The sequence below is a fragment of the Akebia trifoliata genome, chromosome 7 (assembly GCF_017979445.1).
Source record: "Akebia trifoliata isolate Shusen 1 chromosome 7, ASM1797944v1, whole genome shotgun sequence".
Lineage (NCBI taxonomy): Eukaryota > Viridiplantae > Streptophyta > Magnoliopsida > Ranunculales > Lardizabalaceae > Akebia > Akebia trifoliata.
Genome location: NC_141381.1, coordinates 18597482 through 18727369, shown reverse-complemented (window position 1 = coordinate 18727369; position 129888 = coordinate 18597482). Strand labels below are relative to the sequence as shown.

The 129888-nt window shown below is 34.6% G+C and overlaps 1 protein-coding gene, 1 long non-coding RNA gene and 1 pseudogene across 4 annotated transcripts; 2 read left to right on the top strand and 1 right to left on the bottom strand.

The window, feature by feature from the left end:
- Nucleotides 1–22281: 22281 nt before the first annotated feature.
- LOC147398316 (small ribosomal subunit protein eS27y-like) lies at nt 22282–44839 on the top strand (annotated as a pseudogene). The gene is made up of 5 exons (XR_015179573.1): nt 22282–22394; nt 43773–43827; nt 44087–44188; nt 44281–44308; nt 44424–44839. The product of XR_015179573.1 is annotated as a small ribosomal subunit protein eS27y-like (transcript).
- Nucleotides 44840–68831: 23992 nt separating this feature from the next.
- LOC147398314 (nudix hydrolase 13, mitochondrial-like) lies at nt 68832–91114 on the top strand. 2 transcript variants are annotated; one of them, XM_086447466.1, is made up of 6 exons: nt 68832–68916; nt 84912–84988; nt 87471–87585; nt 87712–87795; nt 89803–89952; nt 90479–91114. In XM_086447466.1, the coding sequence occupies exons 2-6, from the start codon at nt 84918–84920 to the stop codon at nt 90806–90808; spliced, it is 750 nt and encodes a 249-aa protein (XP_086303592.1). In that variant the 5' UTR covers nt 68832–68916; nt 84912–84917; the 3' UTR covers nt 90809–91114. The 2 variants fall into 2 exon arrangements, with proteins under 2 accessions (XP_086303592.1, XP_086303591.1); XM_086447465.1 differs by lacking the exon at nt 68832–68916 and adding an exon at nt 84331–84760.
- On the bottom strand, nt 70572–76818 carry LOC147398315 (uncharacterized). The gene is made up of 6 exons (XR_015179825.1): nt 76438–76818; nt 74776–74859; nt 73276–73411; nt 71218–71310; nt 70833–71123; nt 70572–70728 (listed from the first exon to the last, which is right to left on the bottom strand). It is a non-coding gene; the product is annotated as an uncharacterized LOC147398315 (long non-coding RNA).
- Nucleotides 91115–129888: the final 38774 nt, after the last annotated feature.

The following is a 129888-nucleotide window of genomic DNA, read 5'->3' as shown; positions in this document are numbered from 1 at the left end:
CTCGAATAAGGGTGATTGATTGGGTAATCAAAGGAGAAAAGATCTGCCTTTTCCATTCTTCTCTGTCTCGACTACTTGCATGAAGGGTTTTTGTTGATCAGGCCGAGTAGATCACAGAGAGAACGTCTTCTCCACCTAACCCTCCATCTATTTTTCCCTTTCATTTATTTCCCTTCTCTCCCTCCAACGTCATGAATATCAACCTCTCGAAGTACCCCCTCTTCTTGAGGGGTCCTCTGCCCAAGCAATGCAGAGCTTGGTGAAAGTGCCCTCGATCCGCGGGGTTCGCGGATCCGCTTTTGACCTTTGATGTTTGGGAATCGCCACCTAGTTATTATCGTCTATGAACCGAACTTGTCTCTAAACGGATAAATCAACTAATCTACTGCAAAAAATATGGGTCCAGGGATCACGTTACGAGGTTGGAAGGTGTTAGGCACCAACCCCGCCCGGCCAATGCCGGTCTCTACTTATCCCAAATAAATTACATTGCTAAAAGACCTAAGTAATAAAGAAAAATTAAAAAATTTATACCTTTCCGAAGACAATGTTTTCATTCCCTCAGATCAGATAGAGTAACTCCTTGTACAGTACTCCTCGCTTCGTTCTATCTCCGGATATGATTTCTGATCTCCGAGGCAAGGTATCTCTTTCTTAGATCTGAATTCTCCATATTTTTTTTATGGATTTCTAGGTGTTTTGGAAGGGCTTTTAGGTGTTTTTCGAGCTAAAATCGAATTATGGGTGTTAGGTAAGGAGTTGGGACTTCAAAATTAGGGTTTATGGGAGGCTAGGAAAGCTTTTTGACCTACTTCTCTTAGGATTTATTATTTGATACCAAAATAGGGTGTGAGAACCCCTATTTATAGATTTTTTTAAGGGTTTGTTTAGATAGAATTAGTGTTTAATTATAATTCTTTTAGTTAGAGTTATATTTTAATTAGAAATGTTTTAGGTAGAGTTGTATTTTAATTAGAATTGTTTTAGGCAAAGTTATATTTTAATTAGAATTGTTTTAAATAGAGTTATTATTTAATTAGGATTGTTAAATAGAATTATTATTTAATTAGAACTCTATTAGGATTTTGACTTTTGGTCTTATTTGATTGATTTTAAGATTTTGACTTTAGTCTTACTTGATTAACTTTAATTTTGACTTTAGTCTTACTTGATTGACTTTAATATCTTGACATTAGTCTTACTTGATTGACTTTAATTTTTTGGAGAACCCCCCTCTATTATATCTTTAATTTTTTGGACTCCCAAATGGAGGGGTCCTTGAATAAATATCTTGGCAACCATCAACAATTTTGCCTGAGAGCCTAATTGATCGATTTTTTTTGTTCAAATTTTTAAATTAATTTTATTAATGTTTCACTTTAATTATTTAATGTTTTATTTATTAATTTTAAAATTTTTAATTATAAAAATTGGAAAATTACTGTTTTACCCTCGAAAAGAACTTTTTGTGTTTCAAATCAGTTTTTGATGTTTTAGGATGTTTTAGAATCGATTTTTCGTAAGAAATTTAATGTAAATATTGGTTTGTGTCATTTATAAAAAAATTTTGTGTGGAATGGTCGTGAACTTTATGAGGGGCATTTTCGTAATTTTGTCAAATTCTATGAAAATTGGTGAAATGATTTATTTGACTTCGATTTGTTGTTTTATGCGTTTGAATGGGTATTCCTAAGCGTAACGTAGGCTCTAGGGATATTTTAAGGTTAGGGGTATTTTGGTAATTTGGTCATTTTTTAGTGATCTTTATCGTGAAGCTTCTTTTTGTATGCAAGATGATGATTTCTATATTTCTAGGATCATATTTTCCTAACTTAGCGTAGTTTCTAAAGTTTTGTCAGTTCAAGATACCTTATCCGGATTGTTGAAACATATCTGGTAACGAAATAAAGCATTGGAATAATCATCCATAATTGGGAACCGTTGCAATCGGGTTGACGAGTAGATTAATCAGGCGAGTGCGAAAATGGGGTGTTTACACTCGGGCACTATCAGGGACGTCAACAATGTACTTGAGCTTCAGCCACACAAAAGGCGTAGGCTCATGAGGAAGAGCCTGATGAGCCCTTCACCCCCAAGGGAGTTTGAGCAGGAGGGTCTTAGTAACCTCAAGACTCCCCTGGAGGATGTAGCTTTCAACTAGAGGTGTCGTGTGGTATTCCTCTAGGATGGGACTGAGAACATCAATTTTTGGTCCCACTTTTCTACTAGCTTTGGTTATGTTTTCAACAGGATCAGTGAAGTGAGGGACCCTATCATTGCCGCCTCTCTACTCTCCACTTCATTTTTCCTAAGGACTGGGACGTTGCGGGCCGAATCAATATTGATCTAGGCTTTGGGAGGTTTGTTTATAGCCTCTAATAGATAAATTTTTTCTATTCTATTATGCACTTAGTATACTATATCTCATTATTTTCTAACTACTTTTCTCTTTTGTAGGCCAACGACTATGGGACCTAGGCATTCCCTGAAGTGGTGTGAAGTTGATAACCAAATTGCTACCCTGACTAGGGAGTATAAGGAGAAGTTAGCTCTGCTTCAAGACGAGCTAGCCTCTTTTAGTCATTTCACTCAAGAGGCCAAGGAAGAGATGGGGGCTACTTTGGCTTAATTCACAAAGTTAAACAAAGCCTTGGAGGCCAACAATAAGAAGTTAATGAGTTCCCAAAACAATCTTCAACTAGAATTGGCCAGCTACAAGAAAATGGTACAGAAGAGAAACGCAGAACTAGCGGATCTCTAGGAGAAAGTAAAGCAATGGGAGCTTGAGTTGGACTCCCTCAAGGCTGATTTTGAGTCAATAAGGGCCGATACCAGGGCAACGTAGGCCAAGGAATATGAGGAAGAGACCAAAAAACTACTAGGTCAACTGTAGGCTTAATACTCTCGGGCAACAGAGGAAGCTTCCACCAAGGCTTACCATGAAGGCTTTGAGGCTGCTCGACTCAGTACGAAGAGGTTGAGAATAAGGAAGACAAGGAGGACTATGATGGTCCTAAAGGTCCTCTTGTCAAGAAAATCCTTAGTTTGTCTGGTAACCATAGGCAAGCCCCTCCCTTCCAATTGGATGAGGAGGGGAATCCGATCCCCATCTTGGATCCCATCCGTGGTGAGCTTATGGATGCTGCATAAACCGTGAACTTGGATCAGACCAGGCGGACTAACATACTTATCTCCACTAGTGATTTGCCTCATATTCCGATCATTGATTTTGATCAGGACGAGCCGACCAACCATCCTGTAGACACCCCATTTTTTGCACTCGCCTGATTAATCAACTCGTCAACCCGATCGCAACGATTCCCAATGATGGATGTTTATTCCAATGCTTTATTTTGTTACTAGATATGTTTCAGAAATCCGGATGAGGTATCTCGAACTGACAAAACTGTAGAAACCACGATACACTAGGAAAATATAACCCCAGAAACTTAGAAAGTATCATTTTTCAAACAAAAAGAAGTTTTACAATAAAATCACTAAAAAATGTCCAAATTACCAAAATACCCTTAATCTTAAAATATCCCTAGAGTCTACATTACGCTTAGAAAAAAATTTCAAACACATAAAACAACAAATCGAAACTAAATAAATCATTTCGTCAATTTTCACATAATTTGACAAAATTACGAAAATGCCCCTCATAAAGTTCACGACCATTTCACACAAAAATTTTCATAAATGACACAAACCAATATTTTCATTGAATTCCTTATAAAAAATCAATTCTAAAACATCCTAGAACATAAAAAACCGACTTAAAACGCTAAAAGTCCTCTCAAGGGCAAAACGGTAATTTCATAATTTTTATAATTAAAAATTTTGAAATTAATAAATAAAATATTAAATAATTAAAGTGAAACATTAATAAAATTAATTTAAAATTTTAAACTAAAAAAATCGATCAATCAGGCTCTCAGGCAAAATTGTTGAGGGTTGCCAAAATATTTCTTCAAGGACCCTTCCATTTGGAGGTTCAAAGAATTAAAGATATAATAGAGGGGGGTTCTCCAAAAAATTAAAGTCAATCAAGCAAGACTAAAGTCAAGGTATTAAAGTCAATCAAGTAAGATTAAAGTCAATTAAGTAAGACTAAAGTCAAGATATTAAAGTCAATCAAGTAAAACTAAAGTCAAAAACTTAAAGTCAATCAAATAAAACCAAAAGTCAAAATCCTAATAGAGTTATAATTAAATAATAACTCTATTTAATAGAATTCTAACTAAAATATAACTCTACCTAAAATAATTATAATTAAAATACAACTCTACCTAAAAGAATTCTAACTAAAATATAACTCTAACTAAAAGAATTCTAATTAAACACTAATTTTATCTAAACAAACCCTTAAAAAAAATCCATAAATAGGGGTTCTCACACCCTATTTTCGTATCAAATAAAAAACCCTAAGAGAAATAGGTCAAAAAGCTTTCTTAGCCTCTCATAAACCTTAATTTTGAAGTCCCAACTCCTTACCTAACACCCATACTTCGATTTTAGCTTGAAAAACACCTAGAAGCCCTTCAAAAACACCTCCAAATCTATAAAAAAATTCGAAGAATCCAGATCTAAGAAAGAGATACCTTGCCTCGGAGATCAGAAATTAGATCCGGAGACAGAACAAAGCAAGGAGTACGGTACAAGGAGCGGATTTATTAGATATGAGGGAATAGAGTCGTTACATTCGAAGGTAAAATTTCTTTTATTTTTTTTTCTATCTAGGTTTTTTTGTTAGCAATGTAGTCTTATTTGGGATAAGTAGAGACCGGCATTGGCCAGGTGGGGTTGGTTCCTAACACCTTCCAACCCCGTAATGTGATCCCCGGATTCAGTTTTTCTTTCGTAGATTAGTTTATTTGCCTTTTAGAGTCAAAGTTCAGTTCGTAGACCGTAATAACTAGGTGGCGACTCCCAAACCTCAAAGGTCAAAAGCGGATCCGCGCACCCCATGGATCGAGGGCGCTTTCACATCCTAACTCTGATGAGGTCTCACCTCCTATTAACTAGATTCCTCTTACTGAGTGAATGCTTATCTTTTGGTCCTTCTTATACTCTGCTTTTGTTAATTTTTCCTGTACTCTCCCGTTTTTTGGTTTTCTCTTGTACAAATTTTCATAATTAATGAAATTTTTTACTTTATATCAACTATGAACCTTCTTTATATACTTGATTTTCTATAAAAGAAACTTTCCATATGAACGATTCTGCTCTTTGCTCCAACTTAGTTGAATAACTGAAGTGCAATTAATCAAAATTGCTGCTCTTTGCTCTAACTTAGTTGAATAATTGAAGTGCAATTAATCAAAATTGTTTTATATGAAAAATCTTAATCTTCTCTGCACAAGAAAAATCTTGTACTAAGCTTACACTTTGCTCTAAGCAATGTTTTAACACAAGTTTATTCTGATCTCTGCACCTCCTATTTCTTCCCCCCAAGATCTACCTAATTTTTCCTTACTTAGGTAGAACTTTTCTAATAATAGGTGTAGACATGAAATGTTCACAATGAACCCAATACTACATTGTTTGGAGTCGCCACCATTCTTTTTTAGAAATAGGTGTGAATGGGCACCCGAATTGATCATTTTGAAAATCATTTTTTTCATGGCATTGTAGTGACTCTCATATGTTGGAAATGGCACGGTCTACCTAAGATCTAGGTAAGAGGATGGGGAAGGTGTTAGGCACCCCATCCTCTCCACCAAAGGTGGTTACCTTGCTTGACCATTTTATTTTGTAAAAAACTCAAGAAAACAAATATTAAAATGCATGAGAATGTATGGTAAGAGTGGTGTGTGCATTAAGTGGAATGTTCCCTAAAAAAGGGATTTTGATTTCAATGTGACATTAGGACATTCTATAGAAGAGAATGACCCATATAATCACATTAAATTTATGAAATGAATGTTGGTTTGAACTCTTAGAGAGACTCCATAATGGAGTTCCCTTGAAGTCACAACCATGATGCATGTATGCATGGCTAGAAACTTAGTGTTTCACCCCATCAAGAGGGTGACACATTTCTTCATCATTGCCATGCATAATAAGTGAGTGTGTGCATTGTGTACAATATGATGCATGAGATTGAGGTGAAAAGGGCTTCAACCCCCATCCTTTCGATCGAACCTTAGTCCAATCTACCGGGGATGGGAGAGGGTATGCATTACATCCTAAGGTTTTCTAAAAATAAAATAAAGTAGAAGGTTAGAAGAAGAAGATGCAAGCTTTGAAATAGATAGACTACATGTTAAACCCTACCTTGTCCCTTAATGAACTTGAACCTTGAAGAGTAGGCTTGAGAGATGAATGAGATGATTGAGGGTTGAGTTGAAGTTTAGAAGATGAGAGAATGAGTAGGAATTTTTGTAGAGTTTTAGGTTGAGAGATGGGGGCTTGAGAGCATGAGTTGTTCATAGAAAATGAGGGTATTTATAGAGTTTTTGGAGAACTTTTGGGGATAAAGTGGTCCAACCCTAAAAATAAAGAAAATGGACATGAGATTTAGGTTATTTCTTTTTGGATTTTCCATTTGTATGAGGGTAAAGATGACATTTGTGGAGAAACCCTAAAAGCATGCTTTGATCCTTGGTTTTTTGGTAAATAGAGGTGAGAGAACAAAAGTACTTTTTGGGAGGGTGAATGGGGGAGTGACATGTGTAAAGGTGGAGTGGTAGGTAAAAGTAGATCTTGGTTTATTTGTAAATAACTCATAAAGCAAGGGTGGAAGTGTAGTTTTGAAATGGACCAATGGGAAAACAAAAGCACATTTGGGAGGGTGAATAGGAGGATGACATGTGTAAAGGTAAGTGGTAGGTGAAAAGTAGACTTTGGTTCATTTGTAAATAACTCATAAAGCAAGGGTAGAAGTATATTTTTGAAATGGACAATGGGAGAACTCTATGTATGTACTTGAAGATTCCCACCTTTTGAGGGCATAATGGGAAGTTCCCTCACCTTTATGGATTATTACCAAAGACCAAACAACTTTTTTGGTTTGACTAAACCTTTTGAGAAGGGATTCTTGAGTTTACACAAAAAGGAAGTTGACCCTCCAATTAGGTGATGCATTGGGCATTGGGGGCTTATGAGGTATCAACATGTGTCATCTTATGAAGGGGTGAGAGAATGGACTTGGAGTGGGCTTGGTGTTGGGCTTGGATTTGGATTTTGTCTTGGGCTTAGGTTGGGCTAGAAAATAGATTTAGGTTAGGGGTTTAGAATGGCATTGGGTTTTGGGCTTAGGTTGGTTAGGGAGCGGACCATGGTGAGGGTATGGTTGATGGATCGGTTAATGAAGAATGAATACGAATTTGGAGTGGGTTAGGGACAAGGTTGAGTATGCAAACTATATGACATGATGCATGTATGCATGAAAAATGATGCAAATAGCAATGTAGGTCCGTCAAAAATCTTGAGTTCTAAATCGGAATCAATTCGAGGAAATTTGGATCTTCCTAACTGATTCGTGCAAATTGGAGTGTCTACAGCTGCCCCTCTTTGCAGGAGTTGCTTGCAAAGAACTGCAAAGAATAAATTAGACCCTTTATTTGTACGAATCCGAAATAATTTATTGCATGACGATTAACAACGCCGGATGGATTGAAGAATTTTGAAAGATGTGGCTACCCAAGCACGGGGTCTGACAGGGTTAGCCTTTTTGAAACTCTTGATTTCGTGGCACGGAGCTCGTTTGAAATCTTAGATACCCCTTTTATGATTTTTGAAAGTGATTGACGTTTTGAACCATGCAATGCAATTTTGAGATATTTTTCCTTTTTCCCTCATTGGTTTTGAATTTCGAACTTAGTTTCCTCTTCATAGAAGTTATAGGATCATCTTGAGTGAGCTTAGTGTAGCGTGACCATCCTTGAGAGAAACTTGCATGATGATATGATATTAAGTATTTGGTGTGTCGTCATGTATCGGATATGGGGAGAATCATCGTTAACCAAGCTGCTCAGATCGAAGCCTTAAAGGATGACTTGATGCCTGGTACGCTTTCCAGGGAAATACTTGAATGGCTCTTTGCCCGCTATTCCTTCTTGTACCCTGCTTTTAATGAGAATGATGTAGCACTATTTGAAATGAATGAAATAGGTTTTTTACATAGTAGCCTCAGATATATCTACTACTTTCGAAAACACTTGATTTTAAGAAAAATCCTAGATTCTTCGTCATAGGCCACAAATAGTGATTTTGATGATGCATTTTTTTTTTTTTAGATTTTAAAAGATTGCCTTTGTCGAATAATCTGTGACAGAGTGTGTTTGAAAACTTTGAAAGTTAACGATCATGGTGCCTTTGCCAAATGTCGAGGATACAAGTGTCAGCTAATCCTTAGCCTCTTTAGAATCATCCCCGAGATTGATAATTTTGACTCAGTTATCTTCGTTGTATCCGTTAGAATTTTGAGGATTTCGAGATTTTTGCCGTTCACAGTTTATACTCTTGCGGGCCAGGAGTTGTTTTTTTTTTTTTTTTTTTATCATTTTTGCCCCTGGCGCCAGTTACGATTTTCACCACACCCGATTTCCACATTTTTGCGCATCGACGCCCTTTTTGGATTTTCATCGTGCCGGTGGTTTTGATCTTGCCATAGACTGATTTTTTTACTCATAGTGCCCTGACGGGTTTTCACCATGCCCTTTCAGTCTATGCTTACTTTATAGGTTTTCACTTTGAATACCTCATTGATTTCTCTGTGCCCCTCATGGCTTGGTGACTCAAGTTGAGCTACGAGATCGAACACTCTACTCTTCTAGTGGCGCTCTTTCTTGAGTAACAAATCTGGACTCCCCTCTCGAGTTCTTTCGACGATTTTCATGGTACGGTGACTTAAATTGAGCTTCGAGATTAATGACTTTACACTTCGAGTCGCTCTTTTTTTTCGAATATTCGATCTACTCTCCCCTCTCGGGTCTTCCAACGACTTTGGTAGCTTGAAATCTGACTTAAGTAGCAAAATCAATTATACCCTGACGATGTTTTTCATGACATGCTTCCACCGTGATCGAGTTACCTTGAGCCATTCCTTGATCTGAAAGGACTTTAAATAGGACGAAACATAGGCTTAGGCTAGGGTTGTGAAAGGATGTAAGAAAGGCTGAGTCTGGATTTATTGATGGGTAGATTGGACATGGGGTTTGTCTGTTTTTGTTTCGAAAATATGATCTATGTCTCCTCCCATCGTCATACGAACTTGTTTAGGTAAGAGATTTGGGTCGAGCTTAAGATCAGACATTTGAGGTTTTTTACTTTTTGATTTTTTTTGTATTTTTTAGCCGTTCACAGTTTATCCTCATGCGGGCCAGGAGTATACTTTGGTATTTTTGTTTTGACTTTTGACGATTTTTTTTTTTTTTTTGTGGTGGTGACTTGCCCCGGTCCTAGGTTAAGAAATGAATGTGATGGCTCAAAAAGGGTTAACTAAGGGTAGATAATTGTTCAGGTAGTAGAAAGATGGCCTCTCTTCATTTCAAGGAACGACTTTAGGCGTAATATTTTTTCACGGTATCAGCATTGATCGGTTGTGAAAGACTTCCCCATCCATCTCTGTAAGGATTAGCGCCCCTCCGGACAGTACCTTTTGGACGACGAATGGCCCATCGTAATTCGGACGGAACTTTCCTCTCGTATCTTCTTGCATTGGCAAGATCTTCTTTAGAACTAAGTCTCCGGGTACAAACTCTCGAGGTCGAACCTTCTTGTTATAAGCACGTGCTATTCTTCGTTGATAAGTTTGCCCATGGCAGATTACTGAAAGTCATTTCTCCTCTATTAAGTTCAACTGATCGAATCGGGCTTGGACCCATTCTGCCTCATCCAATTCAACTTCTTTTAAGATTCGGAGGGAGGGAATCTCAACCTCAACGGGCAAGACTGCTTCCATTCCATAGACTAGTGAATAAGGCGTTGCCCCAGTCGAAGTTCGGATTGATGTTCGATAAGCATGTAGAGCAAATGGTAACATTTCGTGCCAATCTTTGTAAGTAACGGCCATTTTCTCGATGATCTTCTTGATGTTTTTGTTGGCGGCTTCAACTGTTCCATTCATCTTTGGTCTGTAAATGACTGAGTTGTGATGGGTGATCTGAAAATCCTTGCACATCTTAGACATATCTTTGTTCTTGAGATTTTTAGCGTTATCGGTTACTATCCCGCTTGAGAGGCCATACCAACATATGATGTTGTTCTTCACAAACTTCAAGACATTGCCCCTCGTAACATTGGCATAAGATGCCGCTTCTACCCATTTCGTAAAATAGTCGATGGCGACTAGGATGAAACGATGCCCATTGGAAGCTTGAGGATTGATCTGCCCGATGACATCCATGCCCCAGAGTGAAAAGGGCCAAGGAGAAGTCATATTGTGCAATTCTGAAGGTGGTGCATTGATTTTGTTGGCGAAGATTTGACACAAATGACACTTCCGAACATGTTGGTACCCATCGCTCTCCATAGTCATCCAGTAGTAACCCATTCTCATAATCTTCTTTGCGAGCATATGTCCATTCATATGAGGTCCACATACTCCTCCATGCACGGTCTCGATCAAGCGTTGAGCTTCTGTCTGTGTTACACATCTGAGGAGGACCTCGTGATGCGACTTTTTGTTTAAGACTCCGCTACTTAAGAAGAACTGTCCTGCCAATCTCTGAATAGTCTTCCGATCTGTCGTTGTGGCATCAGGTGGAAAAGTTCGATCCTCTAAGAATGCCTTGATGTCCGCATACCATGGTTTTTCCTCAGGTTCTTCGATCTCCACAGGTAAGCAATACGCTGGCTCATCTTGAATACCAATCTCAAGAGGGTCAACTATGGTATCTTCAGAGATGCTGATCATTGAAGTCAGAGTAGCCAATGCATCTGCAAACTGGTTCTTAGCCCTCGGCATATAGGTAAATGAGATTCGGGTGAAGTTTGAACTTAGATCTTCGAGATATTCATGATACGGAACCAGTCTCTGCTCTCGGGTTTTCCATTCTCCCGTTGTCTGGTAGACTACCAGACTTGAGTCTCCAAATACATCTATTTCATCAACTTCAAAGTCGATTGCTGCTTTCAACCCCATAATGCATGCTTCGTATTTAGCTTCGTTGTTGGAACACTGAAACCTTAATCTGACTGCGATGGGGATATGAGTTCCGTTTGGCTTGACCAGGACTGCCCCAATTCCATTTCCCTTTTGATTTACTGCTCCATCGAAATACATTTTCCAACTAGATTCTTCATTGTCGCTCTCGGCTTCAGCAAACAAAATGGCTTCATCAGGAAAATTTGTCTTTAGCGGTTCATAGTCTGGCAGAGGGTGTTCCGCTAAGTGGTCAGCAATGGCTTGTCCTTTTATGGCTTTTTGAGTGACATAGGTGATGTCGAACTCAGATAATAGTAGCTGCCATTTTGCAGTGCGTCCTGTTAGCGCTGGCTTCTCGAAGAGGTACTTCAAGGGGTCCATCCGAGCAATGAGCATAGTCGAATAGCTAAGCAAGTAGTGGCGAAATCGTTGTGATGCCCAAACGAGGGCACAACACGTCTTTTCGAGTGTTGAATAGTTCGTCTCGTAACTTGTGAACTTCTTGCTAAGGTAATAGATGGCACGCTCTTTTCGACCTGTTTCATCATGTTGCCCCAGTACACAGCCCATGGAGTTTTCTTGCATAGAAAGATACATCAGTAAAGGTCGACCTGGTGTAGGTGGAACTAAAACCGGTGGATTAAGCAGATATCTCTTAATCTTGTCGAAAGCTTCCTGACAGTCTTCATTCCATTCTTTTGGCTCATTCTTCTTTAGTAGTTTGAATACTGACTCACATATCGGAGTTAGTTGTGCGATGAACCGACTAATGTACTGAATTCTCCCTAGGAATCCCCTGATCTCTTTCTCTGATTTGGGTGGTTCCATATTTATGATGTACTTCGTTTTAGCTAGATCGACTTCGATGCCTCTTCTGTTGACAATGAACCTTAATAGCTTCCCTGACGTGGCCCCAAATACACACTTTGCCGGATTAAGTTTTAAACTGTACTTCCTTAGTCGATCAAACAGTTTCTTCAAGTTTACCAGATGATCCTCATCGAGATTGGATTTAACTATCATGTCGTCCACGTATACCTCTATTTCTTTGTGGATCATGTCATGAAATAAGGCCGTCATGGCTCGTTGGTAAGTTGCCCCAGTGTTCTTGAGACCAAATGGCATGACCTTATAGTGAAAAGTACCCCAAGGTGTAATGAATGCAGTCTTCTCTTGATCTTCTTCCGCCATTTTTATTTGATTGTAACCCGAGAAGTCGTCCATGAAGGAGAACATACCGTGCCCTGCTGTGTTGTCGACCAAAGTGTCGATGTGTGGTAATGGAAAGTCATCTTTAGGACTGGCTCTGTTCAGATCACGATAGTCTACACACATGCGCACCTTTCCATCTTTTTTTTGGTACAGGAACGACATTAGCGAGCCACTCAGGATAGGTGGATACTGCGAGAAACCCTGCTTGGAACTGCTTTATTTCTTCATCTTTGACCTTAAGTGTCCACTCTGGTTTCAACCTTCGTAATTTCTGCTTGACTGGCTTGCTTCCTGATTTGATAGGTAACTTGTGAACGACTAAATCTGTGTCTAACCCGGGCATGTCTTGGTAGGACCATGCGAAGACATCTTGGTACTGTTGTAAGAACTTTGTCATCTCCTCTTTCTACTCGATTGTTAATAGGGCTCCGATTTTAACGATCCGTGGGTCATCTTCGGTGCCTAGGTTCACTGAGTTTGTATCCTCTATGTTTGGCTGAACACCTTTCTCGTGACGTTCTATGAGTTTTTTTATTTCTTTTGGAGGATACTCAACCTCTTCCTCTAACTCTTCTTCGATCCCCATGAGATTAAAGTCGAGCTCGAGGTCAAAGTCGTATTCATCTCTTTCATACTCTGTTCTGTCACAAGACTCACTCAACTGAGGAAATTCTTTGAAGACCTTAGGTATTTTGAAGATTTCTGAATTTTTTGAATTTTTGAAAATATTTGATTTTTTTGAATTTTGGAGAGTTTTTTATTTTTTTGAATTTTGAAAGATTTTTAATTTTTTTGGATTTTGTGGACTATCTGTATTCCTGAAACAAGATAAAGAAAAATCATGCAAATTTATTAGCAACGAAGGTGAGCCCCCAAAACAGTCTTGCTCCGAGGACGAGGGCTCATTACGATCCTCGGGCAGATGAGATTTTGTTAATGACGTTTTTTTTTTAGGCCGTAGGGATTCTGGACCCCATGGCGGCCTCGTAAGTGATTGGGTATTCCTCCCAATTCTTGAAAACTTGCCCTTCTTCTGCAGGATGGATAAATCGGGAGAGTGGCTCCCTTGGCGGTTCAGATATGACCATCACTTCTGGGTGACTGTCGTCACATCCGGACGTTCGTAGGGTGGGTGAAATTATGACAGATTGGATTAATTGGTAAAGTTATTTTAAGAAAATCCTGAATTTCGTTGAGGTTGGATTTTTTGTTAGCACGGAACTGGGGTTTGTCGGCACAGAGCCAGATATTGATTAGCACGAAACTGGGGTTTGTCAGCACGGAGCTGAAGGTTTATTGACGTGGAGCCGAAAGATTATTGGCACGGAGCCAAAGGTTTGTCAGCGCGGAGCTGGAGGTTTGTCAGCACGGAGCTGAAGGTTCATCAACACGGAGCCGAGGGTTTGTCAGCACGGAGTTGGAGGTTTATCGGTACGGAACCGAAGGTTTATCTGCACGGAGCCGAAGGTTTATCGGCACGAAGCCAAAGGTTCATCAGCACGGAGCTGGAGGTTTATCGGCACGGAGCCGAAGGTTCATCAGCACGGAGCCGGAGGTTTGTTAGCATGGAGCTAGAGGTTTATCGGCATGGAGCCGAAGGTTCATCAGCACGGAGCCGGGGGTTCATCGGCACGGAGTCGGAGGTTTATCGGCGCGGAGCCGAAGGTTGTCAACACGGAGCTGGGGGTTTATCGGCACTGAGCCGAAAGTTTATCAGCACGGAGCTGGAGGTTTATCGACGCGGAGCCGAAGGTTCATCAGCACGGAGTTGGAGGTTCATCGGCACAGAGCCGGAGGTTCATCAGCACGGAGCCAAAGGTTCATCAGCACGGAGCTGGAGGTTCATCGGCACAGAGCCAGAGGTTTATCGGCGCGGAGCCGAAGGTTGTCAGCACGGAGCTAAAAATGCATTTTGTAAAAGGTAGATTAACTGATAGCTCTGATTTGAGTTGGGTATGAGTTGTGGCCCTGACTCGAAATATACGTGGGCCATGGACCCATCTGAAAGTGGGTATAGGTCATGGATAAGAGTCATAGACCCAGTTAGAAGTAGATAAGGGTTGTGGACCCATTTTGAGGTGGGTATGGGTCATGGACCCGATTGGATACGGATATGGGTCGTTGCCTCATTTGGATATGGACATGGGTCGTGGACCCAATTAGAAGGATATGGGTCGTGAACCCAGTTGGATATGGATGTGGGTCGTGGACCCAGTTGGATATGGATATGGGTCGTGGACCCAATTGGATATGGATGTGGGTCGTGGACCCAATTAGAAGGATATGGGTCGTGGACCCAGTAGGATATGGATGTGGGTCGTAGGCCCAATTGGAATGATATGGGTCGTGGACCCAATTGGAATGATATGGGTCGTGGACCCAATTTGATATGGATATGGGTCGTGGACCCAATTAGATATGGATATGGGTCGTTGACCCAATTGGAAGTAGATATGGGTCATAGACCCATTTGGATATGGTATGAGTCGTGGACCCATCTAGAAGTGGATAGGGGTCGTGGACCCAATTAGAAGTGGATATGGGTTGTGGACCCATTTGGAGATGGTGTGGGTCGTGGACCCATTTAGAAGTGGATATGGGTCGTGGACCCAATTGGAAGTGGATATGGGTTGTGGACCCATTTGGAGATGGTGTGGGTCGTGGACCCATTTAGAAGTGGATATGGGTCGTGGACCCAATTGGAAGTGGATATGGGTTGTGGACCCATTTGGAGATGGTGTGGGTCGTGGACCCATTTAGAAGTGGATATGGGTCGTGGACCCAATTGGAAGTGGATATGGGTTGCGGGCCCATTTGGATATGGTATGGGTCGTGGACCCAATTAGAAGGATATGGGTCGTGGACCCAGTAGGATATGGATGTGGGTCGTGGACCCATCTAGAAGTGGATATGGGTCGTGGACCCATTTTGGTGTGGATACGGGTCGCGGACCCGATTCGGAGTGGTTATGAGTAATGTTGATAGTGTCCCATTGGGTCCGGATCAACCTTGATAGGTAGAGTGGAGGCGAGCTTCATTTGGGTCAAATACAGAGTGGCGAGGGGTAGACCCTAAGTTTAACGAAATGGTTCATTTAATCATTTTCAAGCCTTAAAACTTAAAAGAAAAATAAAGTTTAAGAGAAAAGTTGTCAGAACTGATGTAAGGGACCAAATGAGTATAAAAAAAAAAGATTTTTTTTTTTTTTTTTTAGGGTCCGTTTTTAATGAACGGACCGAAGAGCTTTTGTACTGGTTCGCTCTTTAAAAACGGACCAGAACCTTAATTTTTGCAAAAAAAAAAATTTTTTTAAAAAGATTTTGAGGCACATAGCCTCTGTTTTTTGGCTTGGGGTACAAATTTTTTTTTTTTTTATGATGCAAAGCATAAAAATATATACAGATTTCCCCCTTTACCTAGGGGACATGTAAGAAGATAAAAAAAAAACCTAAAATCTATACAACTTTGCCCCTTTGGACATTACAACCTTGCCTTCAAGGGCTAAAAAAAGAACATTACAAGATACCCAAGGGTTGATACATCTTGACATTTGTGTCCTATGCCTCTAATCGTATTTTGATGCATGCGGCTATAGGTGGTTTGAGGTTACTCAATCTTCAAACCTCCATGCACATTGAAATGTACACTTCTTAGGTTGGTGATTGAGGTGGATGTTCTCCTCCCCGCCTCCCCAAATGAACGATCTAGGGGGCTTGAGAGTACCGGCATCCGGGGTTAGATTTTTAAAATAGGAGAAGGTGGTTTGTGCAATGAGATATGAATCGAATGTGCACAAGTGCATTACAAATGTGTATCAACCTTTACAACCTTGAACAAGTACAAACAAAATAAATATCACATGCATTCCCGCAAAGAAAAGAACATCTTAAGCACAACAAAGTAAATCAACCAACAAATATGTTAGTAACAAAAATGAAACTAAAAAATAAAGTTGAATATTTTTTTCTTTTTTTTTTCGAAAGAAAATATGAAAGAAAAGAAAATGGCCAAGTCAAATTGGTTTGGACCCACTTGGTCCCCAGTGGAGTCGCCAAGTTGTAGACATGAAATGTTCACAATGAACCTCAATACTACATTGTTTGGAGTCGCCACCATTCTTTTTTAGAAATAGGTGTGAATGGGCACCCGAATTGATCATTTTGAAAATCATTTTTTTCATGGCATTGTAGTGACTCTCATATGTTGGAAAGGCAACGGTCTACCTAAGATCTAGGTAAGGAGGTCCGGTTAGAGGATGGGGAAGGTGTTAGGCACCCCATCCTCTCCACCAAAGGTGGTTACCTTGCTTGACCATTTTATTTTGTAAAAAAACTCAAGAAAACAAATATTAAAATGCATGAGAATGTATGGTAAGAGTGGTGTGTGCATTAAGTGGAATGTTCCCTAAAAAAGGGATTTTGATTTCAATGTGACATTAAGGACATTCTATAGAAGAGAATGACCCATATAATCACATTAAATTTATAAAATGAATGTTAATTTGAACTCTTAGAGAGACTCCATAATGGAATTTTCTTGAAGTCACAACCATGATGCATGTATGCATGGCTAGAAACTTAGTGTTTCACCCCATCAAGAGGGTGACACATTTCTTCATCATTGCCATGCATAAGTGAGTGTGTGCATTGTGTACACTATGATGCATGAGATTGAGGTGAAAAGGGCTTCAACCCCCATCCTTTCGATCGAACCTTAGTCCAATCTACCGGGGATGGGAGAGGGTATGCATTACATCCTAAGGTTTTCTAAAAATAAAATAAAGTAGAAGGTTAGAAGAAGAAGATGCAAGCTTTGAAATAGATAGACTACATGTTAAACCCTACCTTGTCCCTTAATGAACTTGAACCTTGAAGAGTAGGCTTGAGAGATGAATGAGATGATTGAGGGTTGAGTTGAAGTTTAGAAGATGAGAGAATGAGTAGGAATTTTTGTAGAGTTTTAGGTTGAGAGATGGGGGCTTGAGAGCATGAGTTGTTCATAGAAAATGATGGTATTTATAGAGTTTTTGGAGAACTTTTGGGGTTAAAGTGGTCCAACCCTAAAAATAAAGAAAATGGACATGAGATTTAGGTTATTTCTTTTTGAATTTTCCATTTGTATGAGGGTAAAGATGACATTTGTGGAGAAACCCTAAAAGCATGCTTCTATCCTTGGTTTTTTGGTAAATAGAGGTGAGAGAACAAAAGTATTTTTGGGAGGGTGAATGGGGGAGTGACATGTGTAAAGGTGAAGTGGTAGGTAAAAAGTAGATCTTGGTTTATTTGTAAATAACTCATAAAGCAAGGGTGGAAGTGTAGTTTTGAAATGGACCAATGGGAAAACAAAAGCACATTTGGGAGGGTGAATAGGAGGATGACATGTGTAAAGGTAAAGTGGTAGGTGAAAAGTAGACTTTGGTTCATTTGTAAATAACTCATAAAGCAAGGGTAGAAGTATATTTTTGAAATGGACAAATGGGAGAACTCTATGTATGTACTTGAAGATTCCCACCTTTTGAGGGCATAATGGGAAGTTCCCTCACCTTTATGGATTATTACCAAAGACCAAACAACTTTTTTGGTTTGACTAAACCTTTTGAGAAGGGGATTTTTGAGTTTACACAAAAAGGAAGTTGACCCTCCAATTAGGTGATGCATTGGGCATTGGGGGCTTATGAGGTATCAACATGTGTCATCTTATGAAGGGGTGAGAGAATGGACTTGGAGTGGGCTTGGTGTTGGGCTTGGATTTGGATTTTGTCTTGGGCTTAGGTTGGGCTAGAAAATAGATTTAGGTTAGGGGTTTAGAATGGCATTGGGTTTTGGGCTTAGGTTGGTTAGGGAGCGGACCATGGTGAGGGTATGGTTGATGGATCGGTTAATGAAGAATGAATACGAATTTGGAGTGGGTTAGGGACAAGGTTGAGTATGCAAACTATATGACATGATGCATATATGCATGAAAAATGATGCAAATAGCAATGTGGGTCCGTCGAAAATCTTGAGTTCTAAATCGGAATCAATTCGAGGAAATTTGGATCTTCCTAACTGATTCGTGCAAATTGGGGTGTCTACAATAGGTGCATCGTAATATTCACTGGGTATAGCAAAGATCACTTAGGATCTCAAACAACACGCGTCTAAGCCAATATCACTCTTCCTTAGAGAGATATCTCTAAGTTTCTTCCCTCTAATAGTGTCTTAACTCAGTATTCTACCTATAAGAGTAACATGGAATATCGACCAGTTCCATACCCTTATATGGTAAAACCACCAAAGGGGCCCAACTCAATGCTTCATTCCTCAGGGCAGAGCGTGACTGTCGAGCTCTTCACTCTGTGAGTTAAGGCAGAGAAAAAATGTGAGGACATGACTTCTGAAGAAACCCAACTTAGTGCTCTGTCACTCAGGATAGAGTGTGGCCGTCCAACTTTTCATGTTGTCACTTAAGGCAGAGGAGAGCTACGAGGACCTGACACCCAAAGGGGCCTAACTAAATGATTTGTTACTCAGGACAAGGCGTGGTCGTCAAACTCTTCACTCTACCACTTAAGACAGATGAGAATTGCGAGGACCTAACTTCCGAAGGAGCCCAACTTAGTACTCTGCCACTTAGGATAGAGCGTGGCCATCCAAATTTTCACTCTGTCAGATAAGGCAGAGGAAAGTTGCGAAGACTTGACCTCCAAAGGAGCTTAACTAAGTGTTTTGTCACTCAGGAGAGAGCATGGCCGTCCAATTCTTCACTCTGCCACTTAAGGTAGAGGAGAACTACGAGGACTTGACTCCCAAAGGAGCCCAATTCAGTGCTCTGTCACTCAAGATAAAGTGTAGCCAGCCAACTTTTCACTCTACCACTTAAGGCAGAGGAGAGCTGCGAGGACTTGACTCTCGAAGGAACCCAACTCAATGCTCTATCACTCAAGATAAAGCATGGCCGACCAACTCTCCACTCTACCAGTTAGGTGGAGGAGAGCTACAAAGACTTGACTCTCGAAGAAGCCCAACTCAGTGCTCTGTCACTCAGAACAGAACGTGACCTTCCAACTCTTCACTTTATCACTTAAGGCAGAGAAGAGCTGTGAGGACCTGGCTCCCAAAGGAGCCCAACTCAGTGCTTTGTCACTTAGAACAGAGCGTGGCTGTCCAACTTTTTACTTTACCACTTAAGGCAGAGGAGAGATGCGAGGACCTGACTCCCGAAGAAGCCCAACTCAGTGCTTTGTCACTCAAGATAGAGCAGGGTTTCGACTAGCTCCATACCTTGTCAATTAAGATAGAACAGAACGACCTAAACTCGTACCCCCAAAGGGGCCCATCTCAGCTATTTTCGCACACATGCTATCAATAATCAAATGAGACTTTTTCATTGAGAATATATTTTGAGGTTACAAGCACTACGTCATAATACGCAATAAACGACTGCTCTTATAGCCGCAAAAGCAGTCGTTTTAAAAGGATTCATGTTTAAATTACAATTATCGATAAAAGTAAAAAAACGATGATTTTAGACTATGGAAGAAACGACAGTTTAAATAGTCGGGAAAAGCAACTGTTTTAGACCGTCGAAAAAAATGATTGTCTTAGATAGTCGTAAAAAATGATGGTCTTAGACAGTCATTTTTCTGGATTTATAATAAAAAAATATTTTTCTGAATTTATAAATTAAGTAATTATCCTAATTTTGATTCAAGCAGAAGTTGTCCTAAATCCTCCCTCTTACTGCAGTACACAGTTCCTTAAGTCAAAATTTATAGAAGATTAACTGTACAAAAGAATGAAAAATGAAATTAAAAATTCTCTTCTTATGGCATTATATAATATAAATTAACACTAGAATAATTATAGTCAACACAGCAAAATTTTGTATAGGCATTGCACTAGAAACTATTTCTAAAATTAATATGTTGTTTCTAATGACGATTCTAAACTTTCTTCTCTCTCACATACAATTGTACAAGTTTCTCAAACAAATGCACTAGAAGACTTGATGAAGTATTGCAGGCCAGTTTTTCACACTTTAGAACTTTGGTCAGTCTCATTGTCCAAAGCAACAATAACACCAACTTCAACTGGCCGGATAACATGATCATATAGCATGTATCCAGGTTGCAATACAAAAAAAATAAGGATTTTAATATGCATTTATAATTACATTCTAATTAAGCATGTTTGATCATTATACTTCTAGTTCATAAGGTTGTAATTCAATTTTTATTCACAATGCATGATAGATGATCAATATGTCAACCTTCTCAATTTGAGAGTGAATGTTGTGAAATTCACTAAAAAGATATATGAACCCCAACCTCCCCACCCAAAAATAAATAAATAAATAAAATAGAGATCAAGAAAAAAATTGAGCGATAAAGTTCATACCTTCAGAACAATGGCAATGGTGTCAGGGGGCTTTGAACCATCAAGAATTTAGAAGACTGCATTATGCAAGTATGGATCAAACTGCTCATTTATGGGATCAAATTTCTCCACTCCAAACTTCTTGAACACCTGAAGGCAAGAATATATAGAAGACTTTAATTTGTAAACTGATTTTGCTACTAGCACAGAACCCACCACATTAATTCCTATAAATACCACCCGACAAAGGAAAATATTCAACTAACTAAAATGGGTAGGATAAAACTTGATTCGCATAGAATGGTGATCAAAAAGCAAGTACTGTGACATTGAAAAGAGAGCTCAGCAACAATTTCTGACGACTTGTAAAGTTAACATGTAATTTGTGAGCAATTGAAATTTTTATAACAAGAAAGAAAGTATGTAGAAGAAAGCATATATTATAATAAAATTGCATGCATAGCCATAAAAAAAAGAACACATTTATAACTTAAAAAGATGAAATCTCTTACTCAGATTATGGAGCAATTGTATGTGCTGTAAAGCTATAACAAATTGACAAGCTTTAACACAATTTCATAATCCTCTTTGCTCAACATGCATAAACCTAAATTCCAGTAGAAATTAAAAACTTCAATATAAAATGAAGGTTATTGGAGTCATTCTCTAACCCAAAAAATTAAAACATAACAACTCTAAGGCCTAAGCTATTTATGATGGTTTTACCTTGGTTTTTCTTCCAGACTTCAGTACCTGAAAAATAACATCCATGAATGTGTTAAGTTTTAAGGAACATAAGAGCAACTATGGTTATATTGTATAGGAAGTGAGATATTATAAATCACTAATCATACACAAACATGAATAATCTACGGCTCAAACAAAGATTTGTTGTTGGAACCCCTTGGTGCGTTGGATCTGAAACACTCCATCCAGCTAGCAAAATTATACTCATTGCACCCAGACCTGTCCATGCCCAAAAAGAATACACACAAAAGGTTATAAACTTATAATCTTACCCATAAAAAATATGTACACACACACACACATATATGTCTGCATGAATCCATATAACACTCTTTTTCCTTCTTATTTTATGCTTTGTTTTGCCTTTCCGAAGAAAAACAAGACAAAATCCACCCTGAAGTGTTGACACATTAATCAACCTACTAAATTTGTTAGGCACTAAAATACTAAAAAATTTACATACCTGGTTTGGTGCCTTATTCATTAGCCAACTTGGTTTGGTAAAAATGTACATCCCTATCTGAAACAACTCAATCTTAATCAATCTCCTAAGATTGAATCAATTAGGCAAATACTACATACAAACCTATATTGAAATTAAAGATTTGGTTTGTTAGTATGGCAAGGATTGTTCAGAAGGATAACATTGAGGTTATTGGCCTTGAATGCATGATTAAGAAACATGAGTTATATAAAAGAAAGGTAAGGGGTTCTCAAACAAAAAATGCCAGTTCCACTATACCGTTTACAGAAGCCATGTAAAAAAATGTTGAAGCATGTATTTATATTAGGGCTTTGGACATCAATTCATGAGAGGGAAATCACCAAACAAATTCAACTTTAGATCTCAGAGACAAATAAGATTACCTACAAATGAGGCAGATTATCACTAATGTCACTATAGATCCCTCTGATGACAAGGCCGCTCCATTCGGTTGGGTAGTTGCCAGAGCTTCATTTAATATCAAGGATGAATGCACATTCTGGTACTTAAAGATGGTTTCTTTGTCCAAAGGCCATGACAACTTAAATTTCTCATGTCTCCCTTGGTAGATCCGTAAGGTTCTCACATCCATTTAACATCATATGCTGAACAACCAGAAACATATGCCGAGAATTCACTCACTCCATGTAAGAGTAATGATTGATAATAACAACAGGGCATAGCCAACAATTAGAAATAAGTCCTTTTGAATCGGTCGTCCTTTCAAGAATTAGTGAGGGAAAATAATCACATTTTCCCAGGTCTGTTATAAGAATGTGAATCATATGAACTTGAAATCTTAGTGCTAGACCATGGGCTAAAAAATCCAAGAACCTATCTCTAATCAAGATCATGTGATAAAAGGTGCCTTGAATATGTGTGATTCTTCCATACCATGAAATAAATTTGTGTCCTGGTGTTGTCTATAAAAAATATTATTTTCAAGTGTACCAAGACCAGCAAATGATGATGTACATGTTACAATGGTTCTTCTCAATGGGTAAAATACCTTGTCAGATTTCGAAACTATGATTTTGGTGTGACAATCAATATTTTGTTTTCCTTCATTATGTGCAAGATATTGGTTAACGTTTACCAAAAAGGAGTTTCAACTATTTTTTAATAGAAATTTTCACAGTAGTAAATATGATTACATGTTTTTCTTATTTACAACTTATTATAGTTATAGGTATGAATCATAAGAACTATATTATATAATCCATATTATCCTTACTACTATACAAAGATTATCAATTAGATGTGTGTTTTTTAAAATACATTGGCGACGCATGAAGCCTACTTTTTAGTGTTCATCGAGTTTGATACTCCATATCCATGTTGACACTTGATACTAACATGAATACCTATGCCAATGCAACATAGCTTGGGGGAAAAACTTGTTTAGGGAGGAGTATATAGGGATAGTACATAATTTGGTGTGGATCTACTATTGTAGTTACTTTTTATTTTTTTTGCCTATTTAACCCTCATTTTTGTTATTTTTAGTACCTCTCCTTTTATTCTTTTCCCCTTTAATTAAATATTTTCTTTTTTTTTTATTCATAAAATAAACAATTTATGTTTGCTCTTTTCATGGATATTATATATCTACTTATAAAAATATATGTTATCGATGCAAGTGTATTCCACAATTTTAAACTGGCAAACTTGTTTCAGTGAGATGCATACCATATCACTTTCAATGTGAACACCTCCAAATTTCCTAAATCTTGTAATCATGCCACGATTGATGAACTCGGACGTTTGGGATCATCCATAGCCGTTGTTAGAAAAATGTCATTGAAATAGCATCTTGGGAAAACTGTAACTACCTACAGCCCAAAGAAATTAATTAAACCAAATTATATTAAGTAAATAGTTTGACAGAGTTAAGTTTCACCGTAAGGATATTATACTTACATAGTTCAGTACTAGTCAACTAATTGGTGTGAAAATAGGGTAATAGAAAGATAATTGTATTAGCATATTTTTTTTAACACTGAATTAAATGGTCAGTTTGATAAACCTTGTATTGCATTATCACGTTACATGTAACAAATTAGATTACAAGTTATAGATTATAGATTACGAGTTATGAACGTCATATTCTCTGACTTAACATGCCTATACTTCATTCAAACAATAGACCACTTGATCTATGGCTTAATGGATTGGTAAGATTTTTTGAGAAAAATATTATAAGAAAAAGTTATCTTTTAAACTAACCAATAACCTACCCACCTAAGTAGGGTTGTGATTAAAAGGTTTTAATTAGAACATTAGTTACACATCAAACACGAAAAAGAAATAGGAAAAAAATATAAAATTATAGGAATCTTTTCACCTTTAAAAGCAAAACATAGTCACTCATCCCAGCTTAGTAGTATGATAGACCGCCTTCTCACCTACATTCCAATGATTTAAAACAAATACAATAAGAAGAACAAAGCTCTAGAGACGAAATGAAACAAAACAAATTATATATTGAAAGATAAAAAATTAAGATAAAGCATCAAGCTTCATAAATCTTGAAGAGACACTCTGTTAAGAATCTTTAAGAAAAAATACTGTAAATTTGAACTTGTATTCAAAATTTACGCAAAATAACTTGGATCTATTTAATTTGGAATTCAGTAAATAAAAATAAAAACAAACAGATTAAATCAATAACTTAAGATAAGTTATGAATTTGAGCTCAAACTTTCAATTTTTCTTACAAGAACTTCATCTAATCTATCCAAACTTTATACAAACGTGAAGAAAAAATGAAATTAAGTCTATAATCAAACAAAACTTTGAATCTGAAATTGAAATATTTACCTTCGTTAGTAGAATTTCATCCAATAGATCTGGACCTCTTGAAAACAAATGAAAAGCACATGTTGGTCTCAAAGAATCCAAAATAAATTTTACAGAGAGAGAGAGACCACCTTCGTCCACTTCATTTCTAAAAGGAGATTAGAAAGAGAAATCGTACTGTAGATGAGATCAAGAGAGGAACAATGAGAAAAAAATCAAAGGAGATGGCACGTGCGAAGAATGATATAAAAGAGATAGAAAGGGAGATAAAATCGTGAGCTACATCTGTTTATTAATAAATAAAAAACCTAAAGCCATTCGAAAGATTAGAGCCTCGTATAATAAAACCTTTAAGAACGATGAAAGGAAGAAGGAAAGGAAAAGAGAGAGGGGTCAACCTGGGTAGGGTTTGAAAATTTGAGAGATAGACAAAGGTTTGAAGAGGAAATAAATTGAAATAGGGTTTAACATATCGTGGGCTTGGGATTTAATAAAAGTGCTTCAACACCTAAGATTTATCACCAAAATCATTGTTATATATATCAATAATATTTGAGAACCTAAATCTGATGTCGATATACTAAAACGACTGCTACAAGCTACTACTATTAAGGACTAATTTGATTAGTCGTCTTAGTGCAATAATCAAGTCGTTTAATGCTGAAGGTGACATAGTGAAGTATTCCATAGTTTAGGCAACTCCTGACAAGACATTGTGAACAAGTAGTAGACCCCCTTTTGTCCAACTTTAATTACTCTGTAAAGTTCTTCTTAGTTTAGACCTAACTTCCCGTTGTTCAAGTCTTCTATATTTTGGAATACTCTACGCAACATTAACTCTCCTTCCTTAAATTGCTTGTGGCAGACCCTTCAATTAAAGTAACTTTGTAGCTTCTGGTGATAACTCTTTAGCCTTATCAGCGTTGCTTCTCACTTCTCTTCCAGCAAATCCAGTCCTACTACTATTTACTTATTATTCTGATCAGTCTGCACCATCTTTGATCGAATTGTGTGGAAGTTGTTTTCTATGGGTATCATTGTTTCCATTCTATAAGTCATGGTGAATAGAGATGTTTTTATAAAAGTCTTGGAAGTTGTCCTGTAGGCCCATAATACTCTGTGCAAAATTACTGTCCATTTACACTTTGTTTCTCCCAACCTTTTCGTTAACATATCTATCAGCACTTTATTTGTGGCTTTAGCTTGACCGTTGCTTTACAAATATTGTGGCCTAGAAAATAACTGTGTTAACCCATGCTTCTCACAAAAAGTTTTGATCTGCTTTCCTGCGAACTATCTTCCATTATTTGACAATATTGTGTGAGGCAAACCAAATCAATAGCTTATGTTCGCCCAAATGAATTTCTATACATCTTGTTGATGAATCCTAGTAAAAGGGAATGCTTCTACCCACTTAGTGAAGTAATCTATTACCACCAGCAAAAAGGTAAAATTCCTTGGTGCTCTAGGTAGCGGACCTACTAGATCAATTTTTCACTGCATGAAGGGCCAAGGGTTGACTAGAAAATTGAGTTACACTGCTGGCTGACGAATGATCATTCCATATCTTTAACAATCCTTTTACAAATAAGGCTAGAAATACCCCTTGGGAGAGTACTTTATGTGCTAACAACCTTGTACCCGAGTGGTTGCCATATTCTCCTTCATAGATCTCTCTTAACACCTCCTCTATTTCTTTTAGCGTCAAGTAGCTTAGGAGTAGTTCACCAATAGATTTCCTGTACAACTGTCCTTCTAGAGGAGTACAACATTCCTAAAATCGCTTCAACCCTTTTTCACTAAATATTGAAGAGAAGTCAGATTGGTAAATTGGAGATTTTCTACAAATTGGGAATCTCTACTTATTTTAGGTCTAGGAATCATAAACAACTCCAAAATAGATCGAGTTGGTCCATGAGCAAGAGAATTGGTAAGGGGTCATATTACAGGTTTCGAAAGGTGTTAGGTATTGAACCTGTCCGATCTAGATGATTGGTCTCTACTACGATCCCAAACTATCCTACGGTCAACTGGTAAAGACTAAAGTCAATTTAGGATCTAATCATCATCAATTTATATAGGATTTGGTAAACGAATCCTACGGTTAAATTTTTTTCGAATATTTACATGATTCATCACATGTAAACTAATTTTTGAATTGATAAACATTATTATGTGCATGAAAATTTTCAAATTGGTAAAAAAAATTCATATGCATGAATATACTATCAAATTGGTTGCAAACTCACATGCATTGATCATTTTCAAATTGGTAATATTCAAATCATAATCTATAGGGATCGTCACGATGAGTATGCATGATTACTAAACCAATCAAGCCATGCACCTTACCAAATCAAATAAATAAAAAACATGAATAGACTTGAATCGATTAAATTATCATAGACATGAACAGGCATTAAGACTCAAGTTCGACTTTAGATGGGAAAAATTAATTTTTCATATGGGGAGTATGAGCTTTTATGGCGATTCAACATAAATTACTAACGAACTAGCATTACTAATTCATGCATAAAAATAAACCCATGTACCATGAAAAATATCTAAAAAGGTCAAAAAACTTTACTTTCCCTTTTCTTTACACAAAGATATAAGAAGGGAGAAAGAGGGAAGACGTAGAAAAGAAAACAAGAAAACATGAAGTAGAAAAAATTAAAAAAAATTAATACTTACCTCGAGCAATAAAGTGGTTGACACAGTAATTCCTTCTAGTTTAACGGGAGCTTGTGAGAGCGAATGAGCTACTAGGCTCGTGAATATAAAAGGGTAAGAAAGAAGGTTATTGTTGGACGTTAAGAAATAGAGAAAAAATGGATAGGGAGGGATGCTATTTTGGAACGTTGAGAAGAGAAAGGAAAAGAGACGATATTGCTTGTTTTGGGGAAGATGAAGAAGAGAAATGAGAGGTGGAGGATGTTGTTGGTTTGTGGGGCGTTGAGAAGGAGAAGAATGTGAGTTCCCATTTTGTGGGTTGTTGAGAAGAGAGAGGATAGGTGGATGGAATTGCTGGTTTGTGGGACTAATAAGGTTGAGAGTTTAGGGGTGCTAAAAGGGTGCTAAAACATGGAAATATGAGGCCAAGGTTTATTACCAATGGTGGAGGTGATGAAGTAGATGATGAATGGGGATGCTAAGGGCTGTTGCTAATGGTGAAGGTGATTAAGGAAGTCTATGGAGTACTGAAATGAAGTGAATAAGGTAAGGACGTTAATCTAAGATGGTGAGAGGATGAGCCTAAAAAGAAGACCAAGAATGATGAGATGAAGACAATGGTGTGACTGGTTGTGCAGGCTGAAAAGAATAAGATTGAGTGGAGGGGTGAGGCCGCAAGTTTGAAGAAGAAGAAGTTCAGTTCCTTCTTCTCTTCTCTTCCCTTTTCTATTTCTTTTTTTTCTTCTTTTTTCGTTTCCACTTTTGCTTCAGACTTTTCCTAAACTTCTCTCCTGTTCTCTATTTTTTTTGGGTTGCTGTCTAAGAGGAAAACTTATTTCACCAGATGTGAATAAGAGAGAAACCCCAATTTTATTGTTAAAAAAATGTGACCCCTTTCCCCTTCTAAGAGAATATGGGATTCTCTTTAAAAGAGAATTAGTTTCTATTTATTTCTTTTTCTATTCTTTCTCTTTCTTCCTTCTATTGATGCTTTCTTTTAATTTTTTTTCTTCTTTGCTTTATTTGTTTCTTCTTTGACCGAACCAAACAGATATTCTCTTTCTAATTGGGTTTAAATGGAAGGGGATATGATCCCACGCTTTGCGGTCGATTGAATTTTGATTCAACCGATCAATTGGATTTTAATTTAAATATTGATTGGTTGATCGAATTTTATTTCAATTTGATTGGTCGATTAAATTTTATTTCAATTTTTTTGGTCTATTAAATTTTAGTTTTAATTTTGATTAGTCAATTAAATTTTAGTTTGAATTTTGATTAGTCAATTCAATTGCAATTTGAATTTTGAAGTGGGTTTTAATTTGATTCATCGATGAAATTTTATTTTGATTAATCGAATTAATTTTAATTTCACCTTGATTGAACTTCAATTTTAATTTGATTTTGAATTTATTGAAGTAATTGATTGTTTGAATTATTAATTTTGATTTGATCGATTGATTGAATCTTAACTTTAATTCGATTGATTAAGTAATTTTTAATCTTGATTTTAGTTGATCGGTTGAATTGAATTTGAATTTTGATTTAAAATTTTCAAGTTGTTGTTTTATTGAAATTAGAGATTTTCGGACTTTCCGTCGTTTCACGTGAAAATTTTCAATTTTCTTAAATGTGAGTGTCTAAATCAAGCATCAAGGGGTATTTTACTTATTTTTATAATTTTTTCCATTTTTGTTGATTTGGGTCCCATTAGACTCAAAATCATATTCTAAAGGTAATGAAGGTACTTTTGAGGCTTTTGGAAGGTTCGAAATTCATGAGGGGTATTTTTGTTATTTTGTCAATTTTGTGAATTTTAGCGTGAGATTTCTTTTAGTCCAAATGTGATTATTTTTAAGTCTCAAGGTTCAATTTTCGAGAGTTGCAATGTTTCTACGTTATCGAAGTATGTGATGAACCTAATCGTGCGTACTTGTTAAATCAAGTGTATGGTGTAGCGATCCTAGGCATACGTAATTTTATGTTGCGTGGCTAGAAGAAAGAAAAGAGTAGAATTAGAAAGATTGGAAATAAAATATAGATAATTGGAAGAAGGCCTTCCCAATATTTCAAGTTCTTTGCGCTCATCATTAAGAATCCACAGCAACTGGGTGGCAGATCACCAAGTCAGGTGGATGCAAAAATGGGGTATCTACAGATGTACCTCTTTGGTAGAGGATGGAAACAAACTAGATGGAAAATCTACTTTGATAGATAATGCGACATTTGAATGCTAAAGTCAATGACATTTCATTTTTGTAGCCTGATTTGGTAGTTTGTTAGGACGTCCGGATCCTTGAGGGTAAAAGTCACATCAGACGAAAAAATGTCAAATCCTCGAATGTAAGCTTTCACTGATAGACTAGATCAGATCCTCTAATTTTGAGAATTCTCCCTGACTTATGCAAAAATGCATGTGTGTGCAATGGTGTGATGGTTATGAAGCATTCCATCGGATCCTTGAGAATAAACTCTCAACGATTAAAAAGTGTCAGATCCTGGAGATCTTCTCTTATTGACAAAAATGATTCAAAATGAATTGCACCTATGCAATAAAAGCAATCATACGATATGAAATTATGGCAAGGTTGTACAATGAGGTAATTGGAGTCATAACATTATTGAAATTAGGTGATGTAAAGTCTTCATTAGATTCTTTTTTAAAGTTTGAAAAAATTTGAGTCTTGTTTATTGGACTTGAGCTTATTGGAGCCATCCTTGTTGGGCTGAGGTTTGCAGGAACTTATTATAATCCTACTTAAACTAGTTCTATGATTCAAAAAGATTGGAGTTTCATTTCTCAAAATCGAACTTAATGGAGTCTCGTTTCTCAGGCTTGGGTTTGCAGGAACTTATTAGAATCCTACTTAAACTCATTTTATGATTCAAAAAGATTTGAGTTGCTACTTATTGGAACCACGCTTCTGAGGCTAAGGTTTGTAGGAAGAGTTTCGTTTCTCGGATTTGAACTTACTGAAGCCATACTTCTTAGGTTGGGATTTTATAGGAACTTATTAAAATCCTTATTCAAAAAGTTGGAGTCTCGTTTCTTGGACTCGAACTCATTAGAGCCATGCTTATCAGGATGGGGTTTTATAGGAATTTATTAGAATCCTACTTAAATTCATTCTATGATTCAAAAAGATTGGATTCTCATTTCTCGGACTCAAATTTAATGGAACCATGCTTTTCGGGCTTGGGTTTGTAAGAACTTATTATAATCCTACTTAAACTCATTCTATGATTCAAAAAGGTTTGAGTTTCGTTTATCAGGCTTAAACTTATTAGAGTCACGCTTCTCGGGCTTGGGTTAGTTAAAGACTCAATATTATTGAGCTCAATGATTAGGTCATTATTGACTTATCATGCATCTGGATTCATAATTATCATTGGACTTCGACAGACTTTTAGACTTTTTGATCATGTGATTAAGAATGAAAACTTTGGAATCACAATGACTTTCAAAAATGTCTCTAGTTTCAGGATTTGCCTTTAACTTGAATTTGACTATGAAATTGATAGAATAGATTGCACTTGAAAAATATGGACTCGAAACTATGGACTCTGATAAATGATAGACAAAAGAATCAACAATCCTTAAATTTTCAAGACTCTTAAGATTATCATATGTGCAATAAGGAATTGATTACTTTCTTTTGAATTTTTTTTTTTTTGAGAAATGCTTGAGTTGAACTTAAAATCTTGATAAATATTGGAATAGAAGATTTTTCTCTTCAAAGTAATTGATGATTCTACATTTTTCTTAAAGGAACACTTAGACAAGTAAACATACTCTTAAAGATTTTACAATGTTTAACATGACTTCTAAGTTTATTTGATTTTAATACTGTCTTTGTTAGACGTGAGCTCTTAGCTGAAAAAGGAATATTATGACTTGAATAATTATGTATTTCCTAGTTTCTGCATAAGTTTCCTTCTGAATTTTCCTTTCCAGTGGGATCTTTCCTTTTTATTTTTTGGTGCCTTAATTTTTACTTAGATCGCCTTTATAGGTTCTCAATCTGGTTTGCTTTATTTTTCTTTTTTGAGAATGCCTTAATTTTTGCCTCGGTCGCATTTTTAGGTTTTCAACCTAGTAAGCTCTTTTTTTAATGGTTATGCCCTAACTTTGGCCTAAGTTGCCCTTTGGAGTTTTCAACTTAACGAATTTATCTTTTTTGTAGTGATCTCGAACATTCAACTTGACAACTTCTTGGTCCCCTGCACCTTAACTGAGTCAATTAGCATTCGGGAAGACTTAATAGGTAGGCTTAAGACATGGTTTAGAAAGAAAATGTATAAAGCCCAACTTCTCAAAATGCCCCTCGTATGATATTCTCTCTTTTCTGTCAATTCTTTTTATTCTCCTTTTTTAATATCCCTAGTTTGGTATTCTTTTCTTTTTTGTAAATTATTTTGATTCTTTTTTTCTAATACCCCTAGTTTGGCATTCTTTTCTTTTCTGTCAATTCTTTTGATTCTTTCTTTTTTCTTATGCCCCTAGTTAGGCATTATTCTTTGAACTCTTCAATAAGAGATTTTCCTTTTCGATGACACATCGTTTAAGAGAATATATATATATATATATATATCCGTGATCGGACCTGAAGTAACTTCTCAGGTTGCCTACGTACCCCAAATTTTTATTTTATCTTTAGGGATCGAGTCAAAATGTAGTTCATATAAGACTTCCCTCCTAAGGTTGGTTGGTATGATTGAGAAAGAAGAAGCTTTTGATATTTTAGAGGCTGCGAGAGGTTAAAGAAGGTTATCATTTTCTTGGTAAGAGAGGAAAATTATTCGACCAAAGAAGGCCTCCTTTAGTGAAATACTATTTCATTCGATCAAGGTTATAGGAATTTGATATTTTGATTGCTTTATCAAGTAAAGTCTTCTTTTGTAAAATTGAGTATGATCAAATTCTTTGTATTTGACTATTCAACTTTTGTAGAATTTTGAGAAATTTTTTTATTTTGTTTGTGAATGAGAACTTTCCTCTCTCGAGTGAAAAATATGGTAGATCATTCTTGTAGGTCTTAGCACCTTTGTTAATGCTTTCAACTATATTATTCTTGATAATTTTTGACTTTGAAGTTCACCTTCAACTTTATGTCTTGATTTATTTTGGTGCAATCTGTTCTAATGATAGAAAATGCGGTGCTCATAGTCAGCATATCCTCATAAGACCATATGAGAATACTGTTAAATTTTTTAAGTAATTTTATTATTCTCTCATGTTTCACTAAGGATAATGTAGTACTAATTTGTAATTCTTGAGTGTATTTTTTAATTTCAACATTTATCAAGTTTGATTAGTGAGTTCCGAGTCATTCCTCATGTTAGATTTTATGTTCACATCATTATTATACACATGATAATCAAAAGCCTCTTTATTTTTATTGGAATACAAAAAACATAGACTGACAAACTCGACTAAAACTCAAAAATACAAAAGGACTAACATAATTGAAATGACTAACTAAATTTAAAGATTGATGCAACTGAAACTAAAAGGAAAACTCAAAGTGGGGATATCATTCCAAATAGAGGGACATAATGTTAGGGTCTATGCCACTGTAGATATCTTTGATGGGTGACTTGAACTTGTTTGCTCTCCCAGTCTCTTTATTTTCTAATTCAAGCCTATCAGATACTGAATAAACTATTGCTACAACCTTTTTATTATTCAATTCCATCATTGTCTTAGGATAGATATATTCATCCTAGCATGGTGATGGTACACTATGAGGACCAATCGAATGAATGAAGGAAACCGGGTCAACTGATTCAGGTTTGGATATGGATACTAGGTTTAGGATAGGATGGAGTTGATTTTGAAATGTGGGCAAATGGTTGGTTTTAACATTGGGCATAATAAGAGCGGGTATTGTGATCTTTCCTTTCTCAATAAGGTATTGAATACTAAGGCAGGAAATAATGCACCTATTAAGAGCATAGATAGACATCTGATAGAATTCATAGAATTGCCCATTATCCAAGTTTGGAAGGAAAGGGTTAGGCAGAGGCTTAGGTTGCAATGGTGTTGATAGTCTCATTTTCACCAATTTTTGAAAGGCGATACTAATGGACATTCCAAGATTGGAGAACTATCTCCTAAGCTTGGCTTGTAAGGACTGAATGCCTTGAGGAGCTAGTGCAAAAGAGGTGTTGGCTATTAATTCCATATTTTGTAAATCCCGAGACATATGTTTAGTGTCAGATCGATTTACCATTGAAGACATATGAAGACTTCGGTAAAGCTACTCAACCACACGTGCCTCAACAAAAAACTCTAATGTGTGTACACAAAGCCTAAAAGGTAATGAAACCACCAAAGACCATTTCTTAATACTTAGATTATTGATAAGTCGACCCATAGTGAGTAGGAAACTCTTTCCTCGATCCATTCTCTCATCAGACTTTTTGGGAACTGAAAGTGATTATAAAGGGCACATTAGAGATTTAACCATCCTAAAATCATTATCTATCCTTGGTGTTTTTTTGGTGGCAATATATAAGTAATTTCTAGCACACGTTCGAAACCATTTTGCCACCGACCTTCCCAAAAACTCGATTTGATCTGAAAAGGCAAAAAGAGTATTTTGGTCATTTCACCTATTTATTTCATGATCCACCCCTTTGTGATAGTTTTGTAGCAATAGCCAAACAAAATCCGTAGGAGGCTTTTAAAAACTAATTCTACCAGTATAGTTGTTGGGAGCTTTAAAATGACACTTTAAAATAAGTTTTTTTGCACATTTTTCACTTGGTTTGATCCTTAGAGAACTTGTGTTCTCCCCTCTCCCCTCTAGAGAATATTTTCTACACATTGAAAGGTCCAAATCTTTGTTGAAGCTCTATTGAACCTATGCCTTTCCTTTAGATCAAATCCTAGGGAAGATTGTCTCTCCTCTCTTCACACTTTGAGAGTCTTCTCTATTCTCATGAGAGTCTAACTTAGGTGAACCCCTTTAACCTTCCTAGATTTCTTACTTGATCCCTTTTCAGCCATCAAACCTCACCTTGCATGCACATTGGTACATTCATGGATCAAAGAGCAAAAGGAGACGATGGTAGAAGTATTCACAAGGAGCCAACGAACTTGAAAGCTTGATTGGAAGATCTAACTGTCAAGATGTACTTGTGAGCTCAAGGACTTGAAGAACTTAAGATCTCTATGGGTAAATCCTATAGAATTGAGTGAGTCTTTGATTTTTTTTTTTTTTTAATATTTGTATGTGGTTACATGATCTAGTCTTCAAAAATCAAGCTCTTCTTAGAATCGATAATTTTTAACAAGAGTAGAAGTTCGTAAATTTTCGAGGAACAAAATTCACAAATTTTGAGAGGATGTATTCTCTCGATTTTAAGATTTTAGAATTTAGCGTAGGTATAAAAATTTTATGTAAAAAGTTTGAGGTGAACCATAAACCTCTTTGATAATGAATACCAAGTTCCTAGGTAAGGAACCTTGGGAGTGGATATAGGCACATTGCCAAACCACTATAAAATGTGTGCCTTGTGTTTGTGGAAATGCCTCTATTAGTTTACACTTAGATGAATGTATGCTATGAATGAATACTATGCTAAGTAGGTCTTGCCATGAATATTTAGATTCTAAGAGAACTTCAATTACATTGCAAACTAGAGACTTACCATGAGAATGAATATAAGCATATTGCCGATCCATTAGATATTTTATGTCTTGTGCATGATTTTATAATTTCGCAATTTACACTTGAATATTTTAAATGCTATGCGATACCATAAATGTTGAATGGGTAAATCGTATATGAATGTGCCATTAAATGACATGATTAAATGTCAAGTGTATTTTTATTAAATGCATTTTAGAGACATAAGTGTAAAATCGAGGTTAGGTGAATGATTAAGAAAACATAGTCAAATTATCAATCTAAGTTAAAATTAGATAAATCGAATTTTTTTTTAATTATCCTATTTACCCCTTCTAGAACTAGACATGGTACGATGCACATATTTTCAATTGGTATTAGAGCCAATTTACTCTTGATAGGCTTCACATCCTAGAGTTGATCCCAAGACTTTGAACCATGTCTAAGTTCGATAATGGCCATCCTCTAGACCTCCATATATCCATCAACTTAATTGTGCATATCGCTAAATTAGGATGATGATCTTTATCAATACCCCTTGAGTTGTGACTTTTGGAACTTAGTCCACCCCAACAATTAAAAATCGGTAGTTGTCATAATATGAGAATACTAAATTTTATACACGATGGCATTTCCCCAAGTGAACTCAAACATATTGTCTCATATCGATTGGCTAAAACAAGCTTGGCTTCCTTAGATACCTACGTTGTCAAAACTTCAAACTTCAAATGTTAACACATTTTTTGAGAACATTAGGATAAAATAAAATAATTTTGATTGAGAACTTTATGCAAAACTTAAAGACTATAATATTTCTGTGTACTTCCTAGGATAGTTTGTTCTGAAAGAAAGAATTTACAAAAAAATTCTTAGGTCCCTTCCTAAGAGGTTTACTTCTATTGTGAACTTGAATATAGTTCTGAGATATGAAAATCATAAGTGATGAAGAACTTATTAGATTACTCACCATGGTTGATCTCCATCTCGAAGGTCCTTCCTAAAAAGAGTAGCAGTAGTCATGATTCTCTTCTTCAAAGTCATCATCTAAATAAGTAAATTCCATGTAATCTCTTTTCTTCTCGCAAACTCATAATAAAACTATCCTTGATGAAAGTAGTGAGAATGACCTAGATGTTTAGGACATGATTTTGATATAGGCAAATTATTTTCATATGAAAAGAGGATCACATAGCTTTAGTAAAATGAGTTATACTGATGATGAAAGGTGATCCATTAGTAAATTTCCATATATGTCAGAGGATGATACTGAATGTTATCACTGTGGAGGTATTGGCCATTTTATCATAGTTTATTTCTCGTAGCCTAGAATAATCGATTTGCAAATATCTAACTTCAACATACAACTGACTGCACAAGGTACTTGGGTTGACTCAGATGGGTCAGAGGGTGTTGAACAAGCATCTTCAAATTTTGAAGACTGTAAAATTTGATTTGCTCCTTGACATAAAATTTGATTTGAGTTCGAGACTCTTGAGTATGTGTACTTTTACTGGGATATCTAAGGATCAAACCTCATTTCCATGAATTTTTTCTTTTTAGAAATTTTCACATTGTTGGAATCAGTGTGGCCATGTTATCTAGAAATCCATCTTATTTTAAGAACATGTTATTTATTGATAAATTTATATACATGTATCCTCACACTGTTCTTAAAATGAGACCATTTAAAGATGATGGAGCGTTATTTCTTCCCATCAACCATTCTCCAAGTAAAGATACACATGTTGGACAATCTTTAACTCTCGATTTTTGCACCAACCTTGTAAATCTTGAGTGAAAATCATTTTTATGCATTTATTAGTATATTCAAAGATTTCAAGCCACTTTGCTCTAGGTCAAAAATTGACTGGATGCTTGTGTGCACCACGGAAGTACATTGGTCCACCAAATTTGAGGTAAAATTGGCAAATATTTGAGTACTTAGACTCATTTTATGTTTTTATAGACAAACTTGAGGTTATGATCTCTTTTGGAGAAAATTTCCTAATGAGGGAATTTTTCATGTCACTTTTGACCATTATGGCCAATTTTGTTGAAACTTGAGCAATCAGGAAACCTGATTTTATTGGTAGATTTGGGTTTCTAGACCCTTCCTAAGTTAATTCTCATGCTTTTATCATTTTTATTGATCAGTTTCAACGGATTTTCTTACTTTCAATTTTTTTAAAATTTCCCATATTGGTACAATCTGGTTAATTTTTTGAGACTTCTTGAAAGTGATTTGATACGCGTCCATAATATTTTTGCATATAGACCTTATGACAAACCAAGAAAATTTTGAAATTTTTTTTTGCCAATATTTTCCCAAACTCAATGGGATCGATTTTGGGACCGGCGGAACATGGTGGGACATGCTCCTTAGGTTTGTGGAATCGAGATCACCTTCAAAACTGTGAATTGGGTTACTTTTGATTCCCTCATATGTTTTGCTCACCTCTTGTACTCCCAAACTTGATTCTCTTACATTTATTTCTCATATTAAAATTATTTAGTGGTATAATGACCAAACGTGGTGACATGGCATAATTTATATATTGTTAAGCTGTTTGGTGAGAGTATTCATATTGGTATATTTTATAACTTCTCACATATGTATCATGTTACAATTTCTATGCTCTTATTTGCATACTTTATTGTCTTGTTAGCATGTTATGCCAATACTTTAATAGTTAAATCATTTGGCATTTATTTTTCTTATAGTTGTGCTTAATAGTAAAATATTTTTTTTATGTTTCGTGTGCATTTGATCACTTATTTGCATTTCGTTTATATTGTGCAAGCTCATATGCATGTTTTTATACTGTTCTATTCCATTATATTTTCTATGTGTCATTTGAACAAGCCATGCCTATGCTTTATAGTCATACTACAGTTGGCATGTTTATGATTATTTCCGTCATGTATTTTGCTCTGATAGTCATATTAATTGCATGCATATATCCTAACCCCTATACTTATTGGAATATATTTTGTATCAACATTGGTTTAATTACACCCTTTGTCAAATACTAACAAAAGGGGGAGAATGTTGTTTCCACCCATGTGTACTATCTCAATTGACTTTTACAGGTAAAACATCAGGGGAAGCATTACTTAAGGGGGAGCAAAGCAGATAGAATCTTAGGTTTTTTACTTTTAAACACTTTTGTAAGATTCTAATCGGGTGTAAGTCATGTTAGTCATTCTAGAAATGTTTTCCAGTCTTTTTGGTCTAGTTAGGGTTTTGTCTCGTAATTGGCAAATGGGGAGATTGTTAATTCCATATTTTGTCAATCCTGAGACATATGTTGAGTGTTGAGTCGATTTACCATTGAAGACATATGAAGACTCTAGTAAAGTTGCTCAATCACACGTGCCTCGACAAAAAACTCCAATGTGTGTACACAAAGCCTAAGAGGTAATAGACTACCCAAGACTATTCCCCAACACTTAAATAATTGATAGGTCGAGCCGTAATGAGTAGAGAAACTCTTTCCTTGACCCATTCTCTCATTAGACTTTTCAAGAATCGAAAGTGGTCACAGAGGGAACATTAGAGATTTAACCACCCTAAAACCCTTTTTTGTCTTTGGTGTTTTTTTGGTGACATTATATAGGTAATATCTAGCACGCCTTCGAAATATTTTGTTACCGACCTTCTCGAAAGCTTAATTTTATCTAAGAAGGAAAAAAAAAGTATTTTGATCATTTCACCAATTTATTCCATGATCTATCAAATCCCTAAACGGCATGCGAAACGGAGTTACCGTTTGAAAGTTATGGTCAAAATACCCCCTCCCAATGGTACTTTTATAATTTACCCCATGACACTGTTCACCAAAACTAGTAGGATAGACAACAACAACCAAACATAACCGGTATGGAGGCTTTTAAAAATTGGTTCTACCGGTATAGTCATTGACAGATTGAAAATGACTTTAAAATGAGTTCTTTTGTTCATTTTTCACTTCTATTGATCCTTATAGAACTTGCATTTTCCTCTCTCCCATTTAGAGAGCATTCTTTATAGATTGGAAGGTCCAAACCTTAGTTGAAACTCCATTCAATTTATGCCCTTCCTATGGATCAAATCCTAGAGAAAATTGTCTCTCCTCTCTCCACACTTTGAGAGTCTTCTCTATTCTCATGACAGTCAAATTTATGTGAACCCCTTCAACCTTATTAGATTTCACAATTGATCCTCTCCAACTATCAAACCTCACCTTACACATACATTGGTACATTCATGGAGCAAGAAGTAAAAGGAGACGATGGTGGGAGTAATCACAAGGAACCGATGAACTCGAAAGCTTGATTGAAAGATCCAACCATCGAAATGTACTTGGGAATTCAAGGACTCGAAGAACTCAAGATCTCCATTTGCAAACCTCATAGAGTTGAGCGAGTCTTTGATTTTATTGTTATTTTTAAAAATATTTGTATGTGACTAATTGGTTCAGCCTCAAAAATCAAGCTCTTGTTAGAATCGAGGATTATTAACAAATTAGAGGTTTGTGAATTTTCAAGGAACAAAATTCACAAATTTCGAGGGGATGCATTCTCTTGATCTTAAGATTTTAGAATTTAACTTAGGTATAAAAACTCTATGTAAAAGGTATGAGGTGAACCATAAACCTCTTTGATAGTGAATACCAAGTTCCTAGGTAGGAAACTTGGGAGTGGATGTAAGCACGTTATCAAATCATTATAAAATACTTGTGTTGTGTTTGTGGAAATACCTCTATTAGTTTATACTTAGATAAATGTATGCTATGAATGAATACTATGCTAAGTATGTCATGTAATGAATGTTTAGATTCTAAGAAAACTTCAATTGCATTGCAAACAAGAGACTTGATGTGAGAATGGATGTAGGCACATTACCAATCTATTAGATGTCTTATGTCTTGAGCATGTTTTTATAATTTCGTAATTTACACTTGAATGTTTTGAATGTTATGCGATTTTATAAATGTCGAATAGGTAAATCGTATATGAATGTGCCATTAAATGACATGATTAAATTTCAAGTACATTTTCATTAAATGCATTTTAGAGACATAAATACAAAATTGAGGTTAGGTGAATGACTAAAAACACATAATCAAATTATCAATCTAAATTAAATTGGATAAATCAAAAGGAAATTTAATTATCCTATTCACCCCCCTCTAAGACTAGACACGGTATGAAACACGTATTTTCATTGGCCACTTGTAAGGATTTGATAGTGGGTTTAAATTTTTTGATTTTGACTTAAACGAGTCACCAAAAAGTCCCGAAGTGTAGGCATCCTCTACTTGATTTCCAGCCTTAAGAAGGGATTAAAAGGTAGAAAGGTATTGAGGCATCAAATACTTGTCATAGTTTAGAGTTAAATTCCTATGGATAATCTTGATTTGTTACTTTTCCTGAGGTTAGTCCCATAATTGAGTGGTTTTAGCTCTCAATCGAGTAATGAACTCCGTGAAGGTTTTACCTGACTTTAATTAGTTGTTTGTAAATCTCTTCTTGTGAGTTGAATATCCGTATTAAATAATTATCGACCAATAAAATCCTTCATCAATTCATGTCATATTCTTATCCGAGATGAGTCTAGTGACATTAGTTAGCATAAGACAGGTTATGTAAAGGTTTTCTGAAAAAGTTGGGCCTATTTTTTACTCAGACCCTGAGATTGCATGATGCCAACATATACTTTCAAGTGAGTCCTATGACATCCAATCTCGTTAAACTTTCCATGTTTGGCATTATGAATTTCTCTGGTAGATGGACCGTAGGAAATAACATCATTGCCCCTAATCAAGAACAAAATTGTCAAGGTCCTTTTATTCTTTAAGGTAGTTTCAACCTGAGTTATTCGATGAGCTAAGACAATGTCGATGGGTAATTACTCATCTTCTGAGCCTTCGACGATGTCAAACACAGCCTGAGGTTTATAACTTTATCATTTTTCTTTTTAGTCTTCAGGGCCTCAATTTGTGTTTGAACAGAAGTAATAATCTATGCTTGAAAGGATTCTAAAATCTGGTGGAGTGCCACTTCATCCATGATACTTAGTTTTTCTTATGGAAAAGGTTGATTACTTGGGCTTGACAATGGTACTCTAACAAGAAGTTTCTTTTCACGACCCAAAGTGGCACAGATGGTGATTTAGCACGTCTAGGAGAAATTATTACCTGATCGAAGTAAACCAAAATTAACCATTGATTCTAAAGGTTTGACTCTTAACCACTTAATTAAAAATTTGATATAAATTAGTTCAAGTCTGATGGCAAACATTAAGTCCAAATGGACTATAAGTCTATAGTGGCTAAAAGGATGAAAAAGGTCAATCACGGGTCTATCCCTGATTGGGGTTGAGCCTTGGATCAGACTAGTTAGTTTGGCCACCTGATTGAATCTTCTTCGTGCAAATTAGGTTGAATCTTTGAACCTAAAATCAATTGGTCTAATTGGTTTAGTATTGGCTGATTAGATACATTTGTCAATTGGGCCAACTAATTTGATTGGTTCATAATAATCAATTTTTTTTTTTTTATCAATTGAGTTTATTAAATCAAACAGATAAGGACTAACAACCCAATCCTGCTCAACTACAGGTCAAAGTGAAGTTAGATGTCTTTTTTGATGACAAAGCATGCGCAGATCTTGATCTATCCTTTGACTTCCTAAGTTGAAGGATAGATCCTAAGAATTTAGGAGTAATTGACGAGATAAAATGTATTCCTTTTAAACTGGTCAAGTTTCTTTTTGGATAATGGATTTCCATGTTCAAATCCCTTGATTGAAGGAATCAAGGAAGGTCCCTATACTTTGGGGATTGATGGAAACCTTATAAGAGGAACAGAGATTGAAAGGGGAGGAATCTTTGGAATGTTGGCAAACTTGAGAACTGATTATTCTTTTTTTTTTTTTTCTAATCTAACTTGGGCGTCGGAGGATTCGTGGTAGGAACACACTGGTACCACCAGACGACTGATTGGAAGAACAAGGAGCATCATCAAAGTTGCAGAATAGAGTTGATAGAGGTAAACCTAGAACCACCTCTACAATAATTATAATAAAGAAAAATAATAGTAGTAATAATAACAAAACCAACAATCTAATAATAATAATGACTAATATTAATAATAATACTAATAAATAATTATAGTTAACAACAACAACAATAATAGTAATAGTTTTTGAAATAAAAATACAAAATCATCATAATTTTTTGGGTAATCTTAACATGTTCCTTAATATATAATTCACCCGACAACTAATATAAAATGTCATAAATGTCATTTCCCCCCTCAAAAATCCATTATCTTCAATCTCTAGGACATGTATTTTTACTCTCATTCTCAATCTCAAAAATTGTAAGTGGGAAAATTTTCCACAAGATTAGTTTTCAAAACTAGTGTTAGCCAAACAAGATTTTGGTCTCTCAAAATTAGTTTCTATAATCAGATTTTGACAATCTATAATTAGAATAGAAAATCAAATTCTACAATCTGAACCAAATGCCCATTTCTTTTAAGTAAAAAGATTTCCTTTTTTTTTTTTTTTTCCAATGTAAAGTGATAAATTCATTTTTTTTTTTAATATTATAAAATACTAATACGTTCTTTCAGAAGCTATGAATTCATTAAGTTTCGAAGTGGTGATATCACTGTCTGATTTGCTTCAAAGTGATGAAATCCCTATTATATTCTATCCAACAATAACAAATTGTTGCTACTTCATTTATTTCTATATTTATAACTAATTACAATCCCGACATATACAAATACATGTTTCTTAATCCAAAACCAACTCTTTCGAGACCCCAAAATTTCGAATTATGTAATTGAGGAACAATATCCACCATAACATTCGAAGTATATTGGAATTTTTATATTTTAAATGGGTTAGGTTCGACAACCAACGTTAGGGAGCCAAAATTTTTGGTGAAACTTCTAACCCTGTCAGAAGTGATTTACAATTTGAAGAATTGTGGATCGTCTATTTCTACTGTTAATTTGTAAATCCCTTTTAGGAAAAGCATTTTGTTGAAAAAAATTATTTCTATTAATAAGTGTAATAGTGGATAAGGTGAGAAGACAAAATTACACTTTCCTTTATATATTGCTAAGGTTAGGGATCCCAACGCCAGGTGTCCTCCACTCCTGCCCATTAGAATATTCCTCTACATTCTGCCATATTGATTCTATCACCCCCTCAATCTTCTCTAATGCCCAATGGCAATGCACCACCAGGCCGATGTGCTTTCCACATGACAAGTCATATGACGTTGCCTGCCTATACACTCTTCTAGAGGCTTCTTTTATGTCTGTTACGCATGTCATCCAATTCCATCCGACCGTATGCTGCCCTGTGGCATCATCCAATCCCATGGTGCCACATCTGTGTCACTTGGCAACTTTGGACATGTCAGCTGTCCTTGATCAAAGGACAAATATCCCCAACAACAATAAGTTACTATCCAAACCTTGCCTGCAATTTTAATAGAAAAAACCTTGTACAAAAGGTATTAAGCAAATTTTTTTTGTTTTTGTTTGTGCAAGTATAACCAACCTGGGCCTAAAGGGCAAATGGTTCATAACGCGGCGCATTCCTTGACGGCCCACGAGCCCATCGAAAATTTGCTTCTAACCTCTTTTTTATCCGTGAAATACGTTCGATTCAGATTTGAAGTTTCAATCAATCTACGGCTCTTATGCTTCTCCACCTATTCCTATAAATTCCAAGACTTTCATTACTGATAGTCTCTTCGCTTGTACTTCCAGGACCTCCCAACTCTGGTGCGCGCTTTCTAGGGTTCACAAGGGTTTCCGACAGATGGTAAGCTCGATCTTCTCTGTATCGGTTCTTGTAGTTCTTTCTTCAGATCTGAGTCGTGATGCATCGTTTACTCTCTTTGTTCTCAGAGTTTATGGATTCTATTTTTCTGTTTTATATTGTGGTTATAAGTTTGATTTATTAGGGTTCTTGAATTTATTTTTATTCGTCTTCAAAGATTGAAGATTTCGTTTCTAATTACTGTTCTTCAGTTTCTGAGGTTTTGTTTCTAGATTTCTTACGGAAATTTGAGTGATATTAGGTTCTTCCGAACGACATTGATCTGTTGAATCCTCCTGCGGAGCTTGAGAAGAAGAAACACAAGCTCAAGCGTCTGGTTCAGTCGCCAAATTCGTTCTTTATGGTAATAAATTATGATAATCTGATCTCTGTTTGGTAGTTTTTGGAAATTAATTGTAATCTGTAACGCATTTGTTTCTTTAATCTCTATTGAAGGACGTCAAGTGTCAGGCTGCTTTAACATGTAAGTTCTGACATCTATATTCTTCGATTTATTTTTATTATATGTTTCTTTGATTTATTCCTTGAATTGGGGAAACATGTATAAGGTTTTTTTTTTTTTCTTTTTTGAACTACAGCACTACTGTCTTCAGTCAGTCGCAAACTGTTGTGGTTTGTGGGAACTGCCAGACTGTACTATGCCAGCCAACAGGTGGGCGTGCCAGACTCACCGAGGGTTGTTCTTTCAGGAGAAAGGGAGATTGAGAGTAGTTAGCTTTCGCAATGGGTTAGTTTCTGGATGAAAATGAGGGCCTTTTTGTTATGGTTATGATATATTGGTTGGTCAAGAAACATTTACGACTTATATCACCAGACTTATGTTTTGAAATTTAATTTTGCTTCAGTGTTTTGGATTAGGATTTTGAGTTCTATTAAGTTTTTTCATCAATACTTGTCCATCAGAGGATCTTTTTCTGGCTCTAGTATGGCTTGAATTTTGATTGTTATTGTTTTTTTTTCCTTGGTGGAGGATTGTTATTATTTCTTTTTGCTATTCTACTTGCTTTGAATGGTTTGGATTAAGAATACATCTTGTTATTGAAATCAAAGCATTGCTTGTTTCTTCCTTTTGAAACACAACATTAATGTTAGTTAGAGATCAAGCTTGCTTGCTTGTTATGATCTTTGGTACTAGATGTAATGTATATCTTACAAATTGTTCAATATTAATGGATTTGTGGTGGATCCCTTGAATGTGCTGGATAATTCACTAGTCTGTTGGCTTATTTATAATAGTTTGAGATTGCTCACTTTCCATGGTTTGGAATTGTTTTTGTTGTGTGTTAGGTTTTGAAGAATCGTTAGAAAAAGCAATAGTAGTCCTCTCTATTTCATGGCTGATATTTCTTGAGGTAATGGTAGTAGGTTAAATTTTTGAGTGCGAGGAAATGCTGAGTTAGAAAGCAACCGAGTGAGGTGGCCTGTGGCTTCCATGGCACGTCAATGGAGAAGATGGTAAAGGTGTTGTAGCGAAGGTAGGTAGGAGAATAACAGGCATGGTTGCCAGCTTAATTGTAGGAAATTCCATGGGATACAACATGCTTTCATTATTCTAATTGGACAGCAATGATTATTCGTAGTTCTGAAATGATTGGATCATGAACTTGTTTTGGAATTTCAGGTTTATTTTTTTTTATGTACGCCGTATGACAATACCTAATAATTGGGAAGGTATCACCGTGGTGAGATGTTAAGTTTGTATGCAGTAATATCATAGACTTGGGATCAAAATCCCTCATAAACATGTAAAACCTATAAAAAACCAATTTTCTTAAAGGAACTTTGTTTTTGTTAGGTATAGGAATATATTATTACTGATTTGTCTAAAAGAGCAAGCAACCGACGTTGGACTAGCTTAGTGATCTAGGTGACCAAGTAAGGAAATTCAAAGCAAAAAAGAAGAAAATGAACATCATGGATACACATCCCATACAAGGAAAAGTATACGAACCAAAAACAATACTATGAGTTCGCCCCAATTAGAGACTTTCATTTGAAGACAAATCCCTAAAGAATACCACTTTGAATTTTGGGAGAAGTTTTGACCAAACAAACATTACCTTTGATTGCAAACAAATACCTTGGAAATTGTTCTCATTCTCCTAAAAAATTCTTGTTGCATTTCTTCTTAACACTCCAATATAGCAAAGTGAAGCTTTCTTCATAGGATCCTATTTCTATCATTAAACAAATGGCATTGCCAACTCCTACAAACACTTCCACAAAAAGGAAGGGCCTAATATATATTGAATAGGGTTATGAAATGAGACCATGCCAAAGAAGCAATAGGACGATGAATTAGGAGATGTGTCATGTTTTCCACACATTTTTTGCACAAGAAATAAGAATTGTGGAGTTTCTCTTGTCAGTAGGAGGATGAATCGATTTTTAAGATTTTGTTGGAGTAATTACATTAGGCAAAGAAGGAAGTATTCATTAGAACCTTGAAACTTTAGATTGTGGGGCCATGAAAGGAATTGAATTGGTAATGGTGTGAGTTGAGCATGGACTATAAAGAGGAAATAGAAAAATGCAATCACCATTCTTTTTCCAAACTCTCCTATCATTTGATACTTTTGCAATAGACAAATTTTTCCGTTCAATTACGCAAATTTATTTTGACGTGTGGATTCCTCCTTTGATTCAAGCATAAGGTTCTGAAGAAGTTGAACACGTGAAAAACTTAAGATTGATTGTAGAATAATCCCCCCTTGATCTTTTGGAGGGGGAGGATGCTGTTTATTGCCCAAAAGTATGGGTGGTTACGATCGTAGTAAATCTCCAAGATAAGAAGATTAGAAAGTTATGGGGACGTGGTTGAGTAGTTATAGGGCCAAGGATCAAAAGTGGGAAACCATAGGTCAAGGCTGAAATGAAAGCCCAAACATCAAAAAGAAAGCAAAGCATTTTGAACATTTCCTTTCCTATGGAACCTATTCCTATTGATTTTTATGTGAACGTATCTTTTGAATGAAAAACTAAATAACTAAATCCATCCAATTCATATAGGAGATTGAATTGTCTTCTTTGAAAGCATAAGAGCTACAAATGAACAATCTTCTCGAACGTGCCTCTATAGGACAAGCTCACGGCATTGGCACTATTGATTGGGAGTGGGATCACTCTTCGGGACAGGCTACTAACTAGTGCGCAGAGAAGAAAGTACTCAATCCGGTGCTGACGCTGTTTCTAGTTTGAAAGATGAAAGAAAAGACACTTAAAAAAAAAATTGTAAGAATAGAGATGAAATCTGCCCGATTAAAAGAAAGGAGGGGGGGGGGTGAAATCCACTCAACTAAAAGAATAGGAGATGAAAGAGAGGAGAAGCGGATGGAAGATCGTAGTGCTATAAATTATCCTTGTATAGCTTCTAGTGATCACAGATTTCTATAGTTAATCTTGCACTCTACTTTTTTTTATTAATAAGGGAAAAAAGATTACAATGTAAGGATAGGTCGAGATGACTCCACTAAGAGAAGCAACAAACTAAAGAACAAAAATATTACATATACTATTCTATGGACCATGAAGTCCTCAGAAAACATCTCTTTGAACTCTTTAAAGTCCTTACACCAAAAAAATAAGATTCAAAATTGTAATGATCAACTTTTGAGTTGTTTGCCAATTTTCTTCAAAGATTTTAGTGCTAGTCAAGTTCTGTAATTGGGGGAGGGGTAAGTGCTACTTCTTTAAGGCATGACTTTTAACACTAGAAGACCACAAGAATACACTTGGGACCGAAGCATGTCATTAAAGTAGCATATTGGGTTGGCATGTTTCAATTGTGTCTTTGGTTACAATCATAGTAGGTCTCTAAGATTTAGAGATGAAAGAAACATCCAAGAGGGAGTTTTAGTGGTTATAGAGAAGGGTGAATCGAAACATATGAAAAAGAAATGTGTTGGACTCAAGAAAAAGAAATCTTCCCATTGCAAGCTTTCAGGTGTTGGATCATGGGAACACAAGTTGGGACTTGGGCCTTTGAAGTGCTGGAGATTATTGAGTTGACGGGTTACCTGGATTTAGAATTTGGAGGTTTTATAGAGGTAAATGTGAGAGTTTGGGCTCCCAATGGTAAAGGGTTGTTTTTAGTAAGAGATATCTATTTAGATCTAAATAGGAGTGGGGACCCCACCCCACTTTTCCCCACGTTGCAGTGTGGGGCCCAAGATTGCCTTCCAAGGTTGTGTTCTTTGTCTGGTCAGTAGTCTATGAAAGAATTCAAACATTTGACCTTCTAAGGAAAAATGGGATTCTATGGTTCGAATGGTTGTTGCATGTATGTTAAGCGAGGAATCAGATGATCATTTGCTTATACATTGCGAGGTATCCAAGGTGTGGGCTCATTTATTTTCCTTGTTTGGGGTTGATATGTTGTACTCCAGGCTTAGTTAGAGAAATCTTTGGGGAATGGATTCAATTGGGCATGAGTTTCTGTTACTCCAAGAGGTTGATTTGGAGCATAAATCCATTTGTGATCATTTGGAAAGAAAGAAGTCCGAGAACTTTTCAAGGAAATGTGCAATTAACTCAAAAGTTGATCATTACGATTCTTGGTCTCTTATTTTTTTGGTGCAAGATTTTAAAAGAGTTCAAAGAGGTGTTTTTTGAGGACTTTTTGGTTTGGTGGGACAGCATTTGTAACATTATAGTTCTTTAGTTTGTTGACTTTTCTTTTCTTGGGAGGGTCACCTCCACCTTCTCCTTTGTTGTATTTTTTCCTTTATCAATAAAAAAACAAAACATATGAAAATCCTTATCACTCCACTCAATCTTAGCAGATCCTTCCTTGGGCAGGAGTAGATTGGAGCACAACAATTTGAAATGATTAGAAGAGAATCCTTTTGTGAGCACTTCGGCGAGTTGATTATTACTAGGCATGTAATTGGCAACATGATCGTGGACAAAATGACGATGGATATTACTATGTTTACTTCGTGCATGAAGAAATGAGATATTCGTCAGATCAGAAGCACCTTATATTGTCATAGAGAACTAGTGCAGTTGATGAATGATGAATGTGCTAAGATCTCTGTAAGTAACAGACCAGTGATCTTTGTTGAGCAAACGATGGGTTGTTTCTTGGAGCACCATGAGATAAAAAGTGGGTTTGTGGAGATGCAACATTTGGCAGTAGAACGCTATCAATAGGCATTGACCCAATCAAACATTTGAGAAGGTTCGGAATGCACGAGTCCTATGATTGACTTTGATGAATTTGGAAGCCAATTGTGCCAATGAGAAAATACATAACGTGTATGCCTCTAGAGAGGTAAAGTTTTGGCATGCAAATTTGCACCTGGTTCATAGCGTAGGTGATATCGAGAAGGATTCTAATGGTGATCAGTAGGAGCAACCAGCCCATTGGGCTTGAAGAAGGCTTGGAATCATAGGTTCGTGATCACCATCCAAAGGTCCTTTTTAGGTTATTCAAGGTAATAAATCTGGTGAGGGACTTTGAGCTATAAACATGCGTTGATACTTAAAGAAAAAGTCGTAGATAATGAATTTAGACATTTGTAGCCTTGTGTCAGTTATAGTAAAAAAAAACTTGTCAAAAGAGCGAACAAAAAACTAAGAAACGTCTAGATTACAAATAATATCCCAACGAACTACAAAATCCTCAAAAAAGTTTCTTTGAACTCTTTATAAAGACTTTCCCCTCAAAAAAGATCAAACACTAGGCACACCTTATGCTAGAGTAAGAGGATATGGGATCATGTGTTTGAAAAGCTTGGGAAGAGGTTAAGTTTGTGAAAAGCGAGTACCTATCGAAAGGGGAGAAATTAACTTTAATGAAGAGCACCCTGGTTAGTATCCTAATCTACTTCCTTTCTTTGTTTTTGATTCCAAAGGAGGTAGAGGTCAAAATGGAGAAACTTATAAGGGACTTTTTGTGGCCTTAAAAGGAAGGGAAGAGGTAGTGAGATGACTAGTCATTTGTTTAAAAACAATGGTGGTTAGGGGATTTGAGGCTTAGAGAGACCTAACAAGGCCCTTTTGGGAAAGTAGCTTTGACGTTTTGGAGAGGAGAGGAGTCTTTGAAGAAGAGTCATAAAGCAAAGTATGGGTTGAAAATTTTTGGGCAGGATAGTGAGGAGGCAAATCATTCTTATGGTTTTAGTGTTTGAAAAGGGTTCTTGAAAGTGTCTTAGGAGTTCAGTAAGGGGGTAAGTTTAAAGGTTGTTACAGGTGATAGGGTGAGGTTTTGGGACAGGTGGTGCGACAATTCGTCACTATCAATTTGTTTTCTTCTCTTTTTGCAGTTTCTCTGAAAAAGATTGCAACAATGCAGGATTGTCTGATTCGCAATTGGCAAGAGTTTTCCTGGGATTTGGGTTTTAGGAGAAATTTTAATGACAGGAAAGTCAATGAGGTGGCATCTCTTCTTGATCTCATCGCTTTGAGGAAAACGAGGATGATCGAAGAGAGCAAGAACAAAAGATTCTCTGTACACAACTTCATAAGTTGTTATTGCTAACCTTCAATTTAGCTTTCTCTGTTCATGCTGTTTGGTCTCCTATTGTTTCATCCAAAGTGGCCTTCTTCATCTGGCCAGCGGTACTTACTCTGGATAACTTGATCAATAAGAGCTTCTCCACCCCTAATTTCTATTTCCTTTGTAGGAGAAATGGAGAAACTGAAAATCACAATGCATTTTATCATATAGATTTTGTTTCTGCATGACTCAGAATTTGTAACATTATGGATTCACTTTTAACTTGCTTACATGATGGAAACGATTTTTGTTTTTTTGTTTGGGATGTGATTATGGCAAGCTCCTTACCCATATAAAAGGCACAACGAGGTGAAAATTTCTCTAGCTGTTTTAACTTTTTATGTTCAACGATTTATCTTCACCTCTTTAACTGCTCTTCAGCATGTCTTGGTTGAGCTTATCACTGACTCAATTGGCTGGTGAGAGCTCATCCAAGGACAAGGACCCATGGCAGGAAACCCACAATACAATTCAGCAAGCGAGGTATGAGTAACCTAGCTTCAGTGTACTTGTCAGTAATTGAGTGTCCTCTCCCTTATTGTTGTTGACGTTCTCGTTTCCATCGTACTGCCAAAAAATGTCACTTGGCTCATGATTTGAAACCACTAATCATGGACTTAAACGTTGTTCTGCACCAAAAGTCAGCCTAGTTGATGATGATTTTTTGCCTATGGGTTTGAACTTTTCAATCCATGTCAAGTGGCTTGAAGCTCTTGGACATTCACTAGTCAGTGTTCATCACAGATGAGGTTGTTTGGCTTTGATGAAGTTTTGAATTTCCTTAATAGAAGTTAAAACTTGGGATCCTGTGCTCCAAGTGGTTGGGTGGCCACCTGACTATTTTCCTCCCACCGTGTGGGTTCAACTTTCTCAGGTTCATTGTCCCATTAATTTTCTTTACTGAAATCTTGGTAAATCTAAACCAAAAAAAAAAAAAAAAAAAATTAGCCTGCTTAGTGGACAGTGGTTCTAAGCATTTGTTGTTCGAAGGTTATAGAAGTGATGTGAAACTAGGGTGAATTTATCCACGAGTGAGGTTGTAGTTGAATGTTATTTGCCGTATTCAAGTATGAATTGTAATGTAGTAAATAGGGTTAACTAGCACATACATTGTCATAATACAATGTAGTATGTTTCTCTTGAAAATTTCCCTTTTTGAACTATAGGAAGGAATGATCCCAACAACACTGATAATTTATAGCAAATAAAGAACAGAATAAGACCCAATTTTCAATTCAGAATACTATTAAAAATATTGTTTCAAGTGAGATTATCCAGACAATAATTGTTAGTCTCAACAGTCTATCATCATTTCGATGGTCATCGGATTCAAACAATCTAAAAAAGATGCTTGAACCTCCAATGGGTAACCTAGAAGGTTGCATCCCCTCTAAAAGGCCCAACAATCAACACAGTCAAACCTTTCTTTTATAATAAGAAATTAAAGAGAGGATATTCTATATATAAGTTTGAAGGTCCCTCTTTATCTCTTTCAGATTTTATGCATGGGATTAAACTTTTGGCTACAAGGGTAGGTAGGTTTAAGAGAACGCCAGATCTTACTAGGTCTTATAGGTGTTGTAGTTCCGTAACTTAAGCCGTAGTTTTGCTACTAAGACATTATGGCTTGGCTTGAGTGTAATGAGTTGCACAATTAAGATTTTATTTTCATCCAAAACATTTGATACATAAAGATAAACAACATTTAAAATTTAAAAAAAAAAAAAAACAACTTAAAAACTAGATAATATTTTGAAAGCTTATAATATCATCCCAATAAAATATTAAAGTAGTGTAAGGAAGCGTTTCTTGTGCATTTGGGGAAGCATCCTAGACTTAATTCCAAGAGCAGCTGTTTTTACCTTTGAACGTATGCTTGATTTTTACATCTTTGCGGAAATCTCCATAATCCTCATTAAAAGCATCCTTGAAGAACATATACAAACTTATATATTTTTAATGTTTCTAATTATTTTTTTATTGATAAAGATGAATTTATTAGAAAACAAAGGAAAACAAAGGGGGTCGAGGGGACCCACCCAAACTAAAGAAAAAAGTAAAAAACGCAACACAAACTAACAAAAAACTATCATGACAAAAAACAAACCCTATCCCATCTTACAACAAAATCCTCAAAGAAGATCCCCTTAAATTCCTTATAAAGCTTGCTCCAAGTGAAAAGAAGCTCCAAAATCCGTAAAACCAATCGATCCATTGAAGAAACTTTCCCCTAAAAAATGCACCCATTGCGATCTAACCAGATGCCCCAACAAATCGCGGAAGGGGCTAAGAACCACAGAATCTGTTTAGATGACGTAAATGAGCTTCCCCAATATCGAACTAACCGAGCACGGAAAACAACCCACTACACCAAATAAGGATAAGAAGTGCGACCAAATGTGGTGGGCCACTCGACAATGAATGAGTAAATGGTCCACCGTTTCCAGTGTACATAGATTTTACAGTGAATTTCCCATCCCTAGTTCCTCTCCACCAAGCAAATTAATCTCCCTAAACTATCCACCTCCCAATTATTAAAAGTTCTTTTAAAATCAAAGTCCCAATTAGTCACCCCATTTATGAAGTTATTGACATGAGAAATAACGTGATTTTTTTTCGAAGACAGAACAAAAAAATCCGGGAAGAGATCTTTAAGAGGACATTCCCCACACCACCAATCCTCCCAAAATCTCACCTTATTCTCATTACTGACTTTAAGTTTCACATTTTTCTTAAATAATGAAAGTCTTCTAAGGATACCCTTCCGCACCCCACACCCCGTAACACCTCTAGCCAGTCCACTCTCCCACCCATTCCTACTCACACCTAATTTGTCCACAATCACTTTCCTCCAAAGACTATCCCCTTCCTCCCCAAACCTCCAAAGCCATTTCCCCAATAAAGTCAAATTCATAGAGCCAAAATTTCGAAAGCCCAAGCCCCCATTCTTTTTAGGCAAACAATGCTTCCTCCAGCAAACCCAATAGTGATTCTTCTCACCCCCTTTGCGATGCCACAAAATCTCGACAGATTTTGCCCTAACGTACTTAAACACTTCTCGGTAGGGAGAACAAAGAAACAGTATATATAGGAATACTAGCTAGAACACTTTTAATGAGAGTGATTTTCCCTCCTTTGGATAAGAGCTTAGCTTTTCATGTGCTTAATCTCTTGCCCATCCTTTTGAGCACCATGTCCCAAATATCTTTGCTTGTATACCCCATACCCAAGGAAAGACTTGTTTCTAATCACAGTTGAACATTTTTCAAACTTCCTGCATTAGCTTCTAACATCTATTTTTCAGTTATCATTGATCATTCTCTACTAGTGTTAAAATTTACAATTATTGACCACTAATTATTGATTTGTTTTACCAGATGATCATTGATAATTACTTTAACTTCATGATAATTAATTGGTGATCAGTTTCTGTACTAGTGTTAAAATTTACAATTATTGACCACTAATTGTTGATTTGTTTTACCATATGATCATTGATAATTACTTTTAACTTCATGATAATTAATTGGTGATCAGTTTCTGAATTCTGATTTTATTTTTAAATAAAACACATAATGATCATGGAGCGACTCTGGTGGTAGTATTTGGATGAAGCATGTTGCTAATGATCTATCTGGATTTGGGTTTCTTAGTTTAATTTGTATGTATGATCATGTTATTTTCTTTGTAGGCTTAACATAATGTAGCTCAAGAGATGTATTTTGTATTAGGAGGGTTAAGATTATCAATTGTTGCTTCATTTTGCAAATAATGGTATTTTGATCATTTTAACAAAATCAAATAGCTAAAGAGTTGTTTTTACCAAAGAATAATCCATGTTCTTGTTGGGAGAACACATTTCTTTAGTGTGGAGGGGGTAAAAATAAAATCACTCCTATACGGACCATTCCATTGACACACATCTCGAGACATACCACATGGCATTATCAAGATTTGATCTTATCTAATTAAGAAAGAATTCCAATAGGAAATGATTTTTTTCTTAAGGATAAATAGCACAATTGGATAACGATAGATTTTGCAGTTACAATTGAATTTGGATCTGTTTTCGGGAATATATATATATATATGTCACAAGGGAATAAAAAGAAGGATCTGAAAAATCACCCAACAAAAATACATATAATAGTGAAATGACTCCTTGAGCCTGTGGCGAAGAATCACGTAAAGTCTAGTGTTCTTTTTATTTATTTATTTTTTATGTTATATTTTGGGGATTTATTAGTGGGATCTTGATCCAAATGAAGATCTAGAGGTGGATTGTATTTTACATCCAAATTAGATTAAATGTAAACATATGCTTCTGAGCTTTTTATTTCTAGAGATTTCTACTCGGCTTTATGAAAATAAAAGCGGGTAGCTTTATGAAATGAGGTGTAGATTGTAAGAAAAGTTGATACATTTTTTATTTGACCATACGGATTTCATAAACAGGTGTGCTAGCGGTTTCAGACTTAAGATGATTTAGTGGGACAAGGCCAAGATAATAAAAGAGAGGAGCTGATACTTGAGAAGGTGGAATGCTTTTTTCTTATTTCTTTTTCTTTTTTTTATTTTGTGGAAAAACATTGGAGGGAAAAGCTGCTGAGAAGTTGTGATTTAACAACTAAAAGAAGGATTCTCTCCATAGAAAGTTGGTGTTTATTATGTGATTTTATCTATAGTCAGAGGATATAAAGGAAGTTAGAATAGCTGTAAGAGATGAGAATCCATCTTTTGACTTTTGAATCAGATTCTAGAATCTCATTCTTGCTCATAATATGATTAAATTCTAACGCCACATTTGATGATTCTATATATAAAATAAAGTCTTTCTCCAATAAATAGTATTAAAAATGAAGCCGGATTTTGAATTTAGACCATCTAATTGTCGGCACCAGTAATTTCTGGGATAAATCCAAGAGGTTGACCCTCTCAAACTCAAGACCTGATTGTCTTGTTGCGATGCCGTCAGGTAGTGGTCTTGCTGCCACGTGGATCCACAAACCTCTTCCTTGTTTGCTTTAAAATTCTGAATTACATCCACATCAAATATGGAAATGATAACGATGAATCCATTTTGTTAGGGGATAACGTTGAAGTAACATTAAAGTTTTCAGTCGAATGTGGTGGTGCACACTCTCAACAACCATATATTCTTTTAATCAAGATATGAGTGAAAAATATCTATGATTGTGTGTGCACCATCACATCAAAATGTCAGAATCGATGCACACACCTAACACCCTTTAAGAAAAAGGAGACAATGTATGGGACTTTACTTTTTTTTTTTTTTTTCTCTTTCTTTTTTAGGAAAGTTACTTAAGCATGTTTGCGTTCAACTTTTAGTTTCCAATCACCTTACTTTCTACAAACTTTATTAAAATATATATATGATTAGAATATAACTATTTAAGAAAATTAACAAGATAATGTTTATTATTTGAATAAATTTTTATTTTATATATATAAATATTTTATTTTCAACCTAGTCTTAAGTAGAAAAAGATTGAGAAAATGGACTTCGGTGGAAAAATATTTTTGTCTAAATTTTACAAAAAGGGTACTTCACCAAAATAGGTGTGAACTTTGTAGGAATCACATAACTGGGGGATTTAAAATAAAAATAAAAATAATAATAATAATTAGAAAATAGGTATATATTCATTTTCCTAATTATTTTATTTTACGAAAATGGGTATAACTAGGGGTGTCAATGGATACCCATTTAATTAAAATCAAATCGAAACTGGAATTGGAAATGGAATCAGAAACAACAGAGAACACAAAAGAAGTTGGAAGCAAGACATAAAAAGTGTCATTCGCTTAGATGGCTTGTTTAATAATTATGAAAAAAATATTTATAGCTTTAAAATATAATCTTTTAGTTTATGTCAACATTAACGGTGTAAAGATAATTTTAGTGCCCGATCATCATGCCCTAAACCATCTTCATAAAAATAAAAGTTATTTCAATCCTATAATTTTCAAAATGTTGATATATATCTTTATAGTTCTCTTTTATATATATATATTGGGGAATGCTAACTTCGAAGGCTGCATGGGGACATTATTATTGTCCAATACTTTTTTTTTTCTTTAATAATACTCCTTATTTTATCTTTTAGTAAAAAAGATAAAAGTATGTTAGTCTTTTACAAAATAAATATATTTATTATGTTGACATTAATTGTCATAGCATTTACCCCCCCCCCCCTCTCAAAAAAAAAAAAAAAAAACATTTAATTCAAAATACTTAAATGCTCATAACATTTATTGTGTAAAAGATTAATACACCCTTGTCATTTTCATTAAAAGATAAATTGGAGAGGGATATCATTGGAAAGTGAATGTTTTGGACAATCCTTACTTCCCCACAAGGTATTGGATAGCATTCTCTAATATATATATATATAGATGTTGGCTCCATTTTCTCTAATTTTAATTGTAATTAAAGTTTTCTTTCTATATATATATATATATATATAGATGTTGGCTCCATTTTATCTAATTTTAATTGTATTTAAAGTTTTCTTTCAAGTCTGAACACCTAAAGTAAGGGAATGTAAAGTCAATAAGAACATGGGATATTTACCAAGAAATCAATTTTTGAAGAATTTACGATTCCGGCTTACTATTCATTTTAATTACCAAAATGTGAACGCCAACGAATTCAGGGGTTTTTTAAGAGACTATTTTGCATAGTTAAAGTGACAATTTCACAGGTTTGAAGTGACTAATTGGAAATAGTCACTTTCAAACCGCCCAATTCCTTATCGTTCTATTTTTTTTTAAGGAAAACGTGATCATTCACGTTTTGGTAATTAAAATGAAAAGTTAGCCGGAATCGTAAATAACACCTTTTCAGCTCACGAAATGTTAATTTACCCTAACAGCATTGCTCAAATACGAAGGAATGTACAAGGAAGTTTCAACTTTAGATTTTCTTTATAGTTTTCTACTCTACAAAATTATTGAGTGCTGATTTGTTCTTTGTAAGTGGTAGGGCTATGTAATTTTGTGTCTCCTTTGTGGCTCACATTTCGGAAATTTAGATTCTGTTAGCAACTAAGGTTGTTAAGCTGTTAAATCAAAACTAAGAACTCATGGGTCTATATTGATAGAATAAAATAAAATAAAATAAAATAATTGCCTACTTTTACTTATAATTAAAGTTTAATTTTCTTAAGTTCAACTTCTAAAATTGGCATTAAGACTTCGTTAATTTAGTAGACCATGCTTAAATTGGATGGTACATAGATCCTTTCATGGTTCAATAAGATTGACACTCAATAAGAAGTTATAACTCTCACCTCATCGGTAGAGAGTTGTAATTATCCTCACATGATGAGAGAGTTGGAAATTTACGACTTTCTGAAGTTATGTATCGAAGACACCTATGAACATAAATATAGTAATTTCTTTGAGTTGCCAATTTTCCCACCCAACTCTATATTTTTAAACATATATCTTCACTTATATTTTATTCTCTCATTCAAGAAATCTATTATTTTTGTTTTATCTAACAAACAACGTACGTAGGTTAAATATCATTCTCTCTCCCCCCCCCCCCCTCCCCCAATATGATTAATAGAGTTTTATTGAAGATTACAATTTTTCGTTTAAATATCTTTATCTTAAAAGAACTTTCTTCTGTGTTACATGACATTTCCAAAACACCAAACAACAAATTTTTTTATTATTCAAAAGATCTTTTGAAGAAAATATTTTCCTCAGAAAATATCTTATAACTTACCATGTAGGGCCTTAGTCTCAAATTAACATCTAAAATCATCAATTAAACTATTGCTTTTTTCCTAGTTCTAGATGTCCACAAAGGGGTGGGTGAAAGTGCCCTCGATCCGCAAGGTGCGCAGATCCGCTTTTGATTTTGAGGTTTTTGAGTCGTCACCTAGTTATTACGGTCTAGGAACCTAACATTGACTCTAAAAGGTAAATAATACTAATCTACGAAAAAAAATACGAGTCCGGGGATCACGTTACGAGGTTGGAAGGTGTTAGGCACCAACCTTGCCCGACAAATGCCAGTCTCTACTTTTCCCAAATAAAACTACATTGCTGAAAATACCTAAATAAAAAAAAAATTACCTTTACGAACGCAGCGATTTTGTTTCCTCAGATCTGATAGAACAGCTCATTGTACAACACTCCTCGCTTCGTTCTGTCACTAGATTCGCTTCAGATCTCCCAGACGAAGTACCTCCTTCTTAAATATGAATTTTTGGGTATTTTTTGAAGGGTTTCTAGATATTTTTTGAGTTAAAGTTGGGGTATGAATGTTAGGTAAGGAGTTAGAACTTCAAAATCAGGATTTTTGGAAGATTGGGGAGGCTTCTTGACCTACTTTTTCTAAGGTTTTCTTTTTAATACAAAAATAAGTTGTAGAAACCCTTATTTATAGATTTTTTTAGTGCTTTTTAGATAGAGTTAATGTTTAATTAGAATTACATTAGGTAGTTTTAGAGTTTAATTAGAATTCTATTAGATAGTTTTAGAATTTAATTAGAATTACATTATATAGTTTTAGAATTTAATTAGAATTCTATTAGAGTTTTGACTTTGGTTTTATCATATTGATTTAGGGTTTTGACTTAAGTCTCACTTAATTGACTTGACTTTAAGATTTTGACTTAAGTCTTACTTGATTGACTTTACTTTAGGATTTTTGACTTAAGTCTTGATTGACTTGAATTTTAATTAGGATTTCACTTTACATTAATTAATGTTTTAATTATTAATTTCAAAAATTTTAATTATTAAAATTGTAAAACTACCATTTTACCTTCGAAAATGACTTTTTACGTTTTAAGTCATTTTTTATGTTTTAGGATGTTTTAAAATCAATTTTTCATAAGGAATTCAATAGGAATATTAGTTTGTGTCATTTATGAAATTTGTTTATGTGAAATGGTCGTGAACCTTATGAGGGGTATTTTTGTAATTTTGTCAAATTTTGTGAAAATTGACGAAATGATTTATTTGATTTCGATGTATTATTTTATGTATTCGAATAGGTTTTCCTAAGCGTAATATAAGCTTTAGGGATGTTTTGAGATTAGGGGAATTTCGGTAATTTGATCATTTTTAGTAATTTTTATCGTGTAACTTCTTTTTGTATGAAAAATGATGATTTCTATGTTTTTGGGGTTATATTTTCCTAGTGTGGCGTGGTTTCTATAGTTTTGTCAGTTCGAGATACCTCATCCAGATTTCTGAAACATATCTAGTAACAAAATAAAGCATTGGAATAAATATCTATCATTGGGAACCGTTGCAATTGGGTTGATGAGTTGATTAATCAGGCGAATGCAAAAATGGGGTGTCTACAGTGGGTCACAATTCATAAATCATACTTAACACCTTAGGTTTCCTTTTCTTTACGTCACTAATGATAAAGCATTCTCTTTTTGAAAAATTGATGTATGCCACGATGACTTATACAATCATGAGTAAAAAATTTTCCTTTATATAATTGTTGTATGGTGCATTTGACCCACATGATTTGGAGTTGAATCAATCAATCACAATTTTGGTCAAAGAATGGTGTACAAGCAAGAGGGAAGACAAAATTAGGAACAAAATTGACAAAACAACAGAGAAATCAAAAGAAGTCGGAAGCAGGACATAAAAATGAGTGTCATTTGCTTAGATAGCAAACAATCATTCGCTTTGCATAGCGAATGACAGAAGCATTTTTCAAATCTTCTAGTACGGTGTTTTTTGTAATTTCGTTTAAATTTTTGTAACTGATTCCTCTATGAGCCTATAAATATGGTAGTTTTATAAAACGGTTGTGGGGAAAAGGTGGGGGGGGGGGGGGAGGGGATTCTTTAGGTGACTAAAAGTTTGTGGAAACTTTGTCAAGATTATTGGATCTCTTCTACAAAAACTAGCTGTGAGTGTTTCTCATGCGTATCTTCTTGATTTGTCTTTGCTTTTAGATCTACTCATTATCTTTGAGATGAGATTTTTTTCTTCTAGATCTGAATTTTTTTCTGGATTTTTGAGGTGTTTTTTAAGGTTTCTGAGTATTTTTAGGTTGAAAACTAGGGCTTAGGAGTTAGGTATTGATTTGGGACTCCAAATTTAGGATTTTGAAAAATATTTGGAGAGTTTTTTACCTTTATTTTCTAGAATTTTTCAAGACCTGCGAGATTGGGTGGTAGAGTTCCTTTTTAAAGAACTTTATTGATAAGATTAATGTTTGATTATGTCTCTTTTAGATAGAGTCTATCTCTAACTAATCTTTTAAGTGGTTTAAATAATATTTCTATTAGTTTTTATTTATATTTTGATTTTTTGAGTTATGTAGAATGATTTTTTTTTTAAATTTTGGAGAACCCCTAGTAGAAAGTTCTTTATTAAATTATTTTGAATTCTTTGAGATTCTCGATGAAGAGTTCTATATTAAATATCAGATGGGCCCCACTTGAATAAATGAGCTACCAATTGAAATTTAGCTCATAGGCTTAATTAATTGAATTTATCTATTCAACAATTTTAATTTGATTTATTAAAATTTTACTTTACATTAATTAATATTTTAATTATTAATTTTAGATTTTTGAATTTTAGTATTCGAAAAATTATCATTTTGCCCTCAAAGAGGATTTTTACGTTAAAATGCCATTTTTTTTTAATGTTTAGGATGTTTTGAAATTAAGTTTTTTGTAAGAAATTCAATGAGAATAGTGGTTTGTGTCACTTATGAACTTTTGGCGTGAAATGATCATGGACCCTACAATGGGGTATTTTAGTAATTTTGTTAAATTTTGTGAAAATTGACGAAATAGTTTATTTGATTTTAATTTTTTATTTTATGTGTTCGAAAGCATTTTCCTAAGCGTAATGTAACCTTTAGGGAAATTTTGGTGTCAGGGGTATTTTGGTAACTCGATTATTCTTTGATGATTTTTCTTGTAAAATTTCTTTTAGTCTCAAAATGATAATCTATATTTCAAGTCATATTTTCCTAACGTAATGAGATTTCTAAAGTTTGTTTACTTGAAATATTTCATCCGGACTTTAGAAACATATCTAGTAACAAATAAAATTTTAGATATTCATCCATCATCAGGAATCACTACAATCGAGTAAACGAATTGATTAGTTGGATTAGTACAAAAATAGGGTATCTACGATAATCATGAAAAATTTGTTGCAACACAATAACTGCTCTTCAGCATGTCTTGGTTGAGCTTATCACTGACTCAATTGGCTGGTGAGAGCTCATCCAAGGACAAGGACCCATGGCAGGAAACCCACAATACAATTCAGCAAGCGAGGTATGAGTAACCTAGCTTCAGTGTACTTGTCAGTAATTGAGTGTCCTCTCCCTTATTGTTGTTGATGTTCTCGTTTCCATCGTACTGCCAAAAAATGTCACTTGGCTCATGATTTGAAACCACTAATCATGGACTTAAACGTTGTTCTGCACCAAAAGTCAGCCTAGTTGATGATGATTTTTTGCCTATGGGTTTGAATTTTTCAATCCATGTCAAGTGGCTTGAAGCTCTTGGACATTCACTAGTCAGTGTTCATCACAGATGAGGTTATTTGGCTTTGATGAAGTTTTGAATTTCCTTAATAGAAGTTAAAACTTGGGATCCTGTGCTCCAAGTGGTTGGGTGGCCACCTGACTATTTTCCTCCCACCGTGTGGGTTCAACTTTCTCAGGTTCATTGTCCCATTAATTTTCTTTACTGAAATCTTGGTAAATCTAAACCAAAAAAAAAAAGTTAGCCTGCTTAGTGGACAGTGGTTCTAAGCATTTGTTGTTCTAAGGTTATAGAAGTGATGTGAAACTAGGGTGAATTTATCCACGAGTGAGGTTGTAGTTGAATGTTATTTGCCGTATTCAAGTATGAATTGTAATGTAGTAAATAGGGTTAACTAGCACATACATTGTCATAATACAATGTAGTATGTTTCTCTTGAAAATAGTCAGAGGATATAAAGGAAATGATACAGTTGTTAGGGGATAACGTTGAAGTAACATTAAAGTTTTCAGTCGAATGTGGTGGTGCACACTCTCAACAACCATATATTCTTTTAATCAAGATATGAGTGAAAAATATCTATGATTGTGTGTGCACCATCACATCAAAATGTTAGAATCGATGCACATACCTAACACCCTTTAAGAAAAAGGAGACAATGTATGGGACTTTACTTTTTTTTTCTCTTTCTTTTTTAGGAAAGTTACTTAAGCATGTTTGCGTTCAACTTTTAGTTTCCAATCACCTTACTTTCTACAAACTTTATTAAATATATATATATATATGGGAAATGTTCAGCACCCTAAGTTTTACCACACACTTTAACAAATGTTTTTTGTCCTACATGGGTTAGAAGTTTTGGAATGGGCTGATTTTTGGTGAGGATGATCTCTATGATTAGAAGATCATCCTCCCCAAAAATCAGCCCATTCCGAAATGTTTAGCCCTATGTTTACACGTTGAAAAATTGTGGACCGTCCATTTTTTGTAAACCATTTTTGATGGGGTTAGAAGTTTTGGAATGAGCTGATTTTTGGTGAGGATGATCTCCTCACCATAGAGATCATCCTCACCAAAAATCAGCCCATTCCAAAACTTCTAACCCATGTAAGACAAAACACGTTTGTTAAAGTGTGTGGTAAAGCTTAGGGTGCTGAACGGGACCCTATATATATATATATATATATATATATATATATATATATAAAAATATGGTTAGAATATAACTATTTAAGAAAATAAACAAGATAATGTTTATTATTAGAATAAATTTTTATTATATATATTATTTTCAACCTAGTCTTAAGTAGAAAAAGATTGAGAAAATGGACTTCGGTGGAAAAACGTTTTTGTCTAAATTTTACAAAAAGGGTACTTCACCAAAATGGGTGTGAACTTTGTAGGAATCACATAACTGGGGTATTTAAAAAGTAATAATAATTAGAAAATAGGTATATATTCATTTTCCTAATTATTTTATTTTACGAAAATGGGTATAACTAAGGGTGTCAATGGATACCCATTTAACTAAAAATCGAATCGGAACTGGAATCAGAAACAACAGAGAACACAAAAGAAGTCGGAAGCAAGACATAAAAATGAGTCATTCTCTTAGATGGCTTGTTTAATAATTATGAAAAAATATTTATAGCTTTAAAATATAATTTTTTGTTTATCTCAACATTAACGGTGTAAAGATAATTTAAGTGCCCGATCATCATGCCCTAAACCATCTTCATGAAAATTAAAGTTATTTAGGAAAATGGGTACATAACCCATTTCTGTTATTATTTTAAAAATATAATCAATCCTATAATTTTCAAAATGTTGATATATATCTTTATAGTTCTCTTTTATATATATATATATATATATGGGAAATGTTCAACACCCTAAGTTTTACCACACACTTTAACAAACGTTTTTTGTCCTACATGGGTTAGAAGTTTTGGAATGAGCTGATTTTGGTGAGGATGATCTCTATGATTAGAAGATCATCCTCCCCAAAAATCAGCCCATTCCGAAATGTTTAGCCCCATGTTTACACGTTGAAAAATCGTGGACCGTCCATTTTTTGTAAATCAATTTTGATGGGGTTAGAAGTTTTGGAATGAGCTGATTTTTGGTGAGGATGATCTCCTCACCATAGAGATCATCCTCACCAAAAATCAGCTCATTCCGAAACTTCTAACCCATGTAAGACAAAACGCGTTTGTTAAAGTGTGTGGTAAAACTAAGGGTGGCGAACGGGACCCTATATATATATATATATATTGGGGAATGCTAGTTTCCAAGGCCGCATGGGGATGTTAGTATTGTCCAATACTTTTTTTTTCTTCAATAATACTCCTTATTTTATCTTTTAGTAAAAAAGATAAAAGTATGTTAGTCTTTTGTAAAATAAATATATTTATTATGTTGACATTGATTGTCATAGCATTTACCCAAAAAATAAAAAAACATTTAATTCAAAATACTTAAATGCTCATAGCATTTATTGTGTAAAAGATCAATACAGCCTTGTCGTTTTCATTAAAAGACAAATTGGGGAGGGGTATCATTGGAAAATGAATGTTTTGGACAATGCTTACTTCCCCACGAGGTATTGGATAGCATTCCCTAATTATAATTATATATATATGTTGGCTCCATTTTCTCTAATTTTATTTGTATTTAAAGTTTTCTTTGGAGTCTGTATTCTTACTCTTAAAGTTAGGGAATGTAAAGTCAATAAGAACATGGGATATTTACCAAGAAATCAAATTTTGAAGAATTTATGATTCCGGCTCACTATTCATTTTAATTACCAAAACGTGAACGCCAACGAATTCAGGGGTTTTTTAAGTGACTATTTTGCACAGTTAAAGTGACAATTTCACAGGTTTGAAGTGATTAATTGGAAATAGTCACTTTCAAACCGCCCAATTCCTTATCGTTCTATTTTTTTTAAAGGAAAACATGATCATTCACGTTTTGGTAATTAAAATGAAAAGTTAGCCGGAATCGTAAATAACTCCTTTTCAGCTCACGAAATGTTAATTCACCCTAACAGCATTGCTCAAATACGAAGGAATGTACAAGGAAGTTTCAACTTTAGATTTTCTTTATAGTTTTCTGCTCTACAAAATTATTGAGTGCTGATCTGTTCTTTGTAAGTGGTAGGGCTATGTAATTTTGTGTCTCCTTTGTGGTTCACATTTCGGAAATTTAGATTCTGTTAGTAACTAAGGTTGTTAAGCTGTTAAATCAAAACTAAGAACTCATGGGTCTATATTGATATAATAAAATAAAATAAAATAATTGCCTACTTTTACTTATAATTAAAGTTTAATTTTTTTAAGTTCAACTTCTAAAATTGGCATTAAGACTTTGTTAATTTAGTAGAACATGCTTAAATTGGATGGTATATAGATCCTTTCATGGTTCAATAAGATTGACACTCAATAAGAAGTTATAACTCTCACCTCATCGGTAGAGAGTTGTAATTATCCTTACATGATGAGAGAGTAGGAAATTTACGACTTTCTGAAGTTATGTATCGAAGACACCTATGAACATAAATATAGTAATTTCTTTGAGTTGCCAATTTTCCCACCCAACTCTGTACTTTTAAACATATATCTTCACTTATATTTTACTCTCTCATTCAAGAAATCTATTATTTTTGTTTTATCTAACAAACAACGTACGTAGGTTAAATATCATTCTCTCTCCCCCCCCCCCCTCCCCCAATATGATTAATAGAGTTTTATTGAAGATTACAATTTTTCGTTTAAATATCTTTATCTTAAAAGAACTTTCTTCTGTGTTACACGACATTTCCAAAACACCAAACAACAAACTTTTTTTTTATTCAAAAGATCTTTTAAAGAAAATATTTTCCTCAAAAAATATCTTATAACTTACCATGCAGGGCCTTAATCTCAAATTAACATCTAAAATCATCAATTAAACTGTTGCTTTTTTCTAGTTCTAGATGTCCACAAAGGGGTGGGTCACAATTCATAAATCATATTTAACACCTTAGGTTTCCTCTTCTTTACTTCGCTAATGATAAAGCATTCTCTTTTTGGAAAATTGATGTATGCCACGATGACCTATACAATCATGAGTGAAAAATTTTCCTTCATATAATTGTTGTATGGTGCATTTGACCCACATCATTTGGAGTTGAATCAATCAATCACAATTTTGGTCAAAGAATGGTGTACAAGCAAGAGGGAAGACAAAATTGGGAACAAAATTGACAAAACAAAAAAAAAATCAAAAGAAGTCGGAAGCAAGACATAAAAATGAGTGTCATTTGCTTAGATAGAAAACAATCATTCGCTTTGCATAGCAAATGACAGAAGCATTTTTCAAAACTTCTAGTACGGTGTTTTTTGTAATTTCGTTTAAATTTTTGTAACTGATTCCCCTATGAGCCTATAAATATGGTAGTTCTATAAAACAGTTGTGGGGAGGGGGAGGGGGAGGGGGGGGGGGAATTCTTTTGGTGACTAAAAGTTTGTGGAAACTTTGTCAAGATTATTGGATCTCTTCTACAAAAACTAGCTGTGAGTATTTCTCGTGCGTATCTTCTTGATTTGTCTTTGCTTCTAGATCTATCATTATTTTTGAGATGAGATTTTTTTCTTCTAGATCTGAATCTTTTTCTGGATTTTTGAGGTGTTTTTTAAGGTTTCTGAGTATTTTTTAGGTTGAAAACGAGGGCTTAGGAGTTAGGTATTGATTTGGGACTCCAAATTTAGGGTTTTGAAAAATATTTGGAAAGTTTTTGACCTTTATTTTCTAGGATTTTTCAAGACCTGCGAGATTGGGTGGTAGAATTCCTTTTTAAATAACTTTATTGATAAGATTAATGTTTGATTATGTCTCTTTTAGATAGAGTATATCTCTAACTAATCTTTTAAGTGGTTTAAACAATATTTCAATTAGTTTTTATTTATATTTATATTTTTTGACTTATGTAGAATGATTTTTTTTTTAAATTTTGAAGAACTCTTAGTAGAAAGTTCTTTATTAAATTATTTTGAATTCTTTGAGATCCTCGATGAAGAGTTCTTTATTAAATATCAGATGGGCCCTACTTGAATAAATGAGCTACCATTTGAAATTTGGCTCATGGACTTAATTAATTGAATTTATCTATTCGACGATTTTAATTTGATTTATTAAAATTTTACTTTACATTAATTAATATTTTAATTGTTAATTTTAGATTTTTGAATTTTAGTATTCGAAAAATTATCATTTTGCCTTCAAAGAGGATTTTTACGTTAAAATGTCATTTTTTTAATGTTTAGAATATTTTGAAATTAATTTTTTTGTAAGAAATTCAATGAGAATATTAGTTTGTGTCACTTATGAACTTTTGGCGTGAAATGATCATGGACCCTACAACGGGGTATTTTAGTAATTTTGTTGAATTTTGTGGAAATTGACGAAACGGTTTATTTGATTTTAATTTTTTATTTTATGTGTTCGAAAGGATTTTCCTAAGCGTAATGTAACCTCTAGGGATGTTTTGATGTCAGGGGTATTTTGGTAACTTGATTATTCTTTGATGATTTTTCTTGTAAAATTTCTTTTAGTCTCAAAATGATAATTTATATTTCAGGTCATATTTTCCTAACATAATGAGATTTCTAAAGTTTGTTTGCTTGAAATATTTCATCCGAACTTTAGAAACATGTCTAGTAATAAATAAAACTTTAGATATTCATCCATCATCAGGAATCACTGCAATCGAGTAAACGAATTGATTAGTTGGATTAGTACAAAAATAGGGTATCTACGGCAATCATGAAAAATTTGTTGCTACACAATATTGCAAGAGAAATATTGGTCAATTGTACTCTAAATGTTGACTTATAAGACCTTGAGATAATCTCACATATCCATTTACTAAAGACCTAGAAAGGAAAAAAATATTTAGAATGCTCCAAAAGGGGTTAGACTGAAACATGTCCGAAAGATGAATCACCTATGATAGAATATACCTTACTTAGGAATTGTAGATTACAAGAACTAGATTCGAAGGGAAAACAAAGATCTGTCAAATTTAACCAAATTCAATGGATCATGACGTTGAATTTACCCCTTTTTTCACCTACTATACTCCATTCTTACAATGATTGGGTGCATGAGATCTTGTAGTGAAAATAAGGTTGAGATTTTATAAAACTTCATAATGAACATAGCTCAATTTTTAAATATAATACATAGTTGCAACAAAACTTTCTATAAATTCATCTATATAAGTACGTAAGTGTGGTTGCTTCCTATGAAAAGTGGGATAAAACACATAAATATAAAGTGCTAGCTAATGAAACTCACATATAACAAAATTATATGTGGTGTCTTTATTGTAAACTCAAAGAATTCGAGTTCAAGACTTATTAGTTCTAATTCTTATAAATTCAATACATTATTTTTACATGAAGATTCAAATCATTAGACACTTTCATTTATGCAAAGTATTCTTTCATTTGATCAAAATATTTTATTATTATTAAAAATAAGCTTTAATTCTTATAAATCAAATACATTGCCTTTACATAAAGGTTCAACTCATTAGACACTTGCATTTGAACATAGTATTGTCTCATTTGTAGGTATCATCTAGTTTAGTAGGTAAAGTCTTTGGGTGATGATACTAAGGGCCTGTATTCAAATCCCGTCATCACCGAGTTATTAAACTCATTAAAAACAAAACTATTATTCCAACAAAAAAAATATTTTCTCATTTGCTTAAAGTACTTTCTATTATTAAAAATAAGTAAAGGATTATTATTTACTTTTAAATAATAAAAAAAGTATTCAGTTATCTCTCTCCTATGAGGTGCACAATGTTAATGTATTAAATGCATTTCCATTGCTCGAAAGAAAACTGACTCTTCTTTGAATAGACCACACCATTGAGATAATCCCTCACTTATGTTATTAAAATCTCTTTTGAAATTCAGGGTTTGGTCACAAAGGATACCACGTTTTTTCCACATGAGGAGCATACACACAACACATGTGTTAAGCTGAGTCAACCATGCTGAGGTGTGGAGTGGTGTGGTGAGGCGAGGCGCACAGGCTATCCAACTTTTTAGAATTTTGTTCTGTGCCCACTAAATTTAGTCTAAAGCTTTTCTCTATGTTTATTAGTTCATTTTTCTTCACATTTTTTTATAAATTAACCTTCTAATCTAGTGTTTAATATTCAAAAATATCATCAATGCGTTCTTTGCTCTTACTCTTTGTTCTTGTTATAAATAGGGGAATTATTAAAAATATATATATTAATTAATAATTATTAAAAAAAAGTATTACTTTTTTCAAAGTTATCAAAAAATAATAAATCGAGAGTTGGACCGTCGATTTTTGCACCAATTACTTTTGTTTTATATTATTTTAAAATAATAATTATCTATATATATATATATATATATATATATATATATATATATATATATCTCACTTTCCACTTTCGTGATTCGTCTATGTGAAACAGGGCGAACTATAACTGTCTTCTTCTCTTTCACTCACAATACAATTAAATACCAACCTCTGCAGATCCAATGTCTTTGTTGAGAAAATTTTTACAAATTTATTTTGATTTGGGGATTTTTTTTTTCTGGGTACCTTATGTTCGAATTTCCAATTTCTAATAATTCTTAATGAAATTTTAGTTATAAAAGATTTGAAAGCTGCACCCTCTATGATATTTGCCCATAATGAAAGTTATTATTATTTTGGCTAAGTTTATATTTATATTTATATTTTTACGTAGAAACCAGAGGTAAGTAATAGATAAAAATTGGATTGTATTCCAAAGACTCATGTCAGATTCTACCAACATCAATTTTATTTTGAAAACCCTTTGAGGCCCCAAAATCTTAAAGAGTGGCCTCATCCAACTGATTTTGGACAAACTACTTGTTTTAAATTTATTAGAATAAGGTTGAAGTGACCTCAAGATTGTATATCATATCTCACTTTCCTGGCGTGGAACTATATCGGAACTGCATATGCTTTTCATTGAGATACTAGTGAATAAAGCATCAATGGGTTCCTATACACTTCCATGCTAGAAAAGTGAGATATGGGGTGCAATCTTGAGGCCAATCCAGCACAATTCAATTTATTAAGTTGAATAAAACTAAAGTGACCTCAGGATAGAGCCTCATATCGAATTTCTTGCACTACAAAATTTTAGTTTTTTAGCGGGGGTCAAAAACCGCCGCTATTAGTAATAGTGATGGCCACGTGTAACGCCACTATAGGTGGTGTCGCTAAAGGCCATATGAAGCTCTATAGTGGCGGTCCAAAACCGCCGCTAATTGATTATATTACCGTCGCTATAGATATGAGTGAGACCTATAGTGACGGTAACAAACCGCCGCTAATATATTGTATTACCGTCGCTATAGATATAAGAGAGTCCCACAGTGTCAATCAGAAACTGCCGCTAATAGTGTATTACTGTCGCTATAAATATGAGTGAGATCTATGGTATGGTTAAAAACCGCCGCTAATTAGTTTTTTACCATAGTTATAAATACAAATTTGAATGCTTATAGTGGCGGTAATCGCCACCGCTAATAAGATTTATTTATTTATTTCTTTCTTTTATTTGTAATTAAATACCTATTTTTCTACAACCTGTCAATTAAACACAATTACTTAGTAAATCAAATTAGTTAAGAGACAAGTACAACAAAATAATAAGTCGATTGAATTAAGAGTCAATGCTTATAAATCCATGTTTGATGCTTATAAATCCATGTTTATCACTCAAAAAACAAAAGCTATCTATCATGGTTGTTGTTGTGGACACTGATCATTGTCGAGTTGATTGTGCTGCTCATCAACCTACAATTCATATACATTAATCAAATTAGTCATATAAATAAACATTTATTTATTAATAAAAATATTTTAAAACACAACATATTCTATTATCGGTGAGAATTTACCTTTCTCATTAGAGTAATGATCAATTCCTTGAGTCTCTCCACCTCAGCATCTCTCACAATCTGTTGTTACTCCAAAGACTCTAATTTCTTCTTCAACCTATGTATCTCAACAGAATCGCTAGAGGAATTTTCAAAATATGATGCAAATAATTTGCTAGGAGTCGGTCCCAAGCCGACACCACGAACACGACCATGTCTATCAAGACCCAAGACTTGAGATAATACATCATTTCGACCTGTAATATCTTGAGAATCTTTTGGTAATAAACTCAAAAGTTCTTTTATCTTGTCCTGCAAAATATTTTAAACATTCTTAGTATCTTTAAATTCAGATATTAACATAATTGATTAATGCTTGATGAAAATTATCTAAAATTAAACTTACAATCTTTTCTGTCGTGGCCAAATCATTGGGCTTGTGTGTCATGAGAAATAAGATTGCTCGACTTGGCTCAGTATTCGTTGAACTCTTTAATTTCTATGTGCATCACATTAAGACAATGACAACAAGATTAGTTTATAATATACATTTTGCAACTAATTGGTGGCTCTAGTTTGAAATTGTCAAGAGTGCCCTGCAGCCCCACCATATTATTTAAAAGTTGTAAATGGCCGATGTTACCTTGTTAGTGCTTCTAAGAAAGTGAACCTAACACCTTCGGATGCAAGAATACATCTAAAAAATTATTCCATCGAATGTACTCTCTGTTGGCTTCAAGAATTGCTGCATAAAAGATTAAAAGAGGAAAAAAAAAAAATCCAAACTCTAAAAGAAAAGATAAGGACAAAATGCTAGATTTGGCCTTAGTGCTTGGCTATGAGATAACACACCAGACCCTGACATCCCATATCATATCTCCAGAGGTAACATGTGTTATATTACAGGATACTCTGATTTGTAGCCCCATTCATTGTTTCTAGATCAATGCTTTGTATCAATCTCATTTGATATCAATATGTATAGACGAATGCATTCTGGTATTTTAAACCATGAGTTTGGTTTGGCCAAGCCCCCTCTTCCCTCACTCTATATAATTAGGCATAAGGAGCATACAAAACACAAGAACTACAATTCCACGAAGAAAATTGAAATGCTAGAATCCCAACACCAAGAAGAAGAAAATTGAAATACATGATGTAAAATAACAAGAGAGAAAAATAATTATGATGTGCGGAATGACCTAGAACCTGATTTCACAGTGAGTTAATTTACCACCCAATATCCATAAACCACCTATTAAGTCTGAATTCAACAAAGGCTCTCAACTTTCCATAACACAAAAGTACCTATAATAACAGCAATAGATCATTAACTTCTAGTTATCATTCAAGAGAAGATGAGAGAGTACTAGTTTAAATTAGTTTGCTTATTAATTAGGTGTTGAGTCCTTTACAAATCACTTGATAACACAAACAATGGTTCTAATTGCAACAAAGTACCTATAATAACAGCTATAGATAAGCTTCTACTTATCATTCAGGAGGAGAGTATTTTCAATTAGTTTTCTTATTAGATGTTTGGAGTCCTTAACAAATCCTCCCCAAATTGCGTTTTGTATAAAGTTATTTTAATTTATAGCTTGTAACCTAACTAAAATCAACCTTAATTAATTTATCTACCATGACAACACCTTAAATTTTTATTAAATATGAGTCAACCTAGTATATACTTTGCTCATCATCCATCTCGATCTAAAGATAATTTGTCTGTCAAGTCTATACATCTAATGTATCTTGCCATTTTCAAATATGCTAACCATGTACATATTTCAATCAAAGGTTCAAAAACTGGTTGGCAACCATTGTCAAGGAATTGGGGCCAAAACTGGCAGAGCAACACTTACCTTAATGGGCAATGCCTCTTTTTCAAGGTCACCACAAGTGATGGGCATACTGTGGTCTCTTACAACGTTGCCCCTGCTGGCTGGTCCTTTGGGCAGTTCTATTAGAGTCCTCCCCCACCTCTACTAAAAATAGCAGAACCTCCTCTATATTTAGCAGTAGAAGTAGTGGTAGTATTAATGTATTATATGGTATATAAGTATATATTTGGGTGATGGGTCCATGTTGAGTCAACATGAGAAGGCTTATTTTAAAATGGCCTCCATCATTTTAATTTGATTGTTGTGTGATTTCTATTGTAATTGTGTGTGAGAGATAACATAAGTACGGTATTGTTCTGTTTAAGACAAATGGTGGCAGAGGTGGATTTCAACTACCCGCCCACTAGAAGTACTACCAGATTCTATTGGAAATCTTCGAAACCTTCAAATTTTATATCTTGAAGAATTGTAAGTCCTAAAAATGCCTGCCCATGGAGCTTGAAAATCTTTCTAAACTTCAACTGCAGTGGGTGTCTCATGGTATCCCCAGTTTCATGTCCTACAATAACCACAGTCCCGTTACGAGGACTATCAAATTAAACAAAATAAAGCGGTCACACCTTTGTTCGATGATTTTGCGCTTTAGAAGAGATCCACTTTCTTTTTCTGCATGTCTTGCTTCCACTTGGGCTGCCTGTAGAAAGCTTCTCTTGCCATGCCCATAACAGTCTGGAACTCTTCGTCTGACAGATAAGCCTGTTAAATTGAACAAAAGAGAAAAAAAAAGGAAATAAGGAATATGTAGGTTATTAAGTTGGCAATCAATCAGATCAGACCCAATTAAACTTATCATTTCTTTCTTCAAGATTTATCACTATGACCTTCTTTGTCTCAGATAGGTCCTCCGAATAAACAATTCTTAAAATTGAATGACAAGAATGCATGGAATGCAAAAGATGTTACTGATTCTGTCTTATCTGACAAGTACCTAAGGAAAAGAAGTTCCAAAGGCATTGCTTCAATATACTTTGACATATAGGAGACTCAAACTATATATCTAAACTAAATAGCTCAAGGATCACTATTGAGTAAAAATAAATAACAAACAAATAATAATATTTAAACGAGAAAAAAGACAAAAAAAAAGAACATGCATTTATAAGAAAGTTGCTTTAAAATACAAATGGTAACTATAATATGGGATCAAACACAACCTAAAATTACCTGTAATATGGACTACAATATAGGATTAAACCCCCCAAAACAGATTAGCATAAACTCAACCTAAAAAGGGCTGTAATTTGCCCATAAATCTGTCTAGAGATGGATGATTGACTGCCCCGAAAGGTGTTCTAAATGTGGTGGTGATCTGTCATAATAAGCATACAAGTAATGAATGATAACTCAATAGAACTTAGCCTTTCAATATTTACTGAATTTCATTTCCACACCATAATTGGGCATCAGAGGGAGGAATGGGATTGCTATGTATCTCTACCACTAATGATGGTTAGATGGATTTCAACTCAAACAAGGGACTTTTATAGGAGCAGATATGAACACACATTTGGATTGATATTATTTTAAATAGTATTGAATAGAGGAAAGAAATTATTTCTAATGGACCAATGTACTCCAATCAAGTTAAAAAGAAAATTTTGTGAGATGGTAGTAAAACCAACTTCACATTACGGAGCTAAATGTTGGAAGAAAAAGAAGACAATATCTTAATAGATTGAGTTAGCATAAAGAAGGATACTATAGATTTTCTTATGACTGAGAAACTTTTCTCAGGTCTATTAATCCAAAATTACCCAATCATATAAAACATAATTAAAACAAATTATGTAAGCATCATAACAAACCATCATCATCATCATAAAAGCTTTGCAAGACTTAATCGATCCCATATAACTCATTACAAGCCATATAGTATGATATACAAATATGATTACACAATAAATATACTACAAATTTCATAAGTCCAATATTTTGGGATTATTAAGGTACTTGCTACCTCAATTGAGATTTTGACACTCCTATCCATATATATGAAACAAAAAGTATAGCAAGGGATTCTGACGGTCCAATACATATGAAAAATTGTTTGCTAGGCATACCTCAGAAAGTATAACAACTACAACTACGGAAATGCAAGGAATCTCTTCAGCAAGTTGGAAGATAACACGCGCAACAATGAAAATCTGAAGCAAGGGAGATTTGATTGGTAATGTTAGTTTTCAAAGCAACATGGCAGATCCACAACAGTATAAATTGACATAGAAAAAAACAAAAACTAACTGCCATGGGAACTTGAAAATGCCATAATACTGAACTTATGTTGCTGGAACATCTATATCAGTGGCCAACATTGACAGCCTAATGTATTCCTCCTTAGCACATATGAAGGTCAGAAGAGTTCTAATGATCTAAAAAAACACATAACACTCTTGTTGAGGTATGAGTTCTCACATTAATAACATATATAAGTCACACACCAGGTCTTTTCTTACCCAACATGGGATTAAAATCTCCACAAGAAATAAGTATGATAGCATTGAAGTAAGCAATTTTTTTATAAATTTTTCATAGATCATTGAAGTAAATAAGATCTTGCAGTGTTACTAGGGAATGCAAACAATCTTTATTAAGATGAATGCAATTGTTTAGAATGTTAGAGCATCCTCACTACCTCATCTCAACTATGAAAAAATAAATCTGATTCATGATTTAAATCCTTTCATAATTGGTGTTATTGAGCCCATGTCTAGAAAATCCTCAAATTTTAAAAGTTTTAGCAAAAAAATGGACTCTTTTGCTGTTTTTTTCAAACGATCATATGCATACTTGTGGTCATATGGGTCTTCTAGACTATAATCATTGTAGGAGGGGTTTTAAGAGGTGTTGCTGCTGTTTTTATTCTTTGTCTCATTGTGTTTCTGCTGTCACGACACCGGAGATAGAAAAAGGACTCAAATTCTAGTGCTGGGAAGCATGAGATTGCAAAGACAAACATAAGCATTATAACCATAATCCCAAACTAAAAGAGAAGTAAATTAAAGAACCAAAGTCAACCTAGGAAAACTGAGAAGCATTACAAACAGGGTATTCAAATTGAATTCAAGCTAACAAGTACCATTATTGCTTACTCACTTACTTTCAACAAGTGTTGCTTTCTCTACCCTACAAGAGTGGTGCAAATCCACTAAGATTTCATATAAAAATAAATAGCAAAGTTATGAAGTTGTTTCAAAACACTAATCTGACACAGAGACATCAGTAAGAAGTTATAGTTTACTAAATTATATTAAAACTAAAACATTAAACATTCGAAAAAGTCGAGATGGTTGAACGAATAAACTATGGAACGTGTTCTACATGTTTTAGATGGTTGAACTATCAAAAGAATAGTGTATCCACCCTATTACAGTGTAGAAAATTCGCATCATATATTTCTCATCTCAAATATTTGGAGAAAATGTACAGAAAATATATGAATTCAATCAAAGAAAATCAAACTGAGCTCTTTGATCTTTAATCAAAATCTAAAAAATGATTTGGAAGTTTTAATCTTTAAAGGAACAGCAAATCTAAAATTTATTTGAGCATTTTGATCTTTAAATCAATCTATAAACTAGAACAATTGAGATCAATTTGATCTCCAATTAAATCAAAGTGGAAATCGCCATTTGATCTCAAATCAATCAGATAAAATTGAATGAGAAGATATATATATATATATATAGAGAGAGAGAGAGAGACAGAGACGAAGAAGTGATTACCTGTTACAAAGAGTAGATCGATTTCCGCCATTAATATTGAAAACCTTAGAACCCTAGCTGGAGAGGAGAGGAGAAGATAAAGAGAGTAGAATGAGCAGATTCATACACAGCGAGAGAGAGAGAGAGACGATACAGAGAGAGCAGAGGAGAAGATGTAGAGAGAGACGTTCGAATCGAATTAGTAATTTTCGTGCGATGTAGAGAGAGCAGAGAGAGAGAGACATTCGAATCGAATCGGTAATTTTCGCGATGCAGAGAGAGCAGAGAGTTCGAATCAAACTGGAAATTTTCGCGCGAAGCATTTGGGGGAATTTTTCCACAGAGAATTGATTCGGTAGAGAGGGAGTAATGTAAAAAAATGGGACCTTTAGCGACGGGAATTGTGACCGCTGCTAAAATGTTGTCGCTAAAGACCCTCAGTTTTGTAGTGTTGACATAAAAGTGCAAGAAAACCATAGATGCTTTTCATCGTGCTACGAGTGAAAGAGCATCTATGATTCCTATCCACTTTCACGTCAAAAAGTGTGATATGAGGTTCTAGCTTGAGGTCACTCTAGCACGACTCTTAAGTTATATATCACGTTTATATCCATAAATTCTTGCTAGAATGACCTTAAGATTGATCTCATTTCACACTTTTGTTGGCGAGGATATTCAAGTTTATATAATTTTACTTTTACTGACTTTTGATTCTCTATTTTTTAATCAGTTCTTTTATAAAATATGAACTTTATTTCTAATTTTAGAAAAAAATTGTGGGTCCACACCGATAATTATGTCTCAATCAACGTCACTCTTATTTCATTATCTCATTGGATTGAAGTTTTACTTCTAGAAACCCACATATTGGTATCTTACTTGTTCATTTTTGTCAACTTATTTGACCTTTTCAACGGGACTGTTAAAATTTGAACACAAATTGAGGTGGGAACATGCGTGTTGCATGAGACGTGTAGGCCGACATGCATGTGATGGTCATGTCATGTCTTTCCCTCAACAATTGAAAAATTAGAGTGGCTATTTGAAATTATTTAAGGTGTTAAGGGAGGTTATAATAAATTCCAAAACATAGGTTTCATATTAAATTCTGGGTGATTTAGTTATAGAATTTGTGTTTTGGTGAATATTTGAGATATCTCACAATATTTTTGAAAATTATGACATGACTCTCAATTTCAGTCTTCTCGAATATATTAATGAAAAAGACTTAATTACCCACATCTTCAATTTTTAACAAAAAAAAAAAAAAAAAACCTAAAAACTTATCGATTTTTCTTCTCAAAATCAATCATATACAACCTCTAGCTTTACCTTCAACTTCACCTTAAGATCTAATTAGCATTAACTTTCAAGACTCAAGAGAAGTACAAGGCTTTTGGGGGAAGTAATAGAGAATATGAATTTTTTATTTATTTTTAATAGAAAATATCAAGGAATTTTTATATATTTTAAATGTTGGATTGAAGATGCGATTGCATACATTAAAAATAATTTACCCTAGAAATTGAAATGCTTGAAGCTAATTTTGAAAAAGAAATGGTGGTTTTCTAATAGAGTTAGATATGAGGGCCTTTAGGACATTTTTCATAAATATATAAGAGAAGACCGAGGTCAAGTGAGGCATTTCGTTAGTTTGAAAACATAAGGACTTAGTTCAAATATTCACCAAAACGTGGAGCGCTACGACTAAATCAACGTAAAATCTATCAACTAAACAACGCGTCATTGACCTTTCTCTTTATAATAATTATCTTACGTACTTTTCATCAAAGCACTTAATGCAGACAACTAAAACTTAGAAAGTTGATAACTTTTTTAGAATATGTATTGTCCTAGTAATTTTGAGATCTCTTATCCACGAGTGAGTAAAATTCCTCTAAAATCACTTTTATTTAATTTTTTATAATTGTAATTATATCTAAATTTAATAAATAGTTTTTCAGTTACGTACAAAAAAGATTAAACATAAATTCAATAATAAAATTTTATTTTATATAGATTATAAATTTTTTACTTAATAAATTTAATTATTTCACATAGAATATCAAAATTAGTTAATTTGGAGAGGACTTTTAAAATATGGCAAGTCATCTTGGACCTTGGATGAAGCTATGCGAGCTCTAGCTTTGTTATTTTTGAGAATGTTTCCAATAAGTTCTAAAATCATCGAAATTTATGACCCAACATGTTAAATGGGGGCCAAGGCCTAACATGTCAACAAACACGCATATATTTCTAAAAGTGAATATTTCATCAAAAAAATAAAAATAAATAAGACACTATGAATAACTAGAAAACATGCATAATTTGATCATCGCATAACGTCTTTTAAATTATTTGTTATATTACAAACTCCTTCTTATAGTGTCCATTATTTTTTAATTTGCAATGCCTTTTTCTTTTATAATAAGGGTTCATTGGTAATCTTTCGTCTAATGGATTGTGAGGTCAACAATTCATTATTAACTCTATAATTGATTGTGATAATTTGATAATTATGTGTGTAATCAATAATTTATATATAATATTAAAAATCTCTCTTTCTTTCTTTTTCTTTTTCTGTGTATGTTGAAGAAGAGTGGTGTGTGTTTGTGTGTAATATCACCACAATGTTGAAGAAGAATGGGCATAGTATTATTTTCCATACAAATGACTATTTAGTTTTATTTGCTTTTATAAGTATTATTTAAATGTTATTTTTATCACAATTATTTTTCTCATAGTTAATTTTGAAAATAGTATCTGTGCGATTAGCATCCGGTGGATAGTTCTAATGGACTCTGCCTCACTGATTCGAAATCACTCCCAACACCCCCCTCCTCGTGATGATGTGGTACTTGTCAAAATCATTCCGACGTTCAAGTTAAAGAAGCAAATGATTAGTCTCCAATAACTGATTAGACCTCTAATCGCTCCTAAAAGATCCCTTCAACAATGCTTACTATGTTGCAGCAATCCTGAGATATCTCATGACTTTGCGGAGTTGTTCACTCTGGATTGATCGTACTAAACTACAAAGATCTCCTTAGAGATTTCTGGGATTGACGTGCGCATATCAATCTTACGGTTACTCGATGATCTGGCTTGTCCTAATTGGCTTGTCTAGTTTCACTTAATGTTGTGCTGCCCTTTCAACCAGGCTAGGGAGATCTTTACTTTGATTTGCCCTGCTTGAAGGGTAGCGCCTAATGCTGACCTGCACCTGGTACCATTTAATCGACTTGGACACGTGTACGGTTTAAATTAATACACAATTATTTTCCTCTATAGTATCAATTATAAAATAAAGATAAATAAATAGTTTAAATTTGAGAAATAATTTTTTTCGTTTTATTTTTTAATAATGATTTATATAGGGATAAAGACACAAACTACTAGTCTGTTAAGAAAAACCTTTCCAAAACTTGGGTCTATATGGTACTGTTTTCTCTTCAGCTCTACTTGGTATACTACAAATCATTTACATTTACAAATGATTTACACTACAAATGGTTTGCCATGCAAATGATTTGTGATGAATGATTTACTTAGTAGCCATGAGGAAATCGCTTGCGAACTTTTTTTATGATTCGTTGATCTTTACAATAAAAAATTTTCATTGTGATTTTGCAAATGATTTATGGAATTTTTTGGGCCACATATCATTTTCTAAAAGTTCTTAAGAATTAAAGCGATCCATGCAAATCATTTGCCTTGTGTAACCAAGCACCAATAAAATTGATTTCAGAAAATCATTATCATTTGCAAATGATTTGCGGCGTACCAAGCAGGTCCCTAGTTACAAAAAAAAAAAAAAAAAAAAAAAAAAAAAAATTAAATAAAAATGTTTTTCTAGTCATTTGATTGTGAATATAATATAACATTGAAAAGGAAAGCACTTTCCTTACCAACTTAGTAAGAAAAATTACGTGATCACATGTGTTGTTGTATTGCCAATGTGAGCTCAAGGACCTGTTAATAAGATTTAAAATCTTATAAGGAGGCATTCAGACTAGTTTTATTCTTTTGAAAAACTTTATAGAGAAGTATTTATTGTCATTTCATATAAATACGTTTTTTTAAAAGTTATTTCTTTAAGAATATATTTGTAGAAAAACGAATAAGTATAACAAGCATGATATGTATTCACATTCTATTAGGGAATGGTGATGGTGCGTGGTCACCCTCAATGGTCGTGTGGTGCTGGTTGTTTGATAGCAACAATGATGATATAGTAGTGGTAATTATGAAGGAGTAATGATGGTGAGAGAGGTGTTACTGGCAATGGTGTCACAATGGTAGCTGGGGAGGGTTTTCCATGGAGGGATTGAGATAATAAAAAATAAAAAAAGTGGGAGACTGAAAGTGAAAAATGGGCTGAATGATTTTTGGAAAATAAAAATACCATCTAAGTAAGGTTTTTAATATGATTATGAGAAAATGATTAATTATTGTTATTAAGAGGCTCATAATCTTTTTTTTTTTTTTTGAACTTGCGACAAGGAAGATTAATTATCAATGTGAAAGTGGGTTCCATGGGATTTGAAACTAGGTGGTGGGATCAAGGAGACACACCTTTATAACTTGGCTATAAGTTGGCACTTTCACTCATAATCATTTAAGATTTTCAAAGGTTATTATTAATTATGATTTTTTTAATTGGTAAGACAACAATAGTAAAATTAGTAATTCATCAATAAGTTCCACAATGTTTAAATAGATTATGTTTGATTAGTATTAGAAATGATATTTATAGATATTCTTGATGATTGGTAAAATGTATGGAACCAATGAAAATATACTTTTAATTACTATACATTACTACCATAAAAATTTGGGACTTAAACAATTAGTTTTTCTATCTTGATAGGAAAATTTCCAAATGATTTTTCAAATGAGTAGTAGTATTTTCTTGCACTAGATTCAAGTATTTTGAGTTAACTTTCATCTAAAAATCACCCCACGGCCAAAAATAATCCTTTTTATTTGCCGCCATTTGACAATCCTAGAACCATCCTCGTTTCACACAATCTTAATGGTGATAACCACAACACTTGGTCTAGTGCAATGCGAACTGCATTGACAACCAAAAATAAGTTTGGTTTTGTGATGGGAGTTTGGCCAGGCCTGATGACTCCTCTTTCTCTTTTTCTTTATGGGAAAGATGTAACATGGTGCTATCTTGGTTGATCAACACTATGATCAAAGACATCTTTGATAGTGTTTAATATGGCACTAGTGCCCATGAAGTATGGGTTGATCTTTGTGATCGTCACCCAGTTCATATCTCCACGCGCTTTGGACCAGTCCGACCAGGGGTGTGTTAAGTTAGTCCCACATCAAACACTCGTTGCTTTACCTCTCTCCTTATAAGCTCTTGAGCCTCTCCACTCATTGCCAGTTAATTTTGAGTTGGACCCCTAAATTTATCTAGTACCTTTCCAAGCATATAAGATTTGTTAAATTTCACTAAGACATGATTATTTTAAAAGTCATAATGTGCGAGTGGACCATCTAGTACTTCAGATTTCAGCATAAATTTTTTTTTTTTAATAAAAGGAGTTTGAAATAAATAGAAAGAATTTAAGAAATTTCATTTTTTATAATTTTCACTGTTGAGAAAATAGAGTTTAGAATCTATGGAAAAAGATTTGCGATATTTGGACCCTTAACCCTCAAGATCCGAATTTTTAGGCGTTAGAATGTCATGCTGAAAAATAAAATCCAACAACTGAACTTTTATGCTTAACACTTGAAATCAATCAAGATTTAATTCAAATTCCATATTTTAGAAATAAACTACATACCCTTATAACTTTATTTTATTTAATACTTAAAACTCTCCCTCGGATTTTGATTTGTTGGTGAGACCATAGGTGTCAAGCTATGAATTTCTTAAACCTGAGATGTGAACCATTTAAAAAACAACTTATTTATCAAAAGAGTAGATTTAGAACAGTATCCCGTTCCTAACAAAGGTCAAGTGGGACTTCATTTTATGTCACGTGGCATTTCTAAGGACTCACTGACCGTATGGAAATGTGATCCATCCAATGGTGAATCTATGTACCAAAAAATAATATTGTTTGATAACTTGTATCCACTAGATCTAAGCTCTTGAAAAAGAGTTTAAATCCACCTGACCTTGGTTAGGAAGGGGACACCATTCTGGATCTCTACTCTCATAAAATATACAATTTTACTAACATCATAAACATCTTGGAAGGTGTCCTTCCTCCTAAATAAGTATATTCCATTTCGCATTTTGATAATTTTCCAATTGCCATGCAACTTGAGACTAACATCAAACACACCCTAAACTAAAACATTGGATCAATGGTGATGTAACTCAATAATATCTAGAGTTATACTAGCTCCATGTTCCTATAAAGGAGCGTGGTAACCAAGGGCAGAGTCAGGATTTTCTTGTAGTGGGGGCAAACTATGGTTAATTGTATAGTTGAAGAACTTGAAGATAAATGATTTTAGGGACAAATTCAGAGATTTTTGACTAGAAATTGAAGAAAGGGATATTTAAGTAATTTTTAATTAGTATATGAGAAGACCCGGTCAATAGGCAATGTCATCAACAAAAAATTGAAGGGGGGTTTGCAAAAATTGGAGATAGGTGAGAATGTGGGGGTAAATGGTTAGAGAGGTGAGGGAGTGGGGACAAATGAGATATAATAATCAATTGAAAATATAGGGATGTCTCAAAGTTGTGTGGGGGCAATTGCTTCCACTAGCTACGCCCCTGGTAGTAACTTGCTTCCAATATATAACATGTCGTATGAAGGAAAATGTGGGATTTTATCTCCCTTTCACCATGTCAAACAGGTTAAAGGTATTTTAGATAATTCAAATTTTGGTCCAAGTCCAATTCAATTTCACACCGGAAGTCATTCCACCCATGCTTTTAAAACACGGTATTCCATTTTGTCCTATATCGAGTTGACTTGTCTAAGTCATCTCGTATCAAATGAAATAAATCATTAAACACAATTCAATCCAAAATTATTTATATAAAAAAAATATTTATGAAATAACTGTTGATTAGAAGCATAACTTAAAAATTAATTAATAATTTTTATTAAAAATCTTGTTTGATATTTTGAAATTAATGAGCGAGTAATATCAGATCTTGACCTAGTCAATGTAAATGACTAGTCCCATAGTAAATCTTGTTCATTCTTGAACGAAAATGAGATAGACTTAGACTTGTTATCTTAATCTCAAACAATTTTAAAATCATATATTTATCTCATTATTTTAAAATCAATATTTCATCTCATCTCATCCCCTATTAATATTGAGCTGACTTAAAATATGATTTAAAATTGGTGTTATATTTAAATAATTATAATATTTTAAAAAAAATAAAGTAAGATTAGAAAATGTTTACCTACATATTTTTTAAATAATATATATTTAAATTATTAAAAATTAATTATTTTTATATAAAAAAATATAAAATTCTGTTGGCGGGTCATGATGGGAAGAATGTGGTAGAAATGGGTTTAGATTTTGAAGGAATAGAAAAAAAAAAAATATTGAATGAAATTTAAAAAATTAAAATATTCAAAATAATTTTATATAACTTATTTCTTAAGAAGAAATAGGAACAAATCTCAAAAGATGACATGTCATATATTGAAAGCGAAGTCATAATAAGGTTAAAGCATGTATTGACTTATGGTTGACGCCCTTAATAAGTCTCCTATGTACTATTAGTCATTTTAATCTACATTTTTAAAAATTTTCTAATTTTAATTATGTAATGATGTAAGTACTTGAATATATTAAAAAAAAAAATTAATTAATTAATGAAAAAGAAGAAAAAAAAAAAAAAAAACTTTTTTAAAAGTCCGAACCGTTTTTGAATCTTATTTATATATTTATTTTATTATCTGGCACTGGCATTGGCATCGTTGATTTGGTCACGCGGGAATCTCTCTTTCTGTCTTTCTGAGAGTCTCTTGTAAGGCAAAAATGTCTCTCTTTCTCTGAAGGATCATCCTCTGTTTTTATCATTTTTCTTTGATTCTCTTCGAAGTACTTTTAGGGATTGGGTTGTCTTTCTTGACTCTCTGTATATAAAATTCAGCCAAATAGGGAGAGAGGAAATCGATCCGACCGAAGTGGTCAATCTGTGAAACCTAGAAAATTAATGCCATTTCTTGTTGTTTTTCTTGTTTGATTATCTGAAAACCTACTTAAACGAGCCTCTCTCTCTCTCTCCAGTAGTTAGGGCTAAGATTTCACCGAATTCTCCCATTAATGCAGTATCAGAGCCTTGTTGGCTCCGTGGTTATGAGAGCTTTTGTTTTTTTTTATTCCAACAAAGGTATTATGATCTTCTACTTGTTGTAGATTACTTCCTCCTTTGATTTGGTTGTTTTTTAAGCCTTGTGCAAGGATTTCTCAACATTTCTTTCTTTGTTTTTTCCCTTAAAAAGTTTTGATTTTTGAAGGTTTTTTTTTTTGAGTTTTTCCAGATTATCATGTCGTCGTTACAAGCTCGAATGGGGAGGGACAAGCAACGTTATGAGGACGAATTTCGGCTCGTTTCTGGGTAAGTCGTTTTCAAATCTTTCTTTTGGAGCTCTTCTTGATTTTTTTTTTCTTCCCTTTCTGTTTCTTTTCACTTTTGACTTTGTGTTTGTATTTGATGTTCTTCAATTGTAAATTGAGTTCTGTTTATCTCTTGCTTTAGTTTTCTAATATGTTAAAGTAAGATTGATGGCCTTGTTCTTTATCATTTGTCAAAGAGTTGAATAGATTTCGGGTACTGTACATGATTACTAACCTAAGTTTTGTGAAGCTGATCGAATAAAAGAGGCGAAGATGATGTGGGGGTCTTTTTAGGCCATTTAGATAATTTTGTTAAAATGAGCAGTAGATCTAGTTTCCTAGAATTTGGAGCTGGGATTATACAATTCCTTGGTGTTTGTTGTATCCACACCAATGTGAATCTAAATTCCCACTTTAGATATAAAATTGGGATTTGGGATCTAAAATTCTTACTGGCCCCATTTTTCTGTTGGCCTCCTCTGAGCAGGTCTATCAACCTGATGGCCCCCATTTAGGGACAAGAAACTAATCCGATTGTCAACATTTCTAATCCCTGTCCTGTTTTGTCCATTTGTGTCCACCTCCATCGAAAAGGAAGGTGAGTACACTAGAGGAACTCATCTGTGAGACATGAAATCAGATAATGTTAACATGGTAATTGGATTCAAAACATCATCTCATATTTTCTTGAGAATCCTCAGAAGAGAACATGGGGTTATGTGACTTTTAGCTTATTTCAAACAAAATCAGGTGAGAGTGGGAAGAAATAATGGCGGTTTTGTAACAAAGGGTAAATTTCGTTCAGTGTTATATTTCAAATATCTTCCTAGATCATGTGGGAATGGTCCTTCTTATCCTTGATTATGATGGATTGTCTTGGAAATTTGTAGTAACGAATGATGTCACTTCAGAATTTTTAATGGATTTTTTTCTCCTTTCTGTTTGTACAAATGAGAAGGTTGTATGGGTCAATTATGAGGTAATTTGGATGATTAGTTTTTCCTATATTTTTTGCATTTTTATTGTGTGTTAATAGTTTTGTTGATTTCAAACACCTTGAGATCACCTATGATTCAAGTTCAAGCTTGATGTTGATGCTATTTTCTTTGTTGTCAAGACTCTCTGATGTTGAAGTTACCAAACTTAAGTTTAGAGAATGAAAAAATAAAAGTCCATAATCTATTGTCTCCTATTAACAGACCATGCTGACATGTGTTTCATATCCTGTTTGGAAGGCAGGCCATCCTTATTGGTTGGTTAGGATATATCCTGTCCAGAGGTACCACTATTCGCTATTTTTGTTGAGCTACCTTGCCAAGATCTGTTCCTACCCCCATTCAACATGAATCTTGATTTGACACGTATATAGCCATGATTCGTTGGAGTTTTTTCCTTTACAATTATTATATTTTTCTTACATTGAGAGGCTTTTGAAGGTTGCAGAGAAGTAAAAGACGAAAATGCCATCCTTTTAAAAATCTAAACTATGACACCTTAATAAACCAACTGAAACTCAGTTTCTTGGTATTGCTTAAAAGCAAAACCACTCATCCAACCAGGGAAATAGCCAGTATTTGTCAACTGGTTCAATTGCTTGGGTCAACAAAATGAAAAAGTGAAAAGAATTGGTTTGAGCGAATGTAGTTTATATAAAATAAAAACAGAAACATTATAAAACTCAGGTTATTGGTCACCTGGACTGCTTTGGAGCCAGTTCACTGGTTCATCAGGTCCATTTTTAAACAAGTTTCTCCTAGATAATTAAACTCCAAGAATTTGAAATTCTTAGGTGTTTGAATTCCCAGGGAATTGTGATGTTCTCTAAGTTAAATGTATCTCTTTATTGAGGAATGGTAGCACTGTTCCATTATACATTGATTAAGGCATTGTGTGAACTGTGAGTAACTTTGGAGATAGTCATCATGGGGCTTAAGTAACTATTTTGATGTCTTAGCAAAACCTGAGCAACGAAGTTTCTACGGAAATGTTTGCAACTCTTTTAATGTCTTTGCAAACCGGAATCAGTGAAGTTTTTCGACAGAAGTTTGTGATAAGGACTATCTTATTTCTCATTCAGTTTATGTTTTTGTATGGCCTGTTTTGTACATATGAACTGTACGCTGTAGCTGTGAGGTTTAATCATGTCTTTATGCATAAACTTTTTAGCACACAATGGCTTTTTGAATGAAAGTCCAGCCCATGAACAATACAGTTTCCATCTTGGAGCTTATCATAATTACTCTGGGATCAAGAGGAAACCTTGATCAATAAAATTTCTTAAAATGTATGTCTTGATGTTTTCTCCAGTAATTCGTGTGTAATAGAACTTTTTTACTTTTCTACGAGTGAACTGTATATTTGTGGCATTCACATTCTGTCTCTTTGCATCTACATTTGAACATGTGAGTTTTGTATGGACATCTGAATTTTCTTTTTCCATCTTCCATATTTGTCCTTACCCATTTTCTTGTTCAATGCAACAGGTGTATACCGTACAGACTCAAAAAGGACGTTGAGGATTACACAGTTGATTTAGAGAATAGGTTAGAAGTCCTCATGATTTCTTCACCGGATCGTGATGACCTCGTGTTCCCAAAGGCAAGTGTTTGCCCGCTTCTTCTATTTTAGTTTTATTAAGTAGTTTTTAAATCTTTCTGGTGCAACTATGAACTTCTTTGCTTAGACGAATGTTGGATCTAATGTTTCCTGTTATTCGGTTATCAGGGTGGATGGGAGGAAGATGAGACTGTTTGGGAAGCCGCATGTCGTGAAGTCGTGGAGGAAGCAGGTGTAAAAGGAATACTTAATGTATGTTTATCTCCTCGATATCATAGCCTACCCTCTCATTTTTCTTCATGGGGATTGACCTATGATGTCAGCTCATCACTACAATCATCATTAGTTTTATTTTGGCTATGTGGGATTGGCTTCTGCGATACTCATTGATGTCATAGTTAAAATAAGTGAAAATACAAAAATCAGATAAGTGAGTGAAAATAGAGAAAAATCAATAAAACCAGGAGGTATGGAATTTAGTTTGGATACATTATAAATTTTCTGGTATTAAATTGTGACTAGAAGATAAAAAACTTGTACAAACTAAATTAACAGTTTTCCCGAATCCTAGATCTTCAATGTGTTTTGGCAATTCAAATAAATAACGTAATGATCACTTGGAATTCTCCATAAGCTGCTTCTGCAGACATTTGGGAAAGAAGAAGGCAAACAGGTAACAATCTTAAACCAACCTGGAGAACAGAACTATCTTCACACACAAACATTCTGAACTTCGAACACTAATGGGGTATGGTGACAAGGAGACAGAGACCACAACGAAAAAATAAAAAATAAAATAATATGTAAATGTTGTAGCCCTCAGCCCCCAATTTTTTGGGGTTAACATGCCATTGTTTCACAATTGGGAAATGATCTTTCGACTGGTAATTCACTGTTGACTAGGATACTTTTGAAATTAATATCTTGAGAGGAAGAATGATGAGCCAGATGTTCTATATTTATTATTTTACCCGACTCGAGAAATTTTTGAGTTTGTATTCTAATTAGTAAAATATTAATTATATCCTTTTCTAAATGAACTTGTATTTAATGTCCCAGTTTAAGAGCCACTATAGTTGTCTCTAATTAGTGGGGTAGTCTAAGAACCGCTATAGTTGTCTCTAATTAGTGGGGTAGAAGATTTTTCTTGGAAAGAATACGCAGCATCTGATTAATGTTTATGAAGGAACCATTCTCTATAAAAGTCTTAGTGATGGTTGGGCAGTTGATGTGCGACGAAATTTTGAATTCACAGAATCCGTTGTTTTTCTACATGCTTGATAAGCCGTTAATACTGGAAATTCTCAATATATGTATCCTTTTATTCATCTCTTGCATTTTATTCTCATCTACTTTATCCTATGCATTAACTTTTAACCAACAAAAACTTAAAATGCAACTGCTTGATTGAGAATATTTTGTGAGAATGCTTCGTCTTGTATGGCCTATTGAGATAGAGAGGACTAACCTTAGTTACCGGAAATGCCAGGAAGCAACATTTCAAAGTAGGAGTGTCATGTTAGGTAGAAACTTCCCGGTACTTGGATCTAACCCCCCAAGCCTTTTTGCACGATCATGTATTTCACTTTCGTAGATACTGGCAAGTTGGTTTGTAGAAACTTATATATGTTCTACCTTTCGTATATCAGATTGGATGCTTATGTAACTATGTCACACAATGTAGCTATCTGTGCTGCCTCTCATCTGTGGTGGTTGCGATCTTTTATATTGTTGGCTGTTCCTTGATAAAAGGTCAAATAGTTTGTAGTAAAGTTCGTAGCTCAATTAGAAGTTACACAGTTGCAGTTTTGGGTTTGATTCATGTTCGCTTAATAAAAGAAAGGAACCACAATGAAAATCATTGCTTGTGGTCCTCTGCTCTCACGATCTGGCATGCATAGGCAACCTAACATTTTTTTTGTAGGGCACTCTACCCAATTGGTTTGAATTATTTATATATGAACATTTTATTGTGATTGGTTTAGTCTTTTCGGTTGGATTCCTTTTATAGCCTATCTCACCAAATAATTCAACATGTTAACAAAATTATAGCACCTGGTATGGAAAGCAATTGTGTAGTTGAGCTATTGCTCTGGCAATACAGTGCTACTACCATTGAGAAAATTGATTGAAATTATGTTTATTGCTCCCAAACTATCTAACTTAAAGCCTAGTTTGTTGTTCACAATATTAACTAATTTTTTTTTTGTTTCTCACTGTTCGAGTCTTTGAACCATCTAAAGTAACTCTTTTTTGTAGGAAAAACCCCTTGGAGTTTGGGAGTTCAGAAGCAAAAGCAAGGAGAATATTTGCAGCCGGGAGGGATTTTGCAGAGGTTATATGTTTGCCTTAGAGGTGACTGAGGAGTTCGATACCTGGCCCGAGAAGGAAAACCATGGCAGGAAATGGGTCAGTATGGGTTTTAAATTTTAAATCCAGTGGAAGGATTTCATCTTTATTTAATTTATATTAAAACTTAAATAAAAACCAAGATAAAGAAGAAAATTCAGTTGGTTTTTAATCTTCAGTATGATCCTTAGATTTGGAATAGGCAAAAATTTCAAAAGAAGAATACTTTATACTTGTTGTACTAGCAGGTCTTACAGTTGAACCAGAACACATGTAGGTAGGGCCTGGACCATCCAATTGGCTGACATAGGCCTTAATTACCCAGATTTGTTAAATGGATCAATGTCCTGATTGTTTGCATTTATCAGATGATCACGATCACTTTGATTATACTGATTTTTGTACAAGTTATTATAGTGGCCCCACCGATTTGATTGATTTGGGTCTAGGAACAAATGCTTCACTTCTGTCTTTGACCCCGGTGTTATGATATGATGCTATGTATAATCGGTGTTTTTCCACAGCTAGAAATATCATTATTGGAACATCTAAAAATAACTCTCGAGGCTTTTGTTTCATTTTGTAGCTAACTGTAGAAGAGGCATTCAGACTCTGCCGATATGATTGGATGCGAAGTGCTCTCAAAGAACTTCTAAGATTTCTGCCCGAAGGTGGAAAATATCCAATGGAGAAGGAGTTAGTGGGGCCTCCAGTGGTGCCGGTGCCGGTGCCAGTTTCGAAAGTTGTGGTGTCGCCAAACTGCTTCATGAACCCTACAAGTACCAAATGTCGAGATGAGTCCTGTAAATGCATCAGTGTCGTGGGGAGGATCATTCATCTGAGGCAGTCCCTGGCTCTGAGAGCCCTTTTAGTTTGTTTCATACTGTTGTCAGTCGTTCAGTTGGCATATCATTGAAAGTTATGGTCATCTCTCCTGCGTCCTGTGCACTTGGTCTCTTGTATCATTATTTTTTTTATAGGTGTAAGTTTGAAGGTTGGGTTTTTTTTATTTATTTTTAGAAGATGGTTGAAGAACTACTAGCAGCCTCCAATGTGAAATCTCATTTCAACCATTATATAGCAGAATGATCATTGTGAGATCAGAATCAGGTTAGGCTCCCACCTCCCAACTGATCAGGTTTGGAGTCTTGTCAGATTTTGTTCTCTTAATTGTTTATCATGTAGTACATTGTTATTCATTATTATGCACATCTTTGGATCATCGGTTATTTAATTAGTGGTTACCGCAATCTTTTGCGCCTGATCACATACACATGCTGAGCAAGCGACAGTGTGCTGGTACTGGCGAGGTGGGTGCAATGGGCAGGTGCATCTAAAGGCTTTCATGCATGAATGGTACGATTTATTCTCTTTTGACTTGTCCTGATGGAGTGCTCAAGACTTGACTGTAAATAACCCTGCAAGTAAGGGTTTGATGAGTCGTAAGAAAACACAATCTTCATATCTAGCTTCTCTGTTCTCCTACTCTCAGTGTCTTGGATGCAAACCTTTAAAATGCATCTCTGTTTTTGTTTTGATGTTTTTTTTTATATTGTAACTAGTTCAAATCTTAGCGCCCCCCTCTACTACAGAAAAAGGATAAAAGTTCATTTTTCTTATATATTGTCATATCTTTTCTGGGCAAAGAAACGTGGTGCAATTGTATTGGGAAATACATATGCCTGTTTATATCTTTCAATTTTAAGGTAATTATTGGATGATCTATGGACATGAATACATTATGATCAAATCTTTTTTCATCCTCTGTGCCAACAATAACCTTTTTTTTTCAATATTAAGGAAAGTATTATAAGAGATGGGAGTTGGACAGAGTTTTGGGGTCTTGGAAGCTCTCAAGAAGAGATTTGGACATGATTTTGTGCGGAGAGAAAGCTTGCTTTTGAATCCTCGGGAGCTTTCTCTATTTATAGGTCTTGGGGAGATTCTTGAGATATAATAATCTACACATTACAAGTTTAATTTAATTTCAAGAAAACACATAAAATGATTATGTTTGCCCTTCATCAAAGAGGTCTTGATGGTTCATTTACTTCTCAATGAGTTTTATCAATCATGACGATCGAATGATATAAGTGTAAATCTCCCTCAAGATCTTTAGAGGATTCTTCGAGGGATTGAATTGTTCATACTTAAGAGATGACCTGCAATTCAATTAAAGGCTTAATTGGTGGTATGCAATTATCAAAACATGAAGAGTCTTGAAGGTCAATTACTCCCCAATGAGTCTTAACTACTAATCTAAACAAATCTCATATGAAGAACAAAACTCAATAATTAGAGAAAACAAAATTGTCTTATTAATTTTTTCTATATCTTCAAATTGAGTTAGAATGGTATTTATAAAAGAAGAAAGAACAAAAATCTAGTTTTATTCTAATTGACGTACTTACTATAAATATTAATACTATTTATAGTAAGTTTAAAAATAGTAAAGTCCTAATTACTTTTTAATTGGATTAAGAATCTTAAACACGTTAAAACTTTCTTTTGCCACAAGTTCAAAATCACGATTGAATTATAGTTTTTCGCAGTAAATTTTTTTTATACATATAAAGTCCAACTTTGATTGTATTTTCAGAGGGGTAAACGATGTCAAAACATTTTCGTAGGTGTAGGGGAATGAGCATCATTTGATCGCATAACCCTTTTTCCAATGTCTTTAAAATCATTCAATTTCGAGTCTATATGATAAAGTTATGCCCAATTTATTATAGACTATCTATGTAGATCCTCGTGAATCAATCACTTGGGGTTAGGAGAGTAATTACTCTATAAGTTGTAAAAAATTCTTCTTGATGGGCAAAACGTTGAACTTAGTCAATTTACATTGATCGTTTAATGAATGATGTTTATCCAAAAGAGAAGGGTCAATAACCTCTTCTTAAGTCTTAACAACTTGAGATTAAAGAATTAATTGACACTTAAAAGGGTGCGATGAAATTATGTCGGACCGTGCAAATATTTGCTAGATACACTTAAAGGGTAGAGAATCCACATGATATGATTGGAGGATAGGTGCAATGGATATGTACTTCACTTCCTTTCCTCAAGATACAAGCATAAACATGGTTAGAAGAGACGTTTAAGGTGTAAAAATACCTTAAAAAATCTGTAACACATGGGGAGTAAGATCTCACAAAAAAAAAAAAAAAAAACTGTTGATCTTCACAGGGCAAAGGATCTATGAAGATCTAGGCATGGCTCTGGTTAGTTTTGGGCTTTAGGTTTTGGGGCTAGGCTTTATCCTGGAAGATTCTAGATCCCTTAGGCTCGATCCAAACAAATTGGGGTTCGGAAGGTAAAAACTAGTTAAGAGCTATATGAAGTGGAGAGACTGATCGAAAATTATGTAATAAGTGGTCTAGCAGACCACTTATATGAGTACAATGGTAATGTTAGGGACATTGATCTGGGGGACGTCCTTAAAAAAAAGAGTAGAGAACATAAGACTTCGACACTAATTCAGATAGTCGACGATAAATCAATAGCCAGCCTAATTCCATGATTTATAGAAAAATTGTTCATAATATATATTGAAAGAAGGGATCAGAATAAAGAAAATAGATCATTTGTTAAAATAAATCATGTCAACAATAATAAAGTTCTTGCTTGAATATGAAGAAGAATCAAACCTAAAATTGTCTCTAAAACCATAATTGGATCCATAACCAAATGCAAAATTCCCCTTAGAGACAGGCTAAAGATTATTATTATTATTATTATTATTATTTTGACAATAGCTTATATTTACCAGAAAAATAATTTCCATATTAATTAACTTATTAAGATTTTAAGTCTTACGGTTGTTTTGCTTAAATTAATTAGGCAACGCAACACCATAGCCCTCTAGATCTTCGTGAAAAGACTCAGATTAAAAAAAAAAATTATAATAATTTTTTTTTTGGGGGGCTTTATACAAGGTTTGAAAATGGACAGTTATCGAATTTCTACGAAACTCCTAAATTTAAAATTAAAATTCACTGGTGAAAATTAACATTTTTAATTTTTTTTTGTTGATGTTTATAGAATTTTGTCCTCTACAAACCTATAGCATTGGATCATGTTATTAAAGCTAATTGGACACTCAGACGCTATTTATTATTGTAATATTTACTATTACAATGAGAGACCAAAAATGGCCCTCCTCCCATTTAAATTTAACTACTATTATCAAGGCCATTTTTGTCAAAACAAATAAATTATGATCCCTCGGCCCTATAATCTTCTTAGCTTTCTATTTTGTCGTGCTGGAGTAACATTGAAATGTACATCACTTCTGACATTCTGATGTGGTGATGCACACATAACCATAAATGCTTTTCACTCATATCTTGATGAAAAGCATCTATGGTTATGTGTGCACCACCACATCAGAATGTACAATTGATGCACATTTTAATGTTACTTTAGCATTATCCTTACGAAAATTACTTTTTGTTATGTTATCTTCAAAATCGAGTTTGTTGAAATTTTAAATTACAAAAAGGCTCTTATAATATAAATTTAAAACCTTATGAGTTTTCTAAGATTCTAAACATACCATCTTATTATATTATCATCAAAATCACTCACTTTATATTTTAAATTGCAAAAGATCCATAACAATATACTATTTAATAAAAATATTATATCAAACTAGATTATATGATTTCTTTTTTTTTTTTTAAATAATTATAAATTTTTTTAATCATGCAAAAATCAAATTTTTTTTTTAATACATACATATATATATGCGTTTGCATAGACCACCTACTAGTAGAACACAAAACATATATCTACAAAATCTATGTTTTTTTTTTATCGATAAAATCTTTGTTATTTATTTAACAAATAGGACCTGAAGAGAATAAATATGGATATCACATGATTTATTTTGTTTGCTTTCTTGAGATAGATATGTTTAATCCAATTTGGTAGGCAAATAATTTGTTTTAATCTTTTCAATGATGCATATAACCTAGAAATCAATTGAACATAAAAAACAATAAAATGATGAAGGAGAGAAAATTTTATGTAATTTCTACAAGAAAAATAAAGTCGTGCTAGAGTGACTTCAACGGGGGACACACAAAGGAAAATAGAGTCATGCTGGTGCACTACGTCATAATGCGCAAAAAATAAAAATGACTACTCTAACCGTCAGGAGAGCTGTCATTTTATAAGGAGTCGTCTTTCATTTGTGACACATCAAAAATGTCGACAAAAACAATTGTCTTCAATAGTCGAAAAAAAAAGATTATCTGAAACAGTAATTTATTAATGACTATCTTAAATAGTCATTTATTAACGACTATTGATATTTGTGCAACTTATAATTGGCGTTTTTCAGATTTATGAGTAAAAAAATAGTTAATAGGTTACGATAGTCTATGTTCTTTTAAAGCTTTTAATCAGGCCAAATTTCAAACAAATTTGAAAAAAAAAATGAATGAGCCCATGGTCTAACCTACTCTAAAATTCATTGTTGTCTAGAAAAGTCAAAAGTTCAGTCCATTACATATATAAGCAATAGACATAAACTTGTGGTTCAAAATTAGATTTTTCTAGACTCTTCTAGACATCCTAACTAGGCTCAAATTTCACACAAATTTGAACAATGAATCAAATTCGTTTCTAGATCAATTATATATTCATTTTTGTCTTCTATGCGCACCCAATCACAATAGAATACTTTAAATCTGAAATCATGATAATCGAGATTTAAAATTTATTTCACAATGCCATAGTAAGTGACTTCTTCATTTATAAGATTCGTATCCCTGATACTTGACTTGAAACTAGTTATAACTTTCATAGAGACCCCATTGAATATGCACAATATGAAATGACTTCAAATTTTGATTTATCAACAAACTTTTTTAGGGGATAATTTGATTCATTTTGTAATTATTTTCTAAGTCAAGAAATGTAATCCATTTCCTTTTTTTGTTGTAAATTTCTTCTCTTAATTTGACTGCTGAATTTGTGGCTTTAAATATAACTAACATACTTCCTATACATGAAAGTAACGTTAATGTGTTATATAATCTCTAACACAATGTTCAAGTGTATTGGAAGATCAAATTTTCATACCTTTCCCACTAAATATTTTCAAGTGATTGGTAGAGTACCCATTTCCGTGCTTGTTAGTATTGAACATTTTCAATAATACAAAACATTCTATTTTTTTATCAATAAGATGAAGTCCTTCACTACTAGCATCCATTACTATTTCACGTGCTTGCTTATGCCATCTTTTTCCATCACTAAGCATGTAATTCATGACGTACATCATTGCCTCTTTCATGAGAAAACCACTTAGTAATAGATCCCTTTAGATATGAATGATTTAGTATATATCGTGTGCATATTTTCATCATCATAATATGCGTGTGTCGTCGAATATTAAATCTTGACGTTAAACTTATTGATATAATATAGAAACAAACACATAATGTAAAATTTTTTACTTACAGTTCAAAGGGATATATCCATCAATATCTAACAGGTCCACAAATTTGATATTCTTTTGCTAAATGTATAACAAGATGTGTCATAAAAATAAAAAATGATGGTAGAAAATACTTTTTAAATATACATAATATTTGTACAATGGTTCTTTCATATTTGAAATTTTACGGATGATCTCATTCAAACACAAGACATTAAAGAATATCGACAATTGTTGAATAACAATGTACAAAACTTTATATGTTTTGAACGTATGCATCAACAACATTAGTAATAGTCGTTGCATGAGAATGTGATAATCATGAGATTTCAAATTTTCTAGCTCGTTATTTTCTAAGTTCACATTATGTTTTTAGTTCGTATTATACTTGATGTGAACCTTCAAATTATACAAAGTCTTACAAATTAACTCTTTTTCTAGTCGAAATAATAAGTAAGGAATTTTCGGGCATGTCAACTTGTCATTCTTTTCTATTAGTCATATTTTTTTCCTATGATCTTGACGAGCTTGAAAACTATCATTGATCTTATCCTTCATATTCATAATTGTTGCAAAGAGATTTTTTGTCACATTTTTTTTCATGTGTATTATATCTAAATTATGATGAGTAGGTACATCTTATAAGAATGAAATAATATATATTAGTTTCAAGTATCATTATATAGTATATATCATTAATATTTAAATTTTTTTTTATAATGTACTTTTTAATATGATAAATAAAAAAAATTGATCTTTTAGACTGTGCAGTTGATTTATTTTCATCTACAAATCTTTTTTGTTTATTGCTTAGTAATTTTTAAAATTTTATTTGGATATTTTTCAATTTTTTTAATATTTCAAAACTACTTAAATGTTACAAATGTTTTTTATGTTCTTCATTTCCATTAAATTGTGATTTTTAACTTTTGAAAAGATATTTTGGATTTGATAAAAATCTTTTATATCCCATGTAAACAAACTTCTTTCAATGTTTTAGCAACAATGTTTCTGTCTCTTCGTTACTGTAACACCCCGGATTTTCAACTCGTATCTCGAAGAAGTCAAATGGTGATATTTTGAGAAAAATACCGAAGAAGAAAATTAGAGTAAAATACTCAGATATTATTCCGATCATTTTTAATGAAAACCAACTCCATCATTAGGTTCAAAATGATTGAAATGTATACTTTAGCCTGTAAGCAAGTTCGAATTCGAGTTCGGATGAAAAAGTTATAAAATCCTCGAATTTCGCGTTAAGTGGGATCCAAAATAGTGAAATTTTCTTAGAGCGAGAATCAGAAAAATTAGACAATACCATTGGGTCCGCAACGAAAAATTAATCGAAATGGAATATTCATTTGTCATTTTTCGAGTTCGAATGGTTAAGATTTGATCGAAATTAGAAATATATAAAAATGTCAAAAATGCCCTCAGCCCTCTTATAAAAGAAAGTTTACTTTCTTTTATTTCATTTCACTTCTTCATTCTTTTCTAAAGAACTCAACTCAGCCACTTCTCCAAACCTAGGGTTTGAACATTTTCCATCAAGATCTATCGCAAGCGAGTCCGAGTTGAACCTCGACGAAGAAGGCAAAGTCGTCGGCGTTGTCGAGTTCCACGTGCTCACCCCATTTAACCCTCATTTTTTTTTCGTTTTCTTGTTCTCCCACAAAAATCAGCAAGTGGGTTTGTTTACAACCACTTGTGTGACGCCCCGCCAAACGCTAACACAAATCCCAAGGCCAAATCCCAAGGTACTAGGTGGCACCTCGAAATTTCGGCATGGTCTCCTCTATTTATGTTAGCATTTCACGGAACTCAAACCTAATAAACCAATTTATAACAAAACCTGTATATAAAGCTGTAAATACAGGAAAATAACAGCGGAAGACTAATTACATCTAACATGTAAGTAGATCAGAGTGCGGAAGATTTAATCATATACAGGCTTACCAAAACACTCTCACTCTAACAGATGCCTAAACTCTCAAATCCAAAAACTACATACATCCTGGATGAAACTGACAATACTAAGGGATGTGGCCCTAGTGCTCACCAGGCGATAAAATCTGATCGTCGATCTGATCGACCAGATACTCCTCAATTACTGCCTCTACGCCTGCCTCGACAGCTGCAAGTGCTGAAACTAAAAAAAATAGGAAGGAAATGGTGAGTAACGAAAGTTACCCAGCAAGTCCACAGCCAATTCCTACTAATAACCCTTCCTAAGCATGATCGAATAAAGCATACTGAACATTTTAATACATGCAAGGTTTTACAAGATAAAATACGATCAACTGGTACATATAGCCAGGGATGAGCAACTAAACAGTTTTAAAAATTATAGATAGCATCAATCATCCATACTCATCATACATTTTTCATTTTATGCAAATAATATTACCAACATTGAAATAATAGACATGCTTCTCATTTATAATTCGAAATATAACAACAGGTACATAATACAAATGGTGGAGTATTGGAATTAAAGAGTTGGGATTCACGACTGGATCGCTCCCAGTCGGGACATGATATTCCTCAATAACATCGTAGTTCCTGATTTTGTGGCTGGTCGTGTCTACCACGCTTGCGGAACCATTTATCCGGCTCAGGCTGGCCGTTTGACGTGACCGTAAGCAATGGGTCTCTTTTCGATGTGTCAGAACGTTCGACTACTACTAGATTGTTAGTGATCACTGACTAATCATCTTCATCTATGCCTATCAGGCGTGCATGTGATTCCCAAATGACACTCCACTCGTATACGACCACCTTTACAATACACGTTCACTGGTAAAGATAAGAAAGGAATGGACCCGGATTCCAGTTGTGACTCCACTCTCATACGCGTCCCATACCACGTATGAGTTTGGTGGTCCCTACCGTACATCCCAGGATAGTGCACCCCTCCGGATGATGTGACACACTATCCCTTCAGGCATTCACAAACCCTTTAACAGCTCACAAAATAGTTACGTACATATATGATTTTTCATTTAAAACAAAAAGAGAAATTAACAGAACAGGGTTGAGAACGAATATCCAGTTCCTACCATGCAACCGTGGCCAGTCGGCCTAAAAATAAATAACAGTACTCAGCGCAAGCGCTAACATAATCGGAAATAAACATGCAACCCTTTCATTAATAACCTGGATATCCTTTCACCAACCTACACACAACATACAATGTAAAAGGCAGACATCACCCCTCGGGTGTGATTCTGACAATTTACCGTTTCATCCCTTTCCCATTCTTTCAACATTCTCATTTTTCGTCTTTTCAAATCAACCATCCATTTTCAATATTTCAAAGTCATTCTTTTGGTCTTTCCATTAAAAACCCTCAAAGTTTATTTAAAAATAAAGTCCCAGCGATGCTCGGGACCAAGGCTGTTAAAAATAGAGAAAGCTGGTGAAAATTTGGCTAAGTGTCAAAAATTCAATTTTTCAAAGTTCTCGAAATTGAAAACGGGTTTTTCGAAATGAAAGTCTCGATCACGAGATTCGCAACCATATAGTTTTCGTAATATAATTCAAAGTAATACGAAAGTTATTACATTTTGAAAACTTGCCGAAAACGTCGAAAAATACGTTTTGTTCTTGAAACCAAAATTCGGATTTTGATCCTTTGAGATTTGGATCTTAAAACCATTCCCATTGTTCCGAAATGGGGGGTAAAACCTTAATTTCATTAAAGAACTTAAAGTAAATGGAAAGTAAAAATTAAAGAGGACATTTAAAGTAAATGGAAAGTAAAAATTAAAGAGGACATTTACTTAAATGTTTTTAATGAAATGAAGGGTGAGAAATAGTGTATAAGGTGTGAGGAAGTCAATGAAATGAAGGGTGAGAAATAGTGTATAAGGTGTGAGGAAGTCAGGCCAAGAGTCAGAGTCTGTTTTCTGACTCAGAACAGTGCTGTCGGTGGCTGTCGGTGGCAGAACCAGGATTCTGTCGGTGGAACCGACAGATTGGTCATCGGCAGATGTCGGTGGGACCGACGGTCCTGCCGACAGCATAAAATTTCATCGCGTTATTTGGTTTCGTCGGTGGCAGAAACCTCATTCTGTCGGTGGGACCGACAGAATGCCTTCGGTAGGTGCCGGTGGCACCGACCCTACCCGCCTACAGCCTGAACCTCACTCGCGATTTTTGGGTTTTTCGATCCCTTTTTCGATTTCCTTTTTCATTCTTCGAACCATTCTACCCACCCACGATTTTGTTATCAAGATTCGATCAAACATAAGCAAAACACCTACTTCTACCATGAATTTGAAATCGAACAACAACTTTCTACGATTTAAATGCAAACAATAAGTTTTGTTTTAAAACCCTAAATGCACATTTCGGAAATCTAAAGCTACCAATAAGAATTGGAAGTCCCTTACTTGGTTGTGGACGTCGAACGTGATAAACTCACACAATGATCAAAGTTGGTGGCTCGAGAGTCGAGGTTGGGCTGACTTGGATGCGAAACGAGCGAGGGTTTGCAAGGTATCCGATAATGACGTTTCCTTTCTCCTCTAAAATGAAGTATAGACCTAGCTCCTAACTTGATGAAGCCCTCGGACAGAAGATGTGGAGGTTTACTCGAGCTACCCGGCTGATTTTGATGGAGGATGGGGAAAACAAACAAGAATGAACAACCAAAGGTAGTGAAGTTGTAGCCCTCGTCGTGGCCGACAACTTTGCCTTCTTCGTCGAGGTTCAACTCGGCTTCGTTCGCTCACAAACTTGACGGAAATGGGTCGAACCCCTAGGGTGGAGAAGAGGCTGTCGTTTGGGATTTCTTAGAAAAGAAGAGAAAAGAATGAAATAAAAGAAATCAGATTTTTCTTTTTATAATAAAGCTGAGGGCATACTTGTAATTTTCCCCTTATTTCTAGTTTCGATCGTAACTTAACTATTCGGACTCGGAAAATGACAAACGAATATACCATTTCGAATAATTTTTCGATTCGGATATAATGGTGTCATCAAATCTTTTCGATTCTCGCTCTAACAAAATTTCACTATTTTAGGTCCCACTTAACACGAAATTCGAGGATTCTATAACTTCTCTATCCGAATTCGAATTCGGACTTGCTTACAGGCTAATGTATATATTTCGATCCTTTTGAATCTAATGGCGAAGTTGATTTTCTTCGAAATTAATCATAACAAGATCCGAGTATTTTACTCTAAGTCTCACCTTCGATATTTTCTTCCAACTCTCACCATTTAATTTCCTCGAGATATGAGTTGAAAATCCGGGGTGTTACAACTTGGAATCTCATCCAAATCGTAAGAGAGTTGTTGTTTGTCGTTAGAAAGGGGAAGAACGCTTCCATCGAGAGTTTTGCAACCAAACCGATTCGTTTGGCATTCAAGTTCCACCAAATTCGATGTTCCGGACCGTCACTCCTTTGTTTCAAGCTAGCTCATAATGTCCAACAACCACAATCACGTAAGGGACTTTCGAAACTTTTGTATGTTTTAAATTTATAGAATGTCGCTTAATTTACTTCAAATTCATGCTAGAAATAGTGATGTTTGATGTGTTTTATCGTAGTTTAAATGTTTAATTCGTGGGTGGGTAACTAGAATCGAAAAGGAGTGAAAAACTTGAAGAAATGAAGAAGAAAAATCAGAAAATTCGCAAAAACGAAGTTTCTGTCGGTTCTACCGTGAATAGTCACGGTGCTACCGTGAGCCGCCGTACTCCAGGCACGGTGCTACCGTGTGCTACCGTGAAAATCAAAAAGTGTTCGAAAAAATTTTCTGATATTTTTTTGGATTCCTCATGCTTTTAACATGCCAAACCGACTACTTATGGACCCCGTAACTCCTTCAAACGAAGCGGGAAAAAACTAAACAAATTTTCATCACGACGGGAATGTTTTAAGTATTCGCGTGATATCTTTTGCATTTCTTTGAATTAGGTTACAAAATTACATACCTTTTCTTATATTATCGAGGGCCTTCATTTACAAAAACCTATTTTTAATTTTGACAACTTTGAAAAATCGAGTTTTCGACACTTAGCCAAATTTTCACTGATTTTTCCAATTTTGGCAGTTTGCCTTCGCATACCTAGTAGGACCCTATTTTAACAAAAACTGGATAGTTTTCGTTCGAATGATCAAAGTGTATTTGTAAGCTTGAAAAAGAAATATTTGATTTGAAAAGTCGAGAAGTAAAAACACGGTAGAATGGGAAAGGGATGAATAGGTAAAATGTTAGAGTCACACCCGAGGGGTGATGTCTGCATTTTACGTTGTATGTTGTATGTAGGTTGGTGAAAGGATATCCAGGTTATAAATGAAAGGGTTGCATGTTTATTTAAATTTATGTTGGCGCAGAGGCTCCGAGTATTGTTATTTATTTTAGGCCGGGTGGCCACAGTTGCATGGTAGGAACTGGATATCCATTCTCCACCCTGTTCTGTTAATTTCTCTTTGTTTTAAATGAACAACAATATATATATATATATATGTAGCTATTTTGTGAGCTGTTAAAGGGTCTGTGAATGTCTGAAAGGATAGTGCGTCACATCATCCGGAGGGATGTACTATCCTGGGATGTACGGTAGGGACCACCAAGCTCATACGTGGTATGGGACGCGTATGAGAATGGAGTCACAACTGGAATCCGGGTCCATTCCTTTCTTATCTTTACCAGTGAACGTGTATTGTAAAGGTGGTCGTATCCGAATAGAGTGTTTATTTTGGGAATCACATGCACGCCTGATAGGCATAGACGAAGATGATTGGTCAGTGATCACTAACAATCTAGTAGTAGTCGAACGTTCTGACACATCGAAAAGAGACCCATTGCTTACGGTCACGTTAAACGGCCCGCCTGAGCCGGATAAATGGTCACCAGTGTGGTAAGAGCAGTGACCGGCCACAAAATCAGGAACTAAAAGCCAGATTTATGTTGTAACATCATGTCCCGACTGAGAGCGATCCAGTCGTGAATCCCAACTCTCTGATTCCACTACTCCACCAATTGTACTATGTATCTGTTGTTATATTTCGAAGTATAAACTGAAAATCATGTCTACTGTTTCAATATTGTCAACTATATTTGCATAAGTTGAAAAATGTATAGTGAGTACCGATGATTGATGTGATGTAAACTTTTAAACTGTTTAGCTACTTATCCCTGGCTATATGTACCAGTTAATCGTATTTCCTCTTGTAAAACTTTGCATATGTTAAACTGTTCAGCATGCTTACTCGATCATGTTTAGGGGAGGTTATTAGTAGGAATTGGTTGTGGACTTACTGGGTAACCAACGTTGCTCACCCTTTCCTTCCTATTTTTTTTTAGTTTCAGCACTTGCAGTCACCGAGACAGGCGCAGAGTCGTTAAGTGAGGAGTATCTGGTCGATCAGATTGACGATCAGAGTCTATTGCTTGGTGAGCATTAGAGCTACACCCCTAGAGATGTTAGTTTCGTCGAAGATGTATGTAGATTTTGGAGTTGAGTGTTAGGCTTATGTTAGAGTGAGAGTACTTTTTGAAATCCTGTATATTGTTAAACTTCCGCACTCTGATATACTCTTGTATTAGTTATTTTCAGTCTTCCGCTGTTATTTTCGTGGTACCTTTCTTTATGGTCAGAATTTGTGGTATATTAGATTTGATGTTTTCGAGTTCCGTAGAACACTAACATAAACAGAGAGAGCCATGCCCAAATTTCGAGGTGCCACCTAGTACCTTGGGATTTGGCCTTGGGATTTGTGTTAGTGTTTGGCGGGGCGTCACAGTTACAAATATGACAATCATATTTTCTTATAGTCATACAATCTAAAAATTGATCGTACACGAGAAAATCATGTATTATCTATAATAAACTTGCTTTCGTTGTAAAATTATTCTTTTTATGAGAGTCATATGTTATTGTTCTATTAGACCACAATTTTTTTAATTCTGTAACCAATGACTGTAAGTAAACGTCAATATTATACACATAATCATTTTTTTTAGGAATCAATAATGTTAACATTGTAAACTCTTTTCACATGCCTAAGGATAGAAGAAGATTGTATAGGACAATCATAACAGGCCAACAACTATAAGAATTGTTATTGTTCTAAAATGATTGAATCCATTTATTGCAATTCTTAATCAAACATTACATGCTTCAACAGTAAATATGTCCCACTTGTAATTTACTTGTTCCCAATAGGAAGAATCCTTTAGATGATGCATACTTTATTCATTTGATATTAAACCCATATCTTCATGCCATGTTATATTCTCTGTAATTTACAGTATACTGTACATTCTTTATAGTCTTGGTGTTAGTGAAAAATATCATAAATTTTTTTCATGGTAAACGTGAACTTCCCGACTTCAAATCGTTTATCGATTTCCATTAGCTTTTACCATACATAGGACAATTGTCTTTATTTTCATATTCTCTCTAGTACAATATGTAATTGTTGTGACATGTATGGATAATTTCGTACTTCATACGCAAGGACTTGTTCATCTTTTTATTAGTAAAAGTATTATTTGATAAAGTATTCTCATCAAGTAAAATATTTTTAATTAATTATAACAACTCCGAGAAACTCTTATTAGACCATTGATGTCTAGCTTTCATGTTTAACAAATCAATTATTACTAATAATTTTATATTCCCAATTCGACCACACGGATATAAAGATTGCATCATATTCTCCATCAATTTCTTATATGAAATATCTTTTGGTGAAACATCATGAATTTGAACATTTTCTTTATCGTTAACTTCATCCACATATGCAAGCATACTAACCCCTATATGATCTTAAGCATTATCCTCATCACGAATACATCTAAATGTTTCATTTACCATATCAACTATTCTTGAGAATGCATCTTCATTATGATTATTAGTAGAATGACTAATCCTAATATTGACATCATTTATGAGGATTTGTCCATGATAGATTCATGTCGTGTAGAAAGTATATATACCATTACATATTAACTATGTATGAATATCTCTATATGTTTTCTTCCTTTTTAAAAGATTAAAATATTTAATATAAAGACAGCAACACCAATCATCATTCTCTAGTTTATGTATATTGTTTCTTACGAATTTAAAAAATGAATTAACTCCTTCTGGGTATTCAACGGATATTCTTGGTGCCTTCATTCATTCTTTGTTTTGAGGCATGGGTGACGAAGACATTTTCTACGAATAGAATAAAACATGAATTTATTATTGATGAAAGAAAATGAATAAAAAGATAAAATAAAAGTAAATGCCTTAATAAGATATTTTTCTAATTCATAATATTCTATTTTCATATAAGCAAAAGATTAAAGGAATTGAGTCCATATCGATTTGACAAAATTCAAAATAAATGCAAAAAAAGGGTATAAAAACTACTTATGATTATGAACCCATTGAATTTAGGACCCCTGGTCTCTACATGTACTCTAATACAAGAAAGGGTTTATGTTATTTTGCATTCTACAAATATAATCTACATTTTGTTTTATTAAAACATTAATTTATATGTACAAATTGGGTTTGTTTGTATCAGAATATAAACAGATCAAAAGCCATACGAAACTTATGGTAACCCTATAACTTCTAATGTCTTGTAAGACTCTTTAATAAAAAATAAAAAATAGAACTAGGATAAAAAGAAATAATAATAAAAAAAAGATAAAGAAATTTTTTGATGAAGTTTTATTAGACTTAAAAAAGAAAAGAATAAAAAAAGAAAAGAAAAGATACACGACTTCACATAAGCATGTTTTACTGCTATGATAATTTCAATATTTATAATCAATAATTCCTATTAATATGTTTGTGAAAACACCTCTATGAGAATGTACCACTGAACTATGCAAATGAGATTTTTCTTTAGAGAAATCATCATATAACCTAATAAGTCAAGATTTTCATATATGATTATTTTTTTATTCGATTTGTCAATCTAAGCCAAAGGGCTACAACTGTAATAACCCAAATTTTAATTAGTATCCCAAGGAAATAAAATAATGAAATTTGAAGAAAATTCTAATAGGAAGACTTAAGACCAAATACTTGAATTTTTTTATGTTCATTTTTTATGAAATTTGACTTCGTTATTGAATTTAAAATGGTCAAAAAAACATACTTTAGCCTATAAGTTCGTTTGAATTTGAGTTCGATCGACAAAATTATAAAATCCTTGAGTTTCGCATCAAGTAACTACTAAATAAGTAAACGTCACTTTCGAGATATACTTTGAGAAATCTGATCATAACATTAGATTCGTGTCGAAAAATCATCCAAAATAAAGTATAAGTTTGTCTAAATCGACATTCAGGAAAAATAACTTTCGAAATGATGCTTACGTCCCACTTAAGTTATAAATATCTGAAATCATAAGAAAAATATATTTTTTTCTTATTCTTCTCTCCAATCAAATATCATCCCATTTTTTCTCGAGATTTATAATTTAGATCTATGCCAAATTAAAATGATCTGAGTCTTGTCACAAGAAGGAAAGTTGTGTACGTCATCGAGGACTACGTGTGGATGCAAAGAAATTCGATTTTCGTCGGAGAAAAAATTTGAAGATTTAGTCGGAGGCGATTTTAAACGTCGTTCAATCGTCAAATTAGTCCGAGGTAGAATGCCTTCCATTATACTTTTTAGTTATGTAATAATTTCATAGAAAATCTATGTGATCATCGATAAATCGATCGTTTCATTCAATTTATTCATATTTGAACTATTGGAATAATGTTTACATGCTTATTTATGATTAATTTTAGTATTTTTGATGTATTTTAATCATTTTATGTATAATATAATGTTTGGAATGAGTTTGGATGATTTTCGACGAAAAATAGACATTTCAATTTTTTTTTGATTTTTAGTTTTATGCTGGCTGACAGTGCCGTCGTCAACTAAGCCACTGTCAAACCCCAAAAATTTCAAAAGTTTCCTACTCAGCTTATACACTATTTTCAACCCTTTATTTCATTAAAAATATTTAAATAAAAGTAATTAAGGTTTTACCCACCATTTATTTTAAATTCTTTAATGAAATTAAAATTTTACCCCCCATTTCGAAACGTTGGGAATGATTTTAAGATTCCAATCTCATCATATCAAAATGTGATTTTTGATTTTAAGAACAAAACGTAAATTTCGACGTTTTCGTCAAATTTTGAAAATGCAATATCTTTAGTATTACTTTGAATTAAGTAATAAAAATTATATGGGATTTTTCATGTTGTCGAGGCATTTTATGTATAAAAACTCGTTTTTAATTTCAACAACTTTGAAAAATCATTTTTTTCTAACACTTAAACCAAATTTTGACAATTTTTTTAACTTTTACGTCTTATGACTTTTTCGTGTTTTTCGAGCCTTTTTAATCAATCAAAACCATCAAATGAAATTAGTTGATGCTCTATGGATTTCAAATAATTTTAAAAGAGAAAAATACTTTGATAGATATGTAGAATGTTAGACAATGGATTGATCGACTGATTGATGGATGGATAGAGAGAACGTATGTACTCGACTGATTGATGGGACAATGCCTCCAATTTTACGTGAGGATCATACCACGTAAGACATGATAGATAGATAGATAGATGGATGGAATGATTGATGAGAATGATAGATGGATGTCACTGGAGAATATTACCAAACCTTGTTTGTATTTTCAGTAAAAGAAAACGATATACTAAATACAAAATAAAATAATTTGTCTACTGGAAAAGAGTTGTGGGAAGACCTACAAAGAATGATTCGTTGCTGTATATTTGAAAGTGATGGGTCAATTTAGGATCAGCACTAGATGTCATATGCTCTTCGGTAGTATGAGATACCTTAAAACATATTACAACTTATGAGATCTAAGAATTTCTCCTACTTCTTTCCTGAGGAATTTTCTGTGTAAAGGCGGTCTCTACATAGTGTAGAAGTAAGCGGGGTTCACATGTATTGCTTCTTGATAGGCTTCGACGCGAGGGGTCTCTTAGGCTAATTAGTGATTACTATTAGTCTGTAGTCGTCAAATGATAAGCCTCACTGTAAAGTAAACTCTCTAGGTTCTTGGCCAACGACCAGTTTGAGCTGGATAAACGATTTCAAAACTGTGGTATGTTGATCGACCACATAATTAGATTCTAACGATAAGATTTGACATTGAAGGTTAAGTTTGGAATATTGATTGCCATGTCGAGGCACCATTGTATCGACATGTTTATTTGCTTTCTTATCGATTACACTGCCATGTTTTTAATATGTATTTTCTTTCTTTTGTGATGTTGATAAATATTTTTCACTTGCAAATGTATATGCTACTTTAAATGATAGAAATGATAGATTGAAATTATTTACAACTGTTTATTGAGTATGTTTAGACTTTTATCGTATGATGCATTATGAAAACCTGCATTATTTAACTGTTCAGTTTGATTACTCGTGCTTGTATGATTCGTTGTTAGAACGACGTTCATCCTACTGAGTAACATTTCCCTGTTACTCACCTTACCCTCCCCCTTTCAGATTGTTCAATTTTCGCAAAGCCTACCTATGAGGAGTCAGTTAAGGAGGTTCTTGTAGAGGGTTATGTCGTAGATCTGCAGCCTTCTTCAGCTTGAGGATTTGTCTAGTAGTTTAACTGGTGTGTTGTAATGTATTTTGTGGGACTTGATGTATATTTTGAGAAGTTAAATTTTAGGAGATTCTTATCGGGTAATTGTTTATGGATTTTGGGTTTGATGTACTTAAATTATGACAGTTTAACTTTCCTTACTCTGATGTGAGATTATCTAATATAGATTCTGCTGTGTGCGTTCTTTTTCATAGTATTGTTGACTATGATTGTTCTATTAGGTTGTATGATTGGTTACCTCACACCTCGAGATTCTGACTAAGGAATCATAGGGATTTGAATATAATTTTGGGGCGTGACAATAACTTTATTGCTCTTCTGTCTTTGGATAGAATTATGCATTCATGGATTCATGCTATTGGAAAAATAATTCAATTCTTAATTTGCAAATATAATGATTTTTGACTAAAAATTAACATATAACCTGCTCATAGTCAAGAGTTTCCTTGGCATTTGATATTTGAAGATGAAATGGTGTTGGTTAGTGACATTAAATAAAGGGAAATGCGAAACTAAAACTATGTTAGGATATCTTAGATTTCAAGGGATTGAAAATAAGTTGGCTATAAACCAATAAGAAAAAAGGGAGAAAAAGGAAGAAAAATGTTAAGACCAAGACGGAACATATAAAGTGCAACTTTATTAAGGAGACAAAGAGGCCAAATACGAGGTCAGATACTAGTTAATATTGATAGTTATTAATGCAATGTATTTTAATCTACAAAATCTTTTTTTAACAATTTTAACAAACTTACTTGAAACCTACAAAAATCAGTACCCAAAAAAGGGTTCTAATCCAGATAAAACCAATAGTAAATGACACATATGGTTTAACTTGAAAAAATAACAAAAATAACTCTTTAAAGACTGAATGTGGCTTTGCTTAAGATAACATTCGGGTGTTCTCACAATGTAAAACCGTCTAATGAGATCAAATACTTCAGTGAGGATAGATTTTGAATGTAGGCCCATGGAATCAACACTCAGCTAGCTCATAGCCAACAACTATTTTAGAGAACTTTGATCCTTGGTATTTCATGGAAGTTAAAACAATTGCTCAAAAAAGAAATCCCTCTTCAAAGAGTTATAGCATAAAATATCTGTGAAACAATGAGGGAAGCAAGGAAAAGCTATATAGATCACATAGTTTTAATCAGCCAAAAAAAAAAAAAAAAATCCCTAACATAAAATTAAAGATATATTCAATCCAAAAAAATAAAATAATTAAAGATATATGGTAATTGGCACAATATAAGATGTGGAGAATAGTAACAAGTTTTTTTTTCTTTAATCACTGAAATTATAGAACCACCAATCATGTTGACAAATACCTAAAAATTAAAATGTGAAACCTTAAAATAATTGAGGAAATTAATTATGAGTTTCAATCAAAAGCTTTAACATACCTGAAGATTTGATCAAAAGCTTATCAAAAACTCGCATCAAATCCAAGAGAGATAGAAACTTAGTTGTTGAAATACGATCGTATGTGGGTTTCCTAGAGATAGAAGGTAAATTAAAACAATTAGTAAGAGGGGGGGGGTGTCAAACAAAACCTTAAAACTTGTCTTAACCATGAAGAAAACCTTTGAAACCCTAAAATAATTAAGTAAAAACTGAGATTGGATAAAAAAAGCTTTAACATACTTGAAGATTCGATCACAAACCTGGTAGAAATTCCCTTCAAATCCTAAAGATCGAAGATAAGTTAAGGGAGAGATTGAATAAAGCCATAAAAATCACAGATCGAAATCATGGTAATCTTCTTCTCAAGTTCAAATCTCATCCATCATCAATGGCGCCATCTTCATCTTCAACAGATCAATCTTCATGAAGGAATGTTCAAATTTCACCTTAATGAAGCAAATCAAATCCAAATTGTGATATCTTCTTCTTGAGTTCTGATCTCATTTAAAATCAATGTCGCCACTTCATTCTAAGCCAAGGAAAGTTCAGATATCACTTGAAATAGAGCAAATCGATACTGTTTTAGTCTTCTTTTTTCAAGTTCAAATTGTGGTATTTTACCCTAAATGAAGCCTAGGAAAAAGATTCCAGTAGAACCGTAAGAAAAGGAGTTGTTTGTATTGGACTGACTGAGATAATATGTCGCTTAAAGATAACTAATAGGAATAGTTGTTTGTTCTGCAATTTTCCATGGTATTTTGCAAATTATGACGTAGTGGTGGTGGTGCGTGCATGTTTGTAGATGAATTTTACTTGTATCTTGGATAAAATGCATCTACGGGCATGCACACGCCACTACGTCAATATGTCCCCTACTTTGATCACTCCAACATTAAACATGAAGATACTATCGTCAATCAATATTTGGGGCTTTTTATAAAAAAAGAGAGATTTACCCAACAGACCTAACTGTAGCATTTTTATTACAAAAACTCCCTTGGAGTTGTCAGAACTCCAAGGGAACCTTACTTTATGAATTTTGTTACCTACCAAACCGCACTTTATCAAATTTGTTACCTAGCAGACCCTGCCACGTCATAAAATTTAAATTTATGGGGTTAATTTGTTACCTAACATACCTTGGAGTGGATTTAATCACATCAATAATTGTTGCATTTAAAAACATGATCTGATGCACAAGATCATGAAGGACAAAATTCTAAGAACTATAAAAAAAAAAAAGAAATTAAAAAAAGAGTTAATTTTTACCATTGAATTTTAATTTTGAATTTGAGATTTCGATAGCCATCCATTTTCAATATCTACAATTAAGCTCAAAAAGATTTTTAATTTTTAATATTTTTTTTCTTCGAATATGAGTTTTTTCTATGAAATCTAGAAGACTTTATTGTTGGATTGCTAATTTGAATCCATGTGGGCCCCAAGACCCTTAGTAAGATTTGAAAGCTTACTAAGTTAGTCATGTTAGCCTGATTCATAAAGTGAGGTTTGGTACAGCAACAAACTTGACAAAGTAAGGGAGTTTTTTTTAATAAAATTGCAACAGATAGGTCTTCCCATTAAATCTCTCTGGCAAAATGAGTGGTGATAATTTGACTACCCCACATGGCACACTCAATTGACTCTCCTGATGTGACAACTTTGGAAACAATAGATTTATACTCTTCGAGATACATATTTTTATGGGAAAGTGCAGTTTTGTATCCTAAGATGTACAGATATACCGTTCCCGAACTTGTCAAGTCAGGAGAGTTGATTGACCGTGGCATGTGGGTAGTCAGATTATCACAATTAAAAAAAAAATAGCTGAGATGGAAGGATATATCTCAGAAATTTTCAAACAAATGAATCCCTAAAACAATACTAATCTCTAGGAAATTCCTGATGTTAATCACATCAAACGGCGTTTGACATTAGAAAATACACTTTTACAAAGGTCAAGGGTCAAGAGTTTAGGACAAGGGGGAGCTCTCAAATTAAGTTCCCATTACATATAAAGGAAGCCTCAAATTCCGGGTGGGAACTTCAAACCCGACAAAACATTCAAACTTACATGCTCCCTTGAAAAGCTCAGCTTGTTGAAAAGGTGATGCTTCCCCGTAGAAACTCGTTTGAATTTTAAGTGTTTTAAGGGAACTTGGTCTCATTTGGCAACAAAACCTTTGATCCTAAAAGCTATCAAATGTGGTAAAGATAATCATGAACAGTGGAACTCCATTGTTACCCCACCTTTTGCTGGGGGAGTCTCCTTTTGACTCAATCTCCTATTAATTAGCACATCTTTTCACATCATGTTCTTGTGCTTGGGGAATGGAGATTCATGGGTCTTAGAAAAATACCCATTAAATAACATCCCCACTTAAGTAACTTTCTTAGTCAGTTTTGTCTTTTTCCTTAACTTTAATCTCAAGTATCTCCTTCAAGGATCAAAGATCCTTTCTAGTTTATTAATTTATAGTTTTCTTTTGATTTGTAATTTACACCTAATAATAAGGTATATTAGTTTTCATAAAACTCTGGGCATTGTAGATAAGAAATTTCGTCCTTATATAGGACATATTGGTGTGATCAAAATAGATGTTAGTTTACTTAGATTTAGTTTTTATTTTGAATAATTTACCAAAACGGTAGAGTTTTCGAAATTAATTCCGAAAATGGTACACTGTAGCAATTAATTCCGAAAACGGTAAATTTACCGTTTTCGGAATTAATATTTTTTACCAAAACGGTAAAAACAGTAAAATATTTTTTTTTATACCGAAAATACCCTTTTTTTGTTTTACATATATATTTACAATTTTAACCTTAAAAAAATGAAAATCCAACTAAAAAGATTCACTGTCTTTCGGTAATCATCAATCATATATATTTATAATTTTTTTTTACCGAAATCAATTTTATTTTTGTAATTTCAGTCAAAAAATAAAAAAGGGTATTTTTGGTATAAAAAAATACATTTTACTGTTTTTACCGTTTGGTAAAAAAATTAATTCCGAAAACGGTAAATTTACCGTTTTCGGAATTAATTGCTACAGTGTACTGTTTTGGGAAATAAATGAAAAGTTGTGCATGTTTTGGTAAATCTGCCTTTTATTTTTATTTATCTTCCTCAACAAACGAGATAGTGAATTAATAATAACTAGTCATTTAAGGCAGGTTTTCAATCTAGGTCATCATATGAACGCTACACAATTTGACCAACTTAATTAGCAAATTTGCACCTTCATTAATAATGAATCGTTATCCCAAACATCTGTTGTCAATCCATCAAATTTTGTTCCTCTCAATTTTATCTGAACTTATTGTGAAAGTATTCATATCTAAACTAAATGTATTGAGAATATTAAAATATTGATCACGTCAACCAATTAGCCTAGAATCCTATTTAAACTATATGCAAGTTTATGTTGGTGACACATGGTTTGGTTCCCACAACGACACATGCTTCAACAGTTTTATATGGTGGTGGTCTATGCATTATTATTCCTAGAATCCTATTTAAACTAGTGATTTAAGGTATATTTGAGGGTAGCATGAAAATGATCAAAAAATTCAAAGGACCTTTCCATTTATTTATATCTTCTATTCACCATTTTATGATAGAAGGTACCGTTATGGGACCTCTAGATATAAAGATAAAAAAAAAAAAAAAAATCTAAAATTTCTTATAAGGATTCAATTCCCATCTTTTGATATAATTTGGACGGCAGAGAAACTTCTCTTTCATTACTTTCACGGGGCCCACCTTCCAAGACCCTGAGGGATCCTAAAGGGGTCAGGTTCTTTACTTGGCTTTTCAATCAAATATATTATATTGAATGAACTTCTTTTGTTCTATGTGAAAATGCTGAATAGAAAATTCTATCCACATTGCTTGCACATGGAAAAAGACATCTGAAGTTTGAATCCACACAAATGTGAAGATAGTAGGTTCATGTTCTTAGGTTTTGAGTGTTGTTCCCAAAGATACCTTCTCAATGCGACTAAAATTACTTATATTTCTTGGGGGACCCATTTAGCTCAATTAAAATTTCTTAAGGTTATACAATTATTTGTTTTATTGAAACAAATGGTCGTTACTTAATTATACCTAATTACTAAGATGATTCTAGGATTACATTTGTGTCAGAGAGTGACTAAGCTGAACCATGCAATTTGGAAATCGATCAATCTTGTGAATTTGGAACTTGTTTCGACATAATAATCCAACAAATTAATAACTTCATTGAGCTGACCATTCTGGATAAAGTATGGTCAGCTATGTGAGCATTATAAGTTTCACTTCCCGAATTGTCGCATGGTTTAGTTGTGTTAACCATCCAACAAATAACTTAATTTAACTTTGTCTATGTGAGCATTAGGTTTGTATTGCAGACCGCGATCGTGGATAGAGGAGGGTTTCATTCGTCAAGTTACAACCAATGTAAACTCCTTTATTAGCAAAGATTAAAGCACTTCTTCCTCCAGGATTAATTTAATGGCAGAATTAGTCCAAGCATAGAGTGATCTCCCCTTTCTCTTGCTTAATTTCTAATTGAGTTCTATAATCCCGCTATGAGCTTCTAGTAATTAAAACTTGAAAAATGAGTTTGACTATAGTCTTAATGACCTACTTGTTTTAAAATTCTCTCTCTATCAATGAAATATTTATTTAAACAAGGGAGTAGAAGGGAAGCTTTTTGAGAGTGGAATCATTGACTAGGATGCATTTGTAGAAACCCAAGTTGACAGCCATGGAAGACAACTCACAATAATTACACACAAAACTTGGATTAAAGGATCATATAAAACCTCCTAATCCAAATCCCAATGGAACTTTCACTTATCCCTTGCTTTAACTTGTGAGCCATTTCTACTAAAATACTCTCTCTCTCTCTCTCTCACTCAGTGATGACATTTTTAACCGTCGGTTATAATAATTTTTTGCAAGCAATTTCAAACTAATGTTATAGATTAGCCCATGCTTAAGATGAAAAACCCAAAACATTCCTAAAATTTTGGTTTATAAACTTGTAATAATAAATAATAAAAAAAATTCTAAAGTGACTTTCTACATCACTGCGTTGACATGATAGTATGCAGATAACCATAGATCTCTTTCCTTCTATCTCGAGGAAAAAGATCTATAGTTATCTTCACACTGTCACGTAAGCCTAGTGTTGAGCACGGTATAGTAGGAAGTCACCTATAACAGCTCATAAAGAAATTCATCAGATTGGTTAGAAGGAGAGAAAATTGTGGGAAACGAAGATTAAGTGGTAAAAGTTTTGCAATGACTAATCATAAAATAACACCCTGACACATACATGGTCTGTACGCGGTTGATGTGGTAAGTGCACATAATCATAGATCTTTTTCCTTGTGTATCTCGAAGAAAAAGATTTATGGTCTTGTGCATTGCTACGTCAACCGCATATGTGTCAGCACGTCATTTTGTCACGACTCTTTTAAAATTGACCCTTTTTCTATGCACATAGCATCATTCCATGCATTGATTGGAGTTTAAAACACCTTGGGATCCTAAGTCATAAATGCAACCCAATGTATTAATTACCCGATCAAAACTTGCCATGTCACCATTTCTATCTATAGGAAGTGGATACTTTACTAGATCGTTACTCTTTCATTAGACTCAGAGTCTAGTAAGGTGTCCCATTCCTATTTTATAGGAATGGTGTCTATGTGGCATGCTTTAATTGGATTTTAAAACACCTTGGGTTCCTAACTAAGTTGTTCAAGCATCTCAATGTGTTTATTCTCTTATCAAAACTTGCCATGTAGACATTATTTCCATTTATAGAAATGAGATACCTTATTGGATCATGACTCTTTCGTTAGACTCAGGATCTAATAAGGTTTCCTGTTCCTATAAAATAGAAACTATATCTATGTTATTGTGTAAATGTCTTGTATTTTGTTGCGCTATGCAGAGCTACGAGGATGCAAGGGGTATGAAAGGGCAATCTTTTAATATTTTCTTAAGGGTTTTTTTTTTTTTTGTGTGTGTGTATGGTGGGTGTAACACCCCGGATTTTCAACTCATATCTCGAGGAAATTAAATGGTGAGACTTGGAAGAAAATATCGAAGGAGAGACGTAGAGTAAAATACTCGGATCTTGTTATGATTAATTTCGAGAAAAATCAACTTCGTCATTAGATTCAAAAGGATCGAAATATATACATTAGCCTGTAAGCAAGTCCGAATTCGAATTCGGATAGAGAAGTTATAGAATCCTCGAATTTCGTGTTAAGTGGGACCCAAAACAGTGGAATTTCGTTAGAGCGAGAATCGAAAAGATTTGATGACACCATTAGATTCGAATCGAAAAATTATTCTAAATGGTATATTCACTTGTTAATTTCCGAGTCCGAATGGTTAAGTTACGAACGAAGTTAGAAATGATGGGAAAATTACAAGTATGCCATCAGCTTTATTATAAAAGAAATCTTATTTCTTTTATTTCATTTCATTTCTCTTCTTTTCCAAGGAAACCAAACGGTAGCCACGTCTCAACCCAAGGGTTTCAACCCATTCCCATCAAGTTCTAGCCCGAACGAAGTCGAGTTGAACCTCGACGAAGAAGACAAAGTTGTCGGCCACGTCGAGAGCTACAACTTCACCATCTTTACTTACCCATTCTTGTTCGTTTTCCCCATCCTTCATCGAAAACTAGCCGGGTAGTTCGAGTAAACCTCCACATCTTCCGTCCGAGGGCTTCATCAAGTTAGGAGCTAGGTCTATACTTCATTATAGAAGCGAAGGAGATCGTCATTGTCGGATACCTTGCAAACCCTCGCTCGTTTCGCATCCAAGTCAGCCCAACCTCGACTCTTGAGCCATCCAACCTTGAGTTGTAGTGCTAGCCTGTACCCTTGGCGTTCACAACCAAGTAAGGGACTTCCAATTCTTATTGGTAGCTTTAGATTTCCGAAATGTGCATTTAGGGTTTTAAAACAAAACTTATTGTTTGCATTTAAATCGTAGAAAGTTGTTGTTCGATTTCAAATTCATGGTAGAAGTAGGTGTTTTGCTTATGTTTGATCGAATCTTGATAACAAAATCGTGGGTGGGTAGAATGGTTCGAAGAATGAAAAAGGAAATCGAAAAAGGGATCGAAAAACCCAAAAATCGCGAGTGAGGTTCAGGCTGTAGGCGGGTAGGGTCGGTGCCATCGGCACCTACCGAAGGCATTCTGTCGGTCCCACCGACAGAATGAGGTTTCTGCCACCGACGAAACCAAATAACGCGATGAAATTTTATGCTGTCGGCGGGACCGTCGGTCCCACCGACATCTGCCGAAGACCAATCTGTCGGTTCCACCGATAGAATCTTGTTCCTGCCGCCGACAGCCACCGACAGACACAGTTCTCTTCAGAACAGTGTTCTGACTCTTGGCTTGACTTCCTCACACCTTATACACTATTTCTCACCCTTTATTTCATTAAAAACATTTAAGTAAATGTCCTCTTTAATTTTTACTTTCCATTTACTTTAAGTTCTTTAATGAAATTAAGGTTTTACCCCCCATTTCGAAACAATGGGAATGGTTTTAAGATCCAAATCTCAAAGGATCAAAATCCGAATTTTGGTTTAAAGAACAAAACGTAATTTTTGACGTTTTCGGCAAGTTTTCAAAATGAAATAACTTTCGCGTTTCTTTGAATTAGATTACAAAACCTATATGGTGTCGAATCTCATGATCGAGACTTTCATTTCGAAAAACCCGTTTTCCATTTCGAAAAACCCGTTTTCAATTTCGAAAACTTTGAAAAATTGAGTTTCTGACACTTAGCCAAATTTTCACCAGCTTTCATTATTTTTAACAGCTTTTGCCCCGTACATCATCGGGACCTTGTTTGTGAATAAACTTTGAAGGTTTTCAATGGAAAGACTAAAAGAATGACTTTGGAAGATTGAAAATGAATGATTGATTTGAAAGGATGAAAAATGAGAATGTTGAGAGAATGGGAAAAGGGAATGAACGGTAAAATGTCAGAATCACACCCGAGGGGTGATGTCTGCCTTTTACATTGTATGTTGTATGTAGGTTGTTGAAAGGATATCCAGGTTATTAATGAAAGGGTTGCATGTTTATGTCCGATTATGTTAGCGCGTGCGCTGAGTACTGTTATTTATTTTAGGCCGGGTGGCCACGGTTGCATGGTAGGAACTGGATATCCGTTCTCAACCCTGTTCTGTTAATTTCTCTTTTGTTTTAAATGAAAAATCATATATATACGTAGCTATTTTGTGAACTGTTAAAGGGTTTGTGAATGCCTGAAGGGATAGTGTGTCACATCATCCGGAGGGGTACACTATCCTGGGATGTACGGTAGGGACCACCAAACTCATACGTGGTATGGGACGCGTATGAGAGTGGAGTCACAACTGGAATCCGGGTCCATTCCTTTCTTATCTTTACCAGTAAACGTGTATTGTAAAGGTGGTCGTATACGAGTGGAGTGTCATTTGGGAATCACATGCACGCCTGATAGGCATAGACGAAGATGATTAGTCAGTGATCACTAACAATCTAGTAGTAGTCGAACGTTCTGACACATCGAAAAGAGACCCATTGCTTATGGTCACGTCAAACGGCCAGCCTGAGCCGGATAAATGGTTCCGCAAGCGTGGTAGACACGACCAGCCACAAAATCAGGAACTACGATGTTATTGGGAATATCATGTCCTGACTGGGAGCGATCCAGTCGTGAATCCCAACTCTTTAATTCCAATACTCCACCACTTGTATTATGTATCTGTTGTTATATTTCGAATTATAAACTGAAAAGCATGTCTATCGTTTTAATGTTGTCAACGGTATTTGCATAGAATGGAAAATGTATAATGAGTATGGATGATTGATGCCATGTGTAATCTTTAAACCGTTTAGTTGCTCATCCCTGGCTATATGTACCAGTTGATCGTATTTTATCTTGTAAAACCTTGCATGTATTAAAAATACTCAGTATGCTTTATTCGATCATGCTTAGGAAGGGTTATTGGTAGGAATTGGCTGTGGACTTGCTGGGTAACTTTCGTTACTCACCCTTTCCTTCCTATTTTTTTTAGTTTCAGTACTTGCAGCTGTCGAGGCAGGCGTAGAGGCAGTAATTGAGGAGTATCTGGTCGATTAGATCGACGATCAGATTTTATCGCCTGGTGAGCACTAGGGCCACATCCCTTAGTATTGTCAGTTTCATCCAGGATGTATGTAGTTTTTGGATTTGAGAGTTTAGGCCTCTGTTAGAGTGAGAGTGTTTTGGTAAGCCTGTATATGATTAAATCTTCCGCACTCTGATCTACTTACATGTTAGATGTAATTAGTCTTCCGCTGTTATTTTCCTGTATTTACAGCTTTATATACAGGTTGTATTATAAATTGGTTTATCAGGTTTGAGTTCCGTGAAACGTTAACATAAACAGAGGAGACCATGCCGAAATTTCGAGGTGCCACCTAGTACCTTGGGATTTGGCATTGGGATTTGTGTTAGCGTTTGGCGGGGCGCCACAGTGGGGGGGGGAGTTTACATATTTTGGCAACTATCGGTTATATAAATATAGATCTCTAGGGCTGTGAAACTAATGAGAAAATAATGCTTGTTGCCCTGTTCCATGGACATAGACACGTTGTCGAACCACGTAAATCTTTGTGTTTTGTGCGATTGTGTTATCTTTTCTATTTAGTTTTTTCACAAATTGATATCAAAGCCTCGGGTTATTGAGGTCTGCGATGAAGATGACTAATTCAAAGTTTGAGGTTTATAAGTTCAATAAAAGGAACAACTTTAGCTTAGGGCCAAGGCGGGTGAAAGATCTGTTAGTACAATAAGGATTGAACAAGGCATTGTCTAGTAAGAAACCTGCGGTGATGAACAATGATGATTGGGATGAGATCAATCATAAAGACATGAGTACTATTCCTGTGCGTCTTGGAGACGAACTAATGTATAATTTGATGGATGAAGAATCAACTCTAGATTTGTGAAAGAAATTGGAGAGTTTATATATGGTGAAATCTCTAAGAAACAATTATAAGGGTTATAGATAGTAGAAAGTTTAGATCTTCCAGAGCATCTCAATATGTTCAACAAGATCGTGGGTGAATTATTGAGATTTGAAATTAAAATTGAGGAAGAAGACAAGGCGTTGTTATTATTGGCATCTCTTCCCGCTTCGTATTATTATCTTGTCAAAACTTTATGGGAAAGAGACTCTAAATACAGATGAGGTTACGATAGAACTTTTATCAAATCAAATGGTGAAAAAACCGAATAGAGAGGACGTGACTAAGAAAAGTTAAGGATGAGGGAGGTCGAAGAACAAATCTCGATCAGATAGGAAAATGTCTAGATCGAAATCAGGGGCAAAAGGAGTAGAGTGCTACTACTGCCATCAGAAATGGTACTTCAAAAGTGATTGCTGAAAACGTTACAAAGACATTTAAAACAAAAAAAAGAAAAATCTTCTTATTCAACAAATGTAGTAGTAGATGCTTCAAGTAGCAATGATGGAGATACATTCTCAATTTCTACTTCCTCAAGTACCAACACCCTACGTGAATATTGGATATAAGACTCCAGATGCTAGTATCATATGTATCAGAATAGAAGTTGGTTCGACATATATGAGTCATATGATGGCACCATTGTGTTGATGGGTAACAACATAATGTGCAAAACAACTGGAAAGGGACTATTAAAATCAAGATGTATAATGAAATGGTTCATACCTTGACTGGTGTAAGGTATGTCCCCAATCAGAAAAAGAATTTGATTTCCTTGGGTACATTAGATTTAACTAGGTATAGATATTTTGCTGTTGGTAGAGTTTTGTAGTTTGTGAAATGTGTCATGATTGTTCTAAAAGGTCAGAAGGTAGGAAATTTATATAGGTTAATAGAGAATATAGTTACAGGTGGAGCTGTTGTTGGTTCATTAGAAAATAATGAAAATGATGAAACCAGATTATAACACATGCAATTGGGCCATATGAATGAGTGGGGTATGTTGAAGCTTCACAACAGAAAACTCTTAAAGGGAGTCAAAACTTGTAAGCCGGATTTCTATGAAAACTATGTTTTTGGAAAATAATGCAAGGTATGTTTCAAGGTTTTGAAATACCATAGTATAGAGATATTTGAGTATGTCCACTCAGATGTATGGGTACCAATCATAGGAGCCTCTAATTCAGGAGTCATGTATTTTGTGATATTCATAGACGACTTCTCTAGAAAAGTAAGGGTATACTTTATAAAGTAGAAATTAGAGGTCTATGAGATCTTTAAAGAATGGAAAGTCAGAGTTGAAAAGCAAATAGATAAACAGGTAAAGTGTATCAAAATAGATAATATAGGGGAATACAGGGAAGGCAAGTTTTTACAGTTTTACAAAGATTTGACCATTGGGTATAACTTTGCAATAAAGAAAACATCACAACTGAATGGGGTTGGAGAATGCATGAATAAGCGCCCTCGATCCACGGGGTGCGCAGATCCGCTTTTGACCCTTGAGGTTTGGGAGTCGCCACCTAGTTATTACGGTCTGGGAACCGATCAATGACTCTAAACGGATAAAAAAACTAATCTTGAATAAAAAAAAAAACTGAATTCGGGGATCATGTTACGGGGTTGGAAGGTGTTAGGCACCAACCCCGCCCGACCAAAGCCGGTCTCTACTAACTTCCCAAATAAATTACATTGTTAAAAACCTAGATAAAAATAAATAAAAAAAAGTTTTATACCTTTCCGATAGTAAGGACTTTGTTCCCTCAGATCTGACAAAAATAACTCCTTGTACCGTACTCCCGTGCTTCGTTCTGTCTCCGGATTTGATTTCGGATCTCCGAGGCAAGGTATCTCCTTATTTTTGGATCTGAACTTTTCAAGTTTGTTGCGGATTTTGGGGTGTTTTTGGAGGGCTTTTAGGTGTTTTCTAGGCTAAAATTGAAGGAGGGATGTTAGGTAAGGAGTTGGGGCTCCAAAACTAGGGTTTATGGGAGGCTATGGGGGCTTCTAGACCTACTTCTCTTAGGGTTTATGACTTGATCCGAAAATAGGGTGTGAGCACCTCTATTTATAGATTTTTTTAGGGGTTTATTTTGATAGAGTTAGTGTTTAATTAGAGTTGTGTTTTAGTTAGAATTATTTTAGGTAGAATTGTGTTTTAATTAGAATTGTTTTAGGTAGAATTGCTTTTTAGTTAGAACTCTATTAGATAGAGTTATTATTTAATTAGAACTCTATTATGATTTTTTGACTTTTGGTCTTATTTGATTGACTTTTAATATTTTGACTTTAGTCTTAATTGATTGACTTTTAATATCTTGACTTTAGTCTTGCTTAATTGACTTTAATTTTGACTTTAGTCTCACTTGATTGACTTTAATACCTTGACCTTAGTCTTGCTTGATTTACTTTTAATTTTTGGAGACTCCTCCTCCATTATTTTTTTAATTTTTTGGACCCCTAAATGGAGGGGTCCTTAAAGAAATATCCCACGAACCCTCAACAATTTTACTTGAAAGTCCCATTGATCGATTTTTTAATTCAAAATTTTAAATTAATTTCATCTATGTTTCACTTTAATTATTTAATATTTTATTTATTAATTTCGAATATTTTAATTATGAAAATTGTGAAATTACCGTTTTGCCCTCGAAGAGGACTTTTCACGTTTCAAGTCGGTTTTTAATGTTCTAGGATGTTTTAGAATCGATTTTTCGTAAGGAATTCAATGGAAATATTAGTTTGTGTCATTTATAAATTTTTTTTGTATGAAATGGTCATGAACTTTATGAGGGGCATTTTCGTAATTTTATTGAATTCTGTTAAAATTGGTGAAGTGATTTATTTGATTTCGATTTGTTATTTTATATGTTTGAGAGAGTTTTCCTAAGCGTAATGTAGGCTCTAGGGTTGTTTTGATGTTAGGGGTATTTTGGTAATTTGGTAATGTTTTAGTGATTTTTATCGTAAAGTTTCTTTTTGGTCTGCAAGATGATGATTTCTATGTTTCTGGGGTCGTATTTTCTTAGCGTAACGTGGTTTCTAAGGTTTTGTCAGTTCGAGATACCTCATCCGGATTTCTGAAACACATCTGGTAACAAAATAAAGCAATGGAATAACATCCATCATTGGGAATCATTGTGATCGGGTTGACGAATTAATTAATCGGGCGAGTGCAAAAATGGGGTGTCTACAGATGCCCCTCTTTGGCAGAGGGTTGAAGCAAACTAGATAGCAAATCTATTTTGGTAGATAGTGCGATATCTGAATGCCAAAGCTAGTGACAGTTCATTTTGTAGCCTGATTTAGCAATTTGTCAAGGTGTTCGGATCCTTGAGGGTAAAGCTCTCCCCGAATTAAAAATTGTCAGGTCCTTGAGTGCAAACTCTCACCGACAGTGTCAGATCCTTGAATTTTAAAGAATTCTCCCTGACTAAAAGGTGCAAATGTGCAAGTGGGTGCATTGTGTGAAACTGAGTAAAATCTGAATATAATTTGAGCATAACCTGAACATAAACTGAGCATAATTGAGTAAAACTGAGCATAATTTCTAGAAAAACCTCGACAGTAACTGAGCGAAATCCAAGATAACCCTTGGCGGCATCTGAGCAAAATCCAAGATAACCCTTAGCGGCATCTGAGCAAAATCCAAGATAACCCTTGGCGGTAACTGAGCAAAATCCAAGTTAACCCTTGGCGAAAACTGAGCAAAATCCAAGATAACCCTTGGCGGAAATTGAGCAAAATCCAAGATAACCCTTGGCGGCATCTGAGCAAAATCCAAGATAACCCTTGGCGGAAACTGAGCAAAATCCAAGATAACCCTTGGCGACAATTGAGCAAAATCCAAGTTAACCCTTGCCGGTAACTGAGCAAACTGGCAGAGGAATGGAGGAATTTTTGAAAATAATGAATGAATTTGGAGAAGATTAATTGGAATGGATCGGAGAATGAATAAATCTGGAAGAGAAATGATCGATTCCAAGAATGATTCGATCTGGGAAAGAATTTGGAGAACGAAAGAATGCCATATCTCCTATGTGAGATCCAAAATGCTTTTGTTTGAACCTCAAGGATTTATCAAAAAAGTTTTAAAACTTGAGTTTTTATTTCTTTTGAACCTCAAGAGTTTTTTGAAAAACTGTTATCAAGAGGGTTACCTTAAATTTGGGGTTTTCATTATCTCTTAGGATTAACATTGCTCAAAAGCAAAATGCCTCTAGTTTGACAATGACCATGGCCTTGAAAATAATTGAACACATCATAAAAAAAATGCCCCTATTATAAGGGGGGAAAGTTACATTAAAAAAGAAAGAAAATGCCCCTTGTATGATGGTTTGAAATAATTGATTACCACAAGCGCAATAAAGACTCAACTTTTAATTTTGATTAATTTTATTGAAGGTTTTTGAGTCAGGCTCAAGAGTACAAAATTATTTCCTTTCGAGTTTCATCATAGAATTCACCCTTATCTCCCTTGGTTCACTTGGGGGAGTAAAAATTTTCAGATCGATAGTAGACAAGATACTTGTGGCTTCTGAGTCTGTGCCTGGTTTAAGCTAACTATTGACCTTGATTATTCGGACTTCTGATGTTTCAGCTCAGACCGCTCTCAGCTTGGGATTTTCATCTGTTTTTCTTTGTTACTCTAACTTTTGCCTAGATCGCCTTTTCAGGTTTTCAATCTAGCGAACTTGCTCTAGCTTTTGCCTAGATCGCCTTTTCAGGTTTTCGATTTAGCGAGCTCTTTTTTTTTTCTTGGCTCTGATTGTTGCCAAAGTTGTCCTTTCAGATTTTCAACCTTGGGAGCTTGCCTTAATTTTTGCCTAAGTCGTCCTTTTGGGATTTTCAACCTAGCAGGCCTTTTTTCTTCTTTTTCTTTTCTTCCTGTCTGAATTTCTGGAGTTGCTGTCTGATCATGCTTTACTATCTTCCTTGACTTTTCGTACGGTACTTAAGAGGACTATCATGGGTAGGCTTAGGACTGGGTATAAAATGAAAGGAATTTTGAGGTTCAAAAACCCGAATGCCCCTTGTGTGGCATTTCTTTACTTTGCCTTAAATTTTCTTCCCCATTTTGAAGATATTTTCCTCTTCTTTTAAATTTTTTCTTGATTTGTGTGGGGAAATATATATATTTTTTGATGTGGTCGGGCCTGAAATAACTTCTCAGGTTGCCTACGTACCCCAGAATTTTAGGATCAGACCAAAACGTAGTTCGAAACTTCCCTCCCCTAGGTTAGGTGATCGGGCTGAGAAAGAAAAAGGCATAATTTTTCTTTTTGAAAATGCTGCAAAGGGGTTGAGAAAGGATATGTTGAATTGGGTAACTGGGTAATATGAGGATTGATTCGGCCAAAGATGGCCTTCTTAAATGTAGTATCGTTTGATTTGGTCAAGGTTGGTTGGTTCTGGTAATTCAATTCCATCATGATCTTGAAGTCTGACAGCCTTTCCTGGTAATATTTCCTTAACGATGAACGGACGTCCCCAATTTGTTTTGAACTTCCGCCTGGGATCAAAAATAGGTGCCCTGTTCTCTTTGAGTACTAAATCCCCGACTTGTAAGTGACGGGCCTTGATTTTCTTGTCAAACGCACGGGCGACTCTTCTTTGATAAGCTTGCACATGATACAACGCTTTCAGTTATTTTTCCTCGATCAAATTTAACTCTTCATACCGTTGACGAACCCAATCTGCTTCTGACAACTGACTTTCTAACAAAATCCTGAGAGATGGAATCTCCATTTCAACTAGCAAGACTGCTTCCATTCCATACACTAAGGAGTAGGGAGTAGTTCCAGTAGAGGATCGAATTGAGGTTCGATATGCCCATAATGAAGATGGCAGTTTTTCTGACCAATCTCGATGTGATTGACACATTTTCCTGAGGATAGTCTTAATATTCTTATTAGCTGCTTTGACTGCTCCATTAGTCTGAGGGCAGTAAGGAGATGATTTATGGTGTGAGATTTTGAACTTTGAACATAATTTGATAACCTCAGCTTTGAAGTGGGACCCGTTATCAGAGATCAGCTCCGAAGGTACCCCGTATCGACTGATGATGTTCGTTTGAATAAACTTTGCAACTCGAGACGCAGTGAGGACAGCATAAGAGGTAGCTTCGACCTATTTGGTAAAATAATCGATGGCAACTAGAATGTATTCGTGCCCATTTGATGCCTTAGGCGATATTTTACCAATAATTTCAATTCCCCAGACTGAGAATGGCCATGGTGAAGTCAGACCCACTAATTGAGATGGTGGCACATGTATAAGGTTCGCATGTATTTGGCACTTATGACAGGTTTTGACCATGTGATGACAATCTGTTTCCATCGTGGGCCAGTAGTATCCTTGTCTCATAATTCTCTCAGCTAACATTTTCCCACTCATGTGAGGGCCACATTCTCCTGAATGTAGTTCAATCATTATCTGTTCAGCTTGATCTTCATCAACACACGACAAGTGAATCCCATCATAAGACCTTTTGTATAAGCTTCCTGCGCACATGATAAATTGAGATGCTAATCTTAGTAGGGTCTGTCGTTCCTTCCTCGATGGTTCTTCCGGGAATTCTTGCTTTTCCAACACTCTCTTTATATCTGTATACCATGACTTTCCATCGGGTAGTCAAGTAGCAATGTTGATCTGGTGGCAGTATACTGGTCTGTCTTTGACTTCAATAGTGATTGGTCTCAATTCCATGCCAGGGGGTAAATGGATCATTGAAGATAAAGTTGCTAAGGATTCAGCAAATCTGTTATCCTCCCTTGACAAGTGCTGGAACAGGATAGCTTTAAACTTACTGAATAAGTTTAACAAATACTCATGGTAAGATTTCAACTTTTCATCCCTAGTCTTCTATTCTTCCAATGACTGATGTATGACCAAGGCTGAATCCCCGAAAACCTCAATTTCTGTAATGCCCAGGTTCAAAACAGCTTCGAGCCCTACGATGCACGCCTCATATTCAGTCGTGTTATTAGTGTTCGAAAATGCTAACTTAATAGTGATAGGAATGTGGCATCCTTCCGGAGAAAGCAGGACTGCCCCTATTCCATACCCATTTTGATTGGCGGCTCCATCAAAGTACAACTGCCATGTTTGGTTCTGCGGTTCTTCTTTAACGTGCAAGATGTTCTCATCAGGGAATTGATCGACGGGCCTTATTCTTTTTACTACAGGGTGATCTGCCAAGTATTCTGCTACAGCTCTTCCTTTGATAGACTTCTGTATAACATGCGTGATGTCAAACTCTGATAGCAACAATAACCATCGCGCAGTTCTCCCTGTCAACGCCGGCTTCTCGAAAAGGTACTTGAGGGGATCTATCCGAGATAACAGGATAATTGAATGAGACAACATATAGTGCTGGAGTCTCTGAGTGGCCCATACCAGCGCTAAGCAGGTTTTCTCCAAGGATGAATATTTTCGTTCATACTCTAACATCTTCTTACTAATGTAGTAGATGGCCCTTTCTTTGCGAGTATCTTTGTCATACTGTGCAAGCATGCATCCCATAGCTTCTTCTGTGATTGACAGATAAAAAAGAAGTGGTTCACCCGGTGTAGGTGGAACCAAAATAGGTGGGTTTAAGAGATACTCCTTGACTTGGTCGAAAGCCTTTTGACATTGCTCATTCCAAACTGTTGGTCATTCTTCTTGAGAAGCTTGAAAATAGGTTCGCAGACATTGGTGATTTGAGTGATGAACCTGCTAACATACTGGATTCTACCCAGAAAATCTCGAATCTGCTTTTCAGTCTCGGGCGGCGGCATCTCTTGGATAGCTTTAATCTTTACAGGGTCTACTTCGATCCTTCTCTGACTGACTACAATCCTAATAGTTTTCCAGAAGTTACTCCAAATACAAACTTCTGTGGGTTGACGTGGAGTTGGTATTTTTGAATCCTTGTGAGAAATTTTTCTAACGTTGTAACATGCCATAGTCGTTCCTTAGATTTGGCTATCATATCATCAACATAGACTTCGACTTCCTTGTGTATCATGTCATGTAGTAAAGTCGTGGCTACTTTTTGATAGGTAGCTCCAGCGTTCTTCAAACCAAAAGGCATGACCTTGTAGCAGAAGGTCCCCCACTGCGTGATGAATGACATTTTTTGCATATCTCGAGGATCCATTTTTATCTGATTGTATCCTGAAAATCCATCTATGAAGGACAACAAAGCGTGCCCTGTTCTACTATCCACTAGAACATCTATGTGTGGTAAAGGGAAACTATCCTTTTGGCTTATTTTGTTTAAGTCTCTAAAATCCACACACATTCTAACTTTTCCATCATTTTTCGGCATCGGGACGACATTGGCAATCCACTCAGGGTATTCTACTACTTCAAAAAATCTAGCATTAATTTGCTTCGTAACTTCTTCTTTGATTTTCAAAGTCCATTCTGGCTTCATACGTCGAAGTTTCTGTTTGATTGGTCGAGCATCGGGATATAACGGAATCCGATGTTGGACAATATCTGTGCTTACCCCCGGCATATCCTCGTAAGACCACGCGAACACGTCTTTGAACTTTCTTAGCAAGTCTACTATCCCTTTGCGTTCATCAGGAGATAAAGTGACCCCTATACGAATTTCTTGAGGACTGTCTTTTGTTCCGAGGTTGATAACCTCTACTTCCTCTATTAGAGGTTGAGCCCGACGTTCCTCTTCTTGTTCAAGTAATTTGATTATTTCAGGGGGAGGTTCCTTGTCAGAAGATTCTCCTTCCGAAGCCAGATTATTAGTTAAATTATTATTGCGCTCGGGGTAATCAAAAATTTCTTTCATTTCATTAAAAAGAGATGGGGTAACAGGACTCATTGCAAACTTGACAGACTCACTTGACTCAACAGACTCAGCAGAAACAACTAATTTATTTGACTCAACAGAAATAAAGGACTCAACTGGCATGTCAGGCTGAACAGGACTAATGGGACCGACAGACCCAGCCTTGACATGCAACACATGACTGATTACATGATAATTTGATAGAGACCCAACAGCGGGTTTGATTACAGACTGAGGATTTGGGATTCCTTTCTCAACTGACAACACTAAGATACCATGATCTTCAATGCATAGCTGATCTATGTTGAGGGAGTCCAGATCGAGCTGCCAGTCTTCAACTTTCTTCTCGTTAACTTCTATGCTTGCTTCCTTTTCGGGCCATTCCATGCCAAAAAAGATTTCAAACCCGGCAGACGAGTACCTATGATGTGATCAATGAACGACTCTGGGAACCCACAGTAACGGAAGTCTTCTCCTTCTTTAACAAAATAACCATTAAGGGTCTTTCGATAGGGCTTCATTTTAATGAGATCTGTGGTACGCCTTTGCCTTTTAGCAATGGCCTTATCCCGTTTTGTTTCCCAGTATTGGGCCTAATCTTCCTTAGTAGGCTTATATCCTAGTCCGAATGTGCCGATGACCTCTTTAATCACTGGTGCTTCTTTAATACCTTGCTGCTTGCGACCTAAGCCC

Coding starts and splice junctions, on each gene's coding strand:
- LOC147398314 (XM_086447466.1), top strand. CDS start 84,918: ATGTCGTCGTTACAAGCTCGAATGGGGAGGGACAAGCAACGTTATGAG. Junction 84,989..87,470: donor GAATTTCGGCTCGTTTCTGG/GTAAGTCGTTTT, acceptor TCAATGCAACAG/GTGTATACCGTACAGACTCA. Junction 87,586..87,711: donor ATGACCTCGTGTTCCCAAAG/GCAAGTGTTTGC, acceptor TTCGGTTATCAG/GGTGGATGGGAGGAAGATGA.